The sequence below is a fragment of the Lissotriton vulgaris genome, unplaced genomic scaffold (genome assembly GCF_964263255.1).
Source record: "Lissotriton vulgaris unplaced genomic scaffold, aLisVul1.2 SCAFFOLD_2369, whole genome shotgun sequence".
Taxonomy (NCBI): Eukaryota; Metazoa; Chordata; class Amphibia; order Caudata; family Salamandridae; genus Lissotriton; species Lissotriton vulgaris.
In genome coordinates this window covers 203,758-347,936 of record NW_028244415.1, presented here as the reverse complement: position 1 = coordinate 347,936, position 144,179 = coordinate 203,758, and the positions used below count along the sequence as shown (strand labels likewise).

The window sequence follows — 144,179 nt, the reverse complement described above, 5'->3', positions numbered from 1 at the left end:
CCATTTCTATCTCTGGATCTCCTAGTGAATCTCTTCATTTTAGCTTTACTTTTTCTATATCATCATTCTTAACAGACAGTAATAATTGATATACCACTCCAATTTTAACAGACCTCCTGATTCCTTCAATGACTTTATTTTGTTCCATCTTCCCTCTTCGCCGATTTAAATAATCACGAATTTGTAAGCATTTGAAGAAGAAACTCCTGGGCAGCGAAGACTGATCCTTCATCTCCTCAAAAGATTTATGAATCCCTTCCTCATTAATCATATCTCCGAGGATCCTAATCCCTTTCCGCTGCCAAATTAAAGCCAGTGCATCAGAAAAGATACCTGGTAGGAGCCTGTAAGCGCTAAAGGGTGTATAATACGATACTCTCCCTATCCCCATTATTTTCGCAAACCATTTCCAAACCTTAAATGCCCCCAGCGCTACCTTGAACCTGGTTTGTTTGTAGTAGCTCCCATCAATCTCTTTAACTAAAGATTGCTTTGCACATGCTCCTAGCTGACTTTCAAAAATATTCGGGGCATTAGCCACATCAGTTCCTGTCTCTCCAGTGATCAAAACCCTCATCCTTAAAAGAAAACAAGTCACATAATACAAATAAAAATCTGGAACCCCCAGTCCTCCCCTCAAATGTGGTAAAGTCATGAAGTTCATTGCCCTTCTGGGTCTTCCTGGGCTCCAGATAAATTTCCAACATCTTGCCTGTAATGCCTGTATTTTATCTTTTGAGACTTCTAACGGTATAGACCTGAATAAGTATAGGACTTTTGGCAGCACATTTATTTTTAAGACATTTGACCGTCCAATAATGGTTAGATATAAGCGCTCCCATCTATCCAAAGATTGCCTAATTTTAGACATAAGCGCATTCCAGTTAACTTCCACTAATTCAGCCATGTTTGCCCTTAATAGAATACCTAAGTACGTTGCTTCCTTTACTACCCTACAATCCTGCCATACTACAGTCTCAGAACAGAGAATTCGAGTTTTTGCCAAAGACCTTCGCCAGCCGCTCGATTTCTTTTATTGCAGTGCCAGGGTTTGTAGTTGTCACAGCAATATCATCGGCATAGGCAAAGACCGAAAAATAATATTCTTCAACTTTATAGGGTGGGATCAAAACTTTCCGACTTAGTTGCTCTATAAAAGGATTAATATAAAGGGCAAACAAAAGAGGGGAGCAGGGGCATCCTTGTCGTGTGCCACGTGTGATTTTAACAGTGTCCGAAAGTAGGCCCATAGCAGAATTCTAAGCCATAGGGTGTAAATATAAAGATTGAATTGCATAAATAAATTTCTGGCCGAACCCCATCTCACTCATTAATTTCCACAAATACCCCCACTGTACACGATCAAATGCTTTTTCCGCGTCAAGCAAAATCAGCGCAAGATCGTTCCTTTTCACAGCAGCTATATCAAATAAAGAAATGACTTTATTAACATGTTCTACCGTCCCTCTTTTTGTTATAAAACCATGTTGGTGATATGAAACTAAAGAGGTCATGCAGTGAGTTAACCAGTTAGCTAATATTTTAGAGTAAATTTTACTATCCACATTTAGCAATGATATCGGCCGATAAGAGCCTACTAACTCTGGTCGCTTGCCCTTCTTACAAAAAACTGCTATAGTTGCTTCAGCCCACGACCTTGGAGGGAAACCAAGCTGAGCATCCTGCATAACTTCTAATAACTCCTCTTTAATATCATCATAAAATTGTGTTTAGACCTCACTAAGTATCCTATTAGGACCAGCTGCTTTTCCATTTGCAAGACTTTTCATAGCTTTTTCCACCTCTTCCCCTGTGATAATACCTTCCAACCATTGTGGCTCAGTTGGGTCAAGTCTTTTTAAACCCTCTTCTAACATTACCGCCCAATCTAGTCCACCATCATCCACACCTTTCTGTTGGTCATATAGCTCTGAATAAAACTGCTGAAAGATCTTAAGTATTTCTTGTGGATTCGAATGAGCCACCCCCGCAGAGTCCGTCATTTGTACAATATTTCTGGCTGATTCTTTTATTCCCAATTGTACCGCCAATTTTTTCCCTATTGCCTCACCATACTCGTGCTTTTCCATCCTGGATGTTAAAAACCTCCTTGCATTATCTACACACCAAAATCCTAACACTTTCGCTCTATCCTTTGCAACTGTGTCCTCCAATTTACTTAAATCGTTCAACCCGCTGACTACCCCCTGCATCAGTAATGTTTCAGATTGACTTAATTGCTGATATAGTCTATCCAACTCCTGTCTTGCCTTCCTTTGATTCTTGGATGAAAAACTAATACATTCCCCCCGGAACCCCGCTTTGAAAGTGTCCCAAATAATGGCCTGTGTGGTAGAGCCCTTATTTTCCTGAAAGAATAGCCTAATCCACTTCCTCATATGATCCCTAAAATCACTATTTGCCACCAGCTTCCTATCAAATGTGAAATTAAGCTGTCTAGGTTTGGATAAACCCGCACCTATCTCCAGTACTATAGGAGAATGATCTGATGAGATCCTAGGGTACACAGTAATTGTCGCTCCTTCTATTACAGAGATCGGGGCAAAAAAATAATCAAGTCTAACCAATTTTTTGTGGGGGTAAGAATAAAATGTATACCCACTATCCTATGATCTTATATGCCCCCACACGTCCACCAGCCCTTGGTCCTGCACTAGATTCAGTAGTGCTTTATATACTTTTGGCTTGCAGCCCTTGTACTTAGCAAACCCATCTCTCAATGAGCTATTGGTCAGATTAATATTCATATCTCTGCAAAGCACTTCAGGCTGAGACAGGTGGCTAATTTCAAATTCACTTCAACTAGAACTTCCGGGTCATCTAAATTTGCCCCATAGATATTGCATGATGTCAACTTTTTACCATCCACACAAAATTCTGCAATTGCCCATCTTCCTGTGGTGTTGCTTGGGTGATTGTGTGGCTTTGATAGAGGTGCTGGGTTCAGAGATGGTCGTGTTATGGATAGGTGATGCATGTGGCGCTGGTCATGGGTGGTGGTTGTTTTGGGTGGGTTTTGGTACTTGGGTGAGAGTATGGTTTGGGTCTGTTTTGCAAGGATCTGGGTTGGTGGTTTTGGGCGGGTGGTGGTTCTTGGACGAGGGTATGGCTTTGTGTCAGGGGCCCAGGTGTTGCCCATTCACTCCACTGCCTTGTACTGCTAATCTGGGTAATAATGTGGAATGTATCAAAGCCCTCTGCATTGTGACCTGTGTACTAAACTATATTATGATACCACTGTAACAATGAGACGGGACTGTGATCCGTAACTGTATATATGCAATATGAAACCGCTGTACCAATGAGACTTGTCTCAACCCCTAGCACTGTACCATGTAAAGTATGTTCCATTTATATTGTCATGATCTTAGGTTATATCAAGCCACAATCTCAGCCCCCAGCAGAAGAACCTTAGTTTCTGGTATTTTTGTGGACAGTGTTTCTACTGCTCCCTGTTTACTACCACAAGATTGGCCTAATACCCCAAGATTTCAGCAAATCCTGTACTCCAGTCGCAGCCCAGGCATTCTTCTCTCCGCATCAGGAACCGAGGACTTCTGGTTGCAGCCCCTCAACTCCTGCAGCATCTCTTCTTCAGCTCAAATGGTGACAAAAACCTAGAAAGAAAGAAAACAGGCAGCATTTCAGAAAGCGCTCACCAATGCTCAAAGAACATTGAGAACACGGTAAAATCGCCATTAGGATGACTCTGATTTATACATAAGAAGGTATTACAAGACAAGTAACGCTAAGAAATTATCTACATTGATGTTTGAAGAAACATTCAACAAAGGTTCACCATAGGTGTGAATACGGTAATCAGTAACAGTGAACAGTGACTCTCGACAATTTATCATGGCAGTCACTTTTTAGAATGTGTGCACAGCAGATGTGAATAAAACATCCACTTATGAGACTGATTTATAATCAACTATACTATGTTACATGTAACTGGGTTCATTGGCTGTTGGTTTTAACTGGTAGATATAGCAGTGTACCTGATGTAATTGTCCCATATGTTTTCTCATAGACCACAAACCATAGAAGCTCTTCACAATTAGAAGAATACGGAGAAGTTATCTACTCTTATTGTGCGGCCTTCCAGTTGATTGCAGGTATACCTTGGAGAAATAACATAACACAGTGGGTGGGGGTAACACCAATATTGCACACTAGAATACCCAACTAACTGACTCATCTCTCCATAGGTCAACAGAAGGAAAGACGAGAAAGGGAAAACTACATCCTGAAGGCCCTCCTCCCCGAGCTTTATTTGTAATTCCAGGAGTTAATCCTTAATCCTCGAAGAACAGTTAGGGCACTAGGCGGTGGGTCCCTATCGCCTCTGCAATACTGCAATGAAAGTCGTCAGGTAAGGATTTCTGTCACTAATCTGCCACTTTGGTAAAAATGCTGGGCTCAGGGGTGGTGGATATTTTGTGTGGGTATTGGTGCTTGGTTTTGGATGTGGTGTTATGACTTGGGGTGGTGATTGTTTGGGGTGGGTGGTAGTGCTTGGGTGAGGTGTGTAGTTTTGAGGTCTGGGATGTTTGAGTGGGGCGGGAGAGTTTGGTGTTTTGGTTTTAGAGGGTGGTGATGGAATGATGATCAGAGGTTTTTTTGGAATGGGAATGGTCTATGGTGGGATGATATAAACAGATGGAGGGACAGGTACAGGGTTGTGGGGGCAGTAGTGTTTGAGGGGGTTCTGGATCTGTCAAAGTCTCTCTGTATGGTAGACACAGCAGAGTGAATGCCATCAAGGATGCCAATTGCCTGTCAGTTATTAATTGAATGACTGAATAGCACTGAACAGTGCAGTCTGCACTACAGAGAGGACCCAATAGTGCAGGCTGCCCCACAAAGAGGATTTGCAACAGATCCACAGACTCTTTACAGACCACTGGTGAGTAGACAGGGGTAGGAGCTGAGGTGCCTGGGGCAAAGGAAATCCCAGCCCTTTTGCGGGCTGGCCCATCTCCAGGGATTCCGGAGGGAGGGTGTTGATGTTACTGATGATGGGGAACAAAGAAGTAGATGATACTACAATGTTGTCTGTTCCATCAACACATGGGGCTGGCATGATATGGAGGCCTCTGTGTCTGATGAGCTACTGGCCTCCTGGCCAGCCCTTTCCCCTCAGGTGTGCTTCCACCATCAAACTCCCAGTGGCTGTCCTATCCCCCAGTTCCTTGGCCAATGTCTCCTTCTCTAGATCCAGAGGTGGATGAAAGAAAAACAATTAATTGCAGTATGCACAGTGAATATGTTTCTTAATTCGTACACCTATTTGCATTCATCAGGAACAGCAGACTAAACTGCAACTACATTAAAATTTGAACATACTTTATTATTATTTTTATGGCCTGAATTCAAATTTAAAACCAAAAGGGATGATGGACAGAGTGTTGAACATTGCAAGCACTCACCGAGTCAACTCATCTGGGTTTAATCCATCATCATTTATTAGCTCACTCCACCACCCCAGTTCAGGCATGGCCATGTGCAAATCAGTCTGACCCTCTGCCTCATGGGAACAGTCCAGCCCGAACTGCCAAACCATGTCTTCCCTGGACCAGAAACAAGCATCCTGGTACCGATTTCCGGCTAATCAGCCGTCATCAGCCAGGCTAGCTTGTATCCAGAGGCAAAGTGAGCAAGGGACCCACGTCTGGGCATACCCTGCCAACTTAGGGCGAACAAAGCAAAACCAAAGGGGATGATGGACAGAGTGTTGAGCATTGCAAGCACTCACCCCAGTCAACTGATCTGGGTTTAATCCATCATCATTCTTTAGCTCACTCCGCTACCCCAGTTCAGACATGGCCATATGCAAATCAGTCCGACCCTGTGCCTCATGGGAACAGTACAGCTCGAACTGCCAAGCCATGTCTTCCCCGGACCAGAAACAAGCATCCTGGGACCGGATTTGGCAGACAGAATACTCTGTCAACACATGCCTGATATCCGTTCCGCCATGTTACAAGTGCCATAGGATATCATGCACTTGTAATATTGTGGACAGGATATCTTTCACGTTGTGATAGTGAATTGTGTGTCCCAAATTCAGAATCAATAACATAGTAATCTCTGTACTAAAAAAATACAAGACATATTTCTTCGATCTATAATAACCGACAAAGTTTCATAGAGTTTGGATCGGGTTTCGGCCCACCCATTTCCTTCATACGGAATTCTGAATGTTTTTACTTAATTGTTTTCAGATCTTTTATGTATACACACATTGTCTGGCAGTTGACATCAGATTCTTTACTTGGGATCTGCATAAATGATTGATGACACAGTTCATAATAGTTTAACTTACTAAAGTCATGTGCTCCCCAATAACCTATGTAGGAAAAAGATCACAGCTCGAGAATATACATTTTATATAGCACACACAAATCACATATCATAATGAAAAGTTAACATGGTTGAAAAAAAGTTAGAACTCCAAATTTTCAAAAGTCGAGATCTTTAGAAGTGAGGTATCAGTCTGAGAAAGTAACCTGTTAATTGAACCTGAAAAAAACAATATGTGACATAGATATTTATTAATCCAAATCATACATTTACTGCTCCATGGCCTTCAGCTCCCCATTCAGCTTTGGGTAGGCCACAACAAGTATACGGAGTATCATGGGGTCAAAGAACCCCATACCCACTCCCTTTTCCAGGAGGACTTTCTGAGCCGGACCTTTGCTGTTATTCTGGTCCAGTGTCAGAGGTACTCCCACAGCTTTCGGCAGTGCAAGCTTCAGTGCAAGTGTGGCACCTACAGACTCACAGTTGCCCACAATTGCCAGGTAATTCCCAGCCAGATCTTTGATTTTGTTGATGAGGTCTAGCTGGGGCAGAGGATGGCATAAAAACATTGAAAAACAACATTAGTCTCCATAAATAGTAAATCTTATTCATCTAAAACAATTGTGAACAGGTACTTGTTCAAAGATTGAACTGTAGACCTAAACATACTTTTAAGGCTCATTCAATCCCAAACAATGAATATAGCATGAAAATGAAGTTTTAGAACAGAGCCCTGTAATTCTAAAGGAAAGTGAACAAAAGGTAACATTTCTGCCTCACACTATAACCATAGATTGTTAAACTAGCTAGAAAAATTGCATTACTCTTTTCATGTTAATAAACAAGAATGTTTAAAATAATTTCGCAGCTGGTGTGTTTTGTTGATATCTGATGTCTCAGATTCAGGATGTCTATGTTGTACAATATTTCAACCTCAATTGTTGTAGCATCTTTGTGTTTTCATACAGAAAGAATGCATGTTTGCTTACTAAGAACGCAAGGCAGCAAACATATAATCACATTTGCCATTACAGATGGAAAATGTGATGCCCAAAACCTGAGAAGGTTAAAAACAAAGAGATTAATTTTAGAGTAGTCAGAACTTTTGTTTCTAGCTTTTTCCAAATTATGTTATGTGTCCTGTCTTCTTTTAAAAACCCTGATTATTTTTTGGCAACAGACGTAATTGAAAAATAATGAAGTCACTTTGTGATATGCTCTTACATTGTATACATCTTTAACACCCCCAATTGTTTTTTTGAAGCTGTTTACTTATTAATGCATCATAAAGAGACTATTTTAAAATGTTGTGAATCATACACTTTATGCAGCACATGTACATGTCTTAACATTTTTTAGAATGACAAACATAATTGGATTCTCAAATCAACTTTGAACACTATTATTAATGCATACATTGTCGAGCCTTACAATATATTTTGCCCGGTATTGGCCCCATTTTGACTTTTCTTTTAAGTTTAACCATAATTTTCTCCAATCACAATTATGTTACCCTTTTGTCATAAACAATTCTCCGCACTGTGTGCATACTCTCAAACAGCCAGTTAAAACCCAAGTGGGTAACACTGTCAGGTATCAATTGAACATTACGGCTTTCAAGTCGTCATTTCCATGATGCTCAATTTGTATCCAGCAATCTTAAAAAATGGGGTCAAAAGGATAACAATGATTAAATGCATGATTATATCATAATATTTTTTATGCTAGCAGTAATTATCTTTATTTTATTTATGATACCATCTCGTCATATCCCAATTTCAGCACTACAGGGCATATTTATGAGCCCCAGAGCGTCGCTCTTGCACCACACAGCATGATTCAAAAGTCACGCAAGTCAAAATGAGATTTATGAAGCCACGCAAGGCCACCTTGCGTGAACCTGCGTGTCTTCACAAGCCTCAAGGAATGTAATGCAGCGCAAATCGCCACATTGCACTGCCCTGCTCCAGGAAGGAGTTTCCATGGTTATTTAGTTGGTTTTCCCACGCAACAGCCATTGTTAATGAGGCATTCCCATATTTAGAACAAGAACAGGTAGAACCTGGGAATGCTCTAAAAAGATATGCCACCACTGGAGAGGTGTAATGAGGAGAAATATCTTTATTAGATATTTAATATCCAGAAGGGTGGCCAAAATTCTAACAAGAGATTTGGAAATCTTGAAAAGTGAAGAGATAATCAAAGCACACATAGGTGAAAGACCAAGTATTACATATCGCAGGAGTACAAATATGAAAGTTATAGTGCTTCAAAGTCATTTTCAGTCAAGAATGCAAAACGTATGGGTAGGAAAATAACATACTTGCTTTTTTTCCATGTTACATCTGGAAAACATGCAAATATAGTCTAAGAAGAACATCTTATGGTATCCTGTTTCGGAAAAAAAACCACATGAAATCATTAAATATATCTCATGCAAGGCAGATCATGTTTTATACTGCACAGAATGTCCCTGCCTAAGGAGATACATTGGCAGTATGATCATCCAAGTAAAAAAAAATGCATTCTTGAACACATGAGGGCTATTAATAACAATGACTTTAAGTACCCAGTTGCACATCATTTTCAGGAGAAACTTGTGGGAGATTGAACACTCATGAGATATTATGGCCTGGATAGGCTTAGGGAACATCAGAGACAGGGTGATCAATGTTTGGAGCTTGAATACATAATACATTTGGAAGCTATAGACCCAGGGGGGCTTAACATGAGTGAGGATCTGGTGGTACATTTGGAAGTAAAGAACAGTGACATTTGGTTGGTGTTCTCTTTCTTTTGAGTCTCCAAGTCACTGGAGAAAAGAGTTTATCTAGTGATGTGTTCTTTGTCTACTTTTTTGCATGGTGAATCCCCCTGGGAAAAGGGGATGTTTATAATCAGCTGTGATTTTTCAAGCAATTGCCCACTATGGCATCAATTTTTTGGATAGGGATCTGCAAATAGGGGTATGTTTACAAACAAAATCATGCAGCGCAGCAAGTCACTTCACTTCAGAAAGCTTTATTTAGACATTGATGTCATCAAAGCACATACAACAAGCCATAAATCTTATATGGGAAACTGTAGCAATATGTACAAGTGAGCCAACCATTAGACATTTCATCCAAAAAAGGTATCACGTCATTATTACCTCCTTGAATCACATAACATACTCTGATTACAGTGATAGCTGTAACATGTGATATATATCAAGTAGCAGCACACAAAGTTTAAGAACCACAGAATGAGCCATACAACCCAGAATTAATAAGTAATAGAAACCTAATTAAATTAATGAGCTATAAAATCAGGCGTGTAATAAACCTCATTCTTAGATGAATGTGATAAAAAGTTAAAATATTATTTATTAGCACAGTGTAAAATGCAACTACTAAACATTTCATATAATGAGATTCAATTGATGATACCCTTTAAGATCTAATTAATGCAGCAACAGGGGCGAAAACAGGTAGCAAAAGTGCATAATTATTCTATGTTAATACACTTTTTATTCTAATGCACCAAACCCACTTTAAAAATGTGGTTAGGTGAACAGAATAACGAAGCAAGGGATCAGTCATTAGGATTCTTAGCGCAATGCTGCTTTGCCTAGTGCCCAAGTTCTTACATAAAGGCACTAGCCAGGTCTTTCACAGGATGGCATAGGCAGGACATACAAAGAGAACATGGGGACAGGTCTCTGTTTGTTCACACAATAAGGACTCTTGTTATCTCCCAAATATGACCACTTGGAAGTAAAGGATTTTAGCGACAAAGAGCCAACTCTAAATTGAAAATAGAGTTTCCGGTCTAGGGGTTTGGATATAGTATCCCAGTATGGCTCAATGTGGAGGCGAGGTTTTGCGAACAGAAACCCCCCAGTCAGCATCGTGCTGTTGCTCAGCCTGCTGGTGTTTTGTCCCACCATGCCCCAGTATTTACTCTTTAGTACAGCTTTAGACACAGACTGTAAATTGCTTGGATTCTACTATAATTTATTCAAACCCATTGAGGCCAGTGCCCTCTTGATATCGTTCAGCCACCTTATCTTATGGTTGCGATCAGCAGCTATGACATCCCTGAGTCCACTAGCGAAGGTAGTTAGCTAAGGTGTGATCCAGATTCTGTGCCAATATAGGAGGGGACGAAGCCTTACTATATCTACTAAGGGATGCCTTCCCATATCACTAAGCTATGGGAGTGAGGGAGTACTCTTAGGAAGACTAGAAATTGCGCGAAAAAAAACAATTTTCAGCCCTAGTCAACTGTGTAAAAAATTTCCGTACCCCCATATTACTGAGCCATGCAGAACTAAGCTAATTACCTTTGCACTGTATATCTGTATTACTGGGCTGACTGGTTTGGTCAGGGACAGCCTAAATTCTTTGCTTAAGGCACCGGCTAGCAGTCTATATTTTAATGCAATTTTTGTTCAATATAGGTTCTCCATTTCATCATTTTCTCCATGATGACACCTAGATACATAAATGCATCTACTTCCTCTAGTGCCACACCCTTCATGGTAACTTTCCCCATGAATGATCAATGTTTGTTAAATCATAAGATTTGTTTCATCTGCATAGATCTTAGGCCCTCTAAGTGTGCAGAATTCTTTAAACAGGCCCAGTGCACGCTGCAGTCTGCTGGGGGTCTTAGAAATGATAAGGGTATTGTCCGCAAACATAAGTATTGGTACCCTGAAGCCAGCAAAGGATGGGGCATCAGTGGGTGTTGAGGCAAACATTTTTGCAGCTTCATTAATAAAAAGGGATAACAATGTGGGTGCTAGAACGCACCAATGACGCACTCCCTTATCAACCCGGAATAGGTCCATAATTTCCCCCTTGGCACCCCAACGTATATGTGCAAAGTTGCTCTCGTGAGGCGCACTAAAAAAGTTAACACATTAGCTGGCATACCTAGAACCCGTAACACCTCCCACAGTTTGCCACGAGATACTAGATCAAAAGCTGATTTTAAATCAACAAAACGTGTGTATATGCTGCCTTCCCAAATCACCACTGTCCGCCAATATATCAAAATAAATCTAAAAACTTGATTCACAGTACTAATATGGGCCCGAAAGCCAGCCTGCTGAAGAGTTAAGATGCTATTGTCATCACCAATTCCTGGACCTTACCCAGAACAAGGTGTGCCACCATCTTCTGAATGGAGTCAATGAGGCTAATGGGCCGGTAATTCACAGGCTGGGATCTGTCACCCCTCTTGTATACCGATATAATCTAGGCCCTCTTCCACGAATCAGAAATGGGGCTCCTTGGGCCAGACCATTTGCAAACAGTGTAATGTACCTGGGCCACCTTTCCCTATCATGTAGAAAAATATCTGCAGGAATACTGTCAATACCTGGAGTTCTACCCCACATTATTGCATTATGGGCAACCATAACTTCCAAAGATTCAAATACCAGATTTAAAGTCTGACTGGGTTTGCTCAATGGAGGTTCAGAGATCCCTGCATCCTAATCCGAGTACTGTTGAGAAAAATGTTTTACCCAGTGATCAGGGGTTACATGATTTTCCAGTTGTGGAGGTTTTGCCACACTTTATGAGGGCCCAGAAGTGTTGATGATTACTTCTTGTGCATGCTAACCTCAATTCTTGCCACCTTTGCTCGTCCCATTCTCTTTTAGCTTTGCTCTGCGTGGTTCTGTAAGCATGCCTTGCTCCCCTAATAGAATCTAAGTTGTGTGTTCTAATGGCTACCTCTAGAGATTGCCGGGCTTTACTGGATTTTTTATTATACCAGGTTTGCCTCCTTTGTTTGATAGAACCTTTGCTTCTGCAGGGTTTCTGTAAATGGGTCCGTACTTTATCAAAAAGTGAGGCATGAATGGTGGTAATTAGGCCTATTGGTTGATCACTATCACGAAGGCCATCTAGCGCAATGATCCTAGCATCAAGATCTCTGCTGATAGTTGACAATGCCTCTGAGTCACCAATTATGTTGGACCATTTGAGTCTCCTCATGTCATTACTGATCATTAGGTCTCTAGTGGTCACCCAACTAACTGGACGGACAGGAACATCTGAAGGCAAAAGGGTGAGAATTGCAGAGAGTGGATTCTGATCACTCTCATCCCGTTCTATAATGGCCATTTTGATTAGGGTATGCCACAGAGGTAGATCAATGGAGAGGTAAACAATACGGCTAGTATGGAACCCCTTATTAAATGTGTTAGTCCCTCTTCTGTCAGATTTGGCTCTACTGTTGGCTGCCCTGAGGCCTCTCTCTAAGCACAGTGCCTTCAATTGGATTCCTGCTTAAGTCCAATGTTTGATTGGATCAATTTCCAATTTAGGAATGCCCCAGGCTGCGTCCTCGTCCTCTGCATGGTCGCTGTCATCCCTGTCCATTGGCTCAAAGGTAGAGTTAAAATCACCTGCTATAATAGCCAAGGATTCACCTGATCTTACACCCTGGAGCTCATCTAAGGCCTCGACAGTAGTATATTTCCTCCCTCCTGTAGCCCCTCTTGCATATACATTATAAATGTCAAGGATGCTAGATGAGCTACACGTCACTTGGGTGGCAAGAATGTCAGGGCTACTCGATGATAGCTCCCGGACAGAGAGGCACATACCTTGGCGAATCCATGTCGGTAGACCCCCTGAGGGGTGCCCCTTACATCCAGTTACAGCAGGAGCATAAAAAATTAAGATAGCCTGTGCAGTAGATCGGGGCAGTGGACCACGTTTCATGAAATAAACAGATATCATACTGTTCTACAAAATTGTTCCAGGACTTGGAAACGGTTTTGGACCTAAGCCCTGTGGTAGTCCATGCCATAAAGGACGTTTGGTGTAATACAGGTAGGGGAGCTGACTGGGTACCTATTCCATTAGTTGAGTTTTCCACTGAGGGCCTCACCTATCAATGCCCACAAAGTCCAAGAGCAAGGAGGTTGGATATATACTCTTGGTCGGGGCTGTCTTTCTGATTGAGAGGCAGAATTCCTGTCCCGGGCCAGGGAGGAGGATTGCTTCTCTACTAAAAAGCAGAAGTGCAGTAGTCAATCAATTTCCCGGCAGGGGGATAATCTAATGTCGGGAAGAGAAACAGGTCAATGAGGTGCAGATGGAATTACCTCAGGAGGTGAATGTTTAATGCAGATGTTAGATTTTGTATAATGATCAGTGAGTAGGTCAAATAGCACCAGATTTTCAGACAGTTCTGATGATGGAATGGAGTGCTATGGTATCCTTGGGGCCATCCTTAGTTAGGCATCTATATGCCCCTTTGATATCTTCCCTAATGATGGACCAACACCCTCTTACATGCTGGGTCCATGGATGCTTTTGTTAGAGAGTTTCGTCCTCTCTCCCGGAACTGGCTGAAAGTTTGGGCACACCCGTCATATATACCCCCTTAGCCTTTGTCTTTTTAATGGTATTGACCGTGTTCTTTGTAGGATTAGATGTTTTTTCCCTAGAGACAGTGGGTTCAACTAGGGTGCCAATGGCTATATTAAAATTGGAGCGTTGTCGCTGGCCTGCCACCCTGTTTGTAGTATCTCTCTCGTGGACAGTTTTCAGCAACCCCCTTTGGGAACACGGTTGTCGATAGAGCCTTTCCCCTCCCTCCCTTCCAGAACCAATGGTCCCCACCCTCGGCCTCTCGGGTGCCACACTAGCCAAACTCATACCACCTACTTTCTCCTGGGCCGCTAAGTTAGATAATGGAAGGCTCATTTATCTTTTCATATGTTGTATCTCACAATAGGGCCATGGACAAAGAGTCAGAAAGACTGCTAACTAGGGGGGCCATTAGGATGACGGGCGGACTTTGTCCGCCCGCCATCCTATTGGATAATGAGACCACCGACCAAAAGGGCGGGGGTCCCGTGGGGGGTATTAGGATGCACCCCACACAGTGGCGGGCGCATCTTGCATTTTTAACATTGTGGCCCGCCACAATGCTAAAAATGCTTGTCGTGCATGTGCATGCACAACGTGGCAGGCATCGCGCCGTGCGTGCCATGTTGTGCATGCACATGTAGGGGGGAACCATAGGTACCCCGCATGTGCCTCCCCCACCGCCCATCATCCTGGGGGCCCGCAACGGGCCCGCAAACAGAAAGACTGCATGCCGCTCCGTTGCGGCAACACCGCCATGGAAAGGCACCCTCCCACCCTCATCCTAATATGGTTGGCGGTGTCCACCACCACCAAAGGAAAGCACTTTTTCCGCCGGTCGACTTCGGAACCGGCGGAAATGCGGCAGACGGACTTTCCTTCCGCCGCAGACCCCCCAGCCATCCTAATGTGGCGTGAGGTCTTATTTTTGAGGATGCCGGGCGGATTGCCCCCGCCGGGCCGGTGGAAGTTACCGCCGGCCCGGCGGGGGCAATCCGCCCGCCACCCTAATGGGCCCCTAGATCTTTTAGGTCTTTAACTACTGGGCCAAATACTTTATCTGGACAAGAGGGTTGCGGGAAGGGTCCATGCCTAAGATTGCATTAAACACTATGCTGGGGGACCTGCCTTGGGTTGAGGAGAGCCCTGGGGTGATAAATAAATGATCCAGACTTTCTCTAGGAGCTGGGGTTTTGATCGATAGGTCAATTAACCTACTGCCATTCGCTACACAGCTGGCAATGCTACTATGGGCATCATCCGGAGTGGAGTGAATCTGGGCCTGCAACAATGTGAAACTAATATTACATGAGAAATCCTTTAAAAGCGACGTGTCTGTGTTCTCACAAGGGGTTTGGTTAGAGGGATGCGCAGATACAGATGACTGCTGCATGCCCAAGTTTAAGCTTAGGGCCTTCGTGAACTTGGTTGGAATATGCCTGGTTTCATCATGATTACAGGTTTCTGCCTGGTCAGATAATGTTAATGACTTGCTTGTTCCTGCAGGATCAAGTAAGACCTCACGATCCAATAATAATACACTCAAGTACCCCTTTTTTACCAACTGCGCTGGCTCTAACAGCATTCTTTTTCACTTTCTTTTTATGGACTAGTCTCAGTCCTCCCTCAGCTGCTTTCCGTTCTCCCATCCATCTGGGCAACTCAGACACCACACAGAGTCATTAGCCAGATAGCCAAGGTACCTTCAAGTTCTAAAGTCCAGAAGGCTCCGCTTGGGATGAGTTTTTAAATGGTTACAGGGAGAAAAAGTTGAAATTCCCAGAGTCGCACCGATACACCAGCCAAGAGAGTTAGCCCAGCCCGGCCTCATTCGTCTGTGGACAGGAGCAGATGGGCCCGCCCTTGGCCCATGATTCACATGGGCATGGCCCCGGCGCACATCCAGCACTGCAGGGACCGCTATTTGTTTAAATGCGCCTCCAGGCGCGGTGAACGGGCGTCGGCACCCCCAGGTGCTGAATGTTGTGGGGATTGAAGTCCCCTGGTTCCTCCCTCCTCACACGAGCTCACGGGCTGTAAGTGGTTCCCGCACTGCAGGAGCGGCAAGTTGTTTAAATGCACCTCCGGACTTAGGAAACGGGTGTCGGCACTTCCAGGCACTGAGTGTTGTGGGGATTGAAGTCCCCTGGCTCCTCTCTCCTCACATGGGCTCCCGGGTTGTAAGCACCTCTTTGCGTGACAGGGAAAAGGCAGGAATGAGCCATATTGAAAGGAATATGATGCGTTCTTGTCCTTTCCCATGTTCCGGCGCACAATGAGCTGCCTAGAGCCACTGGAGGCACCCTTGCACTATGGTGCAAGGATGTCCGCGTTGTATGCAATATTGTGTTTGTGCAGGAAGGGGCACCTTTCTGCACAAAGCAATTCTGAGAGGCTTTTTCCTCTTTCTGTTTGTGCTATAGAATGCAGCACACATAGAAAGAGGAAAGAAAAGAAAGAACAACATTATTATTTAGAAGCAATTTAGAGATTGTGAGAAAGCCTGTACTAGACCAATCTAGCTAATACAGTGATTTACCTTCCTTTAAAAGCCATTTGTTAGAACTTTGAATAAAGTCCTCGTAAGAGGATGGATCAGCAATTAGATTTGGCGTGAATAAGGAGCAAGAGTGAGAGATAAGAGAGGGTATCCAATACATCAATAAATACCACAATTTAGAATGTGAGTACGTTCATAAAAACGACCCTGGCATTGCTTAATGCCAAATGCTTTGTGATGAAGGGTAAAATCAGTGAAGTTATTTGAGAGCACTTCCCATTCCAGAGAAAGCACCATAGAAGCTTGTAGATGGCTCCTAATATTTCCCAAAGATTTTTATAGGTAACATCATAAGAGAAGTGTGGCTCAACGGTTAGAGGCGGCAGACCCAGAGGCAGAGGTCGGCCCGGGACCAGGGTTCAATTTCCGACGCGGCCGGGTGCAGGACCAATGTCAGCGGGCCCGATAAAAAGTCTCGCCTCGGTGCCACTCTAACTATGGGGTCCCACCCTGCAACTCTGGGCAATAGCTTGCTTAGTCTCCACTCTGGCCCCAACACCGCCGGGGATGCCTGGCTGCACCTTGGGGATGCCCAGTAAAGGGACCATCTCACAGGGAAAGCCAGGATGGGTTCCCCAGTGGTATAGCTCTAGGACGCTCCAGGGTAACCACGCGCTCTATAAATCCAACATTCATTCATTCAAGATAAAATATAATAATAGGAAGTAGCACCATTTTAGATGTATCAAAATGACCACATCATGACAAATATAATAGTGTCAGTTTGGTCATTTCGGAGACTGGACTACATTGACAATGACAGAAGAGCAGGGTGAAGAGTAGAGTAAGGAGATTAGTCTGTAAAATCCAAGGGCCAAGACAATGCAAGCGAAGAGCATGTGTGAGAAATTGCTTTATCAGCATCAAACTTTAGCTCCATGAAAGAATTCTTAAGCTTTGGAGCCTTACTAAGAATATTAAGAAAAACATGTGAGTGGTCAACTATATTTCTATTCTTAATAAAACCCAATTTCTCGATACCAACAAGATCAGGAATATAATCATTAAGGCGGAGGTCTAAGGCTTTAGAGAATATCTTGCATTCTGTATTTATCAAGGATATAGGATGATAGTTTTGACGTTGGGGTAAATCACAATCCAGTTTTGGAATGAGACAGAGCATAGCTTCAGTGAAAGAATCAGAAGAATTATTTAATGAAATGCTGAAGTAGTTTAAATAGTTTAGGGAAACATAATTTGGAAAAGTGTTGAAAAAATATGACAGTTAAACCATCTAGGCTGGGCGCTTTCCCTGGAAAGGTGTTTGAGAGCAATAAATAATTCTTCAATAATAAGTGGTTGTTCAAGCACAGAAAAATCCGTATGATTTGACTTATGCAATGAGGGGTGAGAGAAAAAGGATCCAATGGATTCTTCAGAAGGTGAATGTTCAGCAGTTTACAAAGCTTGATAATAATCTGCAAAGCAACCAGCAATGTTGTTGTCAAGAAATATGTTAGCACCAGATGAATTGGAAAATGATTTAATATAGGTTTTTTCTTTCCTACCTTTCAGATCATTGGCTAATAGAGAATCCATTTTATTTCTATCCCAATAATACCTTGCGTTGATTTTAAGAAGAAGACCACGTGCCTTTTCGGTAGTAGATTTGATAAATTGAATCTTGGCATCGTCTGAAGCAACCACATCAGATTTATTATTTTTAGAGGTATAAAATGTATGTACTATTTGTTTGATTGTGAATAAAATGGAGCCAGATTCATTTTTCATTGCTTTCATTTTATTAGAAACAAAGCTAATAATGAAGCCCCTAGAGGCAGACTTAAAGGCATCCCAGACAAAGTGACATTAAGTATCTCCAGCATCGTTTGAAGCAAAATAAGTAGTGACAAAGGCTTCATAAAAAGAGACAAATACTTTACTGGATAATAGGCTATTATAAAGAGCCAACAAGATCAAGTATCCGGATGAATATTCAGATCAGTACTTACAAGGGCGAGATCTGAGAACAAAATTGAACCGGTCTCAAAATGAGCTAATTGTTGGGTCAAACTATTACTAAGAAAGATATAGTCAATTCTAGTTTTGGAATTTTGAGGGGCCAAGTAAAATGAGAATTCTCTGAGAGTAGGGTTAACCAGCCGCGGTCTGTGCAGGTAACAGCGTTGGGGCGGTCGGGCCGTGTAAGGGGGGATTCTGAGGGACAACGCAGAGGGAAAATTAAAGAAATACTTAATTTTCCCTTTGCATCGTTCTTTGGAATCCCCCCTTACATGGCCCCACTGCCCAACCGCTGTTACCTGCACTGACAACGGCTGGCGTGAACTAGTCTCCAGGAATCAGATAAAGCATTATGTGAAATAATGTGCTTAAAAACGTTGTGGGCTTTATGAAAGGGAGGAACTTAGAAGTGGAATGTCTATCAAGGAATGAGTCTAGGATTTGATTGCAACCTCCTCCCAAAATGAAGTTTGCAGTGGAATGTAGTGCAATCTTTCTAGAAATGTTTCTCCAAAAAGTTGGGTCAGGGTGTGAAGGGCCATAAAAACTTCAAATAGTGAAAGTAACCTCATCACTTTACATTTTAACCAAACCCCACCTACCCTCCTTATCGTTTTCCTGAAAAACAAGCAAAATGTTTAAACATTTATGACACAAAATTACCACACTGCTTTTATGAAAGACAAAGGGGAAAAATAAAGCTCACCCACCCATTGTTTCTTGAGCTTGGTAATTTCTGCATCTGTGATCGGGGTCTCTTGAAGTAATGCTAAGTGGCATTTTAATATAGAGAGGGGAGACAAAACCCATTTTCACTTGTTATGATGTTTTAAACCTTCAACATTCCGTTGTTTTATTTTGAGTGGCATTTTAAATGAAGCCTTGAAGTAACAACAAAATAATACACAGACTACTTAATTGAAAATATAATGTGTTTACACTTGAGAAACAGAAGAGGATTGAGAAGATAGGTAAAAGAAAAAATGGAAACAAGCAAAATAAATAGGGAAGAAACCCCTAAAGAAAGATAGAACCAAGAAGGCAATACAGGAAGTACAATATAACTCGGTTGCAGCAATGACAAGAATGACAGTAATGAGAAAAGAAGTAATCCCGGGGGACATGGAGAGAGCGGGTGCCTAAAGAAGATGATGCCAGGCTTGGCTCCGGCGGCAAAAAAAGAAATACAATGAGCTTAGAAAAGACTATAGAATACCACTGGAGAGAGACACAAAGGTATAAACAGTACAAAAACATTTGAAATATATATATTAATCAGGTACAAAGAAATGGACAAATGATACAACATAGTCAGGTAACATGAAGATGGATGAATACTCCATATGTAGGTCCAATATTAAAATACCAAGGGAGAAAACAGAAGGTTAAATGAGTAATTACTTTAAGTAAATATAGTACCTGAAAGAAAAAAGCACAAGGTTAAGCATAATAACCTGCAATATGTCAGAAAAGAAGTCATGTTTTGGCCATAGTGCCAATCTCCATATCCTCATTTCAAAGAAGCGAGGAATCGGTTCTGTGAGGCAGCCGTTGCATTTGAAACATCCTTCGAGAAATATATCTTGTGACCAGACCATTGCAAGGGCCCATCTTGTTTTGCAGCGGAATGAATACTCATTAAATCGGTGTGCTGCAAAGAGAATAATGATGCCTTATGCCCCTTGGTGAAGAATTGGAAGCAGAAGGTTTGGGACCCAAACGATGAGCCCTTTGAATGTTTAGCACATTGTTGTCCTATAAATGATCTATGAAAGGGAGTGCCTTTTGCAAGAAGAATTTCATATTGGACCAATCTGAGTGCTCTGGAATGCCATAAAGATGCAGATTGTTCCTTTGATTTCTGTTTTACAAATCCTCGGTGGCTCTCTTGAGTTGTTCAATTTCCTTTGTCACTGGAGAAACATCTGGAATAGCGTTTTCTACCTCAATGATACGCTGCTCTGCAACTGAAAGACGTTGATCATGCATGGACCATTTCTCCTCAATGCGTATAAGAGCAGCGTTAGTTTCTACCACAATGGGTTTTAAAGCTTATATTTCTTCCATAACATTCTCTACATTCACCTTCATTTATAAAAGGCTGCAAAATAACAAATGCTCCCACATTAAAGTGAAGAAGAATGTCTGCATGTAAATGAGGCTCCTATTGTTCTTGAAACATTGCAAAAATAGTATCCAGGACTAAAAGGAAAGCATCTGCAGGCTCTGTGGTGAAGCCCTGAAAATCCCTCAGGAGTCGGAAATGGAGGCCGTTCACTGCACGCCGCACAGTGTGAGGTAGAAAAACAGTTCTGCTAATGCAAAAATGGGCGAAAATATCTTGATATTAAGGTGCCCACCTTCCGAACACATAATCCAGTGTTCTAAGATCGATATTGCGTGTAAAACCTCATTTCGGCAAGAAAGAAGCCGGAGCCGTTCAACACAATGAAAGACCGACAGCCTCTTGGTTGCGCTCATGATGCGCTCTCAGGTTTCAGTATTCTGATACACTTACCTCTCATTTTTTCCAGGACTCTTCCGACAGACAGTCACAGAGAAGGGGATGAAGCAAACAAGATAGGAGGAATACGTGAAACAGAAAAGGGATTCACAGCACACGTCTGATGTCATCATAAAAAGGAAGAGAAACTTCCAAGGCAAAAACAACACTTTAAAAAGAAGAGAGTGGCAGGAATTTCTGCTAAATATGCCACAAATACTCAGGATGCTTCTCCAGAACAAGATGTGGGTGAAAACACTGCATGGCAGTGCAGCACAGGTCACAATAGTTCACCAGACTCTTCAAGAGTGTCTGGTGGCGAGATCGACTAATGGCTATATTCAAGTTGAAACTCCAGACTAGTGGTTAAGCCCTAAGTACAGACTTTATGATTTGGACATCCAATGCGAGAATGATCTGCAGCGCACTATTAAAGTAATATTCTGGGAGAATTTGACAAATGCTTATGTGGTTGATTGGCCGCCTGAGTTTGTAAGAAAAGTGGCACAGGGGGTGGAGGTAATGTTAACATCCTTTTCAGTTCTTGTTCCCAACGAAGTTACAGATGCATATGGCACAGAATGGGCTTTAGTACAAGCCCTGCTTATATTGTAACAAAGCAGGTTGGGAGAATGACTTGCCTTATCATATTATGCCCATAAGGTCCAGCTCGCAGGTGCACCCACAATACTTTATTAAGCATGAAGCTAAACAACCTGTTAGGGAAATTATATCACAATTAGAATATGAAGTTGTAATTGAGCCTTGTATATCTCCTATGAATAATCCTCTATATCCTGTAGCAAACCAGATCATTCCTACCATATAGTCTTAGACTATAGACTTTTAAACAGTCATACACGCACCTTTGCTATACAAAATTCTCATAGCACATAGCGCAGCTTTAATGAACAACATTGTTCATAACATAAACAAAACTACATTGGACATTTCCAATGTTTTTTCTGTCAAAATATAGCACCTGAAAGCAGAGATATGATAGCATTTACCTCTTTAGGCTGAGAAAGAAAATTCAGTCGGCTCCCAGAAGGGTATAAGAACGGTCCAAATCTGTTTGCTGCCCATGTAACGTCAATTTTACAAGAAATTGACGCAGAAGCATCATACGTTGATTACATTTACCTCACAGAAGAAGATTGAAGAGCACACTTGGCCAGAGTAGATAGCATTATTTTGGGATTTGCTGAACAGGGCTATATACTAAAAAAAAAAAATGTATTGCTTTTCTTAGCGCCCTATTTTTAGTATATGAATTATCAAAGGAAAGCCGAAATCTTACCCCACACTTCATAGAGACGTGTGTTTTTCTCCAACCACCAAATACATAAAAAAAGCTACAATTACTTTTCAGCTTTCTAAACTTTGGTAAAACATAATACCAGATTACGCACAGCAGATTATACCGTTACACGATTTTGTTCGTCCTGTTTTTCAGACAAGCATTGGACTTACGAACATACTACGGAGAACATTGCAAACAAACATGCTGGCATCAAAATACTTGCACACTTGGGTAAACAAAACTAATTTAGTCACCGCCTAATTGCGGGTTCTACTCGCTATACATATGTCAACCTCAATGAAGGCCAAACAATGCGGATTGCATATAAATCACCTTTATACTCCAATGCAGAAATGTGTTTTTTATCGATTGAAAAATTGCTGACTGCAGCTCAAACAGATGTTGTAAAGGAATGCCAATTGACTGAAGGGAAATGCATAATAGTGGTATCGCCCATACCAGCCTTAAAGTCTGTTACAAAAGCAAGCATTCCTAATAATAAAGCCTTACATCCATGATGGATCCAGTGGACCACTTCCTTGACAGCTACTGATGAAGATGATGTCTTTGACCCTACACTAAGAACATAGGAATTTCTCCAGTATGAATAAGAATACCCCATGTCGAATTAAATTTTGCCTCTAGATCAGTATGATTTCATAACATATACTAATAGTTCAGTACAGCCGTGATTGATACTAAGCATTAGCATGTACTGCCATGAATGGTGTCATGAGAGATGGTGAATTTCAGGCGCAAGACAGAAACTTTGGATGACTGTACCGCTCACTTGGATGAACTGAAAGCTTTGGTTCTGGCACTTCTGAATATGGATCCAGAATTCCCATCACTTAATGTGTCTGATTTCTGTTTCTGCGACCAGTCCTATTATGATAATTTACACTATTGGCGCTTGAATGGATTCAGAGACTCTAAAGGTAACACTATCAAACATAAGTTGCTTTGGGGAAAGGTAGCAGCTCTTAAAGATGTTCTGCCATGTGTTGGTGTACAGGATGTTGGGAATTCAGCCAAAGTAGCAGTTCAGACAGTTTTATTAGCTGTGATTACTCATTCACATACAAGAATAGATGAAGACGTTTTGGCTGAGGTCACAAACTAAATTCATTTATTCAGATCCTTTTATTTCAAAATTGACTGTGCAAGGTTATGATTATTGGAAAAACAATATCGATTTGAAATCAATTTGGGGTACAAGACACTGGCAGGTCCATGGCATGGATGCCTTATTTAGGGCGTGGTTGATCCCTAGACAAATTATGTTTTTAAACAAAACAGTACAGCAGACTACGTGTCTTGGACTAGCTAATGTTAAGAATTTAAACACACCTAGAATTTCTTCTGTTGCACATTTTGATAAATGGAACCAATACATAAATATTACAGAAGAACAACATAATGAGATGGTTTAGAATGGTCCATACAACTCTGCTCTTTATAGTTCAGATGGGTGGTTAGTGTGGCCGTTTGACACTAATGACTGCATTGCATGCTTTTTAAACTCTTCTAAGGGTTTTTCAAATAGTAGACCAGACCCAAGATATGTCCAGTCACAGCACATGGGTGTAGTTACTACCTATAGTTTGGGCAAGTTATGCCAGCAATGGATAGAACACTCCACATTGGCTGCTGTTAAACAACATTTATCCCTTCTTTCAGACAACACGGACTTGCAAGATTTCTTATTAGGTCCCAGATCTCCTTGTTCTAACCGTTTCATAGGAAGAAAAATTTTGAAAAAGATTTAACTGTTGTTGATAAAGTCATGACCACATTGTCTACTCGATTTATTCTTTGACTAATATTACGTTATCGGCATTTGATATCACACAAAATAACATGTCTGACCTTTTACATGGTCAAAGTCAATAACAATTAATTGTGCAATAGAGTTGAACATTGCAGGTTTTAAAATGAAACTGAGTGCAATGGAAATATTTGAAAGCAACAGAATTGTTTTTGTCTTATAACTTGTCATATATGAAACAGGTCATGGCAAAGAAAGATGCAACTTACACAATGCTTATGTTTAATCCTTGGTTTCATCTCTTTAAGGATTGTTACTTCTCATTTCTCGTCTTGTCTGGAACACTTTCAAGTGGTCAGATATGAAGGGATTGGTGGTAACTTTCTACATGAGACCTGGTTTCTTCCTTCCGAGTACAAAGGTTTTTCTTCGTGGGAATTAATGCAGAGTTTCCTTGAGCCATTCATTACTTTGTAATGATCACGGTTGCTGTGGAATGAGGCCTGGTGCCCCTGTAACAGTTTCCAAAGTCATGACTTGCTAACTAAAAGCCTTATTGATTCAAAAATACAGGGCACTAACATGTGCCTGAGAAACCTTTGACATCCAAGTTGCAAGGTCTTCCTCAGAGGTATAATCGCTGTTGCCCTCTAATTTTCTGCTTCATTTTGGTTAACTTGGGCACCTCATTTTTAATGCTTTAAACACCTTCGGTGTTGTACACTTTTTTCAAATGATTGGATCTGCATTTGTTTCACCATTTCAGACAGTGTTTGGAGTGATTCAGTCTTTTATTCAATCACTATTTTTAAGGGTTTTTGAAGGAAATTAGTTGGTATTATTCCTAATGATTGCTTTTTTGGTCCTTGTTGCTTCACAATAGATTCTCCACAACAAGGCCAAATGGTGATGGAATTGTCAAATGACAGACTGTGCCATGAACATATGATCCAGTACTTTGTATTCTCTTTGCTACTGTAATTAAATGACAACTGGTCTTTGCCTTAACAGCCTGTGTTGTTTAACAGTGTACAGCCTGTGTTTATCTACCTCTTGTGCTCTTTCAAATGTTCCGCGGTATATACCTTGCGACACAACTGGCGCAAACTAAAGATAGTAGCCTGCTCATGTATGTGTTGAAGGTGCTTCTCCAGTGTTGTCCTGTGTTGCTACCATTGCTGCAAAAAGGTTATTATGTTGTGTCTACGCCAGATTGGATGGAGGCTTCTGCTCTAGGAACTATGGTGACCGGCTCCTCACCTGAGGCTACACTTCTGGCATCCCTGTCCTTGGCTTTTGCTGACCAAGTTGGCTCTTTGGAACCTGCTCTTGAGGCTAATGTGTATCTGAGGATGTGGGTTCCTTCCAGGACCCAAATGACTTTCTAGTGCTTGGTGGACCTTTCTGGGCTACCGTCCTGTAGTACGGACACCTCATAGATGATTTTAAATCTGCATTTTTGTATTTGAAAATGATTGTACTGATTTTTTTAGTAATTTGCTGGATTTGTTTATTGATTTGTTTTTTTTTATTAAGTTGCTGGATTTCTAATTACCATTTTTTAATGTTTTTTATTATGTTTATATTATTACATGATATAATGCTATGCTGTTTAAACACTATGAGAGTGGCTAGCTTTTAGCGAATAAGTCACAGTTCAGACCAAGGGGAGGGTGTTGCATGGCTCACATGTGCTCTCCATTTTAGATTCAACTCCTTAGGTTGACATCTCTTTCTCGTGTTGCACTATGCCAAACATTTTTGCTAATGCAAGAGTTTTTTTTGTGATAGTCACTGATGCCCTGTAGTCTGTGGAGTTAGTTCCACGGTCGTACATGAAGAATACAATGTCTTTGTTTTCATTTCTTTCTGTGCTCGTTCGGAGGCACTTAATTTAGGTAGACAAAACCAAAAGAGCTTCTTTGTGCCCCTGTCACTGTTGATAAGAGCAGTGTTTTATTATATGATCGATCCCCATGATAAAGCTCTTTGAGAGGAGCATTTCTATGCTGGGATTATAACGGAACTGCTGTAAATTGTGACTGAGATGGAGCCCTGTTGACTCTCAACTCCATCTTGCTAAATAAGATATCCTGTGTTCTGTGACCTGCTTCCTGACACTTAAGACTAAGATGTGGGGGTTAGGCTATCCCAGTTTATGTGGCAGAAAGGTGCTCCAGCTATTCTCTCTTTAGTATATTAGATCCAGACAAGAGTATGCAAATATTAGTAACAATAACCTGGTTGAATTGTTCATATTATTTGCCATTCTAACAATGCTGATGACAGTAACATGTCTCAACTTTCTAATAATCGCTACTCATGCTTTTTGTTCAGGAATACGATCATTTCAATAAATATTTGAAAATGCATTGTCGTATCTCTGATGTGTTAACTTTTGGCATGCAAGAATGACCAATGGAAAGGGTTAGATCTGTTTCCATGAATTCCGTGGGAGTCAGTGCCATTTTCAATGTTGCCCTTAACATCTGTTACCTTGGTTGGTTTAGGGGTTGGGTGTGGTACGGTGAGCTAGCCAAAACCCACCAACACTCACGGATGGTATATGCAGACCAAGTATCTATATTATGAAGTTTGTGTTGGTCCAATACACAATCCTGATATATTTGCCAGAACTGTATAACAACAGAAAGATTAGGCTGCATAAGGTAAGTTATGACCTTTTGCGGATCTGATTTTTCCCTCTGCAACTCATTTAGTGTCCTCAGAAGCTCATTGTTCTCTGGAGCAGAACAAGCATCTGGCCCATCTGATCTTCATACCAGCTAGCTACCCCATCATATTCTGGCCCATAGTCGCTCTGAAAGATTAACCATCTGGGGCCTCCCTCAATACAGCCAGCCCAGCCTAACTCCAGGAAACCAACCCTGGGTGCTCAACTGTGTGGGCACTGTATTGAGAGTCCTGTCTCCATACCTGTTGTAGTAGCTGTAGTTGATACAGGAGCCAGGACAGGGGGCCCACAAATGAGGTGTGGTATTGGTGGAGGGCCACTGGGATACACAGGTTCAACAGATGTGGCTAATGGGGCCTGGCCTGTTTTAACTGTAAGTGTTGTAGGTAACACCTGAGCAAGGTTTGCCCTTGTGACCTGTCCACATAAACCTGATTCATCTGGGTGCACTTCCTGATTTTCCACACCAGCAGAAAAACTTAAACCACTGAAGACTTAAATGTCTGTGTTTTCAGTGGGTGGGTTGGTCCGAATGGAATGTTGTTCCTCTACTCCGGCCGATGGTCCTACAATAAATGAGAAAGCTGAGTATTGTTTGCAAAAACATACACTAACCTATGTCCAAATATATCTTATGTTTGTTAAATTTTGATCAAATTCATTTTTTTACCTTATAATATCAACATTAACCGCACCTTCAGTTATTAAGAGTTAATTGTGAATGAAAAAGGTGAAATTATGTCTCTTGGTTTTAGCTAGAACTTTTTTTAGATAAACAAATCTGTTTATTTGCATGTACATCCATGTTCATATGATGATTCAAACATATGAACAATGTTGGACAGGGCACTTTTTGAGTAAATGCCAAAAAAACGAAACAATGCACCACAAGATGTTTACACCTTCATATTAAAATATATATATTTTTTTCGAAGATGAAGTACACCACATCATTTCAACCATAGATCAAAATAGAATATGTATGGGGCTGCCAGAACCTGTTTCTCCCACTCAGAGGTTTTCAACAGCTGCCAATCCCCTTGAGTGGGACCTCGAAAAAAGCCTGTCCAACCTCCTGGAGCCCTGACTGGCTAAAGCCAGAAATGTTGACCCTCTGTAGGATTCTGTGTCCCATTTCTGAGACTAAGTCCATTAGTAGAAAACTTAAGTGGGACTCAACTCCTCCGCCTATCACAACCTTTGATTACCATTAGTTCTACTTATCATATTTTAATCATGTTGGTGTTATTTTGTCTGTTAAATTACTCACTATTTTTCTAAATCAGTGTGTGTTTTTTTATTGTGTTTTCACATTTTTTTACTGCTACATGGTTTATACACTGCCTTTGAGTTTAAACCTGACTGCTCTATGCCATTGCTACCAGGGGTTGATCTCAGGTTTAATTGCTAACATGTCTTTCTGGTCTAAAAAGTTTGTGGGAGCTAATATTTGTGGTATATTCACATTCACCCCAAAATAGAATCCACTATCTTGGGCATGTAAGCATATTTTAGCGAGTTACATATAAATATGAAGAAACAGAACATTCAGGTTTTTTTAATGGAAGTCCACATATAAGAATGTGCTAGCGTTAAAATGTGCAATTTTACAGAAATAGAGTTGTGTTTACTAGGTTCCTTTTAGAGTGAGCTTGACAGAAGACTATGGGCCCAATTCACAAAAGTAATCTGAGAAAAAATCCTAACTTTACGAATTTCGGTATTCACAAAATGCATTTAAGGAGTACTAAAGTTAGGAATCCTAACTTTAGTACTCCTAAATGCCCTTTGTGAATACCGAAAGTCGTAAAGTTAGGCTTTTTTCTTAGATTACTTTTGTGAATCAGGCCCAAGGTGTTTGCAGATAACAGTTCGGTGGTCATCTGAAGTAACAAGCGAATAACCTTTTTTTGAACAAGGCCACATTTAACATATTGTTAATTGTACAAGATGTGTAAGAAATAAAATATAATGTTCTTTGTAAGCTATGTTCGGACTGAGGATTTAAGAGAACCAAAATTAGATCAGAGACTGCATATGTGAACAAATGTCTAGGTGTAAATAACTTTAGTGTGTACTTACCAGTTTCCACTCCACCAGGGATTCCTGCAACACCTTCAGTGCATAGTATGAGCAACATATTTTCCTCATACAGCAAGACATTCAGGGGCCTGAGCAACCCACAACCAATCTACAGCACTTCTTGAGGCCAGGCAGCTCACTCTCCCCTGCAGATCATTCCAGCACTTCCGAATGTCCTCCCTTGAGCTCATGGTATTGGATACAGCATTCACCTTGTCGACTATTCTGTCTCACATTTGCCTTCTCTGAGTCATAGTAGTAGTCTGGACAAGGGCTTCAAACAACTGCTGCTCTACCCTAATAATCTCATTTAACCTTACAGTTAATTAATTCTCAGAAAATCTAGGGGTACTTCTACCAGTCATTTCAGACAGTGTAAACAAAAGATAGAAAGTTAACCAAAAAAATGTCTAAGCAGAGTTAGAGGAATCAAGCATAAAAGGGTCTTATAGCTGATGTTTCTGTTTGAGAAAGGCAAATGTTTTGTATATCTGAAGGTGCGACTCTTATTTTGTGAACTGCATGTGTGAATAATTGTGAAATATATCTCAGGTGTGTTTGACATATGAATCTTCCATTAAGATAGAAGGTTACGACAGCAGTAACCACTCCCACCACGATAATACTAGTGTGTGAGTCCCCTCCAGCCCCACTGTGATGGTAGAGTGTGGTGTCATAACAATATTTACTGAGAACTCTCTGATTATAGCATACTGTACATCATCAATGGAAGAAATTAGTTGGTTTGACAGGAAAACTCTGTAATGGTGGGCAGTGGTGCTACATCGGGCTGGATATCCTCTGCCAGCATGACAGACGGATTCAAACCATCATGATGGAGGTCTGTTGGATTGACCACTAAAGTCAAAATCAGGCCCTCTGTCTCTTTGGTTATCTTTCCCTTTTCACACTTATATGTATGTCTACCCTGTGGGTGACAGGGATGCCTAATGCAGGCGGTATTTAAGAGAATCTAGTTGCTAGTCCTAATAATGTTATTACAATGTGCACATCAGCCCCTCATCTCTGTTTCACAAACAGTGCAGAGCCTGAAAAATGTTTATGCACTCCACACCTCAGTACTATTCTATTGAAGCAATCCAGTCTGCACTAATATAAACCTTCCATTTGAGAGTGCATTAATTGGTCGAAAGGTTAGTCCGCAACGTCAAATGTCTGTAACAAGCACTGCAGATTATCATTGTTATTTGTAGGTAATATCATCTGCTGATGCTCTAAGATTATTTACAGGACCACAATTGTTTAAATTGCCTTAAGCTAGTCCCTGTCCAAAATCACATAATACACTTTTAAGATGGTGGTGTGTGGTCCACCAGAGTTGGAGGACTGAGACAGTCACAGAAACTTTCCAGGCAAACGTTGGTGTCTAGTTAAGTGGAATCGGGAGTAAAAGTAGTGTATTGTCTCTTGTTTCTAATTCTTTGATATTTTAAAACTTTTGTCATATTCATTTAATCCCATTTTTCTTTTAATGTGGTGTTTTAATCACCGCAATGCAATTGAGCTTATTGGATGAATGGTATATATGGATGTTGTTCTTGTAATTGGAAAATATATTTCTAAAACAACAAGAACTACTTGTAACTTTTTTAATTTACCAGAATTTTACATTTTTAAAGTTGTTTGTTGTAAACGGTTTTGTGGCGTCAGCCAAAGAGACTGGAACTAAATAAATAAAATAAAACCTGAGTATATGGCTTAAGTTCTGCAAACTGAAAACATATTCCCATTTTGTTGGCTACAATTCTGTTATCTTCATTTAAGGCACTCAGTTCCTTTGCTATCTCCACCTGCACTGAGCTCAATTACAGGCTCATTCCATACACATCTCCAATATGTTTTTTTCCTCTAGCTGGGAATACTGCTATTCGATGTTATGAAATGTTTATCAAGCTTAGATAGCATTTGTTTGACATAGTTTTACAAATTTTCTGAGTTGTCTGAAAGAGTGCCTGTGGAATAATGGTGGCATCTGGTGGAATTATATACATCATAACACATTTAAAACAGAGAGTCATACAATAGAAAAGATATACTTTGGGACAGGAGTCTCAGAACACTTCTTACTGGACATGGGGTGATTAATGTTGAAAACAGTGGGATGTGACAAAGTAGCAGTAGTAAAGGAACACACGTAGTAAAGTTAATGGCTCTGCACATCTTGCCACCATTGCTTGAACTTCCAGGGTCCAGGCTTTCATGTATTTTTGTGTGTTCAGTGCCTGAGACTTTTACATATCTTGTTTTTCGTCTAGGAACATATGTGAGGTACAATTCTGCTTACCCTGAACGTTTTATCCTCAAAGTAAGTTTATGTAGAGCTAAGTGTATATTACTTACCTACACAATGGGGTCTTGTGAAGAAGTACTCCAGGAGCAGTTGATAGATTTATATCTTCTTTATTGAGTTACAAATGGTACAGCGTCCTACCCACAGGAAAGCCAACAGCAACTGCTCAATGCCAGGCAACAAGATTGCATTCTCATAAGGATTCTAGATTTCTTTATGGAACTAGGTTCTAGCACTGACTCAACTAGGTTCTAACATAAACACAGCAACATTAAGATAACTAAGCATTACTACACACCTTCCCCTCCATAACATATAATAAAAACATTAAAAAAATTATTTCAGAACAAAGTCATCAAACTTTAAAGGAGTTTTATGAGTAAGTGTACTCTTTCAAAGAGTAATAACTTCTTTACCATAAACAACATCTTGACCCTTATTGACAGGGCAACTTGAACGTAAAGGAAAGATCCTGTTTAAATTCCAGATGTGACCATCCTCCAGTCGAACTGCATTGAGAAACAATTTAGTAACCACAAGTGGTGTAGAATTTTTATTGCCACCAGCTTTAAGAGGTTACCACACTCTCACACGATCACCAACACTAACTATAGTATGTGAGACAGCATGTCTTTTGTCAAAACTTAACTTTCTTTTAACAGTTTTGTGATTTTGATGAACACACTACTCATTATCCTTTTTACTATTGTTAGAAACACCATTCATTCTCATCCAAGTTTGAAACATGTAAGTATTGGGAGTACGACCTCTGAAAAGTTCAAAGGGCACCTTCTCAGTGATTGTGTGTGGAGTTAAACGATAAACCATAACTCTTTCAAAAATAGCAGCTTTCTAGTCACAATTTTGTTCTTTCACCAGTTGTACAGTTTCTTTAAGAACACGGCTGAATCTCTCTACCATACCATTTGATTCCGTATGGTAAAGAGAGCACCACTTGTGTACAATACCTTTTTTACCTAAGAAGATTACCATTTCTTTTGATACAAGTTGTACACCGTTGTCAGTCAACAGCGACTCAGGAACACCTTCCCTACAAAACACATCCTCCAGAAATTTTACAACATCTTTAGTTTCTATACTCTGCGTGACTTTTATTTCTGGCCAACGTGAAAACATATCAATTAGTACTAAAACATAGAATTGAGCACCTTTCGAAGAAATTGGACCTAAAAGATCTAAAGCAACATGCTGCCAACATCGTGTAGGAGCTTCACGTATAGCCATAGGTTGAACCCTTGTCTTACAAATTTTGTCACATGCACAACACTCCACACAATCCCTTACCATACGCTCAACCTGAATATCAATACCCGGCCACCAAAAATGAAGACGGATCCTTTCCTTGGTCTTAGAGATACCCTGATGGCCCATGTGAGCTAATTGAATAATCTTACATCTAAGAGACCTGGGAGGAATTAGACGAGTACCTCTCCAAAGTAACTCGTCTTTCAGGGAAAGGTCATTGCGAACATTCCAATACTTCTTGACCTCTTCATCTAGAAGTTTAATACTTGTCCAACCACCAGAGACTAACTTACACACATCAATTAAACTCTGATCACGTTTGAATGCCTCTCTCCAGTCAGATTCAGAAACAACACCACCCAATACAATTTCACAAACCTTAAAATCATCCAATTCCCAAGTGTCTTCGAAGTCTTGTCCTTCTTTAATACACCCCTTTGAGACTAAGCTAGATAAACAGTCTGCTACCTTGTTATCAACACCAGGTATGTATTTGACTACAAAATCAAAATCTTGTAGTGCAATGACCCACTTACAAATGCTAGAAGATATAGCGTCCAAGGATTTTTTCCCAAAAATATTCTTCAAGGGTTTGTGATCAGAATGAACAACAAAATTTGTACCCCATAGAAATCTCTTGAGCTTCTTTATCTCCCAATAAATGCACAACGCCTCTTTTTCTATGACAGAGTAAAGAAGTTCCGGACCACCCAGAGCACGAGAAAGAAACCTAATGGTTACTTCCTTACCATCTTTTATTTGCTTAAGAACAGCTCCTAGACCATGAGAACTTGCATCTGTAATCAAGACAGAGCTTAAGGAAGAATCAAAACTTTGCAAATATGAAGCCGACAAGAGCCTGTTTAATAGATTCAAACGCTAGCATCACATTTAGAAGACCACGAGAACCATACACCTTTCTTTAAGAGAGATCTTAGCTCTGGTGGTACGTGAAGCAAACCGAGGCACACATTTATTGTAATACTCTGTCATGCCCAGAAACTTTACCAAATCATCTCTAGACTGCGGAACAGGCAAATCAACAATCGTCTTAACTAACCACTCATTAGGTCTAACGCCCTCGCTGGTCAAGCAATGGCCTAAATAATCAATTTCTGCAAGATTAAGTTTACACTTGCTTTCTCTTAAGGTGAGGCCTCTTTGACTAAAGCGCTCTAGCACAGACCTTAACCTAGCATCATGTTCAGTTTCAGAGGACCCAAAAATCAAAACGTCGTCCTGGTAAATCTTAACTCCAACCAGACCAGCCAATACATCCTCCATAACCCTTTGGAAAACCGAAGCGGCAGAGATTAAGCCAAAAGGGAGTCGTGTGAATTTAAAAGTCCCAAAAGGAGTTATGAAAGCTGTTAAATCCACGGACTCCTCATCAATTTTGACCTGATGATATGCAGCACGCAAATCTAGAGATGAAAATATGCGAGCATCTTTTAACTGCGTAAGCATTTCAGTTATGTTGGGAAGAGGATATTTATCAGAGACAACCTCACGATTCAAGGCACGAAGGTCAACACAAAAACAAACCTCGCCAGAAGCCTTACGTGCTAAAACTACAGGAGAAATCCACTCACTGGCTTCAGTCTTAACTATAATACCCTCAGATTTTAACTTTTCAAGTTCATTCAGCATTGAATCATTTATGGCTAAAGGTACACTACGCACTTTGCACGTGACGGGCTTAGAGCCATGCTTGAGAACAATGTGGTGAGTGTATTCTGACAGGCAACCCAACTTCTCAGAAAAAACATTCTTAAATTCAGCATGTAACGCACTACAGGAATCATGAAGTGGTTTGGTCTTACAATCATTATTCACAACCTTGATGTCAGCGACAGAGTGAGATGCACATTGAATAGACGATGATGTGTCCAATCCAGAACTGTTGTTAGCAGACATATCTCTTAAAACTATACATGGATCAGCTCCAGGAACTAAAGATATACCCATATCCGCTTTATGATACCAACTGATTATACTAACACCCTTGCATGAAGGTAACCGAACAATTTTATAGGTTTGCCACCATAAGCCAGAGGTCTTAGGTCTGGCTTGTGGATGGTAACTTTTCCATGCAACTCAAGGTCATAAAAACTCTTAGGGATAAGGGTAATCTTTGCCCCAGAGTCAAACAACATTCTTACTTCAGAATCATTAATTTTGACCATGTCAAGAGGACCTTTACACTTGTTCTTGTTATTAGTCATGATAATTTGTCCACAATGTAAATCATCATCATCATCAGATTGAAACTCACTCTCGCTATGTATCAAGACTTCCACCACACGCCTATTAGAATTAAATTCTAAGCTCTACAAGCTTTTGTGAAATGCCCAACTTTCCCGCAATTTTTACATTTAGACTTGAGAGCAGGACAGGATCTGTCATTAGCAAGGTGATATCTTCTTTATTAAGTTACAAGTGGTACAGCCTCCTACCCACAGGAAGGCCAACAGCAACTGCTCAATGCCAGGCAACAAGATTGCATTCTCATAAGGTATTCTAGATTTCTTTATGGAACTAGGTTCTAGCACTGACTCAACTAGGTTCTAGCATAAACACAGCAACATTAAGATAAATAAGCATTACTACAGGTCTCATTACAATGGCAGTCAGTCAAGCGTCCAACTGCCATAGTTTTAGGCCCTGGACCATCCGACAAGGAGTCGGCGGTCCAGACAGCCCAACTGCAATACGACCACTGTTCAGGCGGTTTTGAACTTGCCTTCTTCTATTGCGGTTTGTGCTGCGGCCTGGAAAAGTGCTGCAGTACAAGCCGCAATAGAAAAGGGAATGTTTTCAAGCATCCATCCACTGTGTGCCAGGCCCCATATGGAGCCAGGCACACGGTGCATGAATGTTTGGGGGGCACCATGTGTGTCACCCTGGCCCCATAACCAGCCGGGGTCGCTGCAGGTAAGAGCGGTAGGGCCAGGTGAGGAGGGATTTCGAAAGACGACCCCAAGGGAAAATTAATTTTTTATTTAATTTTCCCTCGTGGTCGTCTCATGAAATCTCCCCTCACCTGGCACCACCGCTCTTACCGGCAGCGGCCTTGACTGCCCATAGCAGTCAAGGCCGTCAAGGCTCTGATAGGGGCCTCCAAAGTCCTGTTCTGTCTGCCTTTACATGGCTATGGGACTGCCATGTAAAAACAGAGGAAAAGGGACATCCTAATCCCTACGGCAGTGCCTCCACAGGTACCGCTCTCATTGTAGGAATTAGGCTCCAACAGCCATCCCGATGGGCTCCTTGAGCCTGTCAGAGGCCCTGTTCTTTCTGCCAGCCCAAATTGCTATGATTACCGGCATTGTAATCCAGCTGTCGGACTGATACTCTGGATGTCGGACGGACTGCCACCAACGCCCTGTTGGTGGCAGTCTGCCTGACATACTAAACGGGCCCAATATTTGGATAGTCAGTATTAAACATATGATATTTTTGCATCAAGATATTTCAAACTCAATATTATCATAGTATATCGAAATAAAATATTGTAACATAACTAGGTATAGTCGAAACAAGTTATGGTGGTTAAATCATGTTTAAAAGGGAACAGCATCCAAGTTTCTTCAGTTTGGATAGAGAATATATTTCCAAAAGTTTGACAGTCTTCGAATAACTTGGGCCCACATTTATCAAGGTTTTTCATCACCTTTGTGCCATGCAAGGGGGTGCAAGGGTAACACAAAACCTAATGGAGATTTATTAAGCCTCGCAAGTCCACATTGCATGGCTTAATAAATGTAAAGTGACGCAAGGCAGCACAAATGGCTGCCTTGCATTCCTGTGCAACCGGGAGGCATTCCATTGGTGGAGTGTGGGTGTTCCCACACATCCACCCATGGTTTTTGGCGTATTCCCGAATTTACCATTAGTGGTAGACCAAGCAATATATCAAAATGCTATGTCTCCCTAGGTGAGGTGTAACAAGGTGAAATATCTTTATTTTCCTCGTTTTTCCCCCTTTCTATGTGTGCTGCATTCTGCAGCACATGTAGAAAGAGGGAAATGCCTCTAAGGAGTGTTTTTGTGCAGGAAGGTATTCCTTCCTGCACAAAAACAATTCTGCCTACAACGCAGGCACACTGGTAACATGATGTAAGGGTGCTTGCATTGACACTAGGCTACCAACTGTTGCCAGCACCAGGAAAGGACAGGAATGTGGCTTATAATGGTAAATACAGCACATTCCTGCCCTGTACCCTCATATAGTGCAGGTGGATAGCTGCGTTGCGTGAATTCTTGAAAAATATATGCCGGATGACTGCAGTAATAACACCTCAAATGTGTCACCAAAAATCATTTAGAGGCAATCATAGATCAAGGTTAGTGCCTATTCAACTTGGTTTAATATAGAGAAAAGCTCATATGTGATCACAGTAGCATATTAGAGTTATTTTCCCAATCGCAAATGCAATACCAGCAATTTGTAGAATTCATCAAAAATGAACTATTATCATAATAGCTTTCTACGTTTTGTTGAACAGGCAAACTTTTTAAAATGACTAATTTATGCCTTGCTTCATACTATTCATACAGGGATCTTTTTGACTGAAGGTGTTTCAATGAATGGATTTTCATGCTTCCTATCTACTGTCATGGAGAATGAAAAATGCAACAACCTGAGTAGACTTTGTGGAATAAATGGTAAGAGTGAACTCTGCCACAGCTAGATTTGTTATATAGTTTGCCATTAAAGTCAAAAGTGTATTACCCCATATAAACCTGTCCTCTAAACTTGAAGTTGTGCAATAATTGAATGCCATAAAAGTGTGTCTGCAGGTAACAATGTAGACAGTTTATAGAAATACAACAGCGATGTCACCAGGGTAAGTGTTATCATGTACTATATACACAGAGTGAGTCACATATTATGGCTAATAATCATTGATTGAAACTATTTAGCCTTGCCTATATTAGGACTGTACTAACTAGGCCTGTTCCGGTTACTTAGTATAACACTAAGAAATGTTCAAGATTTCTCACATATTTATACTATATTTTCAAACTAAACTATAAACTCACTGACAATAAAAATAATATCACAACATTTGGTTGTGTTGAACTCATTTATATATGACTTTCCTTCTCACAACATGTACTCTTAGGGGCAGATTTACCAATTTCTCATGCAGCGCAATGCAGCAGCCGCATATGTTGCACTATGCTGCGAGAGAAGAAGAGAGCAGAAGGGGTCCAAATGTACTGAAATATTCCACTCTCCTCCCCTCTCTCTAGCACCGGCAGTGAAATTCACTGCTGTGTGCCACGGAGACACCTTTGTGCCATAGTGCAAGGGTCTCTCGGTGAGTCAAGTATATGTTTTGTACTGGAAGGATACCTTTCCAGTACAAAATACTATGCTAAACTAATTTGAAACATTTTCCCACTTTGTATGTATGCTGTACAGTGTAGCACACATGCGACGTGGAAAATAAAGGAGAAAAAAAGCATTTCTCCTTCATAGCTCTTGGTTGAAGGGTGCACTATTTTCTGACGCTAAACCCTGTCTAACTTATTTAGTAAATTGTGTTTAGCGTCAGAAACCTTGGGTGGTTGCATGAGAGCGCTCATGCACATCCCATAGCACGCCCGTTTGGTGCAATGTAATGCAAAGCAGAGATATGCGCTACTTTGCGCTACTTTCATGTTATTAGTTTAGCGCTCGAAAGATAATCGGACAAAAAGATTTTGCACCAATTTATTTGTGACGCAAACACAGTGTAAAATTTTTGTGAATCTGACCCTTAGTATCCACATATTCATGTTAATCTTGTCCTTTCTCCACTGTAGGTTTGTACTACACGCTAAGGCAGCTGTCTAGGCTCTTATTTTTATCCCTCAAAACATGCAAGTTGAGAATTGGATGAGGATATGTAAATATGACACAGGTACAATGTTATTGCCTACTAAGACTAAGCCAGCAGTCAAGTAGACAAGATCTCAGCTACTGCCAGATAAAGGTTACTACTCTTTACCACCATAACGCCCTGTGTTAATTATTAATGAGTTATTCGAAAGAACCACAGCTCTTTGGCTTTCAAAGAGGAAACAGTTAGAGATATGATATCTTATCTCAGTTAATCACAACTGAGAACAACCTATGCCTTGTTTTTGAAAAGTTGACTGCCATCAATACGAGATGCTACAATTCATAAAACTATTAACACAACCATTCCTTTGATGCAGCTGCCATATGTCTGATGGTCAAATTTTGAGTGTATGGAACTCAGGAGTGTTTAGACACAATACACAAAAATAATATATATTTGTGAGAGATCACGCAGTTAAATCATGTATACAAGCAAAAGTGCTATTGTAACAACACATCGATGCATGAAGCTCTTGGATGTTTAGGCTATACTAGAATGGCACTAAAGATTTTTTTGTATTCATTTCATTGTAAAGACAGAGGCCAAAGTAAATATGAATGAACGGGCACAGAGGCCTTCTATTTTTATTTTTACTGTCTGATAGTTGCAATACTTTCTACATTCCGCTGGATCCCCACCGAAACAAGAAAAACAGTCACCCACGCACTAGTCACCAGCCGACTAGATTATGGCAACACCCTTTACGCCGGAACCACAGCCAAACTACAGAAAAAACTCCAACGCATCCAAAACGCCTCAGCCAGACTCATACTGGACATCCCCCGTCAGGCCCACATTTCCGGTCACCTGAAAGATCTTCACTGGCTCCCCGTCAACAAGAGAGTAACGTTCCGTCTCCTCACCCACGCACACAAGGCCCTCTACGACCTAGGATCCGAATGCCTCAACAAACGACTGTCCTTCTACACACCCACTCGCCAACTACGTTCATCCAATCAAGCCCTCGCCGCAATTCCGCGCATCAATAGAACCACCATGGGAGGAAGATCTTTCTCCTACTTAGCGGCCAAAACCTGGAATTTTCTCCCCACTCACCTCCGCCTTACACAGAACCACCTCTCCTTTAGAAAGCAGCTAAAAACCTGGCTATTCGACAAATAATGCACCCACCCTCCCCCAAGTGCCTTGAGACCCTCTGGGTGAGTAGTGCGCTATACAAATTACTGAACTTGAACTACATTTGTTTTCACAGTGTTGGTAATTTTCTTTTTGCGTTTAAAACATACTTAATTTTATTTTCCAATTGCGCTTGATAGTTTTAATGTTAATCATTTTATTTGTCATCCTGACTGTGATACATCAAAATACTCCCCTTCTCCACTGGTTACGGTTGTACTAATATTGCTGGTTAAACGTTCAGCTTTGAGTAAGGCGATTTATGAACAAGCATATGCAGTATTCATTTTGTGAAGACAATTGCTTATAAATGGATTGAATTAGATCAGGATTCTTTGAGAATGGCATTACGATAATCCACAAATTAGAAAGGGAGGAAGTGGAAATTCACATGTAATGGTATCAGTAGAATCGAAAAGAAGGAAGTGGAAACTCACACGTAATGGCATCAGTGTACTGCAGCTGACCTTCAAATAAGGACAAGAGAAGGCAAAGGAAAGTGCAAAATACAATGCAATTTGACATATTTGCCAGTATAAAAAATGTGCTAGTTGTATACGTCTTAATAAATTGGTATGGATTATGTAATATACTAAAGGTAGGGCATACAGACTATATCAAAAACATTCTGGGGTGTAGGATAGGCTTTCATTCCAAATTGCAAATCATCAACAATTCTTCCATGTACCTAAACCCTAATCTACAAGAAGGTAAATTAAGTTTTTATGCACATCGACTGATTGTAACCCCCCCCCCCCACGTTTTGTGATGCAATATAATAATTAGCTATATTCTAAAATGCATCTCTTGCCTCCTTAATGTGAATGAAGCAGGAGGCATTTTGCACCGAGTCCGTGAAAATGTGCGACCACCGGGATGGAGTTCAGCAAGGAACAGCTGACTTCCAGTCCCTGCGTTCACATTCTCTTGATGTCACTCAGCAAGCCTGTCTTATACGACCTCTAAATCACTTTGAGCGTCGGGAGATGAAAGAATAGAGAGACGAAGTTCTGTGATAACATAGCATGTGTATTTGTAAAATGCATATTCACCCAGAAGGATGTATGCTATAAAATAACTGACAGGTAGTGTCACTCAGCTTATTGGCATTCATTTTATTTACTTCAGAGGAATGAACATCTGAAAGAAGCTGCCAGAATTGGAACCTGTGACTGTAAGGCTGTACAAGGATCCCCGCAATGACTGCATTAGTCCAGTGAGCCACAGTACTCAGCTTAGTGAACGATAATGGAAGTGTAAATACTCATGCTGAGGTATTAGGACAGATATGGAGTGCACTTGAGCCATTCTTCTGATACTGTGCAGCTTTGTATGCATACCAACATACATCTTTTTCCCAATGTTCTTTACTGTATTGATTTCAATTGCACAAAAAATGTTACATTACTACACTGGTTTGTCAATTGATTGATAATACTTCATTTCAGCAGCAAGAGGCTGCCATAAAAACGCAATGCACGACATTAAAAAGCCATTATAACATTATCACATCCTCACAGAATTCATAAGCATCAAACAAATAAATGCATGATAAAAATTGATGATAAAAGGCATTAAATAAATAAAACTCGTTAGTCAAATGACCAAGGTTAAATTCCCAGACAATTGGAATTCTAAAGCCTTCACAAACTAACAACCCATCAAAGAGATGCCACTAGGTAAGCATATGATAAAGTGACCAAGTATGACTAGAAGTGCCTAAGATTAAAATACCATCTGTTTTCTTTTGGCAATTGCACTTAGGAATCAAATGCTGCTGCAAGGAGTGGGGGAGTTTAACTGTTGCAGATACAATAGGGCATCAACACATCTTATACCACATTGTCTACTTAGAGTATTTAAAAACCTCCCGGATAAAAACATGTAATACTTGCAGAAGAAGGTAAAATGAAGCTGGCTCTGGGGTAAGGACTCATCACATGAGCAGATTAACACATTGCTAGGGTCAAAGTAGTGAGGTTCCGTGACGGTTCCGTGACGACTTGAACCCGTGTTTTCAAGTTTGTCGGAAATACATAAAATTAGTATCAGCGAACCGCAAATGATCCATTTAGTATATCCTAGTGTTTTCGCTACGCTACGAGCAAGAGCACTCCTTCCACTGACACATTTCTGATACACACACGGCATCCATCTTAGATCGTGGCCGCCATTTTTGTGGTTCCTTGCCCTCACATATGCAATAGCCTCTGATCATTTCATTCACTTCACTTTGATTAAAGACACGTAGCCTTAGCCGGAGATTCACCTCTTACATGACACGTGCACCTTAAACCAGATCACGCTGAAGCTGCATGACTCGACAAAGGCTGCCTCCTCTGCCCGAGGCCAGCCCACCTGAACTGGTTTTCCTGTCCATTGTACCTGATCATGATTAGGCGGCCGAAGCCGGTAGCCTTGCCCATTTACAACCCACAAACATCTCTTATCCCGTTTTCTATCTTCTGCACCTGGCTCTGCTCCTTTTCCTTCTGGGCCTTTATTAGGGGGAGGTAACGAACTTTACGATGAGGCGGTCCGGGTCTTGAATGCAATATTGACAAGGGATTGTGATGGACTGGTGGGAACCCCTCTTCGTGATGTTTGGTATCAGATATTATCGACAGTTCCTGTGTAACGCCAAATATTTATTGTTTAGAGACACAAAGGTTTGGGAATGTACCGACATGTGAAATATTTGCCTAGAGCACAATTTTTAGTATATAAGGAGCAACCCACTTTGTACAAATCGAACAGTCTCCTAGATTCTGCCCGTGTGTAGATTCTGTGACTTCTGTGTCCCTGCAGTAATAAACCTTTGGTCTTTGACGCCACCATCGAGAAGCCCGTGTTTCTGTTCATTTGTGCACCAAGGCAGGTGGGACTCCGGGGTCTTTGGGTGTTGTACCCTGACACCTCTGGACGGAACCAAAAAAGTCTAACTCCAATTGGCGCCCAACGTGGGGCGACGTCATTCGGTACCGGTCCAAAAGCCTGAAGAGTTCGAGAAGCTTCGTGTGAAGATTCCTGAGGGAGGCGCCCCACTTCATCGATCCCGGCATATCGCAAAAGTGGCCCTGAAGTTCTCTTCCACGAGGGTTCCCGTTCAGGACGGCTGCAGTGGGCCGTTGCCTTGACCGTCGCCCTGTCTTGGACCCGAAGTGGTGCAGTCCTTAGTACAGCGAAACGTGACGGGTTTCTCCTTGGTGACGTCTTCAGTGACTCAGTTAAGTATTTAGTGATAGCTAGCTGGTTACTTTTGTGAGGATTGTTAAAAATCCTTGATCGGTTCTTGGTTTGGTTTGGTTTTGTAAGATTATCACTAGTTGTTCTGGTTACGATAATCTATTTGGTTCAGTTTTGGGTATCGATACATCAGTTCGTTTTTGGTAGGCCTAAGTTCTTGGTTCAAGTGCACAATTTGTTCCGTGTTTGTTTGTTTTGTGTTCCGGACTGAGAATGGTAAGTCGGAAAATGTTGTCTTGTTTTAGTTGCAACAGTGACTCACAATTAGAGGATTCCTGTCTGGTTCCTCCGATTGGGACTCCCCTATATGACCTATATTGTAAGTATGGTGTGGGTCCTATAACTTATAATGAGATATGGGTCCGTTATTGTAAGAAGGATGGTGTCCTTAGTTGGCCACTGCATGGTAGTTTTGAACAAGAGATTCTCGACAATTTAGAAGCGAAATTGTTTAGGAAGAAAGCCCGGCCGGCAATGTTTGACTCTTTTCGTTATTGGCGGAAAGAATCCAAACAGAGAGAAATGAAAAGGTTGAAAAAAGAGCAAAAAGAACTAGAAGAGTTAACTCTAGAGCAAGCGACTAAGCAGTTGCAGGCTGACGAGTGTGAGAAAGCCATAGATGTAGCCATTAGAGAGCGTAACTTAGCGATTGACAAGTGCTATCCTGCCTTGCCATCGAAAATGGCTAAGATACTGGAGGATTCCGAAAACGATCCTCTGCTATCTTATCTGTTACGGTCGCCTCCACCGTACGCACAAGGTGCTGCGGCTCCACTTATACCGGATGTTCAATTACCGGTTGCTGGACAACCTGGTGTTCTTGTTCCTCAGAATCAAGTTCCTATACCTCCTGTGGTGAATGTAAATGTTCCTACAGCTCCTCCTCTTCCCGCACTACCCGCTCCTATACCTACCACTGTACCTATTGGTCCTCAAACTATTTTCCTCGATACTCCTACTGTTTCGTCATCTATTCCTACCTCTACTGCGTTCTCTATGTCTGCGAGTGTACTAACTCCACTTTCTGTTCGTCGAAGAATTACTGATTCTGTTACTAATATGCTGTCGCCTATATATAAAACCTTGATTAAGACTCCTACTCCTGACTCTGTTCAGAGACGGAGTCAGCTTCCAAGTACTGAGGAACGGGGAGTTTTAGACTCCACAGCTCTCAGATGGATTACAAAAGTTAGAAGATATAGTACGAAAGATGTGTTAGAGACATTTATGCAATGGGGAGAGCCAACGCAGCGATACGTCTTCGACGAGATGTGCTCGTTGTTGCGTGAGGAAATAGAAGAAGACGATGTCGAATCAGATTTGGAAGATTTAATTAAGATTCAAAAAGAGTTTGCTGCTGGAATGATAGTGGGCGATAATATAAAGATAGCGATGGAACTCATTTTGAGTTTTAGGATTGATCCATCTCTTCGTTCCCCGAGAGATTTAGAGAAAGGTAGAATGAAGCCAAGTCGCCAATATCCTATGAGGGAAGTTCCTCCAATTTGGCGCGAGGCAGTACAACGTGATGATAATGCGGGTATTGCAGCTGCTCCAGCACAGTTCCAAAGAGTATGGATACATATTCCGTGGAAGCGAGCAGAAGTGTTAGCAGTGAAACAGGCCTTGCCAGATCCACGTAAGAATCCAGCCGGATATTACAAGGAATTGACACAGACAGTTGAGGCTTGTATAATGAACTTAGCCGACATTGATATGTTGTTTGGTAATGTAGTTCCACAACCAGTGTGGGCTAAAATTCGTAGAGAGGATCATCAGGCTGCTTTAGGTGGTGATTGGGCAGCTATCACTGCAGCAGATGCTCAACAAACAGGTGGTGCGAAACCCGAACCCCTAATTGCTAATCTTCCTGGCAGAATAATAGATTTAATGAAGACTCTGATGCCAGCATTGCGTGTTAATTGGGATAAATTATCCGCATGCAAGCAGAAGAAAGACGAAAGTGTCTCCGACTTCTTCACGAGGTTCGAAGAGACTTTTGTAGACCATAGTGGTCAGGATATGAGCACTGAAGGAGGACAGAGATTGTTTGTCGATAAATTTGTGCATAATTTGTTACCCGAATTATGCAATAAATTGAAAGACTCAGAAAGTGCGTGGGCTGTATCTACGACAGCGCAAATACTTGCGACTGCACAGTACTATGAAAATAGGGATAAAGAGGAAAAGGAGAAATCAGAGAAGAAAACGAAAGATTTAAAGACTAAAGTTCTTTTACAGCAGGCGTATCCGCCTCGCACGAATCAGACTAATATGCAACAGAATTCGTATCAAAAGACAGATTATAATTCGACCAGGCCTCAATACCAGTGGAATCAGTGTGCGTACTGTAAGAAAGAGGGTCACTATAAAAATGATTGTCAGATTTTAGCGCAAAATAATGCGGCAGCAGCTCAGAGAGGTCGTGGTGGTTTTGCACAGAATTCTAGAGGTCGGGGACGAGGTGCTATGCCTCCACAAACTAATGATCGTCCTTCTAATCACTTTGATCAGCGAAATGTACAGTCAGCTCAACAGAATAGATCTCAGCAATATCTTGTTGAGGATTATTGTGAAGTTGAAGAGGGATTTCAACAAAATGGGTACTAGGACAGCCATAGACAGAGAGAGGGAGTAGTATCAGTTCCAGTGGATCAGAGTGGGCCTTATGTCGCAGTAGCAACATCAGGTGTAGTCGAACCGTTTCTGTTGGATACTGGTGCCGCAAAAAGTTCTATCATGCATGCGAAACTCCCTGGCGCACCTTTGTCTGGCTCAACAAATGTTTCCGTAGGTTTTTCAGGCGCCCCTGTGTACAACCCGATATCTGGTCCTTTGTCTATTTCTGTTGGACCGTGTCAATTGAAAGCACCCTTAATTTTGACGACAGGTTGTAATGAAAATCTGCTTGGTTTAGATTTGTTAAAACGACTATATGCGACATTGTACTGTTCTCCGGAAGGAGTACAGCTTACTTTGGGTAAAAGACTCACCTCTCCGATGTACTTGTCAATGGACAAACTCCCGCCGGAGCTACGTTCACTCCCTGATTCTCTTTGGGCGACTGGTCCCAATGATGTAGGTCTACTAGAGATTCCACCGTATGTAGTAACTTTGAAAGCGAATGTGAAATTTCCAAGAATTCCTCAATATAAAATATCGAATGAAGGTGAGCGTGCACTCTTATTGATTGTGCAAGATTTGATTAAAAAAGGTGTGGTTGAAGAAACGCGAGGAAATGTTTGTAATAGTCCTGTATTGCCGATTTTGAAACGAACAGATCCTACAAAGCCTCCAGTCTATAGGTTTGTCATAGACCTTAGAGAAGTTAATAAGATTGTAATTCCGCAGTTTCCTGTAGTGCCAGACATTACTGCCTTGCTAACATTGATTCCCGCTACAGCCAATTGGTTCTCAGTCATCGACTTGAAGAATGCCTTTTTCAGCATTCCGATAGCCGAGGAAAGCAGAGATATTTTTGGCTTCTGTTTAGGAGGTCGCAGTTTCAGATTTAAACGCGCTCCACAAGGCTACTGTGAAAGTCCATCTATTTACAGTCAAGCTTTAAAAAGCCAGTTAGATTCTTTTGTCCTTCCTCCAGGTTCTGCCCTAGTACAGTACGTAGACGATCTTTTGGTGGCTGCCGATGACAAGGAAACTTGCAAAGCAGCTACAATTTCACTATTGCATCATTTGTCTAATTTGAATCATAAGGTGTCACCTTCCAAAATGCAATATTGCTGCCAAGAAGTAACCTACTTAGGTCATCTCTTGTCAAAGGAGGGAAGGAAGTTGACCCCAGAAAGAATAAAAGCAATTATGCAAATGAGTGTTCCACGCACACAGAGGGAAGTACGTGCCTTTCTAGGTATTACCTCTTACTGTAGGCAATGGATCCCAAATTTTTCACTTTTAGCAAAACCGTTGGTAGCTTTGACTGGGAAAAATGTTCCGAGTCCGGTGCCATGGTCTGATGAATGTCAAGAGAGTTTTGCTGAATTACGAAAAGCTTTGTGTTCAGCTCCTGTATTGGGCACACCTGATTACAGTAAGCCATTCACGCTCTACGTTCACGAAAGAGAAGGTTGCGCGTTGAGTGTCTTGACACAGAAGTTTGGTGATAAACAACGCCCTTGTGCGTATTTCTCATCAACATTAGATCCGGTAGCTAGAGCATTGCCTAGTTGTTTGAGGGCTACAGCGGCAGCTGCAGCTTCCATTCGACAATCTGCTGGTTTGGTGATGAACAATATGCTAGTGGTCATGGTTCCTCATGCAGTGGACACACTCATGAACCGAACGAAGACACAACACCTTACTAGTGCGAGATTATCTGGTTACGAGCTGACGTTATTAGCGAGTCATATTCAGATCAAAAGATGCAATGTATTGAACCCAGCAACATTGTTGCCGACTGATCAAGAGTCGAGTGATTCTGAGCCACATGACTGTTATTTCAAAACGGAGGAAGAGACAAAAGGTCGTATCGACTTGAGAGATACTCCTCTATCCGACCCAGATGGTACGCTGTATGTGGACGGGTCATGTTTTAAATTGGAGAATGGTGATGTGACTGCTGCCTACGCGGTAACGACTTTGAAGACGATTGTGGAGACTGCAAGAGTGAGTCAGAATTCTGCCCAAGCTGCAGAGTTAATAGCTCTTACGAGAGCGTGTGTTTTAGCTGAGGGAAAGAGAGTGAATGTGTTTACAGATAGTCAGTACGCATTTGGCGTGGCCCATAGTTTTGGCCGGTTGTGGAGAGAAAGGGGTTTCATTACGTCCCATGGGACTAAGATTCAACATGGTCAGCTAGTTAACGACTTGTTAGAATCTCTAACCTTACCGACTGAAGTTGCGATTGTGAAGTGCAGTGCTCATAAAGCAATCACGGATGATGTTGGTCGGGGAAATGCCTTTGCTGATGAAACCGCTAAACAGACAGCTAGAGACATGATGAGTAGAATGTATGTTGCTACGTCTGCAAGATGGATTGCTGAGTCTGGAATGTGTGAGGACACAATGGAAAGTGTGAAAGAGATTCAGAAAGAAGCGACTGAGGAAGAGAAACGCGTATGGAGAGAAAGTACGGGCAAATTGGACTCGAATGGATGTTGGATCGATTTGACAGAACAGCAGCGTTGGATGTTGCCTGATGCGTATGTGCTTGCAGTAGTGACGATGGCGCATGGAGTGGCGCACATAAGTTCTAAAGGGATATGTAAGATGTTAGCTCCGGTTTGGAAGAATGAGGGAATCAGTAAGTGTGCAGAGAGAGTGGTGAAAAATTGTATGGTGTGCTTGATGCATAATCCTGGCAAGGGAACTCCAACTCCAGCTGGTCATTTTGCTCCTCCTTCCTGTCCCTTTGAAGTAATACAGTTAGACTTCATTCACATGGAACGCTGCAACAATTTAAAATACGTCCTGGTGGTGGTTTGTGCTTTTTCCAGGTGGATAGAAGCATACCCACTAAAGGACAACACTGCTTTATCAACTGCCAAAATTCTTCTCAAAGAATTTTTCCCTAGGTATGGAATGCCACGGATTGTATGGTCAGATAACGGAAGTGAGTTTATAGGGAAAGTTATGCAGAGTGTGTGTGCTGGTCTAGGATTGAAACAAAAATTTCATAGTGCGAACCATCCCCAGTCTGCTGGTTTAGTCGAGGGTTACAATGGCACCCTCAAGCTTAAAATAGCCAAAATTCAAGCATCCACAGGTTTGGCTTGGCCAGACGCACTTCCTTTGGCCTTGTTATCAACGAGAGCAACAGTGCATTCTAGAATAGGGCTTTCTCCATATGAGATTGTATTTGGCCGCCCGGCAAATGTCTGGGGTGTGCCAAGGCCTAAACAATTCTGCTCCATTGAATATCCTATGTTGATAGACTATCTTTACGACTTGACTGCTAAATTAAGTCTTATTCATCAACAGGTCTTTGATGCTTTGCCAAAACCTCCGGAGAGTCCAGGGCATCAGCTGAAACCCGGCGACCACGTGGTGGTCAGAAATTTTGCGAGGACAAAGAATCTTCAGCCTCGCTACATCGGCCCCTTCCAAATCCTGCTGGCGACGAGGACAGCTGTACGTGTTGCTGGTCGCAAGCACTGGATCCACGCTTCTCACGTAAAGCGTGTTCCACTGCCGCTGCCCTACGACGACTGGGTGAAGAAGGGAATTGGTGCCTCCGAATCTGAAATAACTCCAAAATTTGTCCCTTTCAGCGATGCCGATTTGATTTCTGACACTTTGAAACGTGACTCTCCTCTTGAAAAGACTGCTTTGAACATTGAAAATTTGTCTCCAGCATCAGAAGAAACTTTGCCATCTGCGAACGTAAACTCTGCAACAGCTGCTAGTGATACACTATTTTCCGATCAAACAGTACCAGCAAGGAAAAGATACCACCTTAGAAGCCATAAAACGAACTTATAAAGCAGGCAACTGCATATTGTGATTTTGATATTTATATACATTGGACTTTTTTGCTTTTCAGCCAGGAAGTTTGCTATTGTTTATTGTTTTTAATAAATTGCCTTGCCGTCTGGGTAGCCGTAGGGTCGTGGCTGTGTGCCTAGTTTGAATTTGCAGGGGTCTGACACAAGGTCGATCTTTCTGTTAGTACTGGGAACTCCCAGGGCTGACAGAGGCATTTTCATCTACGTACACATCATCAGTGGTCGCGAGCGGATTGTAGAAGATGGAACTTCCTGCGCTGCAACGAGAAAATGTGATTTACGTTCGCAGAAACAGACTAAATAGAATTCTTCATAGCAAATGTTTCTTGATGCAATGTGCCATTACATTTTTGATTGTTTTAGCAACACTGGTGGGTGGAATTGTCTTTAGCATAAATTTGATTTTTGTGCCAGTATCTACAGTACCTCCCCTTGATCCTGCTATTTCTACTGTTTCTTCTATACACTCTTTTCACTCGTTTCCGGAACATGAGCAAGCTCGACGCTCAGAATTCATTAATAATACTTTTGTACAGCTCTTGCACCAACACCAACTGGTAGTTAACACGACAGACTGTTGGGTGTGTGGCTTGATACCCCACACTATGGATAAAGGTATTCCCTATCTGGTTTTGCCTTTCAGCTACAATGGATCATTTCAGGCCCTTCAAACCATCTTTGCTTATGCTCTTGAGACCTATCCTCCACGTCCACCACGCTCCACTAAATATAACTCTGCCAACAAAGCTTTAGTCCAGGGAATTATTGACATGATCAAAGACGTCAATAATACTCCATCATACCCTAGAGACGAATTGCGAGTATATTTAAGTTGGAATACTTCAGAGTATCGCCTTAGTTTAGGAGAAAGCAAGCGTAAAAGCTCAACTCCAATCTGGGTCGTACCTCACCGAGGTCAGGTCTGTTTGCAAGGTAATGGGAGAAATCCGAGAGCTCAGCTAGGGAGGAGTGAGTGCGTAGAGACTTATGTGTTTCCGGCTAACTCTTCCCCTGCCTTTCTTACTGCTAGGGGTACCTATTTCATTTGTCGAGACAGAGCTTATACATGGTTGCCTGCCGACTTCTCAGGATCATGTTATATTGCTCGATTATTGCCTCCGACATACACTGCTTCACCGGATTACCACAGAATAAGAGTAGCTAGAGGTGTTTTCAGTAAGGAAGATACAGCTGGTCAGGAAGCTGGAGACTTCTTCAAAGGCTTCCTTCCGTTCTGGGGGCCTATGGCCAATAGTAGAAACATACGTCAGCTAACACGGGTAGTTGAATCTACTATTACCGAAACTGCTGGTGCCCTTAGCAATCTGACAGCTGAGCTTCAGGCGGATAGGCTCATGACATTGCAGAACCGTATGGTTCTAGATGTTATACTTGCAGATCGAGGTGGGGTATGCAGAATGATCCAATCGAGCTGCTGTGTCTTTATTCCTAATAATGCTCCAACAGTTTACGAGGCGATCTCTAAGTTGCACAAGATTTCGGACTCCATACATGTAGATGAGGGAAACTGGTCCTTTATGGAGTGGGTTTGGACTCTGATCTCAGCGTGGGGATGGAAGGTTCTAATGGTCATTGGTGTCATCTTAATATTACTATTCTCATGTTGTCTGATTATCCAGTGTGGTCCTGCTCTGTGTAGTCTTTGTGCTACAACCTGTTTTAGGAAACCACCTGCATTTGGAGAAAAGACACGAGAAAGGATGATGATACAACAACATGTCACTGACCTGATGAGCATAGAACTAGATTCAGACATAGATTGAGTAATTGCCTATGTAAGGGCAAAAGGAGGGTCTGAGGTTCCGTGACGGTTCCGTGACGACTTGAACCCGTGTTTTCAAGTTTGTCGGAAATACATAAAATTAGTATCAGCGAACCGCAAATGATCCATTTAGTATATCCTAGTGTTTTCGCTACGCTACGAGCAAGAGCACTCCTTCCACTGACACATTTCTGATACACACACGGCATCCATCTTAGATCGTGGCCGCCATTTTTGTGGTTCCTTGCCCTCACATATGCAATAGCCTCTGATCATTTCATTCACTTCACTTTGATTAAAGACACGTAGCCTTAGCCGGAGATTCACCTCTTACATGACACGTGCACCTTAAACCAGATCACGCTGAAGCTGCATGACTCGACAAAGGCTGCCTCCTCTGCCCGAGGCCAGCCCACCTGAACTGGTTTTCCTGTCCATTGTACCTGATCATGATTAGGCGGCCGAAGCCGGTAGCCTTGCCCATTTACAACCCACAAACATCTCTTATCCCGTTTTCTATCTTCTGCACCTGGCTCTGCTCCTTTTCCTTCTGGGCCTTTATTAGGGGGAGGTAACGAACTTTACGATGAGGCGGTCCGGGTCTTGAATGCAATATTGACAAGGGATTGTGATGGACTGGTGGGAACCCCTCTTCGTGATGTTTGGTATCAGATATTATCGACAGTTCCTGTGTAACGCCAAATATTTATTGTTTAGAGACACAAAGGTTTGGGAATGTACCGACATGTGAAATATTTGCCTAGAGCACAATTTTTAGTATATAAGGAGCAACCCACTTTGTACAAATCGAACAGTCTCCTAGATTCTGCCCGTGTGTAGATTCTGTGACTTCTGTGTCCCTGCAGTAATAAACCTTTGGTCTTTGACGCCACCATCGAGAAGCCCGTGTTTCTGTTCATTTGTGCACCAAGGCAGGTGGGACTCCGGGGTCTTTGGGTGTTGTACCCTGACACCTCTGGACGGAACCAAAAAAGTCCAGAACTCCAGTAGGCCATGGGGAAACCCAGGTGCCACAACACATGGGTGAGCCAAAATCTGTTTAAGAGGACTCTACACCAGGTAACATCTACCCCATGCCAGATAATGCTCCATCTTAAGGGTAGTTTTAAGATTCACATACTCCCTTACGAGGTCTTAATAATCTCACCTTCCTCTCTAAGCCAAAGTTTCCTAGTTTTCAACACATTCTTAACCCAGGCTAGGTCAGTCTTGGACATAACAAAGGGGTTAGAAAAGAGTTACGGTCTCCCCAGATTAGACATGTCTCGTAGTGGCACTAATTTTGATTTTAGGGTGGGTAGGTGGAGATTATGACCACCTCTTTCGTGAAACCATATTCTAAGATTTCTATAACTTGTGACCCTGGGGATGGACAATCCTTCGAATCTGCATGTGCCAATATTTTCTAATCTTTTGGCAACTGTATAGATGTTTGTTTTTGAAATCGTTACTGACAAAACGTTGCTGGTTCAGTAAGTCTCCAGACCTATCAGTATACATTGGAGTCCAAAACCATTCTTGTCTAGTAACACAGTATCATCAGAGTATTGCAAGATTGGCACATGTATTCTTCCTAGCTTTGTGGGGTAACTGCTATGATTCCTAAGAGCTATCTCAAGAACTGCCAGATACAGAATGTGGGTGCCAATACACAACCCTGCTTTAGGCTCTGGTTTGTATAATTTAGGTCTGTCATGTGATTGCCTTCCCCAATTTGCCACAAATCCAGGTCTCATGATAGATACAACATCAGTGCTGTCCTTAGCAATAATAGGGGAATTCCCAATGTGTACAGCCTGTTCCATGGCATAATTATGTTAATACAATCAGAATCAGTTTGAAAGTTAATGAAGTAGACGTACAGAGAAGAGCTGCTGGGGCGTGTGAGTTTTCACTAGTATTGACAGGGTTAGTACATTTCTGTTGTGCTGCAGCCCTCACAAAAGCCCGTCTGAAACTATGGAATAAGTTGTCTCTCATTGGCCCAGTCATTCAAACCTTCTAATAATGACCCATAGAGTTTGACATCTTTGTCAATCAGCGCTATTATTCCATTACTTTTGAGATCTTAGTGGCAACCCTTCTTATAAAGAGGTTGCAGGACTGAGCCTAGCCAGGAGTCTCTAATTTTCTTGGTATAGTAACATCCATTAAACACAGAGGTTTAGCATGCTGCACAAAACTGACTATCTAGTTTAGTTCTGAGGAGCCGTCTGCCCTGTATTTTCTTATCAACGTCGATAGCCTTTCCTTTAAAAAAAAAAATGATTGCAGTTTTCATTCATAAACAGCACAATTTATATACATATAAATCATTAACGTATGAGGATTAATCATTCCTTCTTTTGCATACGGCATTCAAAAAACACTTTCTTTTACATACTCTTTATATTAGCTCAAATCGGGAAGGAAAAAGTAAAAAACTCAGAGTTGTCAATGGCTAAAAGGGAACCCTAGCTATTATCCCATTAAATGAAATTCATAAAAGAAAACAAGCAGAGGGGAAAACCAAACCAATAGTTACATTCCTGTCTTTTTCGGATGTCCAGGGCCTATTATTAAACTGACATTCTTTCCACCTATAAATAGGTGCCCAAATACGTCTGCCGAGAGTTTTCCCTCTCTTGCCCTTCCTTTAGTGAATTCCCCTCTCCAAATTAAATACAGCAAGTAACCTAGCAAGCCAATGCTGAAATGTAGGGGCAGCTTGCTTGAGCCAAGCTGAAGCAACACAGACTCGCAGAACTGCCATAGCAAAAAAAAGAAAAACGGTGAGACAAAGCTTGCCCCCGGCTGTTATCAACCCCAAGAAGCATTAAGGGTGGGGTTAGCTTAACTTTCAAGTCCAAAGTATGTTCACAGAATGTCTCATTTGAGGATTTTAATATATCAAGACGCGGACAGGTGGAAAACATATAGATTAGGTCAGCACTCTGGAAATCACACCGAGAACACGTAGTTCCCTCCCGCCCTCCCCACTGTGTTATCCTTGCCGGAGTATAATAAAGTGACAAATTTGTCTTATAGTGCTGAGCCTGAAGCCCAGCAGATCACAAAACTGTCTGCCCCAGCTCTAAAGACTCAAGAAAATTATCCTGATCTATACCCAACCTACCTTTCCATTTTTCCCCATGCTTTTCTCGATCATCCTGTTTAAGTAATGTAAGTTTAAAATAAATTATTTTTATGGAGCAGCTCTCACTTCTTCTTATAGCATCTATAACTTTAACTTTACCAATGCCGTTAAGCCCGCTCATCTTTTTGCTCAGAAAACTTCTAAGGTGGAGTTCCTTGTACCAATACCAAATTTGTCCTGGAAGTCCCTAAATTGACAAATTCCCTCCAGACCCATTAAATCCCCAACTTTCGAAAGGCCGAGCCTCGCCCACTCCACTATGATTCGATCAGAAAAGATTTCTGGCAGCGTAGGATTTCCAAACAGCTGGGTATAGAAATTCTACTAAGTAAGTAGGTAAAGTTTATTTTGTTGATTAATTAAAATCATTACAAACAGCAAAGAGCAAATTCAGTTTACAACCTGATTTGAGAAAAACGATATAAACACAGAACCAGATTAGCCAACGCTCATATACATACTTAGTTCAGCTGTAGTAGGATGAACAATGAACAATTTAGCAGCAAAAGTGAAATAAAGTGCAACGAGTTGACAATGAACGATTTAGCAGCAAAAGTTAAATAAAGTGCAATGTGCGCTCTAGTTCCATATCAAATACTTTAGATGCTAATCAAAGAATTTTGATAAAAAACATTTTAAACTTAGAATAAAATTAATATACTATCTCCCCAACTGATTTGATGTACTTTAAGGCAACAAATTAGAAAATCATATGCTAACAGCAAATATTATCTATAAAATGAAGTGATACATTTATAACAATTACATTTAATAATTTCTATAAAATGTCCTCGTGATCCCTAAAAGCATTTACTATTATAGTGTCATTGAAATTTTTGGTAGCATTCATTACATGGATTTCATCGGTTGCAGTGTCTTCCTTACATAATTTTGTTTCCACTATAAGGATATACTTAACAAACTGATGAACTAATCTAGGTGTAATACCTCTTAGACATACAATGATTGCAGTTCTGAGTGGAACATAAACTATCATTTTCAGTATAGCTATAAGGCATAAAGTCTAGGTTTAATGTCTTGGCTTTACACGTTCACGGGTAGGGCGGGGACCCAGGATGGGGCGCTATCTTCTGGTTGCTCCAGATAGATAGAGCAAGGGTTCCCCAGGGGGGGTCAAGGAAAAAATTTAAAAAACTTCCTCATTTTCGCTCTAATCTTTTTTTGAGTTTGTGGGTGCTGTCTGAAGATTATACAATTGTTTTTTTCTTACCCTGGTGGTATGGTGGTATGTAACAGATGAACCCTGTTGTGCCGCTATAGATACTACTATTTTGCTCTTGATGGTAAAAGTCTTGGTGTGGTTTTCTCGTTATAATGAGTAAATTAGCCATTCTTTCCTGGAACACTAATGGACTGCGTATTAATCCCAGAAAAGATAACATAATGCAGTACCTTCGAGACGCTGATGCACAGATTATAGTACTCCAGGAAACTCATCTTGATGAACCTGAAATGGATCTGTTGGCTAAAATGAATAGGTGGATCGATCTATATATAACGACGTCGCAGTCTGTACATATTAGAGGTGTGGCAATAATTTTTAAAAAATCAATAAAAGCTAGGTTGGTTTCTAAACTGGTTGATCCTTGTGGAAGATGGGTAATTGCATCAGTGATCATAGCAGGGTTCCCAATCACTATTATAGGATACTATGGTCCAAATCAGGACAACCTGTCAGTCTTGAAGACCCTTTTTTTCCACCTGTATACATTCCCTGAGCCGGTTATTCTTGCAGGAGATTTTAACATAGTCTAAGATCCCCTATTGGATAAGTCCCCTTCTAACCGAGCTAGGCCTCTATCTAAAACCAGGTCTTTTCTGCAGGATAGTATGAAGCAACTAGGGTACAATGATATTTGGAGATCTTTGCATGGACAGCAAAGAGGTGTTACTTTTCGTAATTATAGATACCACCACCAGTCAAGAATTGATTTTATTTTGATTAGTCAATCTTTGGTTAATTTGGTGACATCAGTCTCTCACCTCCCTTTTCATTTATCAGATCACGCGGCCATCTATTTAGAACTGGAGGGGTTTCCTAGGAGTCGTATGAGAAACTGGTCATTTGATCGTTCATTGCTCTCCTCGTTGGATGTTATCAATGCCCTCCATGTGGAGGTGCAGCATTACCTGGAGGATAACGTTGGAACAGCTTCTCCCGGGAGTGTATGGGATTCACTAAAGGCCTTCTTAAGGGGCCTTATACTAAATAAAGCTGCACATAAGAATAAGACCTATAGAGAAGCTGTGACTTCCTTAGAAATGGAAATGGCCAGAGTTCAGACAGAAATAGCCATGCACCTCCCCCTCGGCTCAGTCAACAGACCCGAGGCAACGACGGAGAGTGCGTGGCCTCCTTCTTACCTGAGCAGTCGCCAGGCGAGGTGAGGTTTTCTCTCCCTGCATTTAGGGAGAGGATACACCTTTTTCCCTTGAATCCACGGGACATTGGTCGTTATACACGATAAGTATGTGTTGCGGTAGCTCATTTTGGTCCTGAAGAAAGCCGTTAAAGGCTGAAACATGTCGACCTAGTAACACTCACGACAGATAGCAAACTATTTTTTCATGCTATCAGCTTACTGCTTTTAATCATGCCAATTTGATGGTCAAACCCAATAAAGTTACCTTATGTCATTGAATTAGGCATTTTTAAACATTAGGAGCACTTTTCCTTCATTTCTTGCACTGCAACCTTTTCTTTTTGCCCTGTCTTCTCACATTCTGTCGTCTGCGGGTTGGATACTCCGACCTGAAGGGTCCATGATCAGGCAACCTTAGACTCCGGCTGAGGGTGAGCCTAAAGGACACCTTTTTCTCCTACCACCCAGATGACGAGACTCCGCTTTTGAGTGGGCTGATGGGTACTATTTTCCAGTCTTAACAGACTTTGTAACTTCTCCTCTCCTACTTTCTTTTCTTTTTGTCATGACATAATACTGTCTCTTTGTAAGATCAACATCTGGTCTGCATGCACATTTGCTGGACACCACTTGGGTCCTTTTTTCTCATTCAGACTGTAGGTACCTCCATTGTTGTTTCGACATCAGTCTCTCACCTCCCTTTTCATTTATCAGATCACGCGGCCATCTATTTAGAACTGGAGGGGTTTCCTAGGAGTCGTATGAGAAACTGGTCATTTGATCGTTCATTGCTCTCCTCGTTGGATGTTATCAATGCCCTCCATGTGGAGGTGCAGCATTACCTGGAGGATAACGTTGGAACAGCTTCTCCCGGGAGTGTATGGGATTCACTAAAGGCCTTCTTAAGGGGCCTTATACTAAATAAAGCTGCACATAAGAATAAGACCTATAGAGAAGCTGTGACTTCCTTAGAAATGGAAATGGCCAGAGTTCAGACAGAAATAGCCATGCACCCGGATGCCCCTACGACCAAAGTACAGGAGTGGCAAAATAAAGTAGTTACTCTAAAAGGGGAATTGGGCTCAGTTCTGAATGCTCGGGTTCTAGAGAGATGGGAGGCAGGTAAATTGGCTCATTTTGAGTATGGTGAGGGGGCTGGAAAGTTACTAGCCTGGAAAACAAAGACTGAGCAGGTCAGAAATAATATCTATTCAATTATCTCCAATGGTATAACATACTCTACTGATGAAGAAATCAGGGGGGTTCTCCGAGAATTTTTTAGTGAAATATACCGTGAGGACAAAAAAATTTAAATCGAACAAGTTGAAGGTTGGTTGACGGGAGTCTCTCTTCCTGCACTCTCATTAGAACAACGTGCTGTTTTGGATGATCCAATCTCCCAGGAAGAAGTTAGATTGGCAATTATTAATAGTAAAAAGGGAAGGGCATCCGGCCCAGACGGCTTGCCATCAGAAATTTATAAGGTTTCGAATTCAACAATCCTCTCTTTCCTGACCGAGTTGTTTAATGATATCCTCCAAAATGGAATGCTCCCTCCCATTTCTTGGAACAGTGCTTCAATAACATTGATACTGAAACCAGGAAAACCGGCAACTTGTAGTGGGTCATATAGACCAATCTCTATCCTGAACTCTGATTACAAAATCTTTGCGTCAGTGTTAGCAAATAGGTTGGGGGCAGTTGCTGCAAGTATCCTGCACTCCGATCAAAAGGGGTTTGTAAAGGGACGCCAGCTCTATGAGTTGACCTATGATCTCATAGGAGCAATTGATATGGCTTCTGTAAAATCTCTTCCACTGGCTGTTCTCACTCTAGACGCCACCAAGGCTTTCGATAGGGTCAACTGGATATACCTATCGGAAGTCTTGGAAAAATTTAATATCGGCGAAAAATGTAGGCGTACAGTGAGACTTTTGTATCAAAATACATCTGCCTCTTTGTTAGTCAATGGTGAAGTAACTAACCCATTTAACATCACGCGGGGGACCCGTCAGGGTTGCCCTCTCTCTCCCCTCCTATTTGACCTATATATTGAGCCATTCGCTCAGCGGCTGCGTGACGACCAGTAACATCAAGCCCTTTAACTTCGAGGGATGGGAGAAGAAGGTATCCCTGTATGCGGATGATGTCCTTGTTTTTACCTCTGAACTCCGCTCGGCTTTTCCAGCTATAATTGCTTTGGCCCAGGATTATGGTAACGTGTCTGGGTATGAAATCAATGCCTCGAAGACTGACATCATGGTCTGGAACGACCCTGAGCCTGTGGCAGGGGTTCAGTTGAGTTCTGTTTTACGTTACCTGGGCCTAAATATATATAACGATATAAACGAAATAGTTCCATCAAATTTTTCGTTTATTGCTAAGGAGTGTCGTAGATTGATGAAATCATGGTCTTCGCTTCCTTTATCTTTATTGGGCAGAGCCAACTTAATTAAAATGTCTATTCTCCCTAAAGTTACCTTTTTGTTTAATACCATCCCTCTTTTTTTCGAACCCTCTATGATAGCCAAACTTCAAAGCGATATAAGTTCTTTTATTTGGAATGGTCACATCCCTAAAATATCTTGGAAGAAACTAAGGCGCCGTAGGGAAAAGGGTGGTTTGGCTGCCCCTGATATTCAGCTATATGCGTGGGCTTTTCAATTCTCGCATGCCAGGATGTTTCTAAAATCACCCATTAACTCTGCCTGTGGGTATATGTTTGCAGCACAGCTTAGAGGGGAAAAAATAGCTGAGCATGCATTTTTGTTTAAGTTTGCGACCCCAAGTTTTTTAAAGAAAATAAAATTGAAGGTTTTGCGAGATATATCTAAAACATGGTCGAAACTTAGGCGCTCCATAAAACTTGATTATTTCTCTGGTAGATCTCCACTCCGGAACTCACCTGGGTCCCCGAGTTGGCTTCTGGATGGTCTCGCAGCACCTCTAAGAGAGGCAGGATTGGAGGAGTGGGGGGACCTCTTTGTGGAGCGTAGATTACTCCCATGGGAGGTGTTATTCTCTAGGATAGGGCCAGGGCTCTCCAGGTTTAAATACCTGCAAATACGAAGCTGGGCACACATTGGTTCCTGCTAAGGGCAGATTTCTGTTAGGGGGTAATAGCAACATGGTCTCCCTCTTAACCGACAAGCCTCCAACAAAGAAAGAGGTTTCATTCTGGTACAACCTACTACTGGAGGAGGTTGATGGCGAGTTTCATCTGCCCGACACATTGTGGGCCGCACACATCACGAATCAAAATGTGGAGAACCTGTGGTTTGAGTCCTTTAAGATCTTGTGGAATATAGTGAAACCATCGTGGTTACGCCGAAACCACCTTTTGACCCTACAAATGGCGTATTACTCGCCCGAGAGGCTCTCAAAGTTTCCAAACAATCCAGCAGTGGCATGCCCTAAATGTGGTCTGGTGGCGGCTTCTGATCTACACCTGTTTTATGATTGCCCTTTGTTACTTTCGTTTTGGAAAGTGGTCTGTCTTACACTCACTACCGCCTTAGGTTCCCAAGTCCGGCCATGTCCCGCTCTTATAATCTTTGGGGTTGCACCAGAATTCCAGGGTTCAGCAAAGAACTTACTCTTTTTTGGAATCTTGCTAGCCAGACGGGAAATTTGCAAGAAGTGGAAAGACCCGTTACCCCCCTTCCTGCAGGACTGGCGCATTTCAGTGCTTCAAACATCAAAAATGGACCTACAAAGATCGGGCAATCCAGATAAGAGAAACTTTTGGTCTTTACTACACTGGCCATAGTTGAGTATGTAATCGGGGTTTTTTTTTTTTTCCCCGAAGTCCAATGATTACGCTGTTTGGAAATCTTTTTCTTTTATGTTTGTATACCCAATAGGGCGATCCGATACAAGATTGGGTATTTGACTGCAGCATACTACCCTGATGGTTATCTTGATGTGGTGCTGTGGGAGCATATTGAAGTACTGATGGGTGAACCACCTCGTAACATCCAATGCCTATACCAGTTTATCTGTGACAGTACGCTTATCTCTACGCATTACTACTCAGATACCAAGGGCGTGAATGAGGACAAAAAAAATACAATGATTGCAGTTCTGCACGTTCTTACTCACATTTCCTTAAAAAGCGGTTTTAAAAACATCTTTCGTTCAACAAGCAATTTTGGGCACAAAGTTACAATATGCTGTAGAGTTTCTTCATTCTTACCACATAATCTACAGACATTAGAGGGCCAATTTTTTTCCCATTTTGGGATTCCATCTTTGGTTGGGTATCTCCCAAACTGTAGCAGCATAAATTTATTTTTAATATAAGGTTTTAAATAAAATTTCAAGTAAGGCTGGAGATATAAATTGTTAAAAGAGTTTGCTGTTGTCCAAAGATGTTTTTCCCCCTTTAAATCGTCTTTATCCGTTATACAAGACAAAAGTGCTGCTGATTGATTGATTGTTTTTTTAAAAACCATTTTACACCTTGTTTCATCCTCTAAGTTCGGGCAATCAAAGGCAAGCAAACATTTGTTTAGATCACCAGCTTCCCGAATAGGCCCCTCTTTGAATGTCAAGCCAACAAAGGTTGGCCAGCGAGCCTTCCTCTGATCTGGATAATAACAATAAAGATTTTTAAAATGAAGATTGTCTAACGAGACACTGTTTCTTCAATCCAAATTCCAGTCTGACATTCGCTCGACTGATGTTTTTTGGGATTCTAAATACCGATTATTTATATGATCTTATTTCAATATCATCTAAAAGTTTCGCATCTTTGCCCCGAAAAATAACAGAACCATAGTCCAATGAAGGAATTAACTTCACTTTCATGGCCTTCATCAAATGGTCATGATTTGGGCATAGTAACTTATCCCTCAATTGTCTAAAGGCAAATGTAAGAGATGAGCCTTTAGCTTCTAGGTTGTTAAAATGTTTCCTGAAAGATAAATTGTGATCAAATGTAATTCTCAAATATTTATAGGTTTTTACACAGTCAACAACCATACCGTTGATATTCCATTCTTTTACACCTAGTTTACCTTTTCCCATGGTCATTATTTTTGTTTTTTTAATATTTATTTTTAGACCATTCCTTGCAACATAGACTTTAAAAGAGTCTATTAATCTTTTAAGGCCAATAACTGTCTGACTTATTAAAATAGTGTCGTCAGCGTATTGTAAATATTTAATCTCTTGGCCCATCACAAAAGGGGAATGAGCATTAATATCTTTAAAATGGGCAAGGAGATCAGACATAAAAATATTAAAAAGGCAAGGGGCCAAAACACAACCTTGTTTCAAGCTGATGTTTGTTTCCAGGCATCGGGTTATATGACTAACGTCGCCTACTTTAATCTGGACCCAAGTATCCGAATATAGCAGTTTAATAATTTTTAAAAGTGAGTCAGATATTCCCCAATCATCTCATTTTGACCATAATATGTCACGGGGCACAGAGTTGAAGACTGCTTTTAAATCAATAAAACATATATACAGATTTTGTTTCCTAATTTTAGCTTTTTCGCCTAATAGAGTTAATAAAACTAAATTTGAGTAGGTTGATTCTCCCTTTCTGAAGCCAGTTTGTAAATTTGGTATCAGTTTTTCTTTTGAGGCCCATAATTCCAATTCCTCTAACAAGCAGGTTGCGAATATTTTAGCATCAACATCAGTTAGGGCTATTAATCTATAATTTGCTGGATTATCTTGGGGGCCGCTTTTGTAGATTGGTTGAACGATACTACCCTGCCAAGAGTCTGGAATTTTACTGGTTCTAAGTACATCATTAAACAGCAGGGTAAGAACCTCTGGCCAATCCTTCAAGGTAGATTTAAATATGGCATTTGGCATTCCGTTAGGCCCAGGCGCACCATTTGAAAGAATCCTATGTACCACTTTTTTTACTTTATTAACTGTCCATGGCTCAATAACCGGGATATTTGTCGGGGGTTGCCCAGATATTACGGTTATCTCTGGACATTTATTACGCATAAGAATAGTTTTGTCTTGAACAAACTGAAGGCCTAATTGAGCCATTTTAGAGTTATTTAGAAAAGATACCCAAGTTAATTCATCAATATTTGCGCTGTTGCTTCTATTGTTTCCATTTTCAAAATTATTAATTAAACTCCAAAAGAGCCTAGGGTCTTTCGATTTGCAGGCGTGATGTAATTTGGACCAAATTGCTTCATAGTAGGCTTGTTTGGACTTCCAAATTTCATTCCTGTAAATCCTTTTTAACTGTCTAATTTGTTGAGCGACCACAGCATAAATGGACCCCTTCGCTTTCCTATATAGTGATCTTATGATTTTATTGAGTTTTCTTTTAAGATATTTTACGAGAGTGGAAAACCATCCTGGGCTCCTTTGAGTTAACGTCTTACCACCTGTAGATTTTAAATTAGAAACATTTGACAAAAGTGCAGTACATAAACAAGGCCAAAGGTCTACCGGATTTTTTCCCTCAAGTATCGCATCTTGTAAATCAGCAATTAGGCCAGCTAGAAAGTCCAAGATATCCTTTTTAATTTTATCATTCCATATGAGCCTTCTTAAATTAAAAGCGGAAGATGATGTTCTAATTGTACTTGACTCGGGCAGATAATCGAACGCTAAAGCAAGGGTAATAACTTGTGGGTTGTGGTCACTCTCGATCCTTGGTACAACTTGATAACTTTGTACTGCCTTTACAGGATTTTCGGAAATTATGCTGTAGTCAATTATCGAAGGACTAACACTTTTCCTAAATGTAGGAGTATTATCAGCATCTTTGAGAATATTTAAGTTATATTTTCTGAACTCACAATTAGACCATTCTAATAGGGTGGATGATGGTACCATTCCTTTTTTATATGAGAAAAGATGCATATTAAAATCCCCAGTTATAATGATCATCGAGTCCAAATGGTCGTAATATAACAATTTTCAGAGGAAGAAAGGCTTCAGTCTATCTTTGCAGAGTTAACCTTTGATAGTATTGAGGGAAGCCAATACTATCCTCAATTGGATTAGGTGTGGACCGTAATTCAACACAAACTCGTGATCCTGACTGACAGCTCTTAATCTTAATACCCCGCATCATATTCACCTCAGTTGATGGACCTGAGGCACCTTTCAGTACTCTAACAGGTGAACCATAGGCTGTTTTTTGTATACCCTTTGTTTGTATCGTATTGCAAGGTGATTTAACCGGAATCAACAAAGTTGGGTATTGAGTTTCACAAATGGTCCTAACTTTAATGCCCCATTTTTCAAATGTATCGGCATTGGCCAATATTTTACTGACAATATCCTCAATTCGCCAAGTAGTCACAGTTGTTTCAATATTGCGGTCGATCTTAAACTCCACAAATTCCAGATCTTCTGATGTTATGTCTATCAGATCTGGGATTGCAGTAAATAACTTCAGGATATTGCCACGGTTCAGAACATCATGAGTTCCGCTCCTACCTGACAGATAGGTGGCAGGCAGTAGCTATCCCTCCCTATCAATCAGAGTTCATCAAAGTTCCACACGGGGTCCCACAGGGGTCTGCTATAAGTCCCATACTCTTTAATATTTATATGCAACCCCTGTTGCGGATCATCAAAAGCCATGGCATCAGCGTGACAAACTCGAGCAGATAATCGAACGCTAAAGCAAGGGTAATAACTTGTGGGTTGTGGTCACTCTCGATCCTTGGTACAACTTGATAACTTTGTACTGCCTTTACAGGATTTTCGGAAATTATGCTGTAGTCAATTATCGAAGGACTAACACTTTTCCTAAATGTAGGAGTATTATCAGCATCTTTGAGAATATTTAAGTTATATTTTCTGAACTCACAATTAGACCATTCTAATAGGGTGGATGATGGTACCATTCCTTTTTTATATGAGAAAAGATGCATATTAAAATCCCCAGTTATAATGATCATCGAGTCCAAATGGTCGTAATATAACAATTTTACCATTTCCCATAATAGATCGAGTTGTGAGGACCTTATCTTTTTCTTTGAACTAAAATAGACATTTAGGAAGATAATTGATTGTTTGGCAATAAATTTAACACACAAGATCCATTTTACTTGGAGGTCTATCTCAAAGTGCTTAAGATCAAGATTTAAGGAAACATATATGGTGAGACCTCCACTAGGGCGACCTATAGAGGCCTCACGAGTTGCCACGTTCAGATATTCGTAAGAACCAATAATAGGTTCACTACACATTTGCCAGGTCTCCTGCAATATTAAGATATCAAAGGAGTACACGAAACTCGTTACACTCGAATACTCAAGAAGTGTTTTGAGACCGTTTACGTTCCAAGAACAAAACTTTAGAGATTTAAATGTTTTTTCAGAGGAAGAAAGGCTTCAGTCTATCTTTGCAGAGTTAACCTTTGATAGTATTGAGGGAAGCCAATACTATCCTCAATTGGATTAGGTGTGGACCGTAATTCAACACAAACTCGTGATCCTGACTGACAGCTCTTAATCTTAATACCCGCATCATATTCACCTCAGTTGATGGACCTGAGGCACCTTTCAGTACTCTAACAGGTGAACCATAGGCTGTTTTTTGTATACCCTTTGTTTGTATCGTATTGCAAGGTGATTTAACCGGAATCAACAAAGTTGGGTATTGAGTTTCACAAATGGTCCTAACTTTAATGCCCCATTTTTCAAATGTATCGGCATTGGCCAATATTTTACTGACAATATCCTCAATTCGCCAAGTAGTCACATTTGTTTCAATATTGCGGTCGATCTTAAACTCCACAAATTCCAGATCTTCTGATGTTATGTCTATCAGATCTGGGATTGCAGTAAATAACTTCAGGATATTGCCACGGTTCAGAACATCATGAGTTTCGCTCCTACCTGACAGATAGGTGGCAGGCAGTAGCTATCCCTCCCTATCAATCAGAGTTCATCAAAGTTCCACACGGGGTCCCACAGGGGTCTGCTATAAGTCCCATACTCTTTAATATTTATATGCAACCCCTGTTGCGGATCATCAAAAGCCATGGCATCAGCGTGACAAACTCGGGCAGATAATCGAACGCTAAAGCAAGGGTAATAACTTGTGGGTTGTGGTCACTCTCGATCCTTTGTACAACTTGATAACTTTGTACTGCCTTTACAGGATTTTCAGAAATTATGCTGTAGTCAATTATCGAAGGACTAACACTTTTCCTAAATGTAGGAGTATTATCAGCATCTTTGAGAATATTTAAGTTATATTTTCTGAACTCACAATTAGACCATTCTAATAGGGTGGATGATGGTACCATTCCTTTTTTATATGAGAAAAGATGCATATTAAAATCCCCAGTTATAATGATCATCGAGTCCAAATGGTCGTAATATAACAATTTTACCATTTCCCATAATAGATCGAGTTGTGAGGACCTTATCTTTTTCTTTGAACTCAAATAGAAATTTAGGAAGATAATTGATTGTTTGGCAATAAATTTAACACACAAGATCCATTTTACTTGGAGGTCTATCTCAAAGTGTTTAACATCAAGATTTAAGGAAACATATATGGTGAGACCTCCACTAGGGCGACCTATAGAGGCCTCACGAGTTGCCACGTTCAGATATTCGTAATAACCAATAATAGGTTCACTACACATTTGCCAGGTCTCCTGCAATATTAAGATATCAAAGGAGTACACGAAACTCGTTACACTCGAATACTCAAGAAGTGTTTTGAGACCGTTTACGTTCCAAGAACAAAACTTTAGAGAATTATATGTTTTTTCAGAGGAAGAAAGGCTTCAGTCTATCTTTGCAGAGTTAACCTTTGATAGTATTGAGGGAAGCCAATACTATCCTCAATTGGATTAGGTGTGGACCGTAATTCAACACAAACTCGTGATCCTGACTGACAGCTCTTAATCTTAATACCCCGCATCATATTCACCTCAGTTGATGGACCTGAGGCACCTTTCAGTACTCTAACAGGTGAACCATAGGCTGTTTTTTGTATACCCTTTGTTTGTATCGTATTGCAAGGTGATTTAACCGGAATCAACAAAGTTGGGTATTGAGTTTCACAAATGGTCCTAACTTTAATGTCCCATTTTTCAAATGTATCGGCATTGGCCAATATTTTACTGACAATATCCTCAATTCGCCAAGTAGTCACAGTTGTTTCAATATTGCGGTCGATCTTAAACTCCACAAATTCCAGATCTTCTGATGTTATGTCTATCAGATCTGGGATTGCAGTAAATAACTTCAGGATATTGCCACGGTTCAGAACATCATGAGTTCCGCTCCTACCTGACAGATAGGTGGCAGGCAGTAGCTATCCCTCCCTATCAATCAGAGTTCATCAAAGTTCCACACGGGGTCCCACAGGGGTCTGCTATAAGTCCCATACTCTTTAATATTTATATGCAACCCCTGTTGCGGATCATCAAAAGCCATGGCATCAGCGTGACAAACTCGGGCAGATAATCGAACGCTAAAGCAAGGGTAATAACTTGTGGGTTGTGGTCACTCTCGATCCTTGGTACAACTTGATAACTTTGTACTGCCTTTACAGGATTTTCGGAAATTATGCTGTAGTCAATTATCGAAGGACTAACACTTTTCCTAAATGTAGGAGTATTATCAGCATCTTTGAGAATATTTAAGTTATATTTTCCAAACTCACAATTAGACCATTCTAATAGGGTGGATGATGGTACCATTCCTTTTTTATATGAGAAAAGATGCATATTAAAATCCCCAGTTATAATGATAATCGAGTCCAAATGGTCGTAATATAACAATTTTACCATTTCCCATAATAGATCGAGTTGTGAGGACCTTATCTTTTTCTTTGAACTCAAATAGACATTTAGGAAGATTATTGATTGTTTGGCAATAAATTTAACACACAAGATCCATTGTACTTGGAGGTTTATCTCAAAGTGTTTAACATCAAGATTTAAGGAAACATATATGGTGAGACCTCCACTAGGGCGACCTATAGAGGCCTCACGAGTTGCCACGTTCATATATTCGTAATAACCAATAATAGGTTCACTACACATTTGCCAGGTCTCCTGCAATATTAAGATATCAAAGGAGTACACGAAACTCGTTACACTCGAATACTCAAGAAGTGTTTTGAGACCGTTTACGTTCCAAGAACAAAACTTTAGAGATTTAAATGTTTTTTCAGAGGAAGAAAGGCTTCAGTCTCTCTTTGCAGAGTTAACCTTTGATAGTATTGAGGGAAGCCAATACTATCCTCAATTGGATTAGGTGTGGACCGTAATTCAACACAAACTCGTGATCCTGACTGACAGCTCTTAATCTTAATACCCCGCATCATATTCACCTCAGTTGATGGACCCGAGGCACCTTTCAGTACTCTAACAGGTGAACCATAGGCGGTTTTTTTGTATACCCTTTGTTTGTATCGTATTGCAAGGTGATTTAACCGGAATCAACAAAGTTGGGTATTGAGTTTCACAAATGGTCCTAACTTTAATGCCCCATTTTTCAAATGTATCGGCATTGGCCAATATTTTACTGACAATATCCTCAATTCGCCAAGTAGTCACAGTTGTTTCAATATTGCGGTCGATCTTAAACTCCACAAATTCCAGATCTTCTGATGTTATGTCTATCAGATCTGGGATTGCAGTAAATAACTTCAGGATATTGCCACGGTTCAGAACATCATGAGTTCCGCTCCTACCTGACAGATAGGTGGCAGGCAGTAGCTATCCCTCCCTATCAATCAGAGTTCATCAAAGTTCCACACGGGGTCCCACAGGGGTCTACTATAAGTCCCATACTCTTTAATATTTATATGCAACCCCTGTTGCGGATCATCAAAAGCCATGGCATCAGCGTGACAAACTACGCAGATGATACCCAGCTGATAATCTCGCTGGACGGAGCTCGTTCAAGCTCATTGGAAACTTTTCACATCTGTATGCTGGAAATGTCTCTTTGGCTCAATCAGAACTCACTAAAATTCAACAGTGAGAAAACTGAAATACTGCATTGCACAGCAGGAAAAATCCCCAAAAGTCTACCGCCAGATTTCTGGCCTCAGTCGTTAGGGGACTCACCCACCCCAGTGAGCTCAGTAAAAAATTCTTGGAGTCACTATCAATAACAAACTAAGCCTAGAGACAAACGTCAATAAGCAGGTCAGCTGCTGTTTTGCCCTACTAAGAGGACTCCGCAGGTTGCTACCTCTCCTGCCCCCACAGACCAGAACCGACATAGTCAGGAGCACTATCCTCAGCCACCTGGATTACTGCAATGCCCTCTTGCTGGAATCCCCGGCTTATCTAATTTCCAGACTCCAAAGTGTCCAGGCAGCTGCAGCCAAACTGGCACTTTCCCGTGAGCGAAGATCCTCTACCACCCTTGCCCTGGCTGACCTTCACTGGCTACCCATACACCAAAGGATCTGATTTAAATCCCTATGTATTGTTTTCAGGGCAGTTCACGGGCTACGTCCCCGACCACTCCAGAACAAACTCAAATGGTACGAGCCCACCCGGTCTCTCCGATCCTCATCCTTAAACTTCATCAGCATTCCTAGGATCAAGAAAGCCACCTGCGGAGGACGAGCTTTCAGTATAGCTGCAGCCCACCTTTGGAATAACCTCCCCATCGATATCAGAAAAACTACCGACCTTCTGACCTTTCGAAAAAAGGTAAAAACCTGGCTTTTCCCCAAAAATCCCCCTAAAACTCATCACAATAAATAATTTTACTTTGTCCAGCATCTTGTCCATGTTCCTGTCTCCACAAAGCCTCTAGCTATGTACCCAAGCGCCAGGATGCCCGTAGGGTTACAGTGCGCTCTACAAATGCTATAAATAAATGTACTCAGGGCAGAAGACTACTTTCTTCTTATCCATTTGTCCTATTGAGGATTCTGCTTCATCCTTATCTAAAGAAACAACCTGTGCCTTCCTCACAACAACATGGTCCAATATAGGCTCTACCTGTTGACGTGAGGCAGGCAACTCGATGGATTTTTGTGCTAGAGTGCAGGGGGGAGCAGCGTAGGGTTTTGTTTTTTAAACATGTGGATTTGTAAAATTTACAGTTTCCCCATTTGGGATAGTTTGCACTCCAAGTTATTCTACCGATTTACCACATGGATGTTCAGACATGGGATCCCTTTTTTGAGCAGCCTCGGGACACGTATTAAAAAGGGCCTCACCCTGTGTCAAGTGGATATCATTTTGTACATCCACTATTTTAGGTTCAGGTTTTTTTACACGCTTTAAAATTGGAAATAGTTTTTTTTTCCAGATTCTTTGGTACGGTTTACAGTAACTTCCACTCTTGAGGAGTCTTTGATATTTATATGATTTGTGGTTACCTCATCTATAATAAGTTTTGTTCCCAAAGGGATTTTATTATGGTTCTTCCTCAATCTTTTTCTTGCCCTTTTAGATAAGATCAATGATTATTTTTTACGCTCAGAACTTGACTAATTTCTGGTGGCTGTATATCTTGAGTTTTATTGGAGATATCAATTAACGATTTATTTGTCTCCACGCCTTTACTTGTCGTTTCTTCATGCAACAGTAGAGACTTGTTTATTTTATTATCGCTAACTGATTTGTGTCTGTCTTCATATGTAAAACCTGTTTTATCTGTGATATTCTCCCCACCATCCATGAGGTCATTGGTAGTAGATTGTCTACTTAAACAATCAGTACCCTCTTTGATACCTTGAACTTTTCTAACAGATAACAATTTTACCTCCTGTACCATAGAGCTAACAATTGCTGGTAGATCTGATATTTTATCAATGAGTTGAGCACAGGTACAAGTTATTAATTGGCCTTCATTATCCTTTTGTACCCTAGTAATCAAATCAGATAAATGGTGCAACTTTTCATCTATTCCAACTACATGTGTTGCTAATGTACTTAAAATATCAACCTGCATATCTAATTTATCTGAATGAAAGTTTAGGGCATTAGTGATTGAATCCATGGTGTGCATAAGATTGACCCATAAGTCACATTCACAACCAGTTTTATTTTCTCTTTGCTCTGATCTTGGTTGAAAATGTCCATCAAATTTTGTTAGCAAAGAAAAATTCAGTGGATTCATCCGATCGTTTGGATCTGAGTTAATGGATTTTTTTCGTTCAGATATACAATGGACCTTTTCACCATTAACTACGCCTGGAACCAGTAGTGATTTATTCAAGTAGTAACTATTCTCCAAGGTTATACTTGATTGGTCCAGTTTGAGAGGTCTTACATTGGCATCATTCTCGGGATGACCATTTGGGCTAGATACTAGATCAATAGTTAGTAAAGCCATATCTTTGATAATATGATCCAATACAAAAACCTCATCTCTTGAATTCTGTTCTAGACCGGAGGAGATATGGATAACTGAACCTTGTTCCTTATGGCCTCCAGCCATCCGGGTACCGAGTGGGGCCGGACCGCTACCGACCCCGATGGACTCCGTAGAACATAATACAGAGTCATGCAAGTTGTGCGAGTGAATTTGGGCTTCCTGAAATGTTGCTTTTGACCCAATCTGATCCGAAGACTGATAGGAAAGTTTAGGCTCTGATGTTGTCCCTGACTTTTTTTCATTTTCAAGATTTTCTACCTTTTCAGCCTTTTCTGCACTGTTCCCCTTTTTGCCCATACTAGGAATGATTTTGTTGTAGCTGACTACAACCTCCTTCCTTCAATTCATCTTTCTAAGGAGGCCTCTGATAATACACATGGGTTAGCTCCCTTTTTACCCCATGGAACTGAGGATGAAGAAAACATTTCACAGGTGTCATCATATCCACAATTATTTTTGTTTTTTCTTTGATGATTTTGTGTCTGTTTTTGTTGATAATTAAGAAAAAGACTCTGAATGGATGGCTGAATAGCATGAGTGACATGTGGCACGACCATGTTGTCTTGACCTGAGGTAGTAGGAGCTACAACCAGTTGGGCCTGGTCATTTGGATGTTCCTTTCTTAAGGCCGATGTTACTGCCTCTGCCAACTCAGTTTTATACTCGGTTCCCTCCTTAGCTCAAACTCCGGGACAGACTTCATTTACATGTTCTTGACTCTGCTTGGGTTGAGTAGTAATGTCCTTATTCTCCTCCCGTTTTTTTCTGTTTGGGTAGCACCCCACGTTGGTGGCCAGATCTCATATCCACAGACTCTTAAGATGATTAAATTGGTTGGATTAGACCTGTGTCTTTCTTCAACCTCCACACCTCTCTACACGCCGCACCTCAGATCTCCAACTATTGATGCACACCAGCGTTTCGAGCTCCACCAGAAACCACCAGGGTCCAACACAGCCCCCCCCTGCTTGTCTGCTCGCTACGTAAGTGACCAACACGCAATTGCCGTTATTGGCAAAACCTCCAATTTATTTATTTTATTTATTTTCGAGATTTTTATTGCGCATACAAATACCCGGAGGTGTCTCGGCGCATAAGGGGCTAAGAGCGTTCAAACAGCAGCTTACTGGTTAAACAACCATGTTTTTAATAGCCTACGGAAGCTCATCAGATTGGGGGCAGTTTTAATCGCCAACGGCAGCAGATTCCACAATTTGGGTGTGGCCACCAAGAAGCGCCTATCTCCCCATGTAACATGAGACAAGCAAGGCAAATGGCATTGGGCCGGGCACTGCGAACAGCAGCCGTCGGGGGATGACGGATAGGGGCCTGCGGGCACTAATCTGGATAGCCAAATCGGATGAGCCGGGTGATGTGGTGGATTTATGCGCGAGTTTATGTGGATGGGAAGGGAGGATAAAATGCTGCGTGCTCGTGCTCTACTCCGCCCAGCTCCAGATAGCAAATCACTGGGCTTCTGTCTCTGGCTGAGCTCCCAGCCAATCTCGCCGCTTTCCCCAGTCTCAAATTACAGTCTCAAAATTTACAGTCTCGAAATTGCAGCTCAAGGAGCCGCTAAATTATCACGTTGCAAGTAACTTACTGCCCGTAGCAGGATCGCGGCTGCACCCGGCTCCCGTGTCACACTATGGTTCCAGGCTCCAGGGGCTCCGTGTTGTTCTGCTGCTACTGCTGGGTCGTGCGGGGTCTAGCGGGAGTGGCTTTCCCGCAGCTCTCCGCTGACCCTCTGCTGGACGCTGAACGCTCGACTCAGGACTCGGGGCTTGGCGTGGCGTGGTGGCTTGCTGCTCACTACTCGCTTTTGGCAATTGGCGTTCTGCTCTCCGATCTCTGGTCTCTCCCTCACAGCTCGGCTTTCAGCGTTCTGAATTCTACGTTCTCCTTGCTGATATGAGCCTTCTACTAGCTCCGTCAGATGCAGCCTCGGCTGCCTTGGTAGCGCTAATCTCAGCTCCCGCCGTGTTGCGGTATCCCTTACAGCTTTGGGGTACAGCTCACGGCAGCTCACGGCAGTTTGCGAGATGGAGCGGCCCCCAATGCGGGAAATTTAGCATATGAACGGCTGGAGCGGTGGAGCGATTGAGACGTTTCAGCGATTTCTTCGGCGTCTCCGCTCTGCTCCCGCTCCCGCTCTGCTCCTCAGCCTGCCTGCTTCTGGCTATGGTCCCTCCGAAAAGCTGGACTGGAATATCGCACTCTGAAAACTTAGAGAATAGTATAGAAATTCACTCTTCTTCTTAAAGGCAACCCAGATTTTAAAGGCTGCCTGCATAGATTTAAATTTTGTTCCTTCAAAATAGCTAGGCTCACTGAATTTCATAAAGGAATTCACTGCATCCTCACCCACCAGTAACCTATATACATCTGGCAACCTATTTTCAACACAAGGGTCTTCAGATCGGCCACCAAACAGCCCACACATATATTGAAGAGCCGCAGCCCAATAATAGAGTTTAAAATCACCCCAGAAAAGCCCCAGGAAACTCTCCTCTTTCCTGGGGTGATATCATAGAGCCCTCCTAGTTTTACCATGTGCCCGGACAAACCGATTTACTAGGTTCTCCAATGCAACAAACCATTGCTTCCCAAAATCTAGGGGTATTGCCCTAAACAGATACAGTATTTTTGGTAAAAATAAAATTAAATTAAAATTTAAACCACATTGCAGCAGCCCACCAGTGACAGATGCGAATTGTGAAATTTATCAAAATCTTTTTTAGCCTTCCAGATTACTGGTTCAATATTTATAGCCACCAAATCCCTTAGTTCAGAAGTTATATCGATACCCAGATAAACCGCTGAGTCTATCACCTGTGAATCGGAGAGGCTAATCCCCCATTCCTTATTATCTGGGTCTTCTTGCCTATTGAGGCATATCTGGAGATCCCACCAAATACTTGAGCTGTCTCCCCGACTGCGGCTATTGCTGCTAGGGGATTGGGGGTGACTAAAGAGACATTGTCCGCATACGCAAGGACATTTGTTTGTAGCCCATGATAGATGATAGGCTCAATTTTCCTACAGACCTCCAGCTGCCGAATTAAAGGATCTATATATATATATATATATATATAGCAAATAAAAGAGGTGAACACAGGCAGCCCTGCCTGGTGCCCCGTTTCATCAAATGGTGCAGTATATTTCCCATTTATTCTCAAGCGGGCAGCTGGTGCTCTATACAAAGCCCGAATAGCTTTCATAAAACCCGGCCCGATACCAAACCATTTCATTGCATTCTATAGATAATCCCAGGAGACCCTATTGAAAGCTTTCTCTGTATCCAAAAGGATCAAAGCCATAGGGTCCTCTGAGACTTCAGCTGCATCCATCAGGGTTATTACCCGACGCATATGCTGGGTAGTCCCCCTCCCTGGTAAAAACCCATGCTGACACAGGTGGATTGATTTCCCTATGATAGTATTTAATCGGGTCGCCAGGGAATCTTAGCGTCACAGTTCATGAGCGTTATCAGCCGGTATGATCCAGATTCCCGAGAAGGCTTACTCTTTTTTAGAAATATTATAATGTTGGACACCTGCCCAGGACTTGGGAACTGAGCTCCCCGATTGTGCTCGGCAGATCATGTCAGCCAGGTCGGGTTTAATTACATCCAAAAAAGTTTTATAGAACTCCAGGGGAATCTGGTCAGGTCCAGCAGCCTTGACCAAAGGAAGATTCCTCAGCGTCCCATAGATCTCAACCTGTGTCAATATTGCCTCCAGCATCTCACTATCTTCAGATTCAATACTCTGCAATGGAGTACTATTAAGGTACCCCTGAATTTAATTCTGCCGCACCTGGGATTCCTCACCATAAAACACATTGATAAAATTGTCGAAACACTTCCTGAATCCCAGGTGAATCTATAATTAGATTTCCACAATCACCTGTAATTTCATTTATCTGGCTTGCCACGCTCCTTTGTCTGAGTCTCACTGCCAGCGTGTGCGTGACCCGTTCACTGAATTCATGATAAATCTCTCTTTTAGCTAGGAAGCATTCAACCGCCTTTACAGTGGCCCGATCTCCAATTTCTGCCTTGGCACAGGCAAGCCGAAGCAGGGTATCATCGATTAATAAACCCGCATTCACCGCTATTGCCAGCTCCTCCTAATTAAAGTTTTATAGAGCATTTCCTCATGTTGCGCCTCCTTCTTCTGCAGATGTAGGCTAAAGCTAAGTGTCTCACCTCTGATCCCCGCTTTAAAAGCGTCCCACACAACGCCTGCACTGGCGCTTTTCCTATTTGTATCCCAGAATACCTTGATCCACTCCTTCATATGGAGAACATATTCAGGATATGTTAGAAGCCCCCTTTTGAAAGTTCATATCCGCTCACCCCTCTCTCCTTTAGTGAACGCCACTGTAAGGACTAGGGGGTTATGATCCGACAATATCCTAGGATATTTCTCTATTCTAGACCAATGCGCTAAAGAATGCAAAACAAAAAAGTAATCAAGTCTATAAACCTCCTTGTGTGGAGCGGAAAAGAATGTACTACCAAGATCTTTTATATTTAAATGATCCCATAAATCCATAAGTCCATGATTACTTACCATATTAGTAAGTACCTTAAAGTGCTTTAAAGACCTTTCTCTTCCGCCCTGAGTATCTATATCCAGCATTTCCCCAGAGTCCTCCAAGCCCATTGATGTTAAAATCACCACATATTATTAGTGGGGTAGGCCATTTGGCAAGCTCATCGTCCAAGAACTCCAATACCTCTGGGTCATCTGCTGTTGAGCCATACACTGAACACACAGTGAATGGCTCCCCATCAAACACACATTCTACTAGTGCCCAGTGTCCCCACCTATCTGACAGACTCCTTTTAACAGTTATATCTTTCCTTCAGGTAAGGATAGCAACCCCTCTAGTTTTAGTACCTTGCTTAGTGGCCACCTGGAGCCTAACCCCAAGTTGCTCAAAAATTCCTCCTCTGTTACCCTCTATATGAGTCTCTTGAACACATAGGATATCAGCTTGCAATGTTTTCAGGATAATTGCAGCCCTTTGCCGCTTGGCTTGATCGTTAAGTCCACAAATATTGATTGAGACACCTCTAAGATTCATTAAACAATTTGGGGTAAATTCCCTTCAGAGAAGAATTATTTTTATTACCACCATATCCTCCCACTTCCCTTCTAAGAGAAAACCATTCTCTATGCCGTCTAAAACCTTTAACCCCATATTTACTCATACAATGTGCTGTGCCTTACCCCGCCCTGATCCCCAAACCTCACCCTGAACCAAGTCAACCCCCTCCCCCATCCCCAACAACCCTTACAGGTAAATAGGTCAGGCATGACCTATGGGTGGAAACCAATCTCACGTCTCAAGTTGCAGCTGTCTCTTCCCCCCTTCCCCTATATACCACTAACACCCAACCTGCACCACGTGATAACCAATACCGAACGTATTCATAAAGAGGGAGCGCTATGTCATCTTTTTTCACTCAAACAGATACTACCACCCACAACCCCATGTAGCTTAGCAAGAGAAGTACAAGAACAATAGTTGATAGTCAGTCATTCTGCTATCGAACCCCCTCGCGGCTTAGGCCTACATCACCCCTCCCTTTTGCATCCTTCAGCTCTGTCATAAATTCTTGTGCCTTAACTTCAGAAGAAAACATTCCAACCTGCCCATTACAAAATAACCTTAAGACGAGCGGGAAATAACAAGTACGCCTCACAGCCCAACCCCTGAAACAGAGTTATCAACTGCCGGAGTCTCCATCTGCGCTCCACCGTGGCATGACAAAAATCTGGGTGAGCGAAAAAAGTATGTCCATCAAAGGTCTGTTTGGCATCTGGCCTTGCTTTATAGATTATAGCTTGTCTGAGAAGAAAGTTCCCGATATACATCAAGATTGCTCTGGGGCGCTCTCCTTGCCTGGCTGAGCTACTCCTCTTCTGCATCACTGGAAAGCGATGAACCCGATGAACCTCCATATTCCAGTTCCAATGGCCAAGATCCAGAAAAGCTCCTTTTAACAGGGATGCAACAAAGGGCATTATATTTTACCTTTCAGCATTTTCGGCAATACCTAATAATCTAACAATATTTCTGCATTGCCGATTCTCAAAATCCTCGAGTTTCCAGCACACATCCATTGCTTGCTTTTCCTGCTGTTCCTTGAATCCTTGTTCTATCCTCTACATGAGTGACCATTTTGGTGCATAACTTATTTACTTTGCGTATGGAGGCCTGCATTTTTTTAGTAGCTTGGAGCAACCTCCTAATCTCCAATCTGGCCTCCCCCTGCCTTTGTTTTAGGGTAGAGTACACTAAGTCCAATGAGGGTAGAGCAGAGAGTCCAGGAGACACTGACAGGCCGCCTGGTCCCACTTGCCCGTCATTCTCATCGACCATACTGGTAGCCGAATAATCCCACACCAGTTTTCAGACTGTTGCCAAATCAGTTTTAGCAGGACTCTGCGCTTCTGAAGCACTGACTTGCTACGGCACCCTTTTTGCGCATTGGAGGATTCCCCTGAGTCTGTTTCTTCAGAAGTATTGAAGTTGCTAGGTGCCGGAGACTCAGAGTAATCGTTGAGTGAATAAAACCTATCCTCCTCTTCAGATCCATGCTTCATTTCGTATTGCTGTGGGATTTGTTTTGAATTATGGTCTGCAACATTATCCACAGGTACGGTGGTACATGCCCCAACACTTACAGCAGTACTAATAGTGCTATTGCTACATATATTTCCAATCTCAGCACGGCTCTTAGCGCTGCTCCCAGATAACACCCCAGAATCTGTGGAGCTTCTATCCCCATGTGCAGCCTCGGCCTCTTCAGCCTGTTGACTTGCAGGCTTCAGGGAAGACAGCTGCAATGGTGAAAGTTTTGCCTAAAAGTCTTCGGCTTGCTGAGCCGGATCCACCTGCAAGCCCTGCTCCAGTCCAGGCTGCTCGTGCAACATTGTAGCACGAGCAGCCTGGAGCCACGGAGACACTAACCCATCATGCTTTACTGAATCGTAGGGGAATCTAAGGGTAATAGTCTATTGCCTCCTAGTGATACTGTATCCAACTCTATAGATTATTAGGTAAAACACTGCTGCACATTTTATGGACACTAAATGGTGTAGAGTGAAGTGGAGTTGAGTATCTTGCAGTGGCATAGAATAGATTGGTACAGAGCAGAGGTGCCTACAGTGCAGTGGTGTTCAGTGCAGTAGCAAATAGTAGAGTGGCATACAGTAAAATGGGGTAGAGGTTTTTTGAAGGGAGGAGAGTTTTATTTCGCGAGAACTAGACCCAAAGGTATCAGAGCGTGTGTACATGAGCACCAGTTGGGTTACAGACGGGCACATTCATTTTGTTAGACACAAGGAAATTAAGTGATTTGCCCAGAATCACAGGATGTTGAGCGTCCCGGCCGAGACTCGAACCCGGTTCCCCCAGCTTCGAGGTCGACAATTCTAGACATTAGGGTAGAGCAGTGGTGTAGAGTAGAGTGGCATAAAATAAGGTGGGATAGAGTAGAGTAGAGTGGAGTAGAGTGAAGTGGGGGAGTAGAGTGGCATAGAGTGAAGTGGGGTTGTTGAAGTGGGGTAGAGAGGTGCAGAGTAGAGTGCCATCCAGTCCAGTGGTGTACAGTGCAGTGGTGTACAGTAGAGTGGCAGACAGTGAAGTGGGGTACAGTAGAATGGCATACGGTAGAGGGGTAGAGTTGAGTGGCATAGAGTGAAGCAGGGTAGAGTGAGGTGGGGTAGAGTGAAGTGGGGTAGAGTAGAATGTCATAGATTATAGTTATGTAGACTGCAGTGGTGCAGAGTAGCGTGCAATGGTATAGATTGCAGTGTGGTAGAATGGAGTAGAGTAGAGTGGCGTATAGTGGAGTACAGCAGCTTGGACTGCTGGAGAACAGAGTGGGATACAGCAGAGTTTCATATAAAGTGGGGTAGCCTATAGTGAAATGGAGTAGAGTGAAGTGGGGTATAGTATAATGGCATACAGAAGACAGCCATAGAATATAGTGACGTACAGTCAAGTGGGGTAGACTTAAGTCAAGTAGAATTAAGTGGGGTACAGTGGAGTGCCACAGAGTACAGTGGAGTGCCACAGAGTACAGTGTTGCACAGAGTGGGGCTCTGTGAAGTTGGGTAGAGTGAAGTGGTGTGGAGTAGAGTGGCATACAGTAGAGTGGGGGAGAGTGAAGTGGGGTAGAGTTAAGTGGTGTAGAGTGAAGTGGGATAGAGTAAAGTGGGATCGAGTAGAGTAGCGTAGAGTGCAGTGACAGAGTAGAGTGGCATAGAATGCAGTGGTTCAGGGTTGAGTGGTGCAGAGTAGAGTGGCATAGAGTGCACTGGCATACAGTGCAGTGACGTATAAGAATGGAGTACAGTGAAGAGTTGTACAGTGGCATAGAGTGAAGTGGGGTAGAGTAGAATGGCATAGAGTAGAGTGGGTTAGAAAAGAGTAATGTAGAGTGAAGTGGCGTAGAGTAGAGTGGTGTGGTGTGTAGTAGAGTGGTGTTGAGTGAAGTGTGGTAGAGTACAGTGCCGTAAACTGCTATAGTGCAGAGGAGAGTGCAGTGGTGTAGAGTGCAGTGGGGTAGAGTGGAGTAGTGTAAAGTGGAGTAGAGTGGCATAGAATGTAGTGGAGTACAGTCACTTAGAGTGACATTGAGCAGTGTGTCATACAGTAGAATTTTGTAGACTAGAGTAGCATAGAGTAGAGGGGTGTATATTGAATTAGGGATAGAGTGAAGTGGGGTAGAGTAGAGTGGCATAGAGTAGACTGGTATTGAATAAAGTGACTTAGAGCAAAATGGGGTAGAGCGAAGTGGGGTATTTTTTATTTCATGTATTTAGAAAGTTTTATATAGTTCGAAACTAACCCATGTGGGTTTCAGAGAACTTTATACATGTTCAGAGGCAGTGGAAATAAATACTGTTCTCAGATACAGATGGATGCACAGATAAGAAAATAAAAACAAAAAATAAAAGAATCATTAAACCAATAACAGCAAGTAATCATCATGTGAGTAGTGGAAGAGATTAAATGGAGCACAGAGGCAGAGATCCTAGGAGCTAGGGCAAAAATGTGCTCATGAGTAAAGATTTCACTTCTTTCCTGAAGGATACTGTTGAAGGACTCCGTTTGGTTTCTGATGGCAGTGAGTTCTGGATCCTCTGGGCAATCCCAGAAAAGGCTCAGTTGTATGTTTTCTTTTAGGAGAATGTTAGACTTGGCATCTTTTGGTGTGTTTCCCCTGAGTTTTTGCTTTCTGACCTCCTAATTTCGACTCTGTTTTTGCTGGCGTAACCTTTCTGCGCACTTTTCACACTGCTGATCAGTGGTAAAGTGCAGACGCTCTCTGTGTCAAATGTGTTATGGATTGGTGCTTCCACGATTGGATATTTGATTGACTTATTAGTCCCTAGTAAAGTGCAATGAGTGTGCCAGGGCCCGTGAATCAAATGCTACTCGTATGTCTGCAGCACTGATTGTGCCACCCACGTGAGTAGCCCTGAAAAGGTACCTCAGACCTGCCATTGCAGAGTCTGCACGCAGTTTATAACTGCCATGTCGACTTGGCTAGTGCACACACTTGCCAGTCTCTAACTTTTCCTTTTCTTACATGTCAGGCAGCCCTAAGGTAGGTCCAAGGTACCCTTGTGGGCAGGGTGCAGAGTTTGTGTATGGTTGGACATGCCTGGGTGTGCGTGGCATGTCCCAATAGTGAATTACAGCCAATTTTGTTTTTCACTATTGCAAGGCTACCAATTCCCCATACGGGAGAATTGGAGGTTTGTTTATAACATCTTATAAACATATCTGGCCCAAATAATTAGGTAGAAAAATGTAGTATAGTATGCCTGAACTAAGAATCTAAAGATGCATCTTTTAATGAAGGTGATTTTTACATTCTGTGTTTGAAAATACCACTTTTCGAAAGTAGGTATTTTCCTGCTAAGTCGACTGTGTGCCTCTGCTGGAATGTGGATTGCTTGTCTGAGTTTTTAGATGACAGAAGACTGGGGAGCCAGAGGGGCTCCATATAGTCTAGGTAGGTCGAGAAAAGGCTAAATAGACCTGGGCTGCGATGGGGAAAGGAGAAGGAGATTTCCTTGCACCTCATAGGGCCTGTTCTGCCTCTGACAATGCCGTCTCCACCTCCTGCCAGAAATCACACCAGAGAAGGCCGAACTGGTTCTGGCTGGGAACAGACACCCTCTGCCTGCCAGATCAAAGGATTTTTGTGTACAAATACTGGGGTACAAAAACCAAACGAGGAAGTGCAGAGGCAGTGGTGATAGAATCACCCTCCTAGACGCTGTACATAACCAATGAGATTCTATCAATGTGGGAAGTGAATATTTTATTCGTGTTTGTTAGCTATAAAGACCTGGTGTCTAGAAACAGTGAGGAGAGCTCTCTTTGCGGGTGGCAAAAGGAGAGCACTATGTGCTTTTAAAATACCCCTCACACACTATGAATCCCATAGTGTCATGCTTCATCATAGGGTGCTTCCCGTCCCTCTACGGGGCGGGCCGTGCTGCGACCTACGAACTACGCGGGAGCACTTACTATAATGACGATAGGCTATGTGTGATGTGAGGACAGTGGTAAGTGATCGGGGGATAGGGACCTATTTAAGTGTAGTGGTGATAAGAAAAAATAAAAATTCCCTGGCTAGTAGAAAAAATAATTTATTAACTTCTCTGGCTGGGAACAGTAAAACGGGGTAATAAAGTAGAACGGAATGCATTAACTACTTGGTCAGCCCATTCCGTTCTACTTTAAAGGGACGGGAAGACCCCTATGATGAAGCATGACACTATGGGATTCATAGTGTGTGAGGGGTATTTTAAAAGCACATAGTGCTCTCCTTTTGCCACCCGCAAAGAGAGCTCTCCTCACTGTTTCCAGACACTAAGGAACAGATGTAGGTAACCCCCGATTACCGATTCTTAAATACCGAATCATACCGATTCGGGATTTAAGAACTGGCAATCGGGATGTAGGTATATTTACCGAATCAATTACCGAATCGGTAAGATTCGGTAATTACCGAATCGGTATTTACCGATTCGGTAATTGCCATTGATTCCTATGGGCCTTGAGGCCCATAGGAATCAATGTCAATTACCGAATCGGTAAATACCGAATCGGTAAAATTACCGAATTTACAAGGGGGACAGGGTGTCACTTTGACACCCTGTTACACCCCTGATTCTGGCTTGTGTGCAATGTGACACACATAGATGGGCATGTATGTGTGCCACATGGCACAGGTGTACATGCACAGATGTGCATGTACACAGGATTTCGTTATTTACCATGAGATAGTATTTAATGGTAAATAACGAATTCTTAAGGGCCTGTGGCACTATTTTAAGTGCCACGTACATCTGGAATTACCGATTCAGTAAATATACTGAGTCGGTATTTTACAGAATCGGTAAATTTACAGAATCGGTAAATTTACAGATTCAGTAAAATTCGGGCCCCCTACATCTCAAAAACCAATTACCGGTCGGTAACGGCCGAAATCGTCCGTTACCGACCGGTAATTGGCGACCTACATCAGGCCACATGTCTTTATAGCTAACAAACACAAATAAAATATTCACTCCCCACATTAATAGAATCTCATTGGTTATAAACAAATACTGGGGCCCAGGCCCCTAAACTTTAGAACTCACCTGGATCAAGAACACTGCCAAGAAGAAGAGCTGGAGAAGCTGCGAGGAGGAACTACCACTTTGCTGTGTGCTTGGCTGGACTGACCTGCAGTGGCTGCTTCTGTCTTGGGTAGTGAAAGGCCTGGACTGCACTTTCTGCAACCTATTTTGTGTGTCTCTCCAAGGGCTTGAAGGAGAGCTTGCCCCCTGTTCACAAAATCTCAGGAACAGCAAAGACTTCAAGCTTGTCTGCCCGCAGCAATGGGGACTGTGTGTTTTGTGCTGTATCAGAGGAAAAGCAACTCGCCGACGCCTACGACCCCGCTGCCGACTCTGTGTCCTGAAGGCACTGCAGAGGGCACCGCCACAACGCCACACCGAAACCTTGGTCTCACCGACGATGCCTGTCGCTACCGCCACCGAGCCGCTGCTTGCACAGCAACCTGTGGGTACTGCATTCCGCACCACCTTGCTTCACACTGAAGCCTTGGCACCGCAGAGAGCACCGCCGCAACGCCGCAACGCGACCTTGGTCCCACCGACACCACCTGTTGATGCCGCCACCGAGCCGCTGCTTGCACTGCGACCTGCGGGCACCGCACCCCACACCACCTTGCTTCACGAGGAAGCCTTGGCCTCCCCGATGCCACCGCTTCACACCAAAATCGACGCCGCTGCTTGCACCGTGGTTCAAGGGGACCGCTCGTAAGTCACATGAAGCACCGTCCTCATCCTGCACCGCAGCCTTGGCCCACCGACGCCGGCACCATCGACTCCCGCTCATCAGCCGACAACAGCGCCTCAGCAACGACGACGACGCTGCTTGCACCGTGACCTGCAAGCACTTTGACGAGCACCGCCTTCATCTTGCACCGAGACCCTGGTCTCAGCGACGGCGCCATCCGACGCTGCCACTGAGCTGCTGCTCACACCGTGACCTGGGGGCACCGCATAATATAGTATTGTGGATTTTTGTTGGTTTTGGTCTTGTTTTATTTATATAAAAATATTGGATATTTTTCTAAACTTGTGTGGTGTCCTTTTGTAATGCGTACACTGTATTACTGTGGGTAATGTGCAAATGCTTTACACACTGCCTCTAAGATAAGCCTGACTGCTCGTGCCAAGCTACCAAGGGGGTGAGCAGGGGTTATTTTAGGGGTGTAACTCCCTTATCCTGAAAAGAGTGGAGATTTTTGCCTGGCTTCAGCCCTTGCCCTAGCCTACCAGAAATCCCATTTCTAACAGAGAATCTCTGTGGTCCAAGCAGTAGAGTGCTGGAGCTTCTGGAAGATCTGTCGCTACCTGAAATCACTAACTCCTGAGCCAGATATCTTAGGGTATTGAAGTGAAGGGATTTATGCATCATGCAAGCAATTTTTTATTGAATTCTTGCTTCATAGGGGAGCCAGTTGAGAATATTAAGGTTGGGGGAGATTTGACAGTTTCTTTTGGATTCTGTGTTGAGTCTAGCAGCGGAATGAAGGGAGGCTCTTAGAGGAGCCGTTGTAGACTTGGGCAGACCGCAAACGGTTGCACTACCAAAATCAAGCCTAGGGATTACTAGGGTTTGTACTTTAGATATGAAGTCATTGGGGGGAGAAAGGGTTTTAATTCCCTCAGGATGCTCATTTGTAGGTTCGCTCCTGTGGTTCCTGCACTGATATGCTTCTGCATGTTAAGGTTTTATTCACAGAGATCTTGCTGAATCGATAACTTGGGGCCGGCAGTTATGTGCTGTTATTTGTTCTAGCCATTCCTCAATAATGGGTGACTGGTTGGGTGGAGCAATTAGTAAAAATTGAGTCTTGAGGTTGTTTAATTTGAGGTGGTTTACTGCAAGCCAATATTGAGTTTTTTGTAGAATGAGTTAAGGGATCATATGTATTCAGGGGGGGATACTTTTGGGTACAGTTGGGTGCCATCTGCATAAATCTAAGACTGAAAGTTGACTGAGCGCAGACGATCGGTGACACGCTCCATGAACAGGTTAAAGAGAGTGGGCAAGAGGGAGGATCCCTGTGGGACTCCTAGAGTGACACAGAAGGACTTAGATAGATGAATCTTTGAGATCTATTTTGGAAGAATGAGGTGAACCAGCTTAAGTACACGGAACGCCAACCCAAGCAACACAGAGAGGGCATGTATCTGGCAACGATTCATACACTTGTGATTTGTTCCCGACACACAGTGTCAACTTGGGAGCATGCAAAGGTCAGTAAAATCAGTCTTATCGGTTTACTGAAATGCAGAATTTCGGATGAGCAACCTTGCTGTGCACAAGAACGTTCAAGTTTACCAAGTTTTGTCTCGCGCCCAATATTGGCACTGTTTGGTGCTAGCCCACTTAGAAGTGTGTATGCTTTATTCAAATAAAAAGCATTGTGGGCAATGTATAAATTAAGTTTTGAAAAAGTGAACCTAGGCTGTTCTATTAGTTTTTTTTCTGTATAATTGTAGTTCTTTGTGAAGATAATTACAATTTATTTGTTTCTTTTCTAATATTTGTATATGTAGTTGATGAACTATTTTGTGTGTATTTTCAAGTTTGCCCAAATGAGTGTTGACAAATTGATTCTTGCACCATTTTTTCAAAAGAGTGTAGATCAAAAGAAAAAGAAATAACGTGTGTGTGATCTCAGGAGCGAGCGATGCATGAAAGTACAACAGTATTGGCATTTGTGTTGTTTCATTGATTATTAGGGCCTAGCCGGACTGATTATGAGCCGAACCCGATGTAGTTTTATAGCTTTAAACTGATGAGGGCACACCGAAACTCTTAGGCCAGGCAGAGTTTTTCTGGAGGTGGAGATCAAGAGCAAAGAATTTCAGGGCGTCCCCCCCTTGAGCTTGTAAAGGATGAGGTCACTGGTTAAGGTTCCCTTGTTCATGGAGAAGTAGGCATCTGAGACCACGGTCTCTAGGTGGGCTTTGAGTAGTCTATGTTTAAAACTTTTTTTGTTAGGTTTCGTGGGTAATTAGTGGCATAAGCATGGTGGCCTTATGGCTCTAGTTTGACATCTGTATTTTTCAGACGATCCATATTAAGGACAGACTGCAAGACGATAAAGGGAGAGAGGCGGGTGAAGGGAGGAGTGGAAGGTGATTAGGATTAAGCCAGGAGGCAGCCAATTGTGGAACTATAGCAGGTATGTTCCTAATGAGGCTGCCTCGAGATTAGGACAGGTTGCTATAAAAATGAACAAGGATGAGGTTGAGGTCAACGGGCTGAGGCGGGGGGGCAGAGTGAAATGGGGTAGAGTAGAATGGCATAGGGTAGAATTACATAGATTAAAGTGGGATAGAGCAGAGTGGCGTAGAGTACAGTGGCATAGAGTAGGGTGGCATACTGTGCAGTGGTGCAGAGTAGAGTGCAGTGGCATAGAGTGGAGTACAGTACTGTGTAGTAAAGTGGCATATAGCGGACTTTCTAGTGCAGTAGCTTAGAGTAGCATAGAGTGAAATGGTGTAGAGCAGAGTGGTGCCTAGTTGAGTGAAGTGGCATAGAGTGCAGTGATGCAGAGGAGAGTAGATTGCTGTAGAATGAATTAGCAGGAGTAAAGTGGTACATAATAATGTAGATTGGAATACAGTGCAGTGGCATACAGTGGCGTGGAGTGGTGTACAGTCAAGTAGAGTAGAGGGGAGTAGAGTGGAGTGGCATAGAATGTAGTGTAGAAGAGTGGCTTGGAGTAGGGTAGAGTAGAATGGCAAAGAGTAGAGTGTCATACAGTACAGTGAAGTGGGTTACTGTCCAGTGGGGTAGAGTAGAGTGGCATAGAGTAGAGTATAGTGGCGCACAGTGAAGTGGGGTAGAGAGAAGTGGGATAGAGTGAAGTGGAGGAGAGTGACGTGTGGGAGATTAAAGTTGTGAACAGGACAGTGGTACAGAGCTGAGTGTAGTAGCATAGAGTGCACTGGCTTACTGTGGAGTAGGATGGCATAAAGTGGAGTAGGGTACATTGGGAAAACAAAAACGGGGGTTGGAGGGTCTGAGGTAAGTTTATAGACAAACCCAGGTTGTTATCCCCTATTCTCCAATATATAAATACACAAGAACCTGGGTGTCTGATATGAAACAAAATGTTTCAAAAAGCCATATATTATGAGTCAACAGGATTGTCTGACTATATAACCAGAAAGAGTCTATATAGAATTATGGCAATCCAACGCATGTGGCCACCAGGAAAAAGTAGGCGATATCCAAGTTCCAGAGATGGATTACCATCAAAATCGTGTTGGTGATCTGATTTTTCTCATCTGGTCATCCAGAGGGCTAGGCTGGTGTGTCTCCAGATCAGCGAGACTACTCCCAGACCCGCCTGGTAGGACTAGGGTCAAACCCACAATCGCCCGTTTGACCATGCGTGGAATCACCAAATGGAGCATAAAGCAGTGCAAAAAAGTGAAAGTGTAGAAAGAATAAAGTTAAAAAAGAATAGAAATCTCACAGCAATGGAAACTTTAATAACCGTGAGTTTCTTTCTATTTAAAAACCAGAACAGCGCAAAATCGCAGTGTACACAAATAACTGCTTAGGGGCCAACATGTTTCTGCCGTACAGGGGAAAACTCCCTAGGCTTTCATCAGGGCCTCTGTTCTTAAGGGACTATTGCTACTGCTAGTGAAATTCACACTTTTGAAAAATAATAATAACAGTGACTACTTAAAAGGATATAACTCTCATTCCTCCTAGTCAACTGGTGTATGTATCACCTACAAACAGAAAAAGAAAAGGTGGTGTAAATGCGTTGGATATTAACAGTGTTAAACATGTGGAAGGGAACATAATAGTTCCTTACTCACCCATCTTGACAGGGGAGAAAACCTCACCTCACCTGGACCAAACTCAGAGTAAGGGAGGCCACGCTCTAGGAGTAAGAAAAGGAAGTCCAAATTAAGAAACATCTAGAATGCTAGACTTTGTTACCTATCTGGAAAACCTATCAATATCTTGTCCAGAGCTATATTGTCTTTCAACCAAACGGTAGTTTAGCTCACTCAAAAAGGTCCCTAAGCTACATTAGCCGGATGGACAACCCACAGAAATGGTGTATAAAGGGGCTCTCAAAATTCCATAGCTGTATTGTCTTGCAACCAAGAGGTATGACCCTCAACTACAACAGCTAAATAAGCAACCACCAATGGTGATATATATTAGGGCTCTCAGAATTTCATGGTGAATAATCGCAAGTGACTCTCACCTCTCCGTCGTTGCCCCGAGTAAAATCTGAGGCTGGGGGAGGCAGTGAGTGAAAGGGGTGTGACTTGTTTTATAGGAACGTTTTAGCTAAGTATGCACCTATCGCATGCCGCTCTCATAAGCCATCCCTCAATTGGCAAAGTCGCTGTGCGCGCGCTCGCAAGCTGTCATGATTTATTAATTTAAAACAGACTCACATGATCTTGGAAGAGCCTACAGAGATCTATAGTGGCCATGATCGGGCTTTGTTGATAGTAGCTCCGCACCGGAACGTGTTAACGCGAGATTCAAAAAGGAACTACAAAAACAGGGAATTTTAGTTTCAAAAAGATCTCGCGAGAGAAAGAGGCACCTTTGTAGTTCGTACGTGTGGCGTGCCTAGCTATTGGGCAGAATGCTAAGAGGTAAAGGGAGTTGTAGTTTCATAAGGAATTTTGACAGCGTCTGAAGTACTTTGTATGGCTTGCTAGTACTCGGCAGGCAAACTCTGCACGCATTGAGCGGTAAGAACGATCAGGCCAAAAAGGAAATGAACTCCACAGTGGAAAGGGTTCTAGTCCTGGATGGAGTCCACTCACACAGCCAAAGGTGCAATGGTTGCATGTAGTGCATTCAGATATCAGAAACTGTATGCCCTGTACTATAGGAGTAATAGAGGCAAAAATATATACAGCTGGTATTGAATTATTCGAAGATAATATGATAGACTTTTTATCTTCGGGTAATCAAAATTATATATCAATATATTAAAATATTAATATATTAGCTGGAAAAAAGTGAATATGTTATATTCTAAAGGACACCATTACCAGATCTAACTCGATGCCAACTAGGATTCAAATGGTAGTAGGGGTTCAAATCCTAAACCTCTTATTTTGAAAAATATCACTCATGTATTTAGGTCAGATGTTACAAAAAAGGAGAGAAAGAGAACGGTAGGAAGAGCTTGTCTCTGGCTGATATAAATACTCAGCATCATTACATAGAGAGAAAACAGTACAGATTTCTATATGCTATTATGGATCCATATGTCTCTACTGCAGATCCATAGTAGCTAAAGCTACCTTCATACCTCCAAAAGTACAACAGGTGTAATGTGCTATCTGAAATCATAATGAGATCCATGGAATATCATCATTTAGACCCCGGGAATCTGTGGATAATCGAAATATCCATTTCTGTTCTTTTTGAAACAAATATTTGGTTATGTCTCCAATGTGCGATGGTATATATGGCTTTTCAAGAACTGTCCAGGAGAAATCAGTTTCACTGTGATTTAGCTCTATCCAGTGTTTGGTCAGTCTTGAGGTGCTTTTTTTGCAACAAAATGCACTTTTGTGCTCCAACATTCTTGTCCGTACCTTCCTCGTAGTCATGCCCACATATTGTTCTTGACATGGGCATGTGAGTAGGTAAATTAGGTGGGAGCTATTGCAGTTAGTAAATGTATTCAGAATCCAGGGTCTATCTGTGCCTATCTCTGGGTAACTTTCAAAGTTTGAGGGCACATTGAGCAGTTGCCGCAGGGATGGTGTCCTGTGACTGCTGCAGAATTCCAAAGAGTTCCTACCGTTCTGCCTGGAGGATCTCCGGGGCGGGTATGTATCAAAAGGTCCTCAGATTGGTGGATCGTTTAAAAGCAAACAAAGGAAATTCTACTTTCTCATTACCAAAATTGAGAATTTTCCCATTGTTTCGCATGATGCGTTGGAATTGGTTTGACTTGGTGTTATAAGTCGTTACTAAAGTTAAACGGTCCAGTGGTGGTTTCTCAACAGGGATATCTAGCAGTGCATCACGATGACTGTTAGCTGCTCTTTTCCATGATTGAGTAATCAATTTCTTGGGATAGTGCCGCACTTGAAGTTGTTTAGACAGGCCTTCAGCATGCTTATGGAAAGTGGTAGATGTTGAACAATTCCGCCGAACTCGCAAAAATTGCCCGTAGGGCAAGTTATCCCTGAGGGATTTTGGATGTTGGCTCTCGTATAGGAGCAGCGAGTTCCTGGCTAAGGGCTTCTTATAGAGCTCCGTTTCTAGACCGGTAGATGTCACAAAGATCGATAGATCCAGAAAGGAAATCCTTACTTTGCTCTTTTCCAGTGTGAATCTCAAAAATTCATTTTGAGTGTTCAGCCACTGGTGGAACGATATGATGGACTGATCCTTGCCTCGCCAAATGACGAGTATGTCATCTATATATCGTTTCCACCAGTGGATGTGTTGCCTGAAGGGATTGTTGGGAGTCAGAACACATCCCTCCTCAAATGCATGAACATACAGGTTCGCCAGGCTGGGAGCAAAAATGCTCCCCATGCTGGTTCCAGACACCTGTAAATATGTGGTCTTTTCATATTTGAAAAAGTTTTCTTTCATGGCGATCCTCGCAAGGGCCATGATAAAGGGAATTGGTGTTATCGAATCCAGGTTCGCGTAGAGTACATTGGCTCAAACTGGTGGTGTAGAGTAGAGGGGCACACAGTGGAGTGGCGTAGAGTAGAGTGGCATAGGATAGAGAGATGCACAGTGAATAGGGTAGAATGCAGTGGGGTAGAGTAGACTGGCACAGAGTGGCGTAGAGTAAAGTGATGTAGATTGAAGTGGGGTAGAGTGAAGTGGCATAGAGTGTGGTGTGGTGTTTAGTGAAGTAGATTAGAGCGGAGCAGAGTGGAGTACAGTGGCCTGGATTGGCATAGAGTAGAGCAGCGTCGGTAGAATGGTGTACAGTAGAGTGGCTTTTTGTGGAGTGAAGTGAGGAAGAGTGGCATACAGTGGCACAGTGTGGAGTGGAGTGGTATGACATACACTTGAGTGATGTAGAGTCCAGTGGCATACAGTGCAGTGGTGTAAAGTAAAGTGGTGCAAAGCAGAGTGGTGTAGTGCAGTTGCGTAGAATCGAGTGCAATTCCGCAAAGTGCAGTAGCTTTACAGCACAATGGCGTACAGTGCAGTGGCATACCATACAGTACAGTGGCATAGAGTGCACTGACATACAGTGAAGTGACATAGAGTGTGGTGCCGTACAGTACAATGGAGTAGAGTGCAGTGGTGTAGAGTTCCATATGGTAGAATGCAGTGATGCACCGGGAAGTAGCTTACAGTGCAGTTGAATACAGTACAGAAACATAGACTGCAGTGCCGTAGAATGCAGTGGTATAGAGAGCAGCAGCAAAAAGTGGAGTGGCGTAGAGTGCAGTGGCATAGAGTGCAGTAGCATAAATTGTAGTGGCACAGAGTGCAATGGTATACAGCGCAGTGGCATAGAGTGCAGTGGTGTAGAGTGCAATGCCATTGAGTGCAGTGGCATAGAGTGCTATGGTGTAGAATGCAGTGGCATACAGTGCAGTGGTGTAGGGTGCAGTGGCGTAGAATGAAATAAAAGGGCAGCCTGATTCTTTACACCACACTTTGGCTGTGGTGTGGGTTTCTACGTGAGATATAGCCTGTTCTCATTATAATTTATTGTCGATATGAAGGCTGCAATATTTTGCTCTTGTAATAGTTTTGGGCATGAATTTCGGAAACACCGCATACATTCATATGGTTGGGAAAAATATTTCTATGTGAAGCTGTAGCAGATTCGCCATGAGTTACAACGGGAAACATCCATTACAAAACAGTCATTACAATGACCTACATTTACAACGCAACTGTTACAATGCAACTGCCTTTACATCACATGCCATTCCAATGCATGCCATTACAAAGCATACCATTACAACGCATGCCATTACAACGCATTATAAAGTAAGTAATGGAGATTGTTTTAGTATTAGTGTGGGTATGGGTTTTGGGGTACATAGGAATAGTAATTTTTACCCCTACACTATCCAACACTTAGTAACTTTTACCCCTCCACTATCCAACACTTACCCTACTGTTGCACTCACTGGAGTGGGAATAGTAATTTTTACCCCTACACTATCCAACACTTACCCTACTGTTGCCCTAAAATGTTGTAATGGTATGGGTTGTAATGGAATCCGTTGTAATGGTAGTTTTTAAAAATGCGTTGTAATGGCATGCGTTGTAAAATCATGCAATGTAATGGCAGTTGGGATGTAAAAACTGCATTGTATAAGCATGCATTGTAATTTCATATGATGTAACACCATATATTCATTACAACTGTGACACATACTATGTACTTATGATTATGAGTGATTCCTAAGTGAAAATTGCTACGCAAACAAATGATGGACGGAATGCTGAATGAATCATACATTCATCCCCAGTCAAGAGATTTGGGTTAAATCCATCGTTCTCTTGCTCACCATGCCAACCCAGTTTAGACGTGAAAATCAGTCTTGACCCTGTGCCTCATGGGAACAGTCCAGATCGAACTGCCAAGCCAGGTCCTCCCTGGACCAGAAACAAGCATCCTGGGACTGGTTTCAGGGTATGTCACCCTTCTTCAGTCAGGCTAGCTTGAATCCAGTGGCACAGTGAGCAAGGGATCCACGTCTGGGCATATCCATCCCACATAGGGGGAAAAGTGCTACGCAAACAAATTATGGACAGAATGCTGAATGAATCATACATTCACCCCCCAGTCAAGAGATCTGGGTTAAATCCATTGTTCTTTTGCTCACAATGCCACCCCATTTCAGACCCAGCCATATGCAAATCAGTCTTGACCCGTTGCCTCATGGGAACAGTCCAGATCGAACTGCCAAGCCAAGTCCTCCCTGGACCGGAAACAAGCATCCTGCGACCGGTTTCAGGGTATGTCACCCTTCTTCAGCCAGGTTAGTTTGAATCCAGTGGCACAATAAGCAAGGGACCCACGTCTGGGCATATCCATCCCACATAGGGCGAAAAGGGCTACGCAAACAAATGATGGATGGAATGCTCAATGAATCATACATTCACCCCCCAGTCAAGAGATCTTGGTTAAATCCATCGTTCTTTTGCTCAGCATGCCACCCCTGTTCAGACCCAGCCATATGCAAATCAGTCTTGACCCTGTGCCTCATGGGAACAGTCCAGACCAAACTGCCAAGCAAGGTCCTCCCTGGACCAGAAACAAGCATCCTAAGACTGGTGTCAGGGTATGTCACTCTTCTTCAGCCAGGCTAGCTTGAATCTAGTGGCACAGTGAGCAAGGGACCCACGTCTGGGCATACCCATTCCACATAGGGCGAAAAGTGCTACGCAAACAAATGATGGACGGAATTCAGAATGAATCATACATTCTCCCCAGTCAAGAGATTTGGGTGAAATCCATTGTTCTTTTGCTCACCATGCCACCCTATTTTTGACCCAGCCATATGCAAATCAGTCTTGAGCCTGTGCCTTATAGAAACAATCCAGACCAAACTGCCCTCCCTGCACCGGAAACAAGCATCTTGGGACCGGTTTCAGGGTATGCCACTAAGTGAAAATGGCCTCCTATTGCCTCTCACCACAACTTACCCCCTAACACAAAGTATGGCCTGTTGGACGCCTGCGTCCCTCTGACCTTTACATGCAACTCCCCGGTGAAAAGCAGCACTGGCTGCTGTTTATTTGACTGAGCACTAGCATTCAGAAAGCTGTTAAACGGGCAAAGTTAATTTTAAAGGAAAAGACGCAAAGTGGCCCTGCACCACTTACCTTTCTGAACACCCTAATTTCTCAAGTCATTATTAAACAAACGTGTACAAATTTGATAAAGTCACTTCAGAATGCAAAAAATTGCATTACACTAACATGCAGAAGTGTTTCACTTTAGTTCATCAGATTATATTTCTGCATTGATAGTCAATTAGTAAACATTATACTTTTCAAAAATTAACTTAGAAACATTTATCCTTCCCTCTCCCATGATGACCATGCAATTTGTGAACCAGGGGGCAAATCAGTTCTGATGAGCACCCTCTGTGTGGCCCAGGTTATTATTATGTATGGAGCAATAATATAGTTTATTTAATAAAACACAAAAGAATGTTTTGCTCAGTGCACACCCTGAACTCATGCATTGCAAGGTGTTCTCCACTGTGATAATGAAGAAAAAGGAGGCAAAGTGAGATGAACCAATTGCCTAGGATCACACTCGAGTTGGAAAGCAGAGATGGATCCCAGATCTTCTGGTTGATCTTGGTGCAATTCAGATTGATAGCTCTTTCCCTCTCTTGTTACATCAAAGTTAATGCTTTGTCTTTAATTCTTGATGCATGAGGGTAGAGCATGTGTGGCAAACAAAAGCTAAATGAGGACTCAGCTTGGTTTGGGCTCGAGGATGCAAGAGAATCTTCAGCTGAGCAAGAACCCAGGCATCTTGCTCGAGATTGGCTCGAGCTTTCAGTGGCTCATCTATCTCTATCACATAACAGCAATTAGGGGTAAAAGGCATAGGAAGGATGTGTTATGACTATCATCCAAAAATGTGGCCAACCAAGAGCACCAAGACCACAGTGCTGTTCTCCTTGTTTTAAGACTCATAACTTCCTCACTACACCAAACTTTAGTGAGTGGCTTATGAGACTGGGTGTTCTTTCCCCCATGGGTAAAATCAAATGATTGTTGGGTTACAGCCATGTTTTTAAGTTTTTCCTACTTCACTTACAAAAAAAGGAACAGAGAAATATGTTCAGAAAGTGATTACCCTCAAGAGAGCACAATTTGACTCAAGGGGAGGCCGAGTTTAATAAAAGAAAAATATGCCTTCTGATTCCATAGCGTCCATCTTGCTCATTAGAAAACAACTGGGTGTGAGTGGTGAGACTCAGGGACTACCCTCACCAAAGAAATGCCACTGTGCTGTGGAACCTACCCAGCATATTTTGGCAAATTGATAAAGCCTTTTTGCCAGGATTAAAGCTAAGCTTCCTAGTGCTAGGGCTACAACCTTCCCATTGTCCCATGTTTCACGGTGAAGGTTGGGTGGGACCATACTTTTTGGCTCCTGTGAAAAGGTTTGTGCATACCTATTCTCTAATAGGAGATGTCCGGGTCCCCATCTCTCATTAGATTGACCTATACCTGCCATTCCTCATGTCAGGTGCAGTCTGCAGTACTGAAAATATACAACAATATCACAAGTAGAACATCAATAACTGCTGATGCCATGATAACACTGTCCCATCTATAGAGACCAAGGTGCCACTCTGGTGCTCATCAGGCATCAGAAGATGTCACAATTGGTCTTTTTGAAGCTGTAATTCTAGGCCAGATGTAGGAGAGGGAAAGAGTGCCAGTCCATGTGCCAAATCTGGGTGACACTGAAGCGGAGGGGAACATTAATTCTAAGAAACTGCTCACAGAACGTTAAACACCCTATAGCCGCAAGTAAATTAATGATTGAGCTAATTTTCCACCTGGATATGGTCCAAAGTGATGAGGACATGAACACACCTAGTATGCAAACAAGTAATATTTATTGTCCGAATGGATTACACCATAACTACTTAGCAGATAGGTAAAGAAATGAGCACTGACACATTTCTGGCAGATGAGTGCAATTTAGGATATCACTATTCAGCCAAACATCCTATACTGTGAGTCACTAACATGTTAGTGATTCACCAAAGGAATTAACAAAGCTTAGTAGATACCAGGAAAAATTACAAAACTCAGATTTGCTGTATTGTGAAAAAGTTGCAGATATGTGTTGCTTTTCATGCTCCCCATTCTTATTTACATTAAATCTGGTGAAACTCTGTTCTACAGTCACCCTTCTTTTGGCACCAGCTCTCGAAGTGTTTAGTTAACAAACATATTCAAGTGTTCTCTAATAGTCAGGACCTTTAAGATGATCTGTAGATGTGATTTCACCTTGTTTGACATTTGGATCAGTCTTGGTAGCCTTTCAGGGTGATTGCAAGCTTGTGGGCCTTGAAGCAGTGTGTATGTACATTGATTGTGCACTTCAATTACGAGCAGTATTCTATACAATCCCTTCTGGATTGTCTGAGATCACAGGTCAGTATAGTGGCCATCATTTGCCAGTAGCGCTCTACTTCTGATGAGGATGGTATCTCTGTGTCTCATCTATGGCTAGTTGTTTCTTGCAGTGTGTTTCACAGTCCCTTGCTTTTCAACCTCTAAACCGCCTTCTGTTTGCTGTCATCTGCACACAGGGATTGCCTTTCAACATTTACTAAGGCGATAAGCAAATGGTACAGAGGTTAGGTGGATGTGCAAGACCTGCGTTAAGGAAGGTCTATAGCCAAGTGACATAATCAAAATCTGTTTATATGGAGATCATGGTTGATATAGCCTAAATATAAGATTGAGAATGGAAAGTCCAACTATATATTGATAATCTCAAACAATGAAATATTCTCATTTGATTTTATTGGTATATATTATATATATTTATCAATTCTTTTAAGATTTACATATTTGATATTCTTTTTGTGTTTTTCTCTTCTGTTTTCTTTTCTTTTCTTATAGTTGTTTTTCAATATAACAAAAGTCAGTTAAAAGCATAATGTTTCAGATTTCACAAGCAGGCCAGTCCAACCTGGTTAATTGCAACCTGAAAGCAATGGCATCACCCAATCCCCCCACACCTCTACCTTCCGTGACGTCTGTCCCTCTCTACCTCCTTGCACAATTTGATGTGATACCCCTAAAACTAGCATATGCAGGTTATTTAGTATACATCCATTGTCAGTGGAGAAAGTTGTAAAACTGTGTGATAGGTGCCCATCTGTATTACATAATCCTACCTTTTTGTTCATGCATCAGGGTTGCAAACACCCTATAGACTGCTTCAATTATGCATTAAATGTTCTGTACTTAAGAAGTGCGTTTGTATTCAGATACTTTGTAGCACAAATTAAGATAAAACATCATTAAGTGGGGTAGGGGAATGCTACTAGTGATTTTGTACCAACCTGAAAGAGTCAGTTTATGATGCACACAGTTTTGCTGGCTCTTGTCTGGAGCACATCTCCAGCCAGGCATTGCAGGGTAATTCCTTCTAGATTTGGCAATACCGAAACTTGGCATTTCAGTTGGAAATTTTGGAGTCAGCACCATGAAATATTAGGGGTCACTGTAGGGAAATATCACCCGACTAGACACTGTGTTTTATTCATGTGATGTTCTACTCATAAGGCTTTATACAGTTTAAAATGTACCCATCTAGTTTTTATTTATCATGGTGTTCTTTATTTTGGCAGACTATTCGTAACTTCGAGAAATGCCAGACCAGAGTCCTTCTGTGTGAGTTTTGCTTGAGGTGCATCAGCTGAATTGTGCAGACACCAGTAGTGAACCCACTGGGGAATGCTGCGGGAAAGACATGGGTGGAATGGAGGTGCTTCAGTTAGCAGTGAAGAGCACTTGGCTGAATGGGCTCCTCGGATAAGGTGAAGACGCACAGGGAATGATGGATGCGCACCGCACAGGATAGAGGCTATGGTGGAAGGATAAAGATGCTTAGGGCAGAATGGGCATGCCAATTGCTGTTGCAAAGTGCACAGAGCAAGAAGATGGCAGAAGTGAAGTGCACATGGTAATTTAGGGAAGCAAAGGATAATTGTAAAGAGCTGCAGACTGAACCTCTTTCCCTATGCATAGAAAAGAAATATGACCTTGTCAAACGAAACAGGTACTCATGAAAAACACTTTGGGCTTTATTACGAGTGTGGCCGTCCATGGACCGCCAGACATGTGGAGGCACAGCAGTGGCGGTCTACTTACCATCCTATTACAATAAGGGCGGTCGGACCGCCATTGCCTTGCCCCAGCCACCAGGGAAGCATCATTCCCTGGTGGTGTTGCGGTGGTCAGGAGGCAGTAATATGCTTGGAAGACCACCTTGGTCCCGCCAAGCATATTGCAAGTTTCATATCCACTATAGTTTTCATGGCAGTTCCACCACTATGAAAACCGTGGCAGAGAGGAAACAAAGGGTGTCCTACAGGACACACTTTTGTCTCTGTACCATTTGGATGCACACAGCAGGGGCCAACATGTGCCCCCCTGTATTCATGCACGCCAATTCCTGCACAGCATGGACTATTCAGTCCATGTCGTGCAGGAACTGTTTTTGGTGTTCCTAATGTGGTGCCCATTTTCAGGGCACAGCCTTGGGAACTTCAAAAAACAAAGCCTGCCAGACAAGAAGAAACTTCTAATCTGACAGGTGACCTGACCACGGCTTTGGCGGTGTGGAGGCAGGGCAGACCCGGCCCCGAACCACCAAAGTCGTATTGAGACCCTTTACATTTGCACTACATAACACTGCAGAATAATACAGTGGGATTGTGATGGAATCAAACACTCTCACTAATGTTCTACTTTATGGTAAAGTCAGAGGTTGCAACCTTAGATTATTATTGGTCAGGGAAATGTGGGTCAGTAATTGCGTTATATGAATCTTTGCTTTTCTACCCAAAAAACGTTTGGAAAGTAGCTTTTAGTCCCCTATTACTTACCATTGGTTGCCTTCAATGACACTTTTATTTTCTTCCTTTTAACTGGTGAGCGCATGTCTATGCATGCTGGCTTCACTTCTCCATGTTTTTGTTTTCTTCCATGGAGCATGAGCCAAGAACTGATTGACTTCTTGATCAGTGTTGTTACTGGAAGCTTGTGCTCAGATTGTGACACCTTTTTTGTGGGTGTCTATTGTTTCTTTCTATGTTCTTTTTACACACTCCTAGGCCACTCTTTCTAATTTGTTTTGTGTTTGCTGTCTTGAGCCTGCTGCTCCTTTAGCTTGTTGTTTGCTTTCCAGATTTTTCAAAACGCCACTTTCCAGTAAGCCACTTTTTTTCTGGCCAATCTTGCCCAAAACTCATAACAAAACAGTTCATTAAGTTGGCTGCATTCACTTAAGATGCATTTGTTTATGGCTCATCTTCGCTTTGGTCAAATTCCATTTAATGCTGATTACCTTCCTATTTTGGGAAAGCAAATGTAAATTATATGTTTTTAAACTGTACCAATTGGTGATATCGGAACTTGCCTAAATGCATGCGTATGCATGCTGTTAGCAATTCATAGGTTGTATCCCTCAATAACACACCATTCCATACTCATAACATAATATACAACATAACAATAGGGCATGTCATAAAACATCATACTATACCATACAATAACAGACCAATAGATAACATATCATATTATACATTAACAAACTATAACATAACATTCCATACCATCCTATACAATAACAGGCCAAACCAATACCGATCAATGACAATCCATATAATATTATACCATCCTATACAATGACAGGTCATATCATACAATAACAGTACATAGCATACAATAAAATGCCAGGCCATATATTACCATAACATTTTATACTGTACAATAACAGACAGTGCCATATTATACTATCCAATCATGTCACCCTCACCTTCTTTCACCTCTGCCCATGCCTGAACCCTCAAGTCACTCTCACCTACCTTTCCCATTCCTGAACACTAAAGTCCCTATTGCCTCCCTTTACCTATACCCACCTCTAAACCCTCAAGTCACCTTAACCTCCCTTTGCCTCTACCTACACCTGAACCATCAAGTCATTCTTCGCTCCCATTACCTCTCCTCATCTCTAAACCCTAAATTCACACACAAAAACAACATGAAAAGCATGTTATTTAAAGAAAAAACTTACCTTTGTGACAAAAACTGTGTGGTAAAGGCGGTTTCCCTTCAAGCAGGCCACAAATGTTTAGGGGGCACTGTCAATTGTTTTGTATCCATCAGTATATTTTAGTTTGCCCTGTCCCTCCACCTACACCCTATATTCTAGGTCTCTCCTGAGCCAGCAGAGGTGCTATTGCTTGCAAGGTTTTTTGGGGCATATTTACAAGCCCCCTGTGCCACTGGAGCATCACTTTTTTTGACGCTCTGGTGACGCACAATGCTGAGCCATGTTTACAAGGCAACGCAAAGCCACCCTTGTGACTTTTCGTGGCCTTTTAAATATGGCCCCCTTTCACGCATTACTCTGTGTGAAAGGCGCATTCCATGGGTATTGCAGTGGGTGTTCTCACGCAACACTTATGGTTTCTGATGGTGTACTGGATTTACAAGGATTCATAAACTTGGGAATGTCTCAGATTCTAAGGCTTCCCCATTTTGTGTCTTTCTATGTGTGCTGCATTCTGCAGCACCCATTGAAGGTGAAAATGCCATCAATGATTGTTATTTTGCAGGAAAGTGTCCCTTACTGCACAAGAACAATCACCAGTGCAATGCAGGTACTTTTGCACCATGGTGCAGGGGTGCCTGCATTGGCACTAGGGAGCCAAGTGAGTTCCAGTGCAGAGCAGAGGAAAGAACAGGGAGGCATCATATTGCTGTAAATATGATGTATCCCTGCACTTGTCTAATGATGCAAGATGTCTTGCAGCAGAGTGCTGCGTAATTTTCTAGTAAATATGGCCCTTAAATGTCCTAGGGGTGTAAGAGCCCGCCCATTGATTAGCACATTGTCACTCTCATTTCCTTGCTTCTGTTTGATCAGCAAGGGCAGGCTTTATTTCCTCTTGTGAGCTTGTCCCTATCCTGTAGCATGCCCAGGTACTGTTTCTCAATGACTTCTTTATCCCAGCTCCCACTACAAAAAATGTCTTTATGGCAAAGCTAGTCAAAAGGCAAATACAATTCTCTCTCTTTCTACTGCTGGATCTCCTTCTTCCCACTTCCCAAAAGTTGCAAGATTACAGATATCAAATTCCAATGAGTTGAGGGAGCGACTCAAATTCAACAAGAAATATCAAAAGGTTCACAGATGAGGATTCCCAAAATGTTCTTTATTGATATTATTTCAACAGAAATGATGGCGATCAGTCAGTAGTACATCTTCGTTGTTCATTAATCAATACACATGTCAAACAGCCGACGCATTTCATCCAAACATGGACATCATCAGGGCTGTTATACCAAAACACAAAATCAAAAGATATAGATTAATTTTCTATACTGCTTTGTATACAGAAAGAATTAAAAACACTTTAACAAAAACAAATTCCTTCGATAATCTGTCTATTGAACAATCTTGGACACCTGCCTATTTAACAACCTACAAAATAAAAAGAGCATGACCCAAAATTTGTTAGCACAGAGCGCTTATTCACCCTCCCTGGAACTCATCACAAGATTAAGTAAGTATTGTAATCAGCATACCTCTTCTTTATATGCACTTTGAATAAGCGAAATTCTGTTTCATCACTCGTAAAGTCAGATAATTCAACAGCAGTACGACCTAATTAGAAATCGTCTGTAAACATAATACATGAAATTAAAAATGCAGTCATAATATAAGTGCATATATCATCACATGGTAAGACAACCCTTCTGTAAAATCCTATTGGCCCATGTCTAATTGAACTTGCTAAGTGAATTATATACTGGATGCAACACATTATCCAAAGTGATACAGTTCACATTCCATAACATAATCTAAATAAGGCGGCGTGAATCCATTAAACGTGACATATACAAAGTCTGTTTGATAATATCTATACCAGTTTAAATACCGACTATTCAGAGTCCCAAATATAGAAAAATGATTTCATACTGAAGTACTTTACACAGTCTTTGTATATGTCACGTTTAATGGATTCACGCCGCCTTATTTAGATTATGTTATGGAATAGATCGGATTGAGAACGGGCTAGTGAGCCTCTAAGATATTTTATGATTATTTTGTTTTTTGGCGGAATACTGCGTAAATTCAAATGGGTTCATGCCAAATGATCGGGCATGATATCATATGGGGGCGTTGTTCATGATAATCAATAACTCAGTTGCGATTTGTATTCGTAGGCTATGTATTTTGCCTCGCACTATCAGTGATACTAGCTTCTAGGGAGTGTTTTAAGAAGGACTAGAGTGGAAGGAATACAAACTCGGACGTGTATTGATACTGTTCTCAGATTGGCTGTTTCTGACTAACAGGAAACTAACTAAAGCGGAAAAAATACCTACTTAGACGTGCTTGCCTCGTACTTGGATATGTTTGGGGATACTGGTCTTTGATTGGCTGTATCTTGTTAACAGGAAACTAACTAAAGCGGAAGTAATATCTACTTCAGACATGTCCATACCGCACTCTGATTTAGAGTGAAGATGTGACGTGTGGACCGGGGTATTGACCTGATTGGGAACTACAAGATTGTTATTAGATACGATACGCTAGTGGTGCGCTGATCGCGTGGCGGACCGGTGAGAGAACTATACTCTATGAATTAGGCCCGAACGGGATTGCCATTTTGATTGGCTAGTAGGGGGTTTAAATGAGGACGGCTAGGGAGAGTCGAATGCACACTGGTCTGGAAGGACGCCAGATGTCGCCTGCTGAGACTCTTCACGTATAATTGCTACATATACGATAAAAAGGTGAGGAATTACGAGTTGAGACAAGTTTCTTTGTGTTAGTGTTTTAGGTTTATTTACCTGCGCTCTCCGAATATAGGGTGGAATCTAAGGGCTTGCTTTTACTTATTTTTGCAGGAATGGTCCTTTCGAATTGATGAGGATCAGGTGAGGAATAGCAATAGCGTAATAGGATTTTGTGGAGTTAAAATTGTAATAAAAGAGAGTTTGACTCCAAACTGTTTGTCTTTGCAGATAGAGTTTTTTTAAACTATTGAACAGCAATTAACAAAGGACTTACTGAAAAGAATACCCCTTTATATTGGTAAGCATCCTTTAGACTAGAAGTAAAGGGACTAAATTGTCCCTCGTGGAAGTCATGTTTCAAATTACTGAAGTGTTTCTTTAAATTTTGCAGTGGACTTAAATAGAAGGAATAATTTCCAGGAGGGGAAGTTGAGGCAAGGAAACTAATAAAGTATTACTTTCAGGTGAGATGCAACTTCTACAATTGAAGTGGTTTCTTCATACGTATTGGCAGGGAATGGCCCCTAGTGAGGTAATACCCGGTGTGCATGATATGGTTACCTTGGTGATACCAAGGGGCTACATTTTCAGATGCAGAGCTCTTTCTATCAAAATAGATGACTGAACAAATTATTACGTGGTATTATGTCGAATAACTATGAACTGTATCACTTTGGATAATGTTTTGCATCCAGTATATAATTCACTTAGCAAGTTGAATTAGACATGGGCCAATAGGGTTTTACAGAAGGGTTGTCTTGCCATGTGATGATATATGCACTTATATTATGACTGCATTTTGTAATTTCATGTATTATGTTTACAGACGATTTTTAATTAGGTTGTACTGCTGTCGAATTATCTGACTTTACGAGTGATGAAACAGAATTTTGCTTATTCAAAGTGCTTATAAAGAAGAGGTATGCTGATTACAATACTTACTTAATCTTGTCATGAGTTCCAGGGAGGGTGAATAAGCGCTCTGTGCTAACAAATTTTGGGTCATGCTCTTTTTATTTTGTAGTTTGTTAAATAGGCAGGTATCCAAGATTGTTCAATAGACAGATTATCAAAGGAATTAGTTTTTGTTAAAGTGTTTTTAATTCTTTCTGTATACAAAGCAGTATAGAAAATTAATCTATATCTTTTGATTTTGTGTTTTGGTATAACAGCCCTGATGATGTCCATGTTTGGACGAAACGCGTCAGCTGTTTGACATGTGTATTGATTAACATCTTAGCTGCGTGTAAACATTTCTCCCCAGTGCTGCGCTGTCCATTAGAACTAGTGCTGAATGGACGTTCAATGGTCGTGCGCAGCACTGGGGAGGTAGCGCTGCTGACGACCATTGGCCGTCAGCAGCACTTAAGGGGTTAATGAACAACGAAGATGTACTACTGACTGATCGCCTATTATCTCTGTTGAAATAATATCAATAAAGAACATTTTGGGAATCCACATCTGTGAACCTTTTGATATTTCTTGTTGAATTTGAGTCGCCCCCTCGACTCATTGGAATTTGATTATGGACATCATTGGATTTTTTCGGTGGATCCAAATGAGGTCTTGAGCGTACATTGGATTGCAAATTATCTGAACTACTTAATGCATTAATTTAGTTATTGTCGGTGCTGACTTAGTTACCCTCACCGTTCTTTGTATATGAGGATTACAGATATGTTATATTTACTTATAGTAAACTTGATGTACATTATTCAGATCACAAGACACAAATCACCAGCCTAAGTGCAGCACACACAGTTCTAGAAAGAGGCGGTTAAATATATGAGGCCATAAAGTACAACAGACACAAATAAGAAGTCATTTGGTTGTATCTATTATGTGTACTCGATAAAAAATTTGATATAATATTTCACAATGGCACAGTGAATCTGTAACCCGTAAATGTCCCAATGTTTTCAGTCTACCACATCAAGGTCATCTTCAGTGAAGCTTCTCCAGGGAAGCAAGGTATGCAACTCTAAATTCTGTAACCTTTGGTCCAATATTGTCCTCAGAGAAGCAAGGGAACCAATAATCCTTCCCCTCACGTCCCAATATTGTCTATGTTATCACAGAAAGGGAGTGTTTTTCTCTGAGCTTCTTAACATACATCCAAACACATCAATCATACATTTGCTTCGAGAAAGCGACGTCCATATCAGAGCTACCAAACCAGGTCACTCCTTTTCTTGGTAGCAATAACTATTTCCCAAAGATTACTGTTAATATGTAACTCTCCAAATGTCACTCATAAATAAATCACCATAATAATCTTGAGTAAGGCCTCGTTGCCTTCAATCATTGTTTCAATTAAATGCTTAATATTTTTGCTCGAATAAACCTAGCTTGATGCATATTTGCTAGTTTTGAGCTTTTTATATAACATGCTGTTCATTTTTGTGAGCCTACCACACAATAAAGTTGTTGTGCTTTAGTGCATCCCACTACTAATTTGCGACCTTCCACAGGCTGTATTTATTTGTAAGCTTTACATACAAACACTATTTCTGTTGTGCATCACTGTTAGACCTGACATCCTTAGGGTGGCCTTCTGCCAAACATTTTGCTTATTACTTCCATGTTTTGTTATGTTATGTTAAAATTATTTATATAGCGCTCGTACACCAATCGGTTTCTTGGTGCTAAGCATAGGAGCAGAGTTGTAGCCCGTAAGGCTATTATTATGCTTGTGCAAAAAGCCATGTCTTCAAAGGCTATCTGAGATAATCAACTGTCATTCTGATGCTAGATGGAAGAGAATTTCAGAACCGAGGGGCCAGTACAGAGAATCTAGTACCTCTTTGTCGCTTCTTCTTAAAAGGTGTAATAGTCAGAAGATTGAGAAGAGATTACCTCAAATTAGGAGAGGGAGCATACTTTTGAATTTGGGAAGAAATAAACTCCGGGCAATTGCCATAGAAAGATTGAAAAATTAGACAACCATCTTAAGGCTTCATAGAGAGTTTCTTGTCAGCAAGGACTCCAAGACGTTTTACTGAGTTATTTGGTTGAGGAGGAGTCCCCATTTCAGTTGGCCACAAATTGGAATTCCAAAGGTTTTGTCTACCTCCAGTCAGTACAATTTCCATTTTTTTGGAGTGTATTTGAGTTGATTGTCATTCATTCAGATACAGATCAATAGCTCTGTGTTTTGGAAAAACATTTTGGAGTCAGCAGAACTATCGATAGTGAAAAGAAGTTGCATATCATCTGCATAATTAAAAACTCTCACCTTCATTTTCCTTAGAGTAGACACTAAAGGATTGATATATAGATTAAACAGATGGGTAGGACAAAGAAGACCCCTGAGGTATCCCGCAGGTGAGTTGAGCCTTAGGGGATCTGAAGGGGGACTGACGGACTGACTGGAGTGTTTTTAAAAAAAAGGAGATAAACCAGTTATGCGCTGTACCGTGTATCCCGCAGCTCTGACAAAGTTCACGAGAAGTTCATGGCCGACCATGTTGAAAGCTGCTGATAGATCGAGGAGCAGCAATGCCTATGTGGCACCTCTATCAACCTCTTCCTCAATTCATCCAACACAACAAAGATCACTGCTTTGGTTGAATGAGCCGGGCTGAAGTCATCTTGATTGGAATCAAGAAAATGGCTTTCCTCCAAGAAAGCACACAGACATTTGGCACCATGTGTTTCCAGAACCTCAGCCAAATAGGGGACCAATGAAATGGAATGGTAATTATTCGGAGAGTGTGGATCTGCACCATTTTTTTAAATAACCGAACCACTATTGCTTCCTTATAGGAACTGGGAACAATGCCTTGAGCTTGAGTCATTTAGTAAGGACAAAGTAAAATCAGGGAACAGTTAGAACACTTCTTTTAGCATCTGTGGAGGACAGGTATCAGAAAGAGAGTCAGGTTTCACTTTAACTAAGAATCTTACTAATTATAGGCAGTTCCATTGAGGATTTAGGATTCTCAGCGACCGTAGTTATATTTTCTGGGGGGGGGGGGGAGCTTTGAGGGATTCTGCCTTTGATCCCCTTCATTTTTTCAACAGAACAAAGGGTTAAGAAAGATTGGGTAGCGTTTATTTTACAGTCACTCTATCAGGATTTGATAGTTCTGACACAAAGGCAAATAAGTCCTTAGATTTCTTAGTTAAATTTAACATTTTCCCAGAAAAGAAGGCAGTATTTGTAATATTGAGTTTTCATATTGTTTAAGTTGGGCCTGATACATTTCTTTCTTGTCCGATGACTAATTTCTTAGCCAATTGCGTTCTGCCCGGCGTAAAGCTAATTTGGCAAATTTAAGATCATTGAAGAACCATTTCTTGGCATCATGGTGCCTGGCAAGCCTAACTTTCCATAAAAGGGGCTTGTAGGTTGCTGGCATCTGCCAGTCAAGCCATAATTGTATCCTCTTGTAGGTCAATATTATTCTGTTTTACAGGCAAGGTCGAGGCCAGTGAATTATGACATTGGTCCAATTCCCAGCTAATATCCCAGGCCTAGCCTGGAGTTTAGGAACGGCCAGGTCCGTAAGAGAAAATTTATTTAAAAAATGTTCAGACCAGACACAGCGTACAACTGTTAGATTGGATAAAGAGAGATTGGTAGTCTATACCTGATCTAAAGTGTGCCCTTTTATATGAGATTGGGATGGCACATGCTGTTCAAGGTGAAGGCTACAAAGCTTTTCAGTCAGCTCTAAAGACCCATGCCCATCCATCTCCTCATTTGCCCAGTAATTGAAATCCCCCATACCAGGATTTTAGCATAATCAATTAGTAGATGGGAGATGTGTTCTCTTAACATGTGAGGATATGAGGGCTATGAAGCGGAGATTTGTATACCAGCACACAAGTTAATGAGGTGGATGTAGAGTCAATTTTAATTAACAAGCTATTGACTGCTATTATATCGAAGGCCATCAGTTTAGTAAACTTTAGAATATTATGGATGATTACTGCTACTCCTCCACCTATTTTACCTGAGAACTGCTGCTAGGATGTTGGGGGATGACTCGGGAGAGAGTCATGTTTCAGTTAGCAATAGAATATCAAGCTTTTCGGAGTCCAGCAACTGGAATATTTCTAACTGACATTTGACCATTGATTGAGTATTCAGGTAAATAGCCATACACTGGTTAAGCAGGCAGGCAATTCTCCTGAAAGCAATAGCTTAGGGATTAGTACTCACACTAAATTCTGTAGATATATTATACATTTTTTAGCAGCCCTAGATTAGATAAATGGGACAGGGTCTTAGGCTCTAGTTAATGTTCAATTAAAGAACATTGTTGAAGTTGTTGAGAGGAATAAGTCTGCTGTATCTTTTTGTTGGCCTTAGTACTCTGAGCACTTTAAAACTGCTAATCACTGCCAAAGTGCATGTGCGTCTTCCCTAAACATGTGTGTAATTAGTGTATACTTGATTGACATATTTCATTTACTTGTAAGTCCCTTGTAAAGTGGTATACCATATACCCAGGGCGAGCAGCACTGATTGTGCCACCCACAGAATTAACCTTTTAAACCTGTCTCAGGCCTGCTTCTTCAGTGCCTGGGTGCTGTCACTTGAGTTGGCATTTAAAACTACTTTCAAAGCCTTAAAATTCCTTTTTATTACAAATAAGCCACCCCTAAAGTTGGCCCCAACTAGCTCTATGGGCAGGGTGCTATGTAAGTAAAGGGTAGGACATGTACTGTGATTTGAATGTCCTGATGGTGACAAACAGCCTATTTGGTTTTTCACTACTGTGAGGCCTACCAATCTCATAGGTTAGCATTGGGAATTCTTTAATACACTTTTAAGTTGTAACTCCTGATCAGAGAGGAGTAGCTTTTCGATGTTATATATGTTTGGAATGGTATTGATAAATCCTACTTGCTGGTGAGAATGGACAGTGGCAGTCGGCATGGCTCCCAGGTGGTGATTTGGGGGTTGTGGAGGGGAGTCGAGCAGGGGGGGAGTCACACAAGGGGGGGAGTCACACAAGGGGGGGCTTGGGGTGTGCAATATATAAAAAAATAAACAGGCCTTGCCGACAGGTCCTGCATCTCTGCTCCGGCTCTCCTTGTCTTGGACAGGAGGAACAGCCAAGCCCCACTGATCAATCACAATGCTGCAATGCAGAGTTGTGATTGGTAAGCACCCAGGCTCCCCTAACCAATCACAACAATGTGATTGGTCTGAGCACCATGACACTGTGCTCAGCCAGGGACTGGAGGGGTGGGCATGTTCTCCAAGCAGGCTTTAATGGAGCCTGCATGGAGAACTGGAAAAGTGCGCATGACTGGTTTGGGCAGCGCGAGAGGGCCAACCAAACAGTCATTGCGCACTTAGGAGTGGGCAAACCACTCACCACTCCCAGAGCAGATACAAAGCAGCACGAAGCATAAAATGATAATAACTCAAAGTTATTATCATTATATGTTTCATACTATGCACTGCTTAAACACAGTGGGGCAATGCTCCTCCGCCATGGTGGAGGAGCCGCCACTGAGGTTTGATTTTAACTTTACTATTTTAGAAATGCCACTCTTAGAAAGTGGGACTATTCCCTGGGGGCTACAGGTGAAAAATGTCCCTGTGATCTTCACTGAGGACACTGAATACAGAAAGGGATTCAGTTGCATCAACACGAAATGTAGTAGTGACCTGATGGTCCACACTATAGAAACTGCACAGAGACTCAGTATAAAGGAACTAGAAGAAATAGAAATACTAACCCTGGCCATCAAAGATAGTCCAACAATATCCGATGCCAAAGCGCTACTAGAAAAAATAGAGAAGGAGATCTTGGCATTTAAAGACAATACACTCAATAACAAAATTGCACAGTACGAGAGAGATTCAAAGGCGTTCACGCTTGAAAAGGCATATCCGTTTTTGAAAGACGAGTATTATACTCAGGCAGAGTCAAGGGGGGCATTACGCAACTACCAGGGCAGGTCCCGCTACAGGTTTAAAACTTTTTCCGAAACCTCGTCATCATCTGATTCATCGGGCTCTGACATACGTGGGAATCAAAATAAAAAGCAGGTGTCTTTTTTAGAGAAGGGTCAGCAAGGAAAGACCAGATTCAAGGTACCATGGGAGATGCGGACAAGGAGGAATTTCTACAAATCATAAAGGCACCATCAACAATAGTTAATCTATCCCCTAAAATACTAACGAAAGACGAGGAATCTGTATTAAATCTAGGATTAAAATTTGTTCCCCGCCAGCAAACAGACTTCACCCAAATGAAGCTTGAAACTATAGAATTTTGCCGCAAAATTCGACTCAGGGCTTTTTTTGCTAACCAGCCACCTATGATGGAAAAAGAAACGACTGGGTTACGCAATAAATCGACTTTCATACCTAGCCAAAAAATTCCAAAACAGATCTATGCCTTCGAACAAATCATGCTATCCTCAATAGACAAATTAAAAAAAACTAAAAAATATTTCCAACAAAATATAAGCAAGGGACAAAGAAGTGCATTACAGAACTTGAGGAATGACCAGTCAATAGTTGTCAAGCAGGCCGACAAAGGCGGAGCTGTAGTCCTTTGGCAAAGAGAACAATATCTTGCTGAAGCAAACACACAGGTGAACAACAAAGTCTGGTACAGAATCTTACAGGAAGATCCTGTGAAAAGTATTCAGGGATTGATAGCTGACACTGTGAAAACAGGATTAGAGGAAGGATATGTGGGTGTGAGAGAAGGTGAATTCCTAATTAAAAAATACCCAGGACCCCCATCCTGTACTTCCTCCCCAAGATCCATAAAAATTTGAATGAGCCGTCAGGACGACCCATTGTATCTGGGTGCGACTCCTGCCTTGAACCACTTGCGAAATATGTGGATTTCTTTTTGAAGCCTTTCGTAAGTTCTGTTAAATCATACCTCAGAGACACAATGGACTTCCTAGTAAAAGTAGAAGGGACTGAATTTAATCCAGTGTCACAATTACTTGTGACGATGGACGTTATGTCCCTTTATACCCAGATCCCCCAAGGAGAGGCACTGGAAGTAATTGAGCTTTATCTAGAAGCTCGCGATAGACCACATCCGGTTCCCACCAGTTTTATTCTTAAACTGGCAGAAATAGCATTGCGGAAAACTACTTCCGATCCAATTCTTTATGCAGACCAAAGGTACTGCTATAGGATGCCCTTATGCTCCTGAGATGGCTATATTGTATATGGCTGAATATGAGAAAAAATTAATTGAAAAGGATAATCCGCACTGTAGTCACATTAAGCAGTGGTTACGGTATATTGACGACGTGTGGCTCCTGTGGCAGGGGAGCCACATGGAGTTGATTGAGTTCCACGGATGGCTTAATTCCAACCATCTCAATGGAGTAAAGTGACACTAGAATGACGTTCCTGGATGTGGAAATTACATGTGTAGATGGAAGGTTAGTCTCTTCTCTGCACAGGAAGCAGACTGATAAAAATACAATGCTGCACCACCAAAGTGATCACTCCAGGAACCTGAAGGCCAATTTACCTTATGGCCAATTGCTCCGCATCAGGAGAAACTGTACGGAGCTGTCAGAATATGAAAGACATGCCGATACATTCTGTAACGAATTGGAAAGCAGAGGATATCCTAAAAAATTGTTGAAAAACTCATTTAAGCGGGCACAATGTACACCAGGTGAATGCTTACTACAGACTAAATCGAAGGTAGAATTGGACCGGTTGGTCTGTGTTACCACATTTGGGCCTGACACTAATAAACTGAGACAGACTGTGCTAAAAAACTGGCACTTACTTGAAAATTTGGATTGTCCTTTCCCTCGTCCGCTTTTTGGATACCGGAAAAACAAAAGTATTGGACAACAAATTGTACGGGCTGACATTGCATTACCTAAACCCAAGAGTGACCTATTGTCGCAATGGAGACTAAAACCTATTGAGGGACACCATAAGTGTGGATCTTGTGCGGCTTGTGGGACTACTGTAGAAGGGAAGGAATTTCAACATGGGAATACAAAGTGGAAACATTTGAGTTTTTCAAACTGTAAAACACGCAATGTAGTGTACGTAGTCATTTGCCCATGTGAAAAAATTTACATAGGCAAGACAACACAGCAAGTAAATATGCGCATAACGCAACATAAATCAAGACTGAAGAACAAGGTGTTAACCGCCCCTATGTTGGACCACTTTATTGAAAACAAACACACTGAGAATGACCTCAAATGGTCAATTCTGTATGTGCTGCAACAGTCTAGACCAATGGACCCTGATAAAATTCTGCGGCAAAAGGAGGCGTACTTGATACTTAAATTTAACAGTGCATTAACTGGCCTCAATTCATTATCTGAAATATCCAGACTGTAAATGCAAGAAAAACCACATCCATGAGAATGCTTTCGATAAATACTTTGTAATCAGATAACACCTATGCGCAAATTGAAAATAATGTGGACACGATGCCAATAGATTTTTCAACTCAAACGGAATTCACCTTCTGTGCACATTCAAAAACATCTTCCTTTAGATACCCCACTACAAGATGGCCGCTGTAAAAGTTGCCCAATGTAGATCTTAAAACCCCGTTCCAACATGGCTGCCGCACCCAGAGACTGAGAGCCAGCCGCCGGGTCGCAGCGCGATCAAGTAAGTCTAAAGACTACACAGTTTAATGCTGCCCCAGTGCGAACTGTAGTTAGGAGTCAAGTAAAATTATGCCAATATTCTTTTAGGGAAACGAATGTGACTGAGGAGGACTTCACAAGTTGAGCCCGAAATATGTAATAGCGCTTGCCGCTACATGAAAATAGAACACAAACAGCCAAAGCAAGAACTGATCTCAAGCAGGTATGCCGAATAGAGCAATGGGCGCCTTTCTCTTTCAACTTTTTGCATAAAATTGCCTAAAACAAATGTTTTATTAATTTCAGGCTGTAATCAATTCACTAGACTAGAAAATAAAATTGACGAAACCGAAGGATCACAGAATCGATCCCGTAAGGTATGTCAATTAAGTATGTGCCTCATGCTTGTCTGACAGGCTAAACAAAAAAGGTCATGATGTCCGTATTCACTTATAGATACAGAAAAGAAAGGAATCCAGTCAGGAACAACATTCTACCTGCGGACCGGCGACTGCTGGTAAACAGGTAATACGAGTGACATTGGTATAGTTTAGTTGGAAGCTAAACACCCACAAGTAAAGCAGCTAAAATAAGTTTTGCTTTATACACTTTCAGATATACCCTATAAAGACAGAGCCCTGATGAGAATCCGTTGAGTGGACATACCGGATTCGAAACGCGTTGGCGTAAAAGAGACTAGACATTAGTCTGTTAATAGACTAAAGGAATTTATTTAGAGTTTATTTTTTGTATAGTTAATTACATTAAGTTGTAGTTTACTAATTTATGACTGCAATCAATTGTCTATTCTAAACTTTGAGTCCATATCGCAACTCTTGTCTTTGCGAAAAAATGAATGTTTAATTGTGTATATATCAAAGCAAGTAATTTTGTATATACGATTTGTTATTTGTGTGTTTTGTGTTGTAAATAATTGTCAGTAAGCATGAACCATACAAAATACGAAAAGGTGTCTTTTTCATACATAAAACAGTAAAAATTGAGAAAATTAAATAATGAAAGGGTAATAGCAATATACCCGGATTAACCAAGAAGTCTCACTTGGTTTTTCTCCTCAGAAATAGAGGACTTAGAGCAATTGTGTAGTTGGCATCCTGTTTTTTCTAAGTTTAAACTCTTAGAAAGTGGACATTTCTCTGCTCTTACTGCCCTGTGTGCCTGACAGCCTGTCTTTAATACACGTCTAGTCTTGGCTGGGTGACAGCTACATTTGTGCATTCCCTCTAGACGGTCACAATACAGGACACTCAACTGCATTCATCTGCATACTGATCGGTCATCCTGGGCTGGAGGGAGGAAAGGAGGTAACACTTTACTTGAATAGGTAGTGACCTGTCTCCACAGAAAGGGCTGATGTACCCCCCATAGACAGGACTGGGGTTAAAGGGGACTTGTGGACTTTAAACACCCCCTACATCAAAGGCACTTTTGGGTAAAAGTACTGGGTCTCTGACCCCCACTTAATCAGACACATTTGGACTTGTAATTAGACATCACTAACTATACACCAACACATTTCCAGAAAGACTGCTGTGCTGCCAGGAGTGAGTGTCACTTTGCTAACCGTTCTGCTGTGTTGGCTGCTTGTTGAGCTGCTGGAGGGACTGCCACTTTGCAACCTGCCTTGCTGTATTGGCCTGCTGCCTACTACCTCTGCCTTTTGACTAACTTCTAGTGTTTTCCAAGGGCTTGGTGGCTTGCCCCCTGTGCATCGAATTCTCAGGGTCATAAAATAATTCAGCTCCTCCTTATGTCTGGTGGCAGAGTTCTGAGGAGAAGTTGAGTGGCTGGGTCGCTCACTTACTGTATTCATCGACTAGTGCCCTGATTGGATGTGGAAGCTGGAGCTCTTATCTGGCCCAAATCAGCGCTCTAGTTAGTCAGACTTGTGCTGCAACTTTCAGCAGCTGTAAGTGCTGATTTCAATCCCCGCCGCTACTGGTGCGCCTTTCAGCATGGCTTCATCGTGACTCTTTGCCCAGGTACCAGGGGCGTGGCCAGAGGCACCAAGATCATTGACCCGCTATGATTCTGGTGCTTCCAACTCCGGAAAACCATAGCGACTGCCTCAATCAAGCAAGGACTGTCCTGCATGGGCCGCCTATCTCCTGTGACTCCGGCCATAAAGGTACTGTAGTGGGGAGTCTGGTCTCCAAAGTCCCAGGCACGACCCGCAACCTCACAGCTTTGTTGTACACCTCTGGTCCCAAAGGATCCATTCAAAACCATATCCCGAGCTTTGTTTTTCCCGCCACAGTGAGGAAATAGTCAACACTTGATCGTAAAGAATGGTAGCACAATATTGCCCTGACAAATTGGAAATCTTGCATTTAATGTGAAACTTTGAACCAGTATAACTTGATTTTTATGATATTGGTCTTGATTTACTGATAAGACAAAAGCCAATTTTCATAAACCTGTGTGCAGTCTTTTTGTGGTGCATTTTGTTACTGTGGGTGTGTTTTGCACAAATTCTTTACACATTGCCTCTTTAGATAAACCCGCCTGCTCTGGCCCAAGCTACTAGAGGGTGAGCACAGGTTGTCTCATTTGTGTACCTAGCTTACCAGTGGTGGTTCTGCCTGGCTTGGGTGTTTACCTGAGCCAACCAGAACCCCCATTTCTAGCAATCACTTACACCTCATATCTGAGCTTTGCCCACACACCAGGCCCAATTCAGAAAGGTAACCTGAGATGAAAGTCTAACTTTACGACTTTTGGTATTTACAAAGGGCCTTTACGAGTAGTAAAGTTAGACTTTTGTCTCAGTTAAACTTAAGTTTTGGTCCTGAAAGTTTAACTGGGGCCAAAACAGAAACACAGTCTAACTTTTCTACTCGTAAATGCCCTCTGTGAATACCCAAAGTCGCACAGTTAGACTTCCATCTCAGTTTACATTTGTGAATCAGGCCCCCCTCATTCTGCATATTTCACTATACCTATCGTCTATGAGCGGCTCATATTTGTCATGTACCACAGACTTTCTTACATTGATAAGCATCTCTCTTCCACACAAACACTGTGCATTTAATTTTTGCGAGCATTCCACACAAGATTTATTCTTGTTGCAAATTTATTTCATAGGACTTCTTATATTTTTGCACTAGATAATGCAGTTTGTGTTCACTCTCCACTCATATCATACTATCCATCTGCAATAAATCTTCCCATAGATTAGACAACAAATCTTTTTTGCATTGAGTTTTATACTTTGTGATACATTAAGGGTTTCTCCACCCTCCAACCACAGGAATGCAGGGAATAAATGTCCAGTATTTGAAAAACTATTATCGCTCTCCATCTTATGCCCTGCTAAACCAGGGACTTCCAAAATGGAGCCAAATCACTTCAATGTTGTCAGACACACACACAAAATCCGATATCTTGCAGGTGTCACATGCTCACTGTACAAACACACACACACGCATGCATTCAAACCTGCACACATGCATATAAGCACACACACACTAACTAAACAGGTACATGGAATGTTGGTTACTGGTTCTGTGTTTCATCATACTCAATTGCCCTTGAAACTATGTAGAGTTTTAAGCCTGATGGTGGTTTGGCCCAGGATACTGCTATTGAAGAGTAGGTCTCAAGCCCCTCAGTTTCATGTGTTTGCACCACAATTTTAATAACAGAGCAGGACCATATCTGTGCCTCCCTTGAGTAACCAGCAGCGCCTCTTACAACTCCAAGTCCACTGGAGGAACTCTGGCTCACCTATATCAATCAATCAATCAGATGTTTGTTAAGCGTGACTACTCACCCGTAAGGGTCTCACGGCCCTGGGGGGTGGAGGGGGCCGCATGTTCCAGTCCATCAAGGAGAGGGTCTGTTGAAGAGCCAGGTTTTGAGGTTTCTTGTGAAGATGGGGAGGGATGTTATCGGTCTGAGGTGGAGTGGAAGGTCGTTCCCGCCTCTGGCCGCGCAGAAGGAGATGGAGCGGCCTCCCGATTTGGTCTTTCTGGTGCAGGGGACCACCGCATAGGCGAGCTGGGCTGATCCTAGGGTCCTTTGGGGTGCATGGAATTTGAGTTGGCTGTTCAGGTATGCTGATCCGGTGTCGTGGAGGGCCTTGTGAGCGTGGGGTAGCATCTTGAAGTTGACTCTAGCTTCAATGGGGAGCAAGTGGAGTGTGCACAGATCCTGGGAGATGTGGCAGTGTCTTGACAGGTTGAGGACCAGTCTTGCGGCGGCGTTTTGGATGTTCTGTAGCTTGTGGTGAGGTTTTTGTTTATTCCGGCATACAGTGCGTTGCCAAAGTCGAGCCTGCTGGTGACCGGGACGTGAGTAACTGTCTTTCTGTGTTCGAGGGGGATCCATTTGAAGGTCTTATTTAGGAGGTGCAGGGTGTGGAAGCAGGAGGACAAGACAGAGTTGATCTGGTGGTCCATTTTGAGCTCTGAGTCAAAGATGATTCCCAGGGTGCGTGCGTTGTCCGGTGGGCGCACTTCCGATGGTGGGGGGCCACCAGGTGTTGTACCAGGAGTCGGGGTTTGGGCCCATGATGAGTACTTCCGTGTTGTTGGTGTTTAGTTGTAGGCAGCTGTTTTTCATCCATTTGGCGATGGCTTCCATGCCTTCTCGAAAGTTGTGTCTGGCGGTGTTGGGTCCGTTGAAGAGGGAGAAGATGAGTTGGGTGTCATCTGTGTATGACACAATGTTGAGTCCATAGGCTTTGATGATGCGGGTGAGCGGAGCCATGCAGACGTTGAAGAGCATAAGGCTAGGGAAGGACCCCTGGGGGACTCCGCAGGTGGTAGGTGCAGGGTCCGAGAGGAAAGGGAGGAGTCTGGCCCGCTGGGTTCTGCTGTGAGGAAGGAGCGGATCCAGTGGAGGGTCTTGTCTTGGATCCCTGCATTGTGGAGTCTGAGTATTAGGGTGCGGTGAGAGACTGTGTTGAATGCCGCTGAGAGGTCCGGGAGAATGAGGGCTGCTGTTTCTCCTTTGTCCAGTAAGGTACGTATGTCACCTGTTGCTGCGAGGAGGGTGGTTTCCGTACTGTGGGAAGTCTCTAGAGTCCTTGAGCAGAAGAAAATTCAGCACCACCAGCCACCAAAATCCAGTATTCAGTCTAACCAGCAACTTGCAGCCAGTGAGTGGATCAAGAAAATCGCAAAAAGGGCCGCTGCAGCTTCCACTGCCAATAAATACATGTATTATTGGGTTGTGTCTCGTGTAAAAAGTGTATACTTTATTGCCCAATCTATTTGAATACTTTTATGGTCAAATTGTGACAATGCACTCCCTTTTTCAGCTTCAAATAATTTGTGCATTTTCTCTTTCTATGCTGAGTACTGAACAATTCTGTAGTATTGTACGTGTATTACTGTGATCAAAATCAAAAACCTTTCAATGTCATATGATGTTGCCCAACAGATTCCTTTTTGCCACAAGTACAAAAATACTTTGCTTTGGGAGACCTGCATAACCACATTGCCTGTCATCTTCAACAAAACAAGAACTTTCAGGTAGGTTCCTTTGCCACTATAAAATATATGCTGCTGTTTCATATGTATTGCAGGAACACCTTTAGTCAGATAAGTTGCAGACTAGAAGGCTCTGTTTGCTGTGGAAACCTAACAGTGTTATAAAGCGCCTGGCTAGAGCTTCTAGGAAGTCTTTGCGCTCACTCGCTGTCATCCTGCATTGGGAGAGGGTACTTATGCCCCTAACACTCCCTGTGTTGATCACATGTGAGGATGCATACAAAAACATGTATGCAACTTTTAAACTACTGTCAATTCTTCTGTATGTCCCCAAATTGCAACTGCTTTAAACTTATTTTTCCTTTTTACTGAGAATGGACATTATTTGTAAAGAAACGGCCAAGTGAAGTGAACCTATATTCAGACAATTCAGAAAAGAATGCAATTAATTGCAATAATATCCCATAGCTGCAGTGTGCAATTCAATATGGAGTTGGGGCAGCAGGTTTAAAAATATCAAGTGATTACACCCAGCCCCAGAAGCATTTTGTGGCATTCTCACCGCCTCAGATGAATGATGCAACAGTTCTTCTGCAACAACACCAAGTCTTCAGGATAAAGAGGGAAAACTTGGAAGGTCAGTGACACCAAACCAACGGCCAGACAGCACTGTGCCCTTTCAAATCATTGTAACACAGTAACAAACTTTGAAAAAACACATTCTGCATTTTCAAGAAAGAAGGTTCCAGGATTTCCCTTGGCTGCATCACACTGATAAAGTGGCAGGAATGCTATGCTTTCACTGTGCAAATACTAAGTCACTGAAATTATCTGAGCTTTACAAGAACACAAAGGAAGCATTTTGCAGCACCAGTTAAACCACCTGGAAAAAGGCAATAGAAAGGTTCAAAAAGCACATGAACAGTTATTCACATTCATATACACTAAGTCAACTAGCACAGTATAGAAGAGGCCAACCATTCAATCAACAGTTATCACAGCAAGTCCAACAACAACAGAAAGAATCCTGACTTTGTCTTAACAAGATCATTCATACCATATCTCTTCCGGCAAAACAAGGCCTTGTATTTGGAGGTGGCAGAGATGGGAATTTCCATCAATTTGTTTTTGCATGATCTAAGGATGTGGTTTCTTTGAAATAGTGGTTTACAGCAAATCAAGCAGAATATCTCAGCTTGAACATCCAAAATGAAGTTCTTCAGTTATTGTCCCATGCAATTTTGCATCAAATTCTTAAAAATATTGGTGAGAATCCATACACAGTAATTGTTGAAGGCACACAGGATATAGTTGGTTAGTAACAAGAAAGGTTTTGCGTTTGTTACACTGACCAACATCCATATCCTCATGAGCATTTTATTGGACTATATCGTGCTGATAATACCACTGGTACTGCAAAAGGATGTTTTATGCCACCATGGCCTTTCTTTATCAAAGCTGAGAGCACAAATATATGATGATGCAGCAAATATGACAGAGAAATACCATGGGGCAAAAGCATTAATACACCGAAAATAACCACTTGCTGTTTATGTCCATTCTGAAGCACATTGTACAAATCTAGTCATGCAGGCTGAACGCACATGCACATAAATGTTCCAATAATGGAAGATGCACTGCTTTTTGTCCAAGAACTTGGGAATCTGTTTGGGAAATCTATGACATGCCGTAAAATATTCTCAGACCTCAATCAGCACAGTGTAGAAGGCCCTGCAAATGTGTTAAACACTAAAGCCAATGTGTCCCACATGCTGGACATTCCGTGTAAAAGCTGTACAAAACATAATGGATAATTATGAACCTATTCTGGAAACACTAGAACGATTATCAACATCCAAGTCCAGTAGTGATGTGTCTGCTTGTGCTCTTGGTTTGCTGGCACACTTTCAGAGAGGAACAATTGTCCTAGGTCTTCACATTGCTCTCCAAGTACTGCAGCTTCTGGAGTGCTTTAATTTTTTCTTGGAAGGACGCCAGCAAACTATGTCAGATTTACTAGGTGCTGTGAAATTAGCAAGGAGTGCAAGACTAAATCTTCATTGTGATGAGTTGTTCAATTGTCTGCTGGATTACAAGACCCACAACTGCAAAGTGCCATTTTAATGCCACTGAAATGCCTCGACCGCAGCGAATCCCTAAACGGATAGATAATGGAGCAGCAGAAATTTTTCATCCTGTAGCTGCCAAAGATTGCTATTGCCCTAAGTATTTTGAACTTTTAGATACATTTTCTTTTCATTTCTCTCAGCATTTTGACCAGGAAGGCTTCCAAACCTATGAAAAACTGGCATTGAATCTATTGCTCAGTAGAAATAAATTGACCCTTTTCTGCTTTCAACTCAATGAACTATACATCAAGAATGTTCAAGTACACTTCAGTCCTCGAATTAGCAGACATACTCTGAAAAATGCTACCAGCAGAGAGAGCTTTCTTTTCACAGGTTGAGAAGGTACTGCAGATTCTTTTGGTTATTCCAGTATCTTCGTGTGAGGCTGAGAGAAGCTTCAGTGGTCTCCACCGACTGAAAACTTGGCTAAAATCAAGTATGTCCCAGAAAAGACTGAATCAATGTTGCTATGTGCAACATACATAAAGAGATGGTGGACTCAGTTGATCTACAGACAATAGTGAAATAATTTGTCCTCTCCTCTGAACCACACAAGAAATTATTTAACTTTTCAAATGAAAGTTCATAATTTTTGTTAAAGCTGCCGGAGCAAAAAAAAACAATTTCTAAATAGTCCAATTGCTTTTTGAGGTTTAGGAATGTTGTTAGGAGCATTTTGTTTATTCTTCATTTTTTTGTCCTACCTTTGTTTGCTTGGTGCACAAAGATGCAAGATTCATCAACATTTGTGTTTTCTCATTGGGTCTAAATACTTTGTGAATGTAAATAAGAATAAAGCATACTTGAAAACTGTGAATAAATGCTGCCTTTCTGAATATTTCACTTAAAACTATGCAATTGTATTTGTTTAATGAAGCATAAGCTTCTCACACAATGGACAATTTGTACTGGCTCACTGGAAAGTCCACAAGATTGTCCCTGTCCGCTCCCCCATAAAATCAATGATTGTGTTTACAAGCTCAAAGACATGATACTGATGATACCTCTGACATTTTAAAATATGCAAATAACATTATTACATACACATTTCGCAGGCCATGAATAACGACAAAGCTGAGAAGAACTGAACTAGTTGAGCATGTTTTTGCATTAATCCTGTTAGGTTGCGCAGCCACCTTCAAAAGCAGTGCATATATAAATGGATGTGTCTCTTAGCAGCAGCAATTAAATCATGCTTCTTAAATGACATGTCATCAAAGAACTCGTTCCAGGTAGAGCAAAACAATTGTTTTCTCAGTGTTAGGTGAAGTCAGCACACACAATTGTCTTTGCCAGGAAACAGACGTCATTGGCTCATTACAATAGAGTTTCAGTGCTGTATTTTGAGAGGGAGGGTGTTTCAAGCATCTGAACTGTCTTCCTTTCACACTGCCTAGTAATAAAGAGGATGATTTGTTACAATAATATTCTTAGTTCTAAGGCAGAGCTTTACAAAATGAGAGTGATGGAAATCCATGTATGGTTTAGTAAAGATGGTGGTCCCCAGACCATGCTGCAAAACATCATGACCACAGCTTCGGTTATGTTTCCTTACCAGCAACTGAGGGACCGGTGTAGGGGATCGAGATCACGGCCACCCACAGAACTGTCACCCACGGAGCCATATATCTTGCCTTATCTTAATCCTAATACCCCTTCATTATTTACCATCATCATCATAGGTTTCAGGGGACCGCGCTATGACATTTGTGGAAGAACCACATACCCAGGCCACTTTCTGAAGCACATTTGTTTTTTTTAGGTATAATATTGTAAATCTAATTGTAATTGTATTTAAATAGCACTTACCACCCCTGACGAGGTGTTGAAGTACTTTCTACCGGTCTGCATGCTGTTCCCAAACACAAGGTTAGTGGGTTGTCCAGTGTTATTTATTACTGTTGGTTTTTAAGATTTGTCTTGTGTCCTCAAGCAAACCATTCCAAGCATTCGCTCTAGCTTCTCAGCAGGAGAGAACAATTAATAGGAGTTAGGTATCATCATTGGGGCGATAGCGCAGCTGTGTAGTAGGGTTAATAGATGAGGTAGAGGAGGCTAGGTGTTGTTAGATTGTATGGGTATGCCTTTTAAAATGAGAAAGGTTGCTATCTCTGTAAAAATGTGTACTGATGTTTGTATTCACACTCTAAACTATATGTAAATCCAATGGAAAGAAGTGTAATCTTTTAGTCAGTTTAAGATAAAGTAAGAGTCACAATCAGCTGTTTTGCTTCCATTAAACAGAGTAAAAATGTAATGTTTCAACTGCATTATAGAGCCCATGTGACTGTATGTGCAGTACATTTACCACCTTTAACATAAAACCTGACCAAAAGCATCATATAATGATAGGTCCTTTTACAAGTTTGGCAGCAAGCACAACAGTGCCCAAATGCCTAGAGCGGTTAGGAGCGCACTCTGGTTGTTGAAATAATGTATTAACAGTATATGTGGCCGACTACAACACAGGCCAGAGTGTTTCCCCACAACCTGGGTGAGAAAAATATTCATCTCAATGGCAACCAGTCTCAAGTGTGGATTCATCGGTGAAAGGCTTAGGTCACCAACTAATATTTGTCTAGCATAACAAATTATACCTAGTTAAAGGCGTTTTCATTCACCCATTTCTATCCATTGGTCTGTTATTGTGTCATTCACATTTTAATTCCACTCACTACAGCATACTGCAACAAGTTCAATGACAAAGTGAGCAGAGGACTCACGTCCGGGCATACCTGTTGAATTTAGGACATGCAAGAACAACGTGATGGATAGAATGTTAGAACTAATCTCAGCCACTGACAACCACTTGTGCAGTCCATCAATTTTCACCCACCATGCCACTCTAGACAAAGGCCTGCCTCATGCAAATCAGTATTGAAACTGGTCTTCATGGGAATAGTACTTCCTCATATGCCAGACGAGGTGCCCTCCAGAAGGAACCACAAACAACCTCAGACCGGCGTATACATTTTTAGGTTTCATCATTGAGGAATAGCTTGAGACCTATTGTACAGTGAGCATGGGGCACAGGTCTTGGCATACCTATCATGCATACGGAGTAAACTGTGGGAACAGCAAATTGATGGATGGCATGCTTGAATTAATTTCAGCCACTAGTAACCACTCAGGCTACAATCCAGTCCATTTTTCTTCGCCCCCATACAACTCTAGATAATGGTCCACCTTATGCAAATCGGAATTGACCCTGCTCTTCTTGGGACAATCTGCCCTGAACTGCCAAGTGAGGTCCCCTCCAACAGGCACCACAAGCAACCCTGGACTGGATCCGACCTACTTAGGTCTCTTCAGTGAGGTATAGCTTGTGTCCTATGGCACTGTCAGCATTGGACCCACGTCAGGGCATACTCATCACACTTCGGGCATAAACTGCAACAACAACAAGGTGATGGATGGAATGCCTGAATTAATCTCAGCCACTGACAATTGCTCAGGAAGGCATTCCACTACATTGTTTTTCACTCACCATGCCACTCTAGACAAAGGTCCACCTTATGCAAATCAATACAGACTCTGCTCCTCATGGGAACAGTCCACCATGAATTGCCAGGCGAGGTCTCATCCAGAAGAAACCACAAGCAACCCCAGATGGGTTGGTTAGCAAAGGCAGTGTCAAGTATACCAAATGGTGAGTAATTAGTAGCAGCTCTTATTCCTGACTATCTCCAATTGACATTCATGTCCACATATAAGCCAGGTATTTTTTATGCTGTGTTGTATAGTTATATTCTTGATACTGAGAGTTCCATCTTGATTAGCAAAAGGGTACTTGTAGGAAACTGGATAGTTAAGCTGCAGGTGACAGGCCTCAGTTTTGATATGAGCTGTGAATCAGCTCACAAAAAATCAAAACAATTTAATCCATATGTAAACAGGTGACTGTCAGAAATTGTTACCTTACCCTTGGTAGCTTCCCAAAAGGAGCAAGTATTGCACCAGGGAAAAGGATAGGCAGGTCATTCCAGTCAGAAAATAAACATGCACAAATTGCCAAATGAATTTACTAAGAAGGAGCAGAATGCAATGAATATAATTACAAATATGCAATGTTGATATCAGGAATAATTAAAACAAAAAATTGAACGAGAGAAATTATTTCTAATCTCATCTGTCAGCGTCAAGTCTTCCTCTTTACCCCGACAACTGGAGAGGATGAGGGCAGATTTATGGTGGACCAAAACGGATATACACCCTGAATTTCTCAAATGCTGTAATAACCCTTGGAAGTTGAAATCACCCGAAAGCCAACAAAAGAAGCCCACACAAACCTATACATAAACGTCACAGACAGGGTGTAAGCATTCCTAAAATCAATACCTCCATCCATAAAACAGAATTTGTTACTGAGAGAGCTCCTGCTAAACACCTCGACAGGTTCATGCTCATAAACTGAACGGCCAATAGAATATAAGGCATTCTTAAACATTTGTTACTTTAAGAATGCGTTTGACTATGTTAGGTGGCATATGTTACGTTAGACTACATGTTCATGGACCTAATTGTAAGCCTTTACAGGATGACCAAGGCAAAGATAGTCAATGCATTCTTCATCTCTGCTTTTAAGCTCGAATGTGTGAGCAGACAGTTTATACTACTCCCTATTTCCTATGCCATAACATTACAAACGATGCCCTGACTGACACCTCTGGGGTTACTGAGATAACCATTGGCATCTTCCTCAGCAATGACTACTTGAAATAAAGGTATCCTTGTCACCCTTGGAGCTCCTGCCCGATATATCGCCCAAACAGTAGAATTCACTGAAGAGTCTGGGGTTGTTGCTCTACAGCTTTGCAGCACTAGTCTGCACTACCCTTGTATTGGAGCCTTTCTTTGAGGTGCATGTGAATGCCGAAATATAGTCTGGAAGTGCATATGTGCTGACGACCCTCTGGTGGTCCTGTTCAACACAAACTTGAATCTTGCTTGTACCTTTTAAACAACCCTCTCATTCTTAATTTTTCTAATCAGTGTCCCATTGTTTCCACCCCCTGATTTTCTGAACCTGTTTATTTAACTGCCGAAATGCACCCATTATGTGTTCTTTATTGATTTGTTTAAGAATGCTTCCAAGCTAGATCCTTTTTCAATTGTGTACATATTATTAATTACTGCAAGTTTTGCGTAATTCTACAATGACAAAATATGCCCTGAAATGTTTATTGATTTGACCCCGAGCCAAAGTTTCTGGAAGAATAAGGGAAGTGATATCTTTATCTGCAAAATATTTTGCAGGTGGAGAAAACTACTCTTGCAAATCTCTATTTCCGAGATACACACATTTGAAGATTGTTTGCCCTGTGGAAATTGACTGAGCATATTTGCATATGTATTTAGTTTTTTTTTTTAGATTTGTTGGGAATTGTTGGTACACTTGTGGACTTATGATCCTGTTAATTCCAGCCACTAGTAATACATATTTATCTCTCCACTGCAGAAAACCTTAAGAATTGTAGCAGTTTCTCATAGGTTGAAATATGCAATTTGACATTGTATATTATATCATAACTCTCATGAGCCTCTGTCAGATAAGATGCAGTGTGTTTGTGCATATCATCTCGTTGACGGAGATCGCATTCTTGCGTGCTGTATACTGTCCTTTGACTAATAGTAACTTGCGCAAAATAAAATTATGTGTGTTCTAGAGTTATTCAAGGTGGGAGATAGCGCTATATCTCATTTTGATTGCTGCCACAGCCACTTCGACCATTCACCCGATTACTCATCAGTTCAGCACTGTCTCATTTGTGCTAGATCATAGTTACTAATTAAAAGTTAGTGTCCTACACTAACGGTGGCCTTGTATACAGTGAGTCTTGCATGGTGTACATGTGCTTCCAAAAATGAATGATACTAATGATACTTTAAGTTTTATTTTCTTAGTGGAAAAGAGTAATATATATATATGTTGTGGCTGAGTGAAGACCGAGGCAGCAGTATGGCAGCACCACTAGGTGACTTGAATCTCCCACTTACTTAAGGGGCTTTCACTATGAACTCCACATTACATTTACTATTCCCCCTCCAGTTTAAGCAACAGTAGGGAAAGCATTAGCTTTTTGAGGGGTTTCATTTACTTTTGCCATTCCAGCATAACAGTACGGAAAGTGTTAGACATCGAGCGGTTAGATTTATTATTCCCACTCCAAACAGCAGAAAAGTAGGGAAAGTGTTTACTTCAGAGGGGTATAATTTACTATTCCCACTCCAGTTTGTGCAACAGTAGTGAAAGCTTTGGACTTTTGAGGGGGAAGATGTACTGTTCCCACTCCAGTCAGCAAAACTGTAAGGAAAGTATTGGACTTCAGAGGGGTTACATTTACTATTCCCACTTCAAAAAGCACAATAGTAGGGAAAGTGTTGGTAGGGTAAGATTTACTATTCCCACTCCAATCTGTGTATCAGTAGGGAAAGCGTTGAACTTCGGAGGGGTGAGATTTACTTTTCCCACTCCATTCTGTGCAACAGTAGAGAAAGCGTTGGACTTCGGAGGGGTTAAACTTACTATTCCAACTCAAGTCTGTGCAACAGTAGAGAAAGCGTTGGACTTCAGAGGGGCTAAATTGGCTATTCCCACACCAGTCTAAGCAACAGCAGGGAAAGTACTTCAGTTAAAAAACATGAAATACTTAAATAACCCTTATTAATTTAGAAAAAATACTAAACTCTTAATATAAATATTCTTAACACTAAAATATGTATGTGTAATATTAAAAAAAAAGAACAATTCACATAAGTAATTAACAAATAATTAATTGTAAATTAAAAAATAGTCATTTATTTATTACATAATTAACTCCTCACTCTATACCATTACAAACCTAGCAGCCCACACCTAAAACAAAATAAAATAAATAAGTATAGCACAATCTATGTATTTGATAATCGATTAAATAATGAATTCACAATTAGTAATGAATTGGTAATTATTATTACTTCACTTCCCACCTGATAGACCTAGAAACCTAGCCGTCTGCACCTTCAACATAACAACTGTATATGATTGTTACACAATCAACATAATTGATACTCAAATCAATAATTATCAATATGTGAATCATTAATTGTTAATTAATTATTACTTAAATAACTTCCCACCCTATGCTGCTACAAACCTAGCAACCCGCCTCTAAAATATAACTAAAATAAATAAGTATAGCACAGTTTACATAATTTATAATCGATTAAATAATTTATTAACAAATTATAATTAGTTGTTAAGTAATTATTACTTAAAACATAACTAAAATATGTCATTTTTGCACAATGTACATAATTAATAATCAATTAAACAATTATTAATACATGAATAATTAATTCTTCTATATTTATTACTTAAATACCTTTCCACCGTATACCCTTACAAGTCTAGCAGCCCACACATAAAATATAAATAAAATAAATAACTATAGCACAATTCACATTATTGATAATCAATTAAATAATGAATTAATAGTTAATTGTTAATTATTAATTGCTTAATTACCTTCCCACCCTATACCCCGACAAACCAAGCAACCCACACCTAAAATATAACTAAAAGAAATCAGTATTACAGTCTCAACAACCTGCTATAAGTTACTATTTTAAACAATTACACAAACAATAGTAACACATAAAATGGGTATATGAACTAATACACATTAAAGCAATTTTATAAAACTATATATTTTACAACTATCATAATGAAAACGATGTAAAAAATAATAGTAATCTTAAAAATATTACCTTAAAAAAACATATTCTGGACAACGATTTTTTTGACTGACGATATTTATGTGTCATGATATTTTTTCCCCAATATTTGTGTCTCCCGATAATTACTACTACATATTTTGTCCAAACACCTGTTTTTCAAATGTTATGAATTTGCACATCATAAATTTCAAATCTAATGTACATGTTTGTGTTAACAGATATAAAAGTAGAAAACTTAAAAGGAAATTTTGAATATATCAGTCTTGGGTCACATTCTGGAGCTCTTATTTAATTACAAAGTCCAACTAGTAACATTTTATAGCACGTTCAAAAGATGTAGGGTTTCTTTAAACAAAATATATGCTTGCTAAGGAAGGCCTCTCAAATAACCATCTGTGTTTCTGTTAAAATCACATACAGTAAGAACATCAATGATTTGTGTGTAACATTTTCTTAGTATGTGATCAACTAAGTGGGTTTCAATTCAAGGTGGCTACATTAGAATACCCATCAAGCTTTTATTCATATTTTAATGCTAATGATTGGTGTGCACCCTGAATATTGAAACGAGAATATTGATGGCACTGAATATTGAGGACAACATATTGAAACTGAAATATCAACAGGAAATGAGGTATAGATTTTCTGTACCTAACTCCACATATATGTACCTGGGTGATGTATATATTTCAAGGTACCTAGATGTGAAATTACTAATAGTAAATCCACACTTCTCTGTATGCACTAATCTTTTGATACTTTATCCCTTGATATTCTGTTCTCAATATTCTTCTACCACAATATTCTGGGACTCGATATTCAGTAGTACAATCATGATGATATAATATCTGAAATAACAGTTAATGTGCACCTAGGTCTTAGTCAGAATCAGCAGATATGTAATTTCTCTATTTTGTCTCTAAGGTTTAAAAAATCAGATTTTACCACTTCATCAACCAGCCCACCCCTCCCCCCACCCCGGGTCTGTGGTAACCAAAAAACAAAAAAAGAAAAAATGTATACTTTCAGGTTATATACAATTGCATTTTCAAATTACTTATACCAAAGAGCATGTCCTATCCCCAATGAATCAGAGGATGGCCTGAGAGCGGATCACATAAAAGAAAGGAAGGAACAGGTGGAAGGACGGAGGGGACACAACGTATAAAGCGGAGGACAGGGGTTGAAACCCAAGGTGGAGAGAAAGAATAGGGGGATACTAAATGAGTAAATGAATAAGAGAAATGAGAGGAAGGAGACCATACATACTCGAGCCTAAGTATTCACAGTATCAAGTCAATTGATCATAGGTTCCCAGACTAGCCTGACCCTTTTCTTTGCCCTCCAACCTTTTTTAGCATATATTGCCCACTCCAGCTTATACGTTGCAAATAGCCTCGCTTGCCATTGGCCTGAGGATGGAGGATTCGGGTCTTTCCAATAGGTAGCTATACATATCCGTAAGATGGACATTGCGACAAATATTAATGCCCCACCAGCTTTGGGATCCAGTCAATCATAAAGCCCTAACATAATGGTACAAGGTGTAAGTTGGATATCTAAGGAAAGGATCTTGCTCAAGAGTTGTTGTACTTCTTGGATTAATTGCTTAAGTTTAGGACATGTGTCAAACATATGTATTGCATCCGCGCTATACTCTGCGCAGCACGGGCAGTTTGCCCCAGCGCCAGATGACCATTTAGCGACTCTGCTAGGTGTTAAGTACAAAAAAAAGTTTTATAAAATTGCACTTGTAATTTAGGAGATAGAAGACATATTTGTGCTAAACCCAAAGCAGAGCAGAGAGCATTCGGCGAAGTATTCAGCTTGAGCTGACATTTAGCGTCAGTTTTACTCATGTCATCTGACCGCTGGTCATTCAGTGTAAAATAGATGGATCCTATCCTTGGCATATTGGGGCCTAATTGCCTATCAATAAGTCCAACCGCAGAAAACCCTGCGACCCCCCCTAGTCTTATGCATTAAATATTACCTGATATTGGAAAATCTGGTTATTCGCTAATTTATAACGAGTTAGCAAATCTTGAAAAGATCGAATGCAGCCAGAGTTAAAAAGATCCCTAGTCTACCAATTCCTGCTAGGTGCCATTGTCGCAGATATGCGCTTTGAAATATCAGCGGCAGATTATTATTATATTTTATGGGAGTATAGCAGTTTAATTTAGATAATCCAAAAGCCTTACGGATATTACTGAAGACCCGATAAGCGCTGATCAGAGTCTTAAATTGGACTCGCTTATAATAGCTGAGTTCTAGTTGTCGCCAAAGGCAACCCCTTACGTTCTCCCCCAATAATAAAAGGTAAGGAGAAGGCAGTCCTGATGGGCTTAGCGCGCAATCCTCAGATAATAGTTCACAAGGGTGTTGTAGTGTCGCAGCCCAGTAATATAATTTTAAATTAGGGAGAGCACAGCCTCCCCTTTCCCTGGGTAGTGAGAGGAGGTTAAATGCTCTTCTTGGCTGCGAGAAAATTTGCTGAAACCTGGCTAGTGAGTGATTACTAAATACAAGCGGGAAAAATAGAGTAGCTTAGGAAAATACGTCATCTTTTAAGACGTTACATCTCCCTACTATGGTTAAGTGCAAATGATCTATTTTTCAGAATGATTTCTCCATTGTGATCGTGAGAAGAGTCAGATTTTCTGAAACTAGAGTGTCCAGATCCGAAACTATATAGACTCCTAAATATTTCGCCTTCTCAGTTATTCGGCTGTCAACCCAGCTTACTTTCCCATTTACCACTATCTGGGTTGTTGATTTGTTCAGGGCATAACCAGAAATTGATCCGAATTGCTGTCTTTCTTCTTCTAAGGCCCTAATGGCAGTCTCGGGTTTGGAGGTAATTATGGCTAAATCGTCAGCATAAGCCAGGACTTTTGTACCTATGCCAAACCTGCTGACTGGCAAGATGGAAGGGTTTAGCTTAATTCTTTTTTATCAAGGGGTCAATATACAGTGCAAAGAGCAGCGGTGAACAAGGGCACCCCTGCCTTGTTCCTCTTGTGATTTTAATTTGTTATGTTAAATGACTGTTGATAAAAATGTTAGCAGTGGGATTTTGATAGAGTGCCTGTACTGCCTGAACTATTCTGAGCGAACAAAGCGATACAAAAAGGGATGATGGACAGAGCGTTTGAGCAAATCAAACACTCACCCCCAGTCAACTGATCTGGGTTTAATCCATCACCATTCTTTAGCTCACTCAGCCACCGCAGTTCAGACATTGCCATATGCAAATCAGTCTGACCCTGTGCCTCATGGGAACAGTCCCGCCCGAACTGCCAAGCCATGTCTTCCCTGGACCGGAAACAATTACCAACTTTTGGAGATATTCGCGCTAAGCGCGAATATCTCCAAAAGCTAACACCTGCCCCTGAGCAGTTCTTAGCCATGTTATCCAATGGTAGGTGGATAACATGGCTAAGAGCAATGCATGAATATCGCTGACTTTACAGCGATATTCATGCATTTTGGCCAATTTTTATCGCTTAGGAGATAAAAATCGCCGCAGCTTGGCGATAAAAATATCGCAGCTAAACCAACATAGCGATAATTATCGCTAGTTGTTGGTAATATGCCCCTTAGAGTGCTAGGCATTGAAAATGAGAAATGAGAAAGCTTTAATATGTTTATGTACGCATTGTGTTGGCTCTGTTAATAGAGACATTGTTTTCCAGTTTGCAGAAAATGAGAGGGCTTCATATGACAATCTAAAACACAATATGATGTTATACTTTATTTTTTAGGAAAGTTGTAAGAAATTGAAGTATTATTTGAGCAGAGTAACTATCGACCTCAAGTAATATTCATAATCCTTGTCAGGATGAATCCTCAAAGTCACTAAATAAACCCAAGCACAATGCCCTGTTAGCTATGGACATAGCAGACAGGCTTAACTTAGGACAACGTGTAAATATGTATGCAGTACTAAAACAGTAATAAAGTTGAAATGCAAAACATTGAAAATGCCAAAGCAAATTAAAAAAAAGAGTAAAAATGTAAAACCAAATGGCTTAAAAATGAAAAAATCCAATGACGATAGCTGGATGTATGATATTTTAAACGTTTAAGTAGGAATATTGTCAAGAGGCATAAAGTGCCAATGATAGTCAACGGTTGCAGTTGACTTGAACCCCGAAACCTGTCCCAGGATGCTTGTATCCCGTCCAGGAAGACCTAGCTTGGCAGTTCGGTCTGGACTGTTCCCATGAGGCACAGGGTCAAGACTGCTTTGCAGATTGCTGGGTCTGAACTGGGATGGCGAAGTGAGCTAAAGAACAATGATGAATACAACCCAGATCTGTGACTGGGGGTGAGTGTCTGAAAGGTTTCATTGCTCCGTTCATCATCTCCTTGTGTTTGCTTTGTTTGCCCTAAGTACGCAGGGCAAACAGCCTGTCTCCGGACGTAGCGGGCAAATCAGCCTGTCTCCGGACGTAGCGGTTGCTCCCCCTTGTCTCCTGCATCTCTGGGTATCGTAGCGCTGCTCTCCCCACTGCTGCCAAAACGTATCTGTGCATTTAATCGATCTGTGCCTGCTTAGTTGTTTACTTGCTGTAGCGCCTCGCATTGCTGGAAATTAATTGGCCTGTGTGTATTCCTGGCGCTCCACCGCTCGCATTGCCTGCATTGCCCCCTGAGGTCGAGTATTGCCTGACTGTGCCCACGGCATTATTTGGCTTTATTTTACATTATTTTAGCCCCAATAGCCCCATTATCGGCGTGTTTGCCTTTATTTTGGTTGCTGCCATTTGGTTGTGCCTCAAGCCCGTCTCTCCCCCCATGCTACCGCCTCCCAGCTGCCCCGCCCACGCTCCGCCCCCTCCACTCCCCATTTATGACAGATACATTTGCGCGCAGCGTCCACGCGCAGCGGTCGCGCCCCATGCGCGCCGAAGGTGCACCAAAGGTAAGCCCGTCTACGCCCGTCCACGCCTGGACCGCGCCCAGCGCCAGACCCCCTGGTCCCCGCAAACCCATCACCTCCCGCATCACATACGACGCCGCAACCCTCTCAGCCCTCAACCCAGGCCGTCCACCAAAGTGCCACCAAGCCGCCCCAGGACGCACCCATGGACCATTCACCTGCCACTCCTGCAAGTTCGACTCCATCAGGACACACACCAAATCCACAAACCCCAAACAAAGCCCCGACACTAACCACCTAAAATGCATCCTTCTCAACACCCGCTCGGTTCACAAACACGCGATCAACCTTTGGAATCTACTCGACACCATATCTCCGGACGTCGCCTTCCTAACAGAAACCTGGATGAATGCCTCATCAGCTCCAGACATCACCATAGCCATCCCGGACGGCTACAAGATCATCCGAAAGGACCGCACCAACCAAACAGGAGGAGGCATCGCCATCGTCCACAAGAACTCCATCCGCGCCACGACCAGTTCAGACGATAACCTCACTATCGCCGAACACCTTCACTTCCAGATCCACACCGACCCCAAGACCACACTCAGAGGCACCCTCCTCTACAGACCACCAGGACCCCGCACACAATTCAGCGAAGACATCACTGACTTCATCACCCCACACGCCCTCCCCTCCGAGGACTACATTCTACTGGGAGACCTCAATTTCCACCTGGAAAAGAGCAACGACTGCAACACCACCACACTTCTGGACAACCTCGCCAATCTCGGACTCAAACAACTTGTAAACACCCCCACCCACTATGCAGGGCACACGCTCGACCCTATCTTCACCTCCAGCAAGCACATCTCCTTCAATCACACCACAGCTCTCCATTGGACGGACCACAGCTGCGTTCACTTCAACTACAAAAAGACCACTATCCAAAACCACCCTCAACCAATTCTGCGAAGAAACTGGAACAAAATCACCACCGACCAGATCTTCACATCGCTTCTCCAAAACCCTCCTGACAATTCATCGGACCCAAACCAAGCAGCCATCAACCTCACACAATGGATCACCCACAGTGCCGATGAATTAGCACCCTTGAAAAACCATCAAATCAAGCAAGGCAGCAAATACGCCCCCTGGTTCAACGATGACCTTAAGAAATCCAAGAAGCTTTGTCGTACCCTTGAGAAAGCCTGGAAAAAAGACCCAAACACTATCACCTGAGCAGCCTTCAAAAACGCCACCCGCAAATATCCACCAACTAATCCGGACAACCAAGAAATCAGCATTCAAAGACCGACTAGACAACAACGCCCACAACAGCAAGGAACTATTCAACATCGTCAAAGAATTTACCAACCCCACCGCCACCACCAACGACATCACTCCCTCCCAAGTCCTCTGCGACTCCCTAGCTTCATTCTTCCACGACAAAATCGCCAACATTCACAACAGCTTTGACAACCAACCCGGAGACCAGTCCACCCCACCCACCTCTGAACCAAAACACCCCTCGACAACCTCTATGACTGGGACCCAATCACCACTGATGACACCATTCACCTGATGAACTCCATCCACTCAGGATCCCCAACAGACCCATGTCCCCACCACATCTTCAACAAAGCAGACTCCATTATCGCACCCCATCTCCGAAACGTCATCAACTGCTCCCTCAACTCCGCCACCTTCCCAGAAAGCTGGAAACACGCCGAACTCAGCGCCCTGCTGAAAAAACCCACAGCAGACCCCACCGAACTCAAAAACTACCGCCCCATCTCGCTCCTCCCATTCCCTGCCAAAGTCATTGAGAAAGCCGTCAACAGCCAGCTCGCCGCCTTCCTCGAAACCAACAAATCCCTCGACTCCTCACAGTCCGGCTTCCGAGCCAAACACAGCACCGAGACTGCCCTCATCGCAGCAACAGACGACATTCGAACACTACTGGGCAACGGAGACACAGTCGCCCTCATCCTACTTGACCTCTCCGCAGCCTTCGACACAGTCTGTCATAGCACCCTTATACAACGACTCAGCAACATCGGAATTCAAAGAAAAGCATTGGACTGGATCATCTCGTTCCTCGCCGGAAGAACGCAGAGAGTCCGCCTTCCCCCTTTTAGATCAGAGGCCACCGAAGTCATCTGCGGCGTACCACAAGGATCTTCACTCAGCCCTACCCTCTTCAACGTATACATGAGCCCCCTCGCAACCATCGCGCGACAACACAACCTCAACATCATCTCCTACGCAGATGACACACAGCTGATCCTCTCCCTCACCAAAGACCCAAACACCGCCAAAACCAAACTACATGAAGGGATGAAAGAAGTAGCCGAGTGGATGAAGAACAGCCGTCTAAAACTGAACTCGGACAAAACGGAAGTCCTCATCTTAGGTACATCCCCCTCCGCCTGGGATGACTCTTGGTGGCCACCGGCCCTGGGAAACGCACCCATACCGACAGACCACGCACGTAACCTGGGCTTCATCCTGGACTCCTCACTCTCGATGACCAGACAAGTCAACGCCGTATCATCATCATGCTTCAACATCCTACGCATGCTCAAAAAAACATTCCGTTGGATCCCCACCGAAACAAGAAAAACGGTCACCCACGCACTGGTCACAAGCCGGCTGGACTACGGAAATACCCTGTACGCCGGAACCACCGCCAAACTTCAGAAAAAACTCCAACGCATCCAAAACGCCTCAGCCAGACTCATATTAGACATTCCCCGCAAAGATCACATTTCCGGTCACCTGAAAGACCTTCACTGGCTCCCCGTCAACAAGAGGATAACGTTCCGTCTCCTCACCCACGCACACAAAGCCCTCTACGAACTTGGACCCGAATGCCTCAACACGTGCCTATCCTTTTACACCCCCACCCGCCAGCTGCGATCGTCCAATCAAGCCCTCGCCGCTGTTCCGCGCATCCACAAAGCCACCATGGGAGGAAGATCCTTCTCCTACTTAGCGGCCAAAACCTGGAATTCCCTCCCCATCCACCTCCGCCTTACACAAAACCACCTATCCTTCAGAAAACAACAAAAAACTTGGATATTCGATAAGTAAAATTCTCCCCCTTCCTCAAGCGCCTTGAGACCCTCTGGGTATGTAGTGCGCTATATAAGTGTTGACTTGACTTGACTTGACAGGGTATGCCCAGACGTGGGCCCCTCGCTCACTTTGCCACTGATTCAAGTTAGACAGGCTGATGAGGGATGTTACCCCGAAACTGGTCCCAGGATGTTTTTTTCCGGTCCAGGGAAGACCTTGCTTGGCAGTTCAGTCTGGACTGGTCCCATGAAGCACAAGGTCAAGACTGATTTGCATATGGCTAGATCTGAACTGGGGTGGCAAAGTGAGCTAAAGAACCATGATGAATTTAACCCAGAACTGTGACTGGGGGTGAGTGTCTGAAAGGTTTCAGCGCTCTGTCCATCATCTCCTTGTGTTTGCTTTGTTTGCCCTAAGTTGGCAGGGTATGCCCCGACGTGGGTCCCTTGCTCACTTTGCCACTGATTCAAGTTAGCCTGGCTGATGAGAAATGTTACCCTGAAACCGGTCCCAGGATGGTTTCTTCTGGTCCAGGGAAGACCTTACTTGGCAGTTAGGTCTGGACTGTTCCCATGAGGCACAGGGTCAAGACTGATTTGCATATGGCTCGGTCTGAACTGTGGTGGTGAAGTTAGCTAAAGAATGATCATGTATTCAACCCAGATCTATGATGGGGGTGAGTGTCTGAAAAGTTTCAGCACTCCGTCCATCATCTTGTGTTTCTTCATTTCCAAGAAGTCATGGCTTTTTCAAGTACCATCAATGTCACAGTCATAGCCACCTTCAGTAATTTTTTTTGTTGGTATCCCGTCTATGGGAAAATCGACAATGACCATCATTTGTGCTGGAGTTCACCTTAAGATAATTATGGCACATCCATTCTTTATAAGCCTGCAGCAAATAACATGACATCTTGACTACTGCCTTAGTCTGAAATGCAGTCCTCCAGTTGTTGGGCCTTTTGAGATGTCTTGCCCTTTTATACAGGCCCTTAATTGTGCCCGTCATTGCTGGTGGAATTCCCACACTCCATCCTCCGGGGGTTCAGGGTGAGGGGCAACAAGCTTCAACTGCAGGTCCCACTGTCTTGCTTCTGCACAGAGGGAAATGTACGGGCTTCTGGTGGGCTCCCTTCATTGGCTGGAAGGCTGATATGAAAAGCACATCTGCATTAGGCCCTCCATTCCATGTCCAGAGAGGGTGTTTCATTGCCCTCTGTCCAGCTTACTTGGATCCATTTTTGATTTACTTTTCTTTCTTTAGCCTCCGCAGGATTAAATAAATTCATCAATTTTATCAAAATTATCAAAGAAATAGCAAATTAACGAGAAAACAGAAGCAAAGAGAAATAGATAATAAGGAGAGAAAGTGTGAAAGAGAGAGAGACTACAAGGGAAGAGATTGTAAGAGAGGAAAAATGAGAGACGAAAGGGGTGAGAACAACAGAGAGAGAGGGAGAGAGGGTTACCAAGGGAGACCAAGAGGTGAGCAAGGGGAGGGAAATGAAAAGGAGGAAGGAAAATAGATTAAGAGAGAGGGGTGGGGAGAGATTAAGGGAAAGGTGTATAGATTGAATAAAACTGGGAATGAAGGGACAAAAGATGGGGAGTGAGAGACAGATTTAACAGGGAGGGGACTTGCGCGCATGGGAAAAAGAATGAGAAAGAGAGATCAATTGAGTGGGAGGAATAGAAGATTGTGGTGGAGTGAGAGGCAAACAGATATTGAGAGACAGGGAGAAAGACTTAGGGAGGGAAAGAGGTGGCAGAGAAGGGGTCGAGATATAAAGGGAGATATGGAAGGATAGAAAAAAGGCATCTGAAAGAAAGAGTGGATTGAAAGAAACAGAGTGCGACTGCAGGAGAACATAAGCAAAGGTTTTCTGCACAAAAACAATTTTTGAGGCATTTTCCTCTTTCTATGTGTGCATGCAGAATGTAGCACATGAAGAAAGATGAAAAATTCAAGGAGGAATAAAGATATTTCTTATCATTACGCCTCACCTGACTAAGTCCGCCCGTCATCATAATGACCCCCTTAGTGCGCATGACTGCATGGCCGGCTGTCTTGGCCCAGCCAAACAGTCATGCACAATGTGCATAATCCCCACCAAGCTGTAATGGACAGCCTGGTAGGTAATATGCACAGGCTACCTGTCCCCATTGGAGCTCCGAACCACGGCACTCAGACCAAACACAACACTGCAATTTATCGATGGGATTGGCTCTGGGGTGCAATGGTGCATCCTGGTTCCGGAAATGCAGAGGAGGGAAGCAGCGGGTGTCTGGAGGTAAGCATTTTTTAAAATATATATTTTTCAGCCCCCCCATCACCCCGTCCCGCCACAACCCTTCCCTATCAGCTGCAAATGCATGCAGTTATGACAATTCCACATTTCTGAAGTTATACCAATTACAGGTAAACATGATGTACTACTGTGGAAAATAGAAAAATTAATGTACATAAGCGGCGTTCATTTGCCTTTTTCCATTCCCCTCCCTGTAGGCACCATGAATACCGTGAAACATTGACCGCATCATTCCGCCAGTAAAAGCCCGTGCCCATATGTACATGACAGCCATTTTAGGCACCATGGCCTTTTGCCCGCTCGTTGGAATCCCCAGCTTCCCTCCTGCGCGACCCTGCTCTGAGAAGTAACCCTCCTGCTTGACCCACGCACCCCCCATCTCCTCTTGAAGAAGCATCCTTCGCATCCTTCGCCTCAGCTGACATAACCCCCCCCCCCAGCTGTACCTGACTGCCCCCGCTCTCTCATGCAAGGGTCATAAGACCTCTCTCTCTGTGCGACTCTGTCCTTGGGAGTCACGCTCGCGCCTGACCAACACCTCCTTTCCTTTTCATGAATACCCCTCTGTTGGTAAACTCTCCCTCTGCGCCTGATTGTCCACGCGGCATGAATACCTCCCCTTTGATGACCCCTTCCACCGAGTCCGATTGCCCACACAGGTCCGAGGCCATCGCCTAAGCCGGGAGATACAGTTTACTGCCCCTATTGTATGGAGTCGCTCCTCTTCAAAGGGCCCACTATTGATCCTGGCCTCCCCACCCCCTGGGATACGATCAGGCGCACACATCCTAAAGAATCGGCGGAACACTCAGCTGCGTGATAGCCCCCTCCTCTTATCAGCAGGTTGAGGACCTCTATTGTGGATGTATGTGGGGGTGGGATTGACACGAGGATTACGGGGATGTCTGTTCCTTGTTTCACAATGTCGTTATTGTAATAAGGACTGTTCGTAATGTATAAAAGGCGATGTCTCAGAGAACTTGTTAGAGCACCTCCCGATGACACCTTGTTCCGTGTCTGAAATGACAGGCTCTCCTCATGAGTAATAAACTCTGTTCTTGTGATTCCTGCTTCCAGCGCCCGTCTCTTTATTTGGTAACTACTCAGAATGGGAACTAAGAGGCGTCTTGCGCTAGCAGCCTGGGCATCGGTTGTAAATTGGGCTGACTTTTTCACAATTGGCGTCCCAACGCGGGGCCCATCAGCGACATAGGGTCCGGTAAGAGAGGTCCAGACGATGGGGTGAACATCTAAACGATCGGAGTATACCTGCCTTGAGAGGACCCTCGTCTGGCTGCTGATTGAATGAACTTCACCGATTCCGAACGGACCTCTCTCGAGTGACCCACTGTCCTGACTGGGACCCCACAGGACTGCTGCGGTAAAATCATGGAGTAAGAGAACGATCGGGCGCTGGAAGGAGGAAGGCGAAGAACTGCCCACACGGTCCGGTCCGGGTAAGGTCGCGTAAATGCGACAAATTGTGAAATGATTGTTTGATTTGGATAATACTAGTATTACTCTTTTGTTGATTCCTCTGGAGATTCACCGTCTGCAAACGGAGAAACAACAGGCTCTCCCTTTGCAAGCAGTGAAGGATAGGTAACGCAGACTTTTGTCCCCGTTGTAATCCGTCGTGCCTATCTTCCTCCCCCACTGTTTCCCGAACTGTGGTTCGTGGATTATTGTCTGGAGATTCTCTGTCTGCAAACAGGGAAGAACAAGGTCTCTCTTTGCAGGTAGCGAAAAGGTAGGTAACGCAAACCTTTAACACGTCGTACCTACTTATTCTCCCCACTGATTGTTTGATTGACCGAACATTGATTGTTCGAGATTGGTTCTTTTGAGGTATTCACCGCCTGCAAACAACGGAGAATAGAAATATTCTGTCTAGTCTTTGCCCGCCGTGATAAGATAGGTAGTGCAGACTTTTGTCCCCGTTGTAATCCGTCATGCCTATCTTCTCCCCACTGATTGGTAGCCTGTTTAGCCCGGACCGCTTATTAGAGATGAACCATCCAGCTCCACTGGAGGGCACACCTAATAAGGACATGTTCATTAAGTGTGGACTAGTCGCTATAGCTTATAATAGGTTATGGCATAAAAATATAAGAAAAAGAGTCGAGCGAAATCAGTAGGCCACTGATGAATTATCAACTTCGCTAAAAATAAAATAAGAAACGTTAGAAATAATCCGCAATAAGAAACATAAAAATGGCGAGGGAAGACAAGCTTGACACCAAGGCAGACACGAGGTAGATTAGGCTTCACCGCCCCTCACTGCTCCAAACATGTCTGCCTCATTGCCCACCACGCCCAAATAACGGTAACATGAAATAGATACAAATCAATAGATACCTACCCCCATTCCGGAAGCTCCCGAAGTGCAACGGGTCCACGGTTACGCCCATCCGGAAGGCGAGGCCTCGATGCGTGCAGGGCAGGGCCTGGCTGGCCGCCATTGGAAGGGGAGGCTGTAGGGCGGACGGCCCGAAAATCGTAATGGTCTCCCCTTTTCCCCTCTTCTGCTGCCCTGCAGGCCACGGGGGGGGATGTCTTGCCTCAGCCACCGACCCCCCCCCTCCTCTCTTGCCTGATCCGGCCATCATCAAAGACCGAAGCCAAGGCGAGGTCGGCAGCGCTTTTTCAATTATGGCTTGGACAACTCTGGAGAGTTGCAGGCAGTCCCGCCAGTGGCAACCCCTGATAGTTGCAGGTAGTCCCGCCACAAAAGGAGGGGGGATGTCTTGCTGCCTCCGACCCCCCCCCATCTTCATTGCCTGGCACGGCCAATACCGAAGCGCTGGAGCCGGAGAACGGCGTGGGGTCGCTGGAAGGGGGAGGCGGCGCGAACGAGCCTCCCCCACCTCCCTCCAGGTGGAGGCTTCCAGCGACACCCCAACGCTCCTGCTTGAAGAGGGTCCATATCAAAAAGCGGGTTTTTGCCCGGGACGGGCACACGCCCTGTGCTCCTCAACCTTGAAGATTCTAAAAGAGCCGGGGGGGCCGACCTCTCCACGAGGCGCCCCCCGCCCCCGTCCTCCGATGGAGCCACGAGACGTCGGCGCACTCCTGCCGGCGCCAACCTCAGTTTGGAAATGACTAAAATCCTGCAAAGATACAGATTTGTTCAGTTCCGGTGGAACACCAGAATGACCCGGTAGGAAAGATTGTTGCCTCCCTCCCCACTTTTGACTGATGGTTCATATCGCTAGTCTGTTACCCCATTGCGAAAAACTTTTTGAACTGCCAAAAGAGGTTCTGGTCCAACCACGAGTCAGTGGAGACATTCTGACTATACTGGGACCTGCCTGACCTCGCCCAAAATGGCGCCGATACAAAATGAAACTTTCAAACTCCTTGTTGCACCCTGATTGCTCAGCCTTGATGCTCCAAGATATGTATGCAGTTTTTGGACAATGAAAGTAGATAAGATGGATATTGATTATGTGCTTGGGAAAGAAAGCGATATAAGAAGGATATTGATTATGTGTTGGGACAGTGAACTGATTTAGGGTGGGTACTAATTATGTGTTGGAAGCAATGAATTGGTATGAAATAGGCACTGATTGAGCATTTGGACAATGAATTGATATACGTTAGGTCTTGAGTAAATAGTTGGATAATGAGATGATATTATTGAAAGCTTGAATTCTTGACACGCATTATACTTGCCCCTTAAGAAAGTTCGATACGATTTTATTGCACTGCTGCACTTTATGAAATGAATGACCACCGACTTCGTTCCTCTTATGCACCGTTCCAGTCTGCTCCGTAGCCGGCCCACTGGGTTGTAGGCCCGTATTTGTGCGCCAACATTTTTTTTAATTAAAGGTTTTTTGAACACGCAAATATAATCGTAGCGTTTGGATTGATGAGTTTCGAAATGTATGGCTACTGTCACCGATATAAGTAAAATACATGCAGTATGATTAAGGTTGAAGGTTAAAAAGGCCCGATACTTAGCAGCTACATTATGTGTCACAGGCAGCCGGAAAAAGTTTTAGATACCCTTAAGCAATACCGAGGAAATGCCACCTGGCCATCACCCTTGCACATGACCTAAAAGGCCACGATCAAGTGATTCATGCTTTATTCAGCATCTGCAAGGCCTTAATGCTGCAGTTTTCCATTAGCACCTGATTTATCTGCCAGCTCAGCCAAGACACACCAGGCGAGAGGTGTGGCTGCATCGCTATTGCTGCTACTGGAGGACTGAGTCAGAAGGGGACGGAGACTGCCTGTCTAGGTACTTGTGTAGTTTGCCCCCTCTGTGAGCTCCCCTGCCTCTATCACCCACCATTTGACATATCTTCTCATCTGTGATCATCAGATAACACTTCACTGCACTTGGGACATTCTGTGGTGACTTTTTATCCTGTGACAATCACTGGTCTGTGGCAAATTTTCAACAAACAGTAGCCTGAACGCAAATCCCTATCCGGGCCTAACAACTGCAGGAATGCCCAGGAGGAAGCTATCGACTCACCGTAAAATTGTGGCTGAGGAGGTAGCAGAGGAAGAAGCTTACTTGGCTCTTATAATTTATCTGGACAGTGAGGGGCTGCAGGAATCAATAAATATCACTCCCCACAGTAGAGACCCGTATAGGGCGTGCTGCCGGGTGGTGTCGTGGGGCAGGGGAGGGGCAGGGTGGGAGGTAGTAAACACCGGAGTATGGATGAATGCAGGTAAGTAGACATTTAAATCACTAAAATGAATTTCGTTGCGCACCCTGCATCACCAAATGCAGATGGAAGGAGGGCAGTGTCAATGAACCCCCATCATAGAAAAACTTGGCTCACTCCTAGAGATATTGCCGGAGTTGGTTTCCACTATCATAGGCACAACCGACAAATCCACAAGCAACAAGAACCTAGTCGAAATCCCTGAAAATATAGGAGACAAAGAAGCCACTCGGATGAGTAATATAACATCAATGAGGACAGGGGAACGCCTCCAAGAAGTACAGTGCAAACTCAGTCTCAAGCACTCCAGTAATCAACATTCCCCTCACCCTGGCAGCAGCACCCACACCATCACCTTGTCAGCCGAGGGCAACAACAAGGAAATCAAACACATCTTAAGCCAGACCACTCTATTGCTTTCCAGGAGACCGGCGAAAAAACTCAAAAAACAGCCCAAGAAAACCATAACAGACAACAAAAAAGTGTCACTAGCAAAAAACACCCTAAACACTCCAAAACCTCCAGCGAAGAGCAAAGCAGTCCCTCTATACCCAATATTTGGTCCCAGGTTGGGTCCTGAAAAAAAAGATACCTGACACCCCATCACTGCCAGATAATGTGACTAACACTTTAGTCCAGTTAATTAAGGGTAAAATGGATGCAAGTTGATCTAAAAAATCAGTTAAGCACAGATATCCCTGAGCCCCAAGGAACCTTAATCTGCAACATTTCCTCACATCGAAAAGGACTGCTAACAGGTTCCACCAGTGCCATACTTAAAGCTGCAGTATCCCCAACTTGGGAATCCAATGCAGTCAATGACACCTCTAAATCCTGCATAAGAGTACCTTCAGTAAACAACGAGACGCCTCAGTGGACGACTCAGAGATAGTGCTAACTCCATCCTACCATACAAGCATCCATCATGAGGGGGAACATTCAACGTCTATTTCAACACATACCACCCCCAGCCCATTTGCTAACTGAAGACCTCGCTTGGATCCGGTTTCAAAGACTCACGAGGGACATGCATGGTGAATCATCCATACTGGGTATGTGCCAACAAGTGCATCAAGATACAATGATAATGGAAGCACCCTGGTCAACTGAATGGGGGATAGAAATCATGAGAAATCTAGTTGCAAAATACCCACACGTGCTTTGTTCTCAGCAATCTAATCAGGGGGCATACTTCATTCTAAGAGGCACAACCAGCACCCACCATACACACAAATACCAATCAGAACATGGCAAGGAAACATCTTTAACCATATCACTCATAAACAAGCAAAGGCTAATGCGACTTCACGCCCCCAGAAAGGATCAGGATGGACAGCTCAGTCTAAGGCAAGCCAAACTCATCGGCATCCCTAACATGGCACAAAGCAGCAATTCAGTTGCACCCCTTCACAGCTTGCAACTAACAATAATCTCATGGTACATGGGGGCATCAATAAGATGAAAGAAGATTAATCTGTTGTGGCCTACCTGAACATAGAGTCTCCAGGAGACTTGGGCCATCGCACAACGTTGCCAGGATATTATTCATTTTTGTCCCTTGCAGTCAAATGTAACCTCAGGAGGCTTATCTGTGCATGTGAAACACCAATGCAAACTAGAGTTCATAGCAATTAGCACTCATTCTGCGATGCTTCAAGCCATGCTTATTAAGGGCTTAAGATGTGACTTCAAACCACTTCCACTTTTGTTTCTAAATTGTTACTTCCACTCTGGACGGAAACAAAAAACAGGCCCTGGATGAGTTTTACACCACAAAAGAAGATCTGAGAAATCAATATCCAAGCCATAAACCAATCATAGTGTCTGACTTTAACACCAGGGGCCTAGGTGGCCGGGCTCCATCAGGCCACATGGAGCCCCTCTTCAGAACCTTATTAACACTCACAAGCTATTCTTAAAGAAGAGAATGAACCACTCAGCAGCCCCCCCATTCAGAGACGTATGAACCATTGACTATATTTTCATCAGCAACTCACTGGGCTCCAGACTCAGTATCTTTGAAGTGGACCCCGGGATGGAAAGCGACCACAAACAAGTTTGGTTATCTCTGGTACTTGATTCCAATCAATCTGCCCAATAACTTTCTTTGGGGGTACCAACCGGTGAAGAACGCTACAAAGTTCTATGCTGAACACTATAAAATGGAATAACAACTTTATTGAAAACTGGATGATTGGATGGTGCTAAAACTGGTCAAAGTTGCTATACTGAACACTGCATCCTCTCTATAACACTAGGAAAACATCCTAGCAAATCTTCACACCACTCTTGGTGAATACTCCTGGGGGACCTCCAGAACAATCCAACCATCTAGATCAACAGCTCTTTCAATAATCTCCAAGGAAGTATCTAATAATAAGAGTAACGTCCACAGAGCTCTAGTGGCCCAAAAACAAGGGAACAAACAAAGCTCAACTCTAGCGGTTAGCACACTCAGAGCCCTACACAGGCAGACCGTTTGGCACCTGGAATTTAAGAACGCAGAGGGGGGAAGGCTCAAGATATTCACACTCCTGCAAATGAAGGATCAATTCTGCTTTTGGGAGCACCTCAATAAACTCAACAACTTATTGCCAACCAAGGAAAACTGTGTTCCTAAAGAAACTAGATAATCTATGTAAAAAATATATATAT

The 144,179-nt window shown here is 42.3% G+C and overlaps 1 pseudogene; it reads left to right on the top strand.

Annotated features, from left to right (window-relative positions):
* The first annotated feature begins 117,427 nt into the window (after positions 1-117,427).
* Positions 117,428-118,030, top strand: LOC147667565 (uncharacterized; annotated as a pseudogene).
* Positions 118,031-144,179: the final 26,149 nt, after the last annotated feature.